Source organism: Haplochromis burtoni, unplaced genomic scaffold (assembly GCF_018398535.1).
Source record: "Haplochromis burtoni strain Fernald_Lab_line unplaced genomic scaffold, NCSU_Asbu1 Contig_9, whole genome shotgun sequence".
NCBI lineage: Eukaryota > Metazoa > Chordata > Actinopteri > Cichliformes > Cichlidae > Haplochromis > Haplochromis burtoni.
This window is the reverse complement of record NW_024582370.1, coordinates 2,696,137-2,821,507: the sequence shown is the minus strand read 5'-3', so window position 1 is coordinate 2,821,507 and position 125,371 is coordinate 2,696,137. Positions and strand designations below refer to the sequence as shown.

Below are 125,371 nucleotides of genomic sequence, written 5' to 3'. Positions count from 1 at the left end.
TGTTCAGCACTCTGTGTACAATTATTCAGCAGCTACTGTGCTATAGGAACCTGATCCCAGTCTGTTTTGCTGACATCATTTATATTTGTCTTTCCCCCTTAGCGTATGAAAAACAGTAAAAGCAGCAACAAATATGAAGGCTGGCCCGAGTCACTGGAGATGGATGGCTGTATTCCTCTGCGGCCACCACTGGAAAGTTAACTCTGCCTGGTACCCCTCATATGCATTGCAACAGAACCTGGAGGAACTGTCAGAAGGTCCAGGAACTGCTTAATGGGTGACAAAATTCAAGCTCTGGACCACAAATAACTTTTTTATTTGTCCTCTCATGGCAGAGGCATGAGCTCAGTGCAAAGATCGTCTTGACTTGATATATTTAAAGTTGCTGAAACCTGCTGTAGAGGATTTCTGATTTAAGCTTTGTGAGCCACTTTTGAGCTGAAGTAATGCTTTGGAATCAAGTAAGATTATGTTAGGCTGTGGGAAACTTCAAAGTCCAACTCAGTGTTTCCATTATGAAAATTACTGCACCTGAGAAGAACAAAAAGATATGGAAAAGTTAGTAGATCGAGGCAGCCCTATACTCTCACTATGCAAATGTATAGAGCTTTTGGACTTACGCAATTCCTCTGCTTCCGCTCTCACATGAAACAGTTTTTACACAGCTTTGATGAGAGGATGAAGACTAATTATCTTGTTGGTTATAAAAACCAATGGACAAGTATGGATTATAGAAAGAGCTATCAGGTGAACTTAGTTGTCCTCCAAGTTTTATGTCCACATATATAAGGCTAAACTTGTGGTTTCCTTTAAGTTTCTATAAATGTATTTTTTTCCGTTACAATAACAAAATCAATTGATAATAATAATGTTGACTGATAATGAATGTTCTGCTAGGGTTATGAGTGTGATGGCAGATGGAGAAAAGAGAGAGTGAGCAGAGATAAAATGCACAGGCTTTAGGGCTGGGTAAATGCACACACACACACACACTCACACACACACACGCAATGTGTATGATACTTATCAGGGAAAAGAACGTGCTGCCAGCTAGGCTGCAAACTTGCCAATGACTTAATTCATAGTGCCCTCTGTACATATTTTCTTACATTTCTTTTCCAGTAAGGCACCGCTTTTTTGACATTTACGGTGTGATTTATTCACTTCAGTCATCACCCAGGTATACTTTCCCTGAGCGCTGGAAAAAAATCTTACAGGAAACACTGCAAGTGTCAGATAACCAAAGTGTAACAGTGATGAGTGGATGAATACAGCTAGAGTAGGTCTTCCAAAGCCATTGTTGGAAATAGGTACATTTCTCTCTCTTCAGGACTGCCTATAGGTTTGTTTTGTTTTTTGTACTTGAGCAACAGCATAGATAAGTGTTTAATACTATGATGTAGAAAAAAAATAAACATCTAAGTTAGTGGTTTCATGCTGGAAACCCTAATTCAGAGTAGAAAGAAAAACTGGGTCTGTGGACGTATTTTATATTTCATACTTTAATATGTTTTTGTTGTGTAATGTCAAATTCATTAGTAATAGTGCTTAGCTGCCATTGTTTCCGTAGAACTTGATGTACACTAGTTGTTGCTCATCACAAGTTTACAGTTTTGTTTTTTCGTCTGTTTTTTTCTTTTTAAAATTAGTCTTTGTCATTGTCCTTTAATAAAACTATTTATTTTTAAATACTTAAACAGAAAGCAAACTATTTGTGTGGGTTCATCACAACACTGCCAGTGGTTCTGAAGCTGTCCCAGGCCTGCAGGCATCTTTACACTCTTTGCTTTGCTTAAAGATTATTGGTATGGTTATTGATTGTTGGTTTTTTTTTTCTTTCTTTTTATGTTGAACGGATTAATTTTGCTTCTTGAAAGTCTAATATATATATATAAAGTGTAAAGACCTAGTTCTTCTCTATCGCTCTGTATGGTTAAGTCTGTTTCAGTCGCCTTTCTGAATTAGGTTGTGCTACCAAAGTGTAATTTTTTTTTCTACAAAAGATTACAGTCTGTGCTTTTGTTGTGACGACAATGATGATGAATAAAGTATGTTCTAATATCAGTGTGTTGGTTTTTTTTCCCCCGTGGGCCCTAATATTGAGTCATCTGCCATGCTTGGAGAAATTCACCAGAGGGCGACAAAAGGCAAAGTCTCACTGGGGTTACTCAGTTCATCCTGCTCAAGGCATTTGCTTCACTAAGCATACGCTCTGCTGGGGATAAAAGCTTCGGACTGAATGCACCGTTTCTGCTTTGACAGGGAGTTCAGTGACAGCAAAGAATCGCGATGGTCGTTGAATCGGTACACTGTAGCGTAGTAATGTCAAACACGATCAATTTCATTGTTTCATTGAAATGTGTTATGAGGCATTCAAGTCGTGGGAGAAAAATCGTGAATTCGCAATATGCGTTATTTGACGTTCAAAGGCACAAACTGGGGTTGAAAACCTGAGGTAGAAGAGCAAATCTGCACCCCAAATGCCTGACTTCTATCTTTTAGAATTAGACTGGGAATTGTTTTCACTGTCACAAAAGTAGAACTAAATTTAGTGCTGGATAGAGACCGGAAAGACTTTTTGCTCTCGTGGAAATCTTGTCATTAGCGTCATACCTTGCAAGAAAAACAGTATAACATGGATGTATATGCATGCATGTGTCCATATGCAGTTAAACGAGTAGTATAAACTAATTTTTATATTCCAGTATTGCATTAAAATAAATTTTGAGGTACTTGAGCGTTTCTCTTTAATAGTAAGTATTTATATTAAAAGTTACTTTGCGCTTGTGTGTGTTGTGGATGTGCAATATCGTACTTCTTATCTGATAGTTAGAAGTTTCTATTTTAATTTATATGGATAATGTGGTGAATTGTTACAGAACAGAGAATGAAAGCTATAGTTAAAATCAGCTTCACCTTAACCAACTAATTGCAATGAAAGCATGAATAATGTGATGCAGGCGTGTCAAAAGACTCCAATCCGACCCCAATAAAAACGTTGGAAAACACGAGAAAGGCATAAATTATGGACTTTTAACTGTATTTTCATATAAGTTTTACAGAATTATCTTTACTGATAAAGACCAAGCGTTTGCTCATTCTTGCTACACCAAATTCATAAAGCAATACATTATTTTTTACGACAGAGATAGAAATAGAAATTTATAGAACTATCTGGGGTTTCGGGGGGGTGGGGGGCTTGACACTGTTAGTTCATACGGTTAAGGCCAACGAGTAGTGCTGACACTTTTTTTCTTTTCTTTTTTTTTTAACTATAGCAGCATTTATATATCATAAAGGGGAAAAAGCTGTCATGTTCTGTTGAAACTGTGCTTCTTTTTCTTATATAAAGACATCCTAATGATTCAAAGTGGGATGTACGAGGTAACGTGAGTTAGTCATTTCTGATCTAATGTATCAAATGAAAGTATAACATGCACATGATTTATTTAGAGTTTTCAGCTTTGTAAGTTTTTATTATTTTACCTCTATTCATGCTTTTGGTTTTAAACTTCAGATTTTTAATTGAGAAATTTCTTGTAGTTCTACTGAATACTTCTTCCACGAAAAGCTAACATACTTCATACCGTGTACATTATAACATACCATAATAGACCCATTTCTGTAATATACTTACATATCTATATTCTTGCTAATATATATTGTAATATATCTATATCACGGCTAAAGCACTTCTGGATGGATGCAAACTGCATTTCGTTGCCCTGTACCTGTGCATGTGCAATGACAATAAAGTTGAATTCTATTCTATTCTATTCAAACACACATATAAACATAGTGTTTGAATTATTATTATTTTTTACAATAGTATATAGATTTATGCAGCCGTGTCTCTGTCAGTCACACATAATGTTTCAATTGCCTTTGCAAGACCGCTGAAAACCCTGCTTCCTCCCTTGAAACAGATTTTTTACGACGAGCATTTGAATGCATCACCATATCCACACGATAAACTGCGGACATAAACACGCGGCGTATCGCCCTCTAGTGGCGTAGTAAGCTAACTGTCGGTTTGTGTTCGTCCTCTGGCTGATGATGAGCCCTGTGGCAAGTGAGAACTGGCAGGCGGCGCGCGCTTAGTACACGCGAGAAACTGCAGAAGGCCGTTGGACTCGTACGTTGTAAATTATGTACATAAGTTGCTGATATTTTCCGGATACACATGAATGGCGTGTTGGTCAACTTTGAGCCGACAAACCGAGCAGCGAGTGAGAAAATCTGTAGACCGACGGCAAGCATCGTCTAAACTGGATACACGTATCCCAAGTGCTCCGCGCCCGTGTCTCACACAGACCGAGGATCGACGACTCCGGTGGGGATTTTCAACCTGACAACACCGCGAGAAGCCTGTAAAATGTAAAGAGGAAAAAAAACGACAGCAACAAACGAACCCAGCGGATTTTTTATTTTTGTTTTGCCGAAGCTTTTTTATTATACATTTTTTGAGCGTGTGTAAAATATTTTTGTAGGCAGAAAGTCCAGTGTAAATCTCCTGTAAATAACACCAAGGTTTGTAGATAGATAGCCGACTATATCCAGTTTTCTGTGAGTTTGCTAGCTATTCAGTCTAAATAACGCTGGACCGACGAGCTGCGATGTTGCATTTGGGTGAGTGATGTTTGTTGTTATTTTCATTTACAGTGCAGACAATAATTTGCGTGATTACTGGACTGTGGTGCCCCGGTGAGGTGCTGTTGTTATTTTGTCCGTCTGTTTGGGCATTAAGAGATCGCTCAGGAGGTGTTTATCATCCCGACACATAATATTCCATTTTAATTCACGCGGTCTTAAAACACTTAAGTGCAGACCTGCGGGCCCTCACACACCAACAGTGAGCCCATCATTCGAGTGATTTGAAATGTGCTCAGGGCAAGTCCTGGAGGTTTGATGATTTATTTATTTATTTTTTGTGATGGTGTCAGCCGTCTCAGTCACTATGCTCTCGCCCTGTATCGTGATTGTACTCTATGTTATGCGTGGCGTTTCCAAAGTCAGCTGAGCTATCTGCTAGCCAATAGCTGTACATCATGGTGCATGCACATCCAGGCATCACTGTGTTGGTACCATGTATTTATATACCTATGAATAACATACACGAACCAGTGAGTACTGCGTGACCGGCCACATCATGGGGGCTTTAAGCAATTTGCCAATTAATGTTAAAAAATGAAAATCACCCCTGCTGTCTCCCATCAGCAGCAAAAGGTATTGATATAATATTTATAAATGTATGCATTCCCTTAACTTCACCATTGATCTATAGCAAAACAGTGGTTTTATCCAGATGAGAGCAGTAGTGGTGCATTCAAAACATTAGAGAGGGCACTTGCTTCTTTACAAAAAAAGAAAAAGGCTGACAGGTGCTAAACTCCTGAAATCAACACTATGCTGAGCTCAGAGTACTCCAGCATCCATGAAAGTTCAGTGACTGAGGGAATGGGAAGGCTCATAGGAACTCCAGGAGTGGTAAGCCAATTTAGTGACATGTAATCCTGTTCCAACTTTGGCTGATTAAGGAGCCTTTCCCGCACCTGGACCATAGGAATCTCTCAGAACTGGACAGCTCTGCTCGCAAAGGGGAATGAAAGAGAACAAAAAAAAAACCAGGGTTAGATAACATATTCCCTCTCTCAGTGAACAGTACTCCGTGTGTGCTACCTACACTCTACTCTCCCATGCTTGACCTGGATTGGACAAAAGTCCTTGTTGTGTTTTCAGCCTTGCGTTTCCCTAATGGGAAGAGAACAAATAATTGTGTGTTTGATCCTGGTAACCAGGATTCGATATTTTTCATTGGGCTCCAGAGAAGAAAGCAACATGTGCGGAAGCACTTGTGTAGTTGAGGTGGAGAAATAATCACTTTAGTCTCAACTTTTTTTTTATTTTGTATTGAAATTTAAAAAGTATTTATACCCGTTAAACACAGACACATCTGCCTTTATATTTTATCTGTGGCCAACAGCTGAGACCTGTGTTGTTCTAAATAGCTTCCGCTTGACATTGGGCCCATTCAAAATTTGGCCAGCAGCTCTCAGACCTTGTGTTACCTCTAGCCTGTCTCCCCATATCACTCGGCCTCCATCTCCTCTTTAACCTCCTAAGACCCGAACTCTTCCACGGCATTAATTAATAAATTAAAAATGTAAAAAAAAATTAATAAATGAGAGCCACATATGAGGATATTCGTTTAAAATTTTGATAGAACAGTAGCAGTATAACGTCCTCGTAAGAGGATATCAGGCCCTTGTAGAGCAACATTGAGTATTTTGGCCTAAATAACCGAAAATGTGATGTCCACATATGTGGACGCCAGGTCCTAGGAGGTTAAATCTCTGTGGGACGAATTTGTAGTTGTGAGAATTTGGACAGATTTAAGTTGATGTATTGGTTATGTGTGGAAAAGTTAGTGTCGCAGACAGGAAGTGGTTTTATGCGGTTAGGTTTTGATCTGCACACGAGACATATTCAATGAATCAGTCACTTAAATGCAGCCAGATTTTTTCTTGCCAGTTGGATCTTCTAAACATTTCTACTAATCCCTGACTCCCTGGTACACTGTAACCGTGCTCATTCAGTCAAGAAAATCAACAAAGGGATAGTATGCAAAGTTCTGCCTCTGACTAGACTAGACACATGCAAATGACCTGATAATACACTTTGCTATAATAACTTCATGCCTAAACTGCATCTGAAACTACCAGTTTAGCCTTGGAAGTTTGATTACAAGGCATTCGTTTTGTTATTTTAAATGAAGAACGAGTTGATGGAAAACCTTTTTGCCCCGTGGTAATTGTGTCTCTGTAGTAATGCGTTATTATCATTTCCATTCCAGAGCAGCGAGCGCAATCTCCCATTTATTTGCTTAATTAACTTTTTTTGATCTACATTATGCAAATGAAAAATAAAAAATAGCGGAAGAATTCACAGTTTCTAAATCCAGTGGTAATATTTCACATGGCCTCTTCTGTCTTATTTTAACCGTGTGAGATAGCCGCTCACATGAGACCAAGAGCGAGTCCTAAGAGTCGAGATGTTGTCACGACGGGACATTTGGTGTTTATTGCTTTAATAATGACAGGATCAATGATGAATGGAGAACTGAGCTCTGTTTATTTAAATATTTTTTAAGAATTTATTTCTGATTTTAGGCGTGCACTTAAAGTACATTTATATGTTTATGGTCCTTTACCCTGCTCTCCCTCAGCCTTCTGCACCGAGTCGGGCAGTGACACAGAACATGCCATTGGAAACTATTCCTGCGCTAATATAATCACCTCATGTTTTCAGCCTTTTCTAAACACTAAAGGTATGTCTCCACTCCTCTCCGTGCACAACTGTAGCTGCTTTTGTTGGTGCAGAAATTTAGCTATAGTCACTGCTTTCATTCACACAAACATTGGCACATATTTTATCAGGCCGCCCCCACCTTTTGTCTGTGCCAGCCCACCGCCCTCCCTTTTCGCTCTCTTGTTCTCTTTCACACACATTTTTCCCACCCCTTCTGCCCCCACCCCACCCCCACTCAACTCACTCCTTCCCTCTGCCTCTGCTGACCGCCCGCTCCCACCAACTACAATCCCTTGCTGTACCCCTCGCCACTTTATAGTCGCTCTTTTTTTTTTTCTTTTTTCATCTGTATGTCCCCCTCAATTGCAAAAACATAGCCGTCTGCGCTTACACGCTTACACGCACACAGTCCCCTGGCTCTTCCTTTGTATGCCTGCTTAATTTTTCAGCGGCTTTTTGTTTTGAGGGATTATTCTGCTTCCCTGTGAAGTGATTTGTGGAAGTTGTGCAACCGGATTGCAGCATATTTGTTGTGTTTAAAGATATATGTTTGTCTAGGACTTGTGCTTTTTTCTTTAATGAGCGTAAACACAAGTTGCACAGAGCACATTTTTCCTGTGCTTCACACGTTTAAGCATAGAGGTAAAAGTTATAAGTGAAAACAAACAGAGGCATCAGTGGGTATTGAGAATAGAACAGAAGTCACATCATTGAAGCAAAGTTGTCACATTGATTTTTGGTGCACATTTCAATAATGATTAGGCAGCTGCAGGTGTTCTCCCATGCAGGAGCCTCGCCGTAGCCTGCAGGGCAGTAGGATTGCTGCACGTCAGTTGTTTAGTTCTCATGTACTTCGGCACTGATAGAAAACTGAACAGACAACGGCTCTGACACGGGAACTTGATGCGCGCTACGCACCAGAGTCATTTTGCTGCCAAAGCAAGATGTCATAGTTTTAGCTGCAGCATTGGTTTTATTATCTTTAACTTTAGTTTACCGCGCTTGCCCACACGGGCAGTTGCTTGGTCATTTGGCTGGTGTCAGGAAATTCCTTTCGGCATTCTTTCATTGAAAGGGGACATGCAGTTTGGGTGCTAGTGACAGTTTGCTTTCGATGTGTGTCTGTGTGTGTGGTTTTTGTCTGTGTATAAAAGATACAAAGAGTGCTGAAGGGACAGAGGGATAAAGTTTGTTCTAACCTGCCGTCTGATATCTGTATCGTGAGTCTATGTGGGTGTGTTTGGAAGGGAGACTGATCGGGTGTGAGAGACAGTGATGGTTGAACGTGTTTGATGTGCTGTGATAACTCTGTCCGGTATGTGGCTTTCATGGGAACTCCTTGCCCTGGGGACATGGGCAAATAAGCTCTTGCTTAAAGGGCAACTTCCCTCTCTTTATCGGCTGTTGTTTTTCCCCCTTTATGCTCCCTACATCCTGTTAGCCTTTACCTTTTTAGACTCACTGTACACTACAGTATGTCCTCTGTGGGTTACCCAAACATACTCAGTTTTCTGTAGTTTTTTTAATCACTGTGCAGCAAGTCTTCGATTAGATGCATGCTTTTTGATAGTCTATCTAGTCTATCTAGTGATAGTCCGGTACAGGGTGCAGCACTTAAATGAGTAGACGACTGAAAATGAAACAGGGTTATGGTAATTGAATCAGTTCATACTTACTAGACTCAGCTTTTTAAAGCATGAGGATTTTCTGCTCTTTTTCTTCTGTGTTTATCATTTTAAATTTGGATGCAAAATAATAGGACCTCAATTTTGAATTGTAAACACATACTGTTAGCTCCATTAGTTCTTGAAACAGTGACACAGCTGTGCTTCTGTACACCAGATCAGTCAAGAAGTAATTGAAGTGCATACTTTCAGCTTTTTTTTCAAGGGGATTAAGAAAAATATTGCATTAACTGCTTAGGAATTACAGCTGTTTATATATAGGCCGAAAAAAGAAATGAAAAACTAAGTAAGATCATGTTAGATTTAACAACTGTTTTTAATACTTGGATGAAAATCCAAGTCTGATACTTCTATCAGCATTTACATTATCAATAAACACTAGTGACCAGTTCCACTTGCAACCATACATCTCCATGCCACAACATTGCCTCTGCCATGTTTGTGCTTTAGCTCATGAGCTGTTTTCTTTCTTCCTCCATACCTTTCACTCCCTTTCATTCTGGTAGAAGCTCATCTTGGTTTCATCTGTCTGTGAAACTGCTTACTTTTTCAGTTTCTTCATTATTTTTTGTGTCGTTCTTTGCACGTTATAATGGTTGTAATTAGTAAATTACTGAGCTCCTAAACAGTAAATAAATACTTTTGCAAAATAGTCTACACTTCTGTCACATACAGCAGCAAAATGATCAAAAACAGTGTCTCTGTCCAGAAACTTATGGACCTAACTGTGTAGGGTGCCTAGTCTTGCTAAAGGGTAAGGATAAGCAAACTAGCAGCTCTCCCCACATTCTGTTCTCCCCTGTTAACATTAAGAAGTACACTCTTGACTATTTGTCAGATTCTTCTAAACATAGCTACAGGCTGAGAGCCTCTCACCAGAAGCGTTACCTGCAGCTAGTGAATCAGAGGGAAGTGCAGGGGAGATGCTGCTGCAAACATTAGTTAATCTTCTATCAACTTAATTGAGGACTATTTGATTCGAACACTGTTGATGTTTTTCTTTTAAAAAAAGTTAAAAGTAATAATAACAAACACATTTCTTAGTAATGTCAAGTAATTAATTTTTAGAAAATACAGAAAAGGGTAATATTACAAAGCCCTTTCTGAAAAAGCTGTAAAGTTAAGGGACGTCCTGCAACTAATTAGGTTAATTAGACCAGTAACATGATTGGGGTATAAAAAAAAGAAGTTTACCAATCTACAAAAATAAAAATAATAATAATCACATCTGAAAATTGTGGAACAATTTCTGAATAATGTTCCTCAATGTAAAATTTTGAATATTTTGTCATTATCTCATCATCTATAGTAGCGGTCCCCAACCTTTTTTGCACCACGGACCGGTTTATGCCCAACAATATTTTCACGGCCGGCCTTTAAGGTGTCGCGGATAAATACAACAAAATGAAACTAGTACCGGTACCGAAAAAAAGAAGATTTATTCATAACACACTGAAAAGACCCAGGAAAACCGAGTTAACGATCAAAACGATAACAAAATAACGTTGAAAACCGATAAAAAAACCTGAAAACCACACATTTCACACCTGAGCCTCAACTCTCGCGGCCCGGTACCAAACGACTCACGGACCGGTACCGGTCCGAGGCCCGGGGGTTGGGGACCGCTGATCTATGGTACATAATATCACCAACAGATCTGTAGAAATCTGTGCTCAAGGATTAAGGCCAAAAAGTCAATGTTTCATGCTCATGATCTTCAAAAATATCATGAGCATGTTTTAAATGCATTCTGTTATGGAAACCACTCAATTGGCTCAGAAACATTGCCAGAAATGGTACATGAATACTGTGCCATCCACAAATGTGGGTTAAATCTGTGCCATGCAAAGAAGACCCAGGACTGTTAGAATCCTATATCAGACAAGAATGGTACAAAATTGCTCTCCTCTAAGTCCAGTCTCCTCAGTTCAGAGATGTTTACAGACTGTTGTTGGTCTTGTCCCAACTCTTTTGAGATGTGTTGTTACCATCAAATTCAAACTTATATGTTTTCTGTGTTTTGCTACAAATAGAATATGGGTTTACGGCATTGCAGTCTATGTACACTTTACATAACGTCCCAACTGGAATTTGGGTTGTAGAATAGCCTTATATTTATTATTAACAACTGGCTAGTAGCTGCTGGACTTTGGAAAGAGAAAAAAGAACCCTCACTTGAGTGGTGCTGCTGATCGATCCATTTTCTTTATTACTTAATCTGTTTAATTGGAGAAGTGCAAGAAAAAAGACAGATGGAAGTATTTCATTTGGTGGATATTTGAATATTTTATTCATCAATCGGATTCCTAGAAAACAGCCTAAATAACAACATATTACATCACATTTGAAGGTTATTATTTGATGATTTTTTACAATGTTTGTTTTCTTTTGTTATAGTATTTGGGTGTGTCTTGCTTAATGCTGATGATGGCTTCTCTCTTAGCTTACGTGTCTGTTCCTTGGAAATGTTGCTAAACTTGAATTGCTTGTTCTTCGGGAGCTTAGGCAGTTAGTCAACAGACAGTGTATTGCGCATTAGTTTGACTGACAGCTACTAGCATTGCACTTCAGACTCACTGCGTTTGAGCCTGGAGACACAATAGGCTTGATGTGAGTGTTAATGTCATTGTAATAAAAGAGATAATGGCTGTTGTGAGCTTCCAGATGATTCCCCTGTGGTAACCGTGGGCTTTGTTCGAGCTTAAAGACAAGTTCAGATTTGCTACTGTGACATTTCAGGGTCTGAGGCCGGCTGCTTCGGTGGGTTTCTTCCTAGCCAAGTCGCTGTAACCACAGATTGTTTGGGTGCATAATTGCAGTAGGTTTCACATGTTCACTTTCAAATTAATATGTGTGAAGGTGTAAACTTATATCTGTTAATATCCTGAATTGGACTGCACTTCCTATTCACTACATTCCCATAACAATCCTTGTGTACGGCTGTTGTTGGTATCCATTAGTATGCTTCCTGTAACTTCAAATGCTTAGTCATAAGGTGACTTTGGGCCTTATTGCAACTTTTATTAGTAGTTAAACCCTGGCTCTAAGATGCACTCTCCAAAGTAACTCCAGGCTATGAGCCACTTAGAGATCATTTGCTGTAAGAAGGCAGGGGAGATACAATACCATGGGACAGGTGGGGAGTGATAGAGGAGAAGTGAAGATAAAGATGCCACTGGAAAGCTGCCCACTTCTGTCCACACAATGACACAAAAATCACCAAAAAAACCTAACAGCAATCGATTACTTTTTATAGGAAGATCACTATTTCAGAAGAAACTTGCTTTGTTCACTTCTGCCTCACTTTACCTAAGGGCCAGTCAGTAGTTTCAAAAGATTACACTGCTTTAAATGGTTCCCAGGGTATGAGTAATACTGTAGTGGTGATAATCATAATCACAGTTGTGTAATCTTATGAGGCTTTTGTTGCATATGTGTGATAGTATCTCTCATACAGTTCAACAATCCCTCTGAGTATGAATTATTCACACTCAACCGAACTGGCCCATAGTTCATCATCCATTTTTAATGGTTGGGATTGTATACTCCTAACTGCAGCTTTCTGTTCGCTAATGGAGCTGTTGAGCACAACTTCAGACGCTAGACTCTGGTAAACATGTGATTGACGATTGATGAAACCATGTGTGATCACTGACCAGGCTCACGGGATATTCTTCAGAGACTCTTTCGGTTTAATTGTACACAACTGAGGCGTTTGTTGTGTTAAAATTACAGATGAAAATGTTTCTTTCTTAAGGTTCACCCTCTATGTGATTATGATGATATCTTGAAGTCATTCTTTCCATCCATTCACACTGGGCTGTTGGGGCTATTCCAAGTGTATCTTAATAAATATAAATAATGTACCAGTGTTTTTCTCAACAGATTTAAATATGTCAATCGACTGTGTTTTGTTTTTGTCTTGCAGGTTTACTTGAAGATTTCCGCATCAGAGTTTGAAATAATAACAGCGCTGCTTACCCCAGCTGGCTTGAAAAAAACCCTCCTGGTTTCCTGTGTTTGTTTGAGCCCTGAGATGTCTGATTCTTCTTGATTAGCACCGAACAAGTCGCTCCTGAAGAAAATGTAGGCAATGCTGAGAAGGAAAGTGAAGATAGAAACATCTCACCCTGCTTCTGTGCTTCTGTAAAGCAGCAGAGTAAAAGAGTCCGAGGAAGACGACGGAGGAAAAGAGTGACAGAGTGACCAGTTTGATCAAGGACAGCCTCACCTGTAGCAGTCTCTTAACACGTTAAAAGAAGTGAGAGGGTGACCACAGAAAAAGAGAGAGACGGGGACTGACGGAGGAACAAAGGTTTGGAGGAGGAGGTCTAGCAGGGGTGGGAAAGCCCATTCCCCATGGCTACTGACCCAGGAGAGCCCGCAGGCACCGAGGATTCCTCGGAGAAACCTGATGGACAGAAGGAGGAGGACCCGGAGTGGGAGGGCAGGGTCGACCAACAGAGGGAGAGGACAGACAGCACCCCTATGGACTCATCCTCCTCCCAGACAGAAGCAGGGAGAGCAGCAACAGAAGAAGATGGAGGAATCAGAGGAGGCGGTGGTGGAGGAGAAGCCTCCCAGGAGGAGACCGTACTCAGACCTATTTCATTCTCCACACCCTCCCTACCCATCGATACAGGTCAGAAACGACTAAGAAGGGAGAAGCGCTTCTTCAGGAAGAGTGTGGAGATTTGTGAGGAAGAGGATGAGGTGGATGTACCCACCTTGGCATCACATAGTGCCCCCCACCTGGAGCTGCGCTCATCAGACTCAGTCTTTAGTAGTAGTCCCCAGCAGCATGGGGTTGCTTCATCCTGTGCAACCTTGGGACATGAACCGTCTTGCACCAGCTCAGTCCATGAGCCTGGGAAAGATGCTCCTTCATCTGCACCTGTACCGAGGGGGAAGGAGAGGGACCGAGAACAGGAAGAGGAGGCGGAGATGAAAGCTGTTGCTACCTCTCCTGGAGGAAGGTTCCTCAAATTTGACATAGAACTAGGCAGAGGAGCCTTCAAGACCGTCTATAAAGGCCTAGACACCGAGACTTGGGTGGAGGTGGCTTGGTGTGAACTTCAGGTAAGACAGTCTGTTTTCTGGTTTTTTTAAAATTATTATAATCAGTGCACTTAAAGAACACAATGCCGTAGGTTTACTGGTAATACTTATACTTTATTTATCCACTTCAGAATTTAAACACAGTATTACTGTTGTAAAATGAACAGAGATCTGGAAATCTCAGCACGTAGTCTGCTTCCTATTCAGACTGTGTGACTGCAGTTCCGTGGAGACTGAGGTGAAAACGAGGAGCATCACTTGTAGCTGAGTGACAGCACACAGTGAAAGTGGAGGCATTGCCTTTTCTAGGACTGTATGAATAATAGAATAGACTGTCAGCATATCTTCTTGTTGTGATAGGTGTCCTATCAGAAAGACTATGCCATGTATTTACCTGAATTGTATGAAGGCGATTATTGTTTTTCAGGTTTGTATCAATGCTTGTTGTAGGTGTAGTAATCAGGAAAGAAACAAATAACAGCACACATCATGAAGGGGATATACGGCATCTGCCTTGCTTTATAGAAATAAATTATTAAACAAGCTGTTTCTTCTTGTAATCATGCAGTCTAATGCATGTATCACAAGCACTAAGAGAAGATAAATTAATGTTTGCATTATTTGTTTCTGTATTATTCCTTTAGGTGTAACCAGGTCTACAAAGCACAGCCTATCTGTTGTTTATGAAATGGAATTATGAATGAGATGTATTTTGTGAGAACAGAGTAAATAGGAGGACTGTAGCATATGTAGGGGTGACTGCACCAAACATCACTCTGAGAAAGTCTTTTTCATGCATTGTAATTGAAGTGGGAGGAAAATGTCGAATTATTATAAATGTTTAATATGGCTCCTCTGTCAAAGCCTTTACACGCTGTAGCCCACCAAACGTAATTATGTGGAGAAGTAATGGGAAACATTGTTATATGGTGTGAATATTAAATATGGTGGGAGGCAGCCTCGTGGAGGAGCAAAGAAATGCATCCCTCTGACTCTTAGCCTCACAATAGACAGCAGTGTTACAGTTAGCCATCTGATCTGACTGCTGGCTTTGTGTGAGGAAAGTCAGTCATGTGTTTGGTTTGGAGCTAATTCCAAAACAAGAGTCTTGGCTAATCCTTGAGATCAGGCTCTTTCTGTTGGACTAACAAGCAGCAGGAATGCCCTCATCACCTTTTCTCGTATTACTCCCAACACTTACTGAAACAGGTTCATATCAGCAGTTGTTCAGAGCTACTTAAATAATCGACTTGCCCTTTTTTGGGGGAAATTTACAGAGCTTGCAAAGGTAGCATGTTTCACCTGCGGTATCAATGTTAGAATTGTGTTTTGCCACCAGACAGTTTTTTGTCATGACATCAGCAACAACATTTTTGTGATCATTTTTTGAAGATGAAAAGCCATCAGTGTTAAACTTCACCCATCCAGTCCTACTGAGAACAGCAGGTTTTGGGGGTAATTGTTATAAAACAGGCTGCTTCAATCCAAAATTATTAAGTCATTTGAGAAGATAATAGATAATTTACTGTATAATTAGATTTTGTATTACAAACAGATAGTGAATTGAGAAAAACAAACAGACTGTAATTCTGACACACAGAGCAACAGCTAGGAGAAGGGAAAAAGGCAGCGTGTGAGAAAGAAAAGTGACAGACACAGGAGGTGATCGTGAAGGGGAAGAGAAGGAAAGACAGAGGGGGACACAATGAGCCAAACACAGGATTACCATGGCATCCCTCCCAGTGAGCAGCCATGTAGCTAATGCTAAGCTACCATACGCAGGGAGACACATGAACACACACAAACGTGCACATACACAGAGGCCTGGTCACACGCCTATAGATGCATCCAGTGCAACATTCAGTGCAACATTCTAGTCACTCGGTGCACATGATCTGACCCATTTACTCTAAATCACCAAAGTCTACTCATGGTTTCAATGTTTTCAGGTTGCCATTGACTAGACAAAAGTGATCATAATAATAATGACTTAAAGCCGTGATGGCAATGATACACTTGATTAGACAGAGTTGATGTGGGACATTAATTTGGTCCTAATAACAGTGTGCAATGTCAAAAAAACTTCAAACAGTGGTCGTCCTATCTTAAGGCACAGGGAATCAATAACAACTATATAGGTTGAACAGGATGATAAATGACTTGTACATGACTAGCCAGTACACTGTTTGATGCTGTCCACTTTACTGTGAGACTGCAGCCTGGGAGCACCAGACTCCTGTCCTCCTGTGACCATAAAGAAAGGGAAGCCGGGGGATTAGCTGTCCAAATGCAGCTTGAATGAGTGGGTAATTAAAGTTCACAGTGTGGACACCATCCCTCTTCTTTCCTTCCCTTTCCCAGGGAATTCCACACCTCACAGAGCAGAGCTATACATCAACCTTGCTATTGCTTCAGTCGTATATTGCCATCCATACAGGGGAATGTGTTTGTTTGAATCCCATAACTGGGAGCTGTTGCCCTCTTGTCTGTCTGTGTCAACATATCACTGTATGTGTCTGCCTGTCACCCTCCCTCTCTCTTTCTCTCTCACCCCACTTTCCCCCTGCACCCATACTCTCCCCCATCACTTTTTTGTCTGTTTGAGTGAGCATGCAGAGTGATCCAGGGAGTTAATTACAGTGGGTGCCTGTCAGGCTGGAACAAAAATCCTGCACAGACAGCATAACTCGGGAGGCAGAAACCAGACTGGTTCAACCCAGTCATCCCAGACAGGTCCAGCACACCCCAGGCCAGTTACATTCACAAAACTAGAAGCATTTAAGAGTTTAACAATAGTCACCACTTTGGGTTTGGTGATTTTACTTGTTTTGTTTCAGAGAATTTTAGCTCCATATCAAAAGGTAAATGTCAGCTTAGGAGGCTTCCTTCTCCAAACACTGTACCATGTGTGCTGGCTTGGTAAAGACTGCGTGCAGTCAAGTCTGACAGTTTGGAAGTGATAAGAGAACACATTTGGATTTTTTTTGTTAACTGTCATATTGTATATGTTCTATTAAAAACTGTCAATTTTGCAGTGATCAAAGTATCTTAGTGAACGTCAACATGCTCATTGACTTGCAAAAGGTGTTTATTCTGGATATACTTCTTTGGGTTGGTCTGATACGACAACAATAAAAACAATAAAGGGAGGAGTCGGGATTGTGTTTGTTGTTTCTCATTGTGAAAGACCAGTCTGATCAGGAAAAGCAAAGACGTAGTAATGATGGGTGACTAAAATTAGTTCAGGCTAAATCAAATAGACTACAGCTGAACTGACTAGACCGATTGGATCAATCTAATCAAACTGGCCAGGCACATATTTGCTGGGTCTCTGATAGCTGACAAGTGTCCCTGGGGCTGTATCCTCCCCCCAGAGTCTTTATTACCTAACCAGCAACCAGAGATTCAGTTGCTATTGATTGCTGGAAACATTGACCGCATAACACTACCATTAACTGTATAGCTTGATTAGAAATCAATAAAAGGTTAGCACTGGTGATCCATTTTTTATGGTATGATAATTGTCAAAGGCAGCATATTGAAAAAAATCTGTTTGGTCAGATAGCAGTCAGTTGTCACACCATTTCATCTGAAGAGTAGGTTTCTGGTTTGACAACATGCCGAACCAGAAATCTGTGAAGAATGTGGGACTAGCAAAAAGTTTGGTTTGTTTTGAAAACAAAAACGTAGACAGTATAGTATAAAAGTATAGTCTCTACCACTGCACAACAGTAGTACTACAGTAAAACAAGAAACAATTGAACACATTTCTTGTAGTGGTAAAGGCCTGCGTGTTGGCTAAAGGCTTCTATAGATCTTTGTAAACCTAGCCCACTGACCTGGAGTCTTAATCTGGTATGCAGGCAACCCTTTTGCAGCAATCTGTCTTGTTAGTTTGGGCTGTTGGAGCTTAGAGTGATCTAATCTTAGCCATCCACCACCTTAAAACGCTAACTGCAGAATAAGATACGGTGCATGCACCCTGATAAATGTATAAATATACACCTTCAGTATGAATAACGCTCCTCGGATAGTGCTCCAAATTAGTCCCCTTTATCCTGCTATAGCCATCTCAGATAAGAATGTAACCCCAGTGTAATATACGTATATGTGATACCTATACAGTGCTTGCCAAAATAGATGGTTTAACACTCACATGGTGCATTCATGATCCCAGCTTCATGCCGTCGACTTATGTACTTTGTAAGCTATATCCTGCCCATTTACCCTGGTGTTTTATGAGGCTACTTAATAACCCGCGGCTTGACCTTCTGCTCTACCAGATGTCTGATCCAAAAAAAATCTCACGGTGCACATGGTGCTTAGATCTTATTCTGTTTACTGATTTATAGTACTGAAGTCCCTGCCACAGATGCACCATGTAAAAAATTACATGATGTTGAAAGTTTTAACAAAATAAGAGGAGCATTACAAAGTATTACATACTTAAATATTTTTGTGCAGTAACTATGGCCAAAATCAGTCATTATAATGCAGGGTGAAATAATTACTTCATATGTCTGAGATTCTACAATTACCATTGTGGGCCCATCTATGACACACTTTAAGTAAAAACTGAATATCAAAATATTTCTGAAAGAGAAAGGTTCCTGGTTTTAGGGATCACCACAGTGGATCAACTGCCTCTGTCTCACCCCATTCCTAGCATCCTTCTCTGTAACACCATCCGTTATCCAGTATATCTACTATCCTTCCTCTGCACATGTCCAAACCCTCTCAGCTTTACTTCTCTAACTGCTTAACCAGAGTTACCCAGAGTTACTGCTGTCTTTTTGGTAGTTCCACAGTCTTCAAATCATACATCATACATAGAAGACTGACACTAGGAGTACAATAGGTTTCTGGCCTCTCCCATTTATTTACACAGTATATGTGTAAATGTCGAATTTTTATGATTTCTCTATTTGAAAGCAGAAATGTGGAACTGTCTGTGTGTTTATGTTGCTTTGTCATTTAATTGATGGTTAACAAATTGCTTTGCAACTGTTTTTCTTTCCCTCTGGTGTCTATTTTGTCATTTTGTTTTCAAACTCCATGTCTGCAAATTGCTGTTTTACCAATGCATTATTTGTACTGTCATATCTATCCATTTATATTTTTGACCATTAATCTAATTCAGCATCTCTGGGTGGTGGAAGAAAGGGCAGCATTCACCTTGGGCACAATGTCACTGCATCACCGTCCCAACACCGAGTGATAGACAGCCCTTCACACCAATAACCGATTTATAATCACCAATTAATCTAACAATATCAGACTTTTGTGATCTTTTGGCTTATTAATAATACAGTTAGAGGGATTTCTTCATTGATGCTGTGCCTCCATTTATGAGAATATTAGTGTGAATGTGTGAGCTGGTTCACAGTGGGCGGTAGGCTTGTGTGAGTACGTCTAGACAGATATTAACTGAACTCTTAATAACCTTTGCTGACCCTAAGGGTGGCTGATGATGCAATGCTCTGTGGGGAGACAAAATAGACGCTGAGGAGGCAACAGACACAGTCACACTGTTTCACAGTGTGCCAGACAATGAGGTAGACTGGAGCTCTGAACGAGGACACAGACAGTACTCCCTGACAAAATACAGCACAGCGTGAGCACACGCGAAAATATGAGAAAAGGTAGAAGCAGGCAGCATTGAGACTCACATTTGCATAAGAATGCTCAAACATAGTAACATGACAGACTTAGTAGTAAAGGCAGGAAGGTGTAAGGGCAAGGCTATTCTGAGGAACTAATTCTTAGTGAGTGCAAAAAGGAGCAGCTTTTTTGTTGATGCTTCTTCTCCGTTGAGAGGGAAGCGTGAAGAGATTGCTTAATATTTCCAGAAAAGGACACCAAACCAGCATCAACACAGAGAGCAAAAGTGCTCTGAAACGATAAGTACAGAGCTTTTAGTGTAGGCAGAAAAATGTATATCAATATATAAAGTGACAGAAGGCTGCATATCGACATTACATGAAAATCTGTTGGTCTGTGTCCAAATATCTGCAGTACTCCACCTCCCTGTGGGGAGGCGGGGTTTGTGGGGAAAAAAGCAAGCTTAACATCAATGAAATCGATTAGTGGAAACCAAGTGTTATGATGACTTCTATTTATAGTGAGGTCTGTTTGTGACACAGTAGTGGCTGCCACCCAATCCCCATTGATAATAAGTGAAACATACTGTATTGTTTGTTTTTATTTCTTCGTAAGTTCTTTGCATAAATGGCATAAAATTAGATTTTTTTAATAATACAAAACCGTGACACGTAACTTTCCTGTTAAACCTGTGATAATTCCCTGAAATAGCAGGTCCCTAGGTTAATAAAGCTCAAATGACCGCATACCTGAAAAGACGGATTTGTATACATGGATATAGCAACAGTTGTTAATGACAGAGTCTAAAAATACACACTCACTTAGTGGAGCCAGCAAAGTCATCTCTCACTGTGAAATGCTTTAATTGACAGTTTTACGACTCTTAATAAATTCTCAAATCACTATCACAACATAGCATATTCTGAAACATTTTTCCCAACTGCTGGAAACTTCATGTTCGTGTATTTTCTATGTGAATAGAGTACAGCAAATTATATTAATTAAAGTGTTAGTATTTTAAGAAAAAGCAGTATAATGTCTGGAAATGTAAAAAGAAGAAAACAAACATGCTTTATATATTCACAACAGAAGAAAAAACCTTATGCGATCAATCTTAGGGATTGCAAAAGACTATATACCAGTGTGTAACTGAGGGATTAGTCAGTGCTATCTCTGTTCCTATAGGAAGCTGCTTGTGCCAGTGAACTGTATTTCTGCAACAGCCATTCTGTCCGCCATACTAGGGATGTGTGGCAGATGCAGTAGAAATGTGTTTTATAAAGCCAGTGACTGGGTGTTGTCTTTGCAGAGCTACATCTATATGCTGCTAGCACCATCTAGTGGCAGTAGGTGTTATTGCTTCATTATGGGAGTGCTGTCCAGGGCAGGCTTATGTTTTGGTTTCCTGTGAGTAGTCACGGAGCAAGGGAGTGAAACAGATGCTGAGGCTCATGACATGACATGTACCTCCTATTTCAGGATCGCAAGCTGACCAAGGCAGAGCAGCAACGCTTCAAAGAAGAGGCAGAGATGCTAAAGGGGCTTCAGCACCCCAACATCGTCCGCTTCTATGATTCCTGGGAGTCTGTACTTCGTGGAAAGAAGTGCATTGTACTAGTCACTGAACTCATGACATCAGGAACACTCAAAACGTTAGTGTAACCTATCTGCTACAGATAGCTATTATTGAGTCTATGTTTATTACGTTCTAAAAAAATTTTTATTTCAGTTAATCTATAAAATTTGTTAATCCACATTCATTTTTCATTGTCTTGCCAACACCTTGGTACTCACTTCTGTTAATGAATTTGATGAATGGAGATTATTCATACCGCAAAACACAGTTTTTATTGTGCATAGAGTTAATGTACTATTAATCTGGACAGATGTGTTGCTTTATACAGAGATATATAATGTGTTTCAGGTGAAGTGTCATCACATTATCACAACACGTTCAAATTCAGGAAATATAAGTAATTCATAATATTTCGCTATCGCTGTCAGTGTTTTGACTTACACGTTTTGTCTATTGGTTGTTTATTACAATATCCTTTTGAGTTTGATTGCTTTTATTCTCTATCCACAGTTACCTGAAGCGCTTTAAGGTGATGAAACCCAAGGTCCTTAGAAGTTGGTGTAGGCAAATTCTGAAAGGCCTTCACTTCCTTCACACCAGGACTCCACCAATTGTCCATCGGGACCTCAAGTGTGACAACATTTTTATAACAGGCCCCACAGGATCAGTCAAGATCGGTGATCTGGGACTGGCCACTCTTATGAGGACCTCCTTTGCAAAGAGTGTTATAGGTAGGCTGCTTGCAGTTTATAGATTGAATGCTTTTTAGATCACTCATGCCCTGTCTCTACAAGATTAAGGCCTTTCCTCTGCATTCAGCACTACTGAGATTTTACAAAAGTCTCACTTAACTTCAGTAGACGTATAGTTTATTTCTATGTTAGTAGTGAATGTAGAAAGAGGGCACTGATGATGAAATGCCAGCTCTCTTAGCCTGCAGAAGCAGTGCCCAGTAAAGATAAATTAGATGATGAGTAGGTAGATTATTATCAGTTTGAAAATTCTTACACTGAGTCTGAGGAAATTTCTGCTTTGTGGATGGTATTACATCACTGTAAATACAAACTCTAATCTGTAGTGAAATAATATTTCGATGTTTGGGTTGTCATAGAGTACTGTTTGGTTTTAACAGGAACCCCGGAGTTCATGGCTCCAGAGATGTATGAGGAGCACTATGATGAGTCTGTGGACGTATATGCCTTTGGGATGTGTATGCTGGAGATGGCTACTTCAGAGTACCCCTACTCTGAGTGCCAAAATGCTGCTCAGATCTATCGCAAAGTCACAAGCGTGAGTCTTTGAAATATTCGCAAGCAAACTCTATGCATTTGTGGTGATGATGCATAAGGATCTAACTGATTGTTGTTTTATTTAATTGTGATCTAAACTATTTGGCTCAACTCTGAAAATGTTTTAATTGTTAAATGCAGGACTTAAAATCCTAATTACATAAGTTCCTGTAGAATACAATGAATTTCCTGTTTCTTTTATTTTTCAGGGTATAAAGCCAGCCAGCTTTGACAAAGTAAATGACCCAGAGATCAAAGAGATCATTGAAGGCTGCATTCGTCAGAACAAAAGCCAGAGGTAAGCAGAATTTGCTTTCATAACACTATGGCATCCACTCTATTATGCAGAGTGACTGGTAATGTGATCATTAAACGTCCCAGTCTCTTCTATCATCGAATTCTCCTTTCTTGACAGACTCTCCATTCGAGACCTGCTGAACCATGCTTTCTTTGGGGAGGACACAGGCGTCCGGGTGGAACTAGCTGAGGAGGACACAGGCACCCAGGACTGCCTGGCTCTCCGAATTTGGGTTGAAGACCCCAAGAAGCTGAAGGGGAAGCACAAGGACAATGAGGCCATTGAGTTCAGCTATGACCTGGAAAATGATAGTGCTGAAGAAGTGGCTCTAGAGATGGTAAGGCAGGAATAATTAATGCCTGACAAGCTGATCGGGTCCGTAGGTGTCAGGTACTGTTGACTGGGAAAAGGCCTTGATTTGATACTTAAACGCTTAAATGCAGGTTAGGAATTACAAGCCCTTCACTTTATCTATCAGCCACTTCAAGATTTCTCCAGCTGATCTAGATTTCCTCACCTGACATTTGCCCATTAATTAATTACTCTCTCTTTGCCTCTCTACATTACAGGTGAAATCAGGCTTCTTTCATGAAAGTGATGCCAAAGTGGTCGGAAAATCCATCCGGGACAGAGTGAACCTAATCAAAAAGTCAAGGGAGCGTCGACAGCAGCAGGTCCTTCAGCAGCAGGGCTTTGAAGAACGAAGAGACTCCACTCTCACTTCCTACACCTTTACTCATCCATCTTACCCATCCTCGCTGGTGCAAGGGGTAGCTGGACACACGGGAGACGGAGGGGGAGGTGGAGTGCAGGAGTCCGAGGAGCTTCCTGAAGTGGACCAACATGTCAGGCAGCAAAATATTTTCAGTGGGGCAACCCTAAATCTGCCAGGTACAGTGTGCTCCTTAGTGACATATCCCATGTGCCAGTAGCTGATCAAAATGTATCTATATGAAACAATTATAATGGTGAAATTTTAAATGAAAATTTTAAAATACATGAATATAATTTGAACTTTTTGTGTAGTCTGAATTTTTATAGTGTCTTATTTTTTAAATGTCTTTGACTACTCAGAAGGGGAGAGCATTGGATCTGCAAGCTGTGAATCTTATGCGAGTGGACAGAGCCAGGCATACTCTCTGCAGGGGGACTCATATACCCACTCACAGACCTCATTACCCACAGTTGCATCTGTAGGTGTATTTTTATATCTTACTGATAAAATTATTGTTTTTTGAACTTAAATACTGTATATATATTTATATATGTATTAATTTTTTCTCTTGCACAACAGAGCACTGGTGCATTGTCTCATCCTCAGATGCCCCCCATTGGTGAGAGTACAAGTGTTGCTACTATACCTCTTGGGCCGAGTGTTAGTATGACAAGCATGTCCTTAGGACAAAGTGGAGGAGGACCCATGGGTCAGACATTTCTTCACTCCGGTACTGTGGTTCCGCAGGTATCACCAAGTGTACCTCAACAATACTTTCAGGTGAAAATGGTGATAATGTGCAAACTGACAGCCTAATTTAACATAGGGGCAATGAAGGCTAACATTAATGTTAATGTGTTCTTTTCCATATAATAACTGTTTGTGCCAACATAAATCATCCTCATAATCATCTGAGATTCGCCATCTGGTTTTACACTACACAGGGTTTCCCCCAGGAAGTTGTTTGTCAGAGGTGGTGAGATGTCTCTCTCATTAAATACTATATTACCTTGGAGTGTGAAATTGTGATTCTGGTTAATTTTGTGGGGAGGCAGCCAACCTCTGCTATAAAGCACTGTGGGACACCCTGATTAAAATTAAATGTGTTGATAATTGATGCTTCTTTCCAAAGCTTAATCTTAACCCACTTTTTCTGCTACTTTCTTTTCCCCCTTCTTTCAACTCCAAACATCATTCTGCCATTATCGCAATAGTCACAAACATTCCCATCAGATGATTTTCAAACCGCCGCTCCCCACGGATCAGTTGCCCCTTCACAGTCATACATACCACCTGTTTCCCCACAGGCACCCATTAATGTTCTCACTGCATCCATGCCAGTCAGTGATACTGCTGGACTAGCAAGGACAATTGTGCCCCACGCTCAGCAGACCCAACACCCTGCCACTCCCATGCAGATCACTGACATCATTTCCCAGGCCGCACCCCAACAAACACAGTCTGTCGTGATCCCCCAGCAGACTATTGTCCCACAACAACAGATGGGAATGGATCCCCAGACCTCCACCCTTCATTTGCAGCAGCAGCAGCAGCAGCCACAACTGCAAATAGGGGGGCAGTCAGCTGAGCTTGAACAACAACAAGTTACTGCCGCTCAGCCTGCAACAGAACAGCATCAACACAGCCTTTCAGCTACGTCCATCGAGAAACATCAGTCTGAGACTCAGCAGCAGATCTGTGTACAGCAGTCTGCCCCACACGTCCAGCCAGCTTCACAGCAGCATGTGTTCACACCACAAACAGGTATGGAGCAGCGAGCTATGCAATCAACAGGGGATCCCTGTGAACAGATAATGCTACAATCACAACAACAGCTTCAGCAACAGCAAACTTTGTTACAACAGCAGCAGCAAAAAGAGCAGCAGCAACAAGCTTTACTGCTTGAGCAACATCAGCTGTATGTCCAGCAACAGCTTGATCAGCAACAACAAAGAGCACTGCTTCAACAGCAGCAGCAAGCCCAGCTGCAGCAGCAGCAAGCGCTTATACAAAAGCAACTGTTGGATCAACAGCAACAGCAACAAACTCTCATTCAGCAGAAACAAGAGCAGCAGCAACAAGGTCTTGGACCGCAAGAGCAACCAATTTTTCAGCATCAGTTAGAGCAACAACAACCAAAGCAACCTCCTTCACAGCAACAGAGTCAGTTATATCAACAAATTGGACAGCGCCAAACTGGAACACAAAAGGAAACAGAGAATCAGCAACAAAGTGGGCAAAACGAGCAACAAATTTTATTGCAGCAGCATCCCCAGCAGACGCAGCAGCAGAATGAACAACAACTGCAACAGCAGGCCTTAATCCGGCAAATGGAACAGCAGCAGGCACTGATACAACAGCAGTTAATGCTACAGCAGCAGCAGCAGCTTCAACAGAAAGCTCAGCTGCAGCAACAAGAGCAGCAACAAGCGCAACTCAAACAGCAGATAGAGCAGCAGCAGCAAGCTCTGTTGCAACAACAGTTAGAGCAGCAGCGTCAACAGCAAGTCCTGTTACAACAGCAAGCAGAAAGATTACAGCAACAGGCTCTAATGAAGCAGCAGTTTAAAGAGCAGCAGCAAGCTTCCATCATTCAACTTCAGCAAACTGAAAAACACAAAGCTGTCCCTATACCACAAAGCAACAGTGAGCAGCAGATTCATCATCAACCAACCGATATACAGCAGATGTGTATCCCACAACTGAACTCTACTCAGTTTACACCTCATGCTTCTCAGATGATAGAGCAACAGCAGCAAGTAGCACTGATGCAGCAGCAGCAGGCATTTGTTGCCCAACCACAGCAGCACACATCTGTAATGGAACCTCACATATCAGTTGGCGCACCAGTCAGTACTGAGGTAATTCATCACCAAACTTATATTATATCTCAGGGCCAAGTGCCCATGACCATTCCTACTACTGTTCAGACGCCTGCAAGTGTCCCAGCTCAAATCCTTACACAGCAAGGACAAAGTGAGGCTCAGCCCCAGAACCAAGGCCAGAGCCCAGCCAAGTTTATAGCTCAGTCTGCAGCCCAAGCACCTCAAGCTATGACAGAGGGCCAGGTAACTACCCCATTATCATTGATTCAGGGACACACACAAGTCATCCAGAGCCAGCAGGTTCCTTCCCAGAGTAGTTACCCTGGGCCTGTTACTCCCACACAGAGTCAGGTAACTTCTCAGCCAATCCAGGCTCATCCTCTGACCACAACCTTTACTCAGTCACAGCCACTGCATGGCCAGGTCCCAAAGGCTGATGTTCAAATGACGGGCCAACAAAGTCAAACTACTGTCCAGCCTCCAGGTGCAGTTGCTTCAATCCCCAGTCAGATTCAACATGAAACTCTTATTCAGCAAAATGCTCAAATGCCAGCGCTCACCCAGCCCCAGATCCAACAACAAACTCAAGGCCAGCAAGCTAGCCAGTTGCATGCTCAGTCTGCTGCTGGTCCTTTGACCAGTCAGTATGTCCCTCACCCTACCCAGCAAGCCATACCACCTGTACAGTCTGATATAACTCATATTACCCAACAGCTGGAACAACAGCACCCAGTAATCCAGTATCAGCAGATGATTCTGTCACCTGGCTCAGCTGGAAGTTGTGGAACTAAAACAGATGGTCTCAATGCAGTAACTGCCCCTCTTCATCCTATACAGACCAAACAAGCACAAGTCCCAGGCCAAAGATCACTACATCCAGTTGTTCAGGGTGACCCTTCAGTAATTCAGTCCATCTGCCAGCCTGCTGTTCCTCAGTATACTGAGCAATACCAACAACAGCTGCAGAAGCTTTCTCACGTGCAGCAATCTCTCGCCATGCCACCCCCACAGACCCAGCTACCGGCACTACCCAGCTCAACTCCCGTTCAGCAACCACTTCCTCTGAAACCAGCTTTGATAACCTTTGACGAGAGTCAGCTTCCCTCACAGTGTCAACCTACTTCACCTCTAATGACCATTGCTCCTGGACAAGTAGGCCCCAATAATGTGGCTGAGCCTCAGTCCCAGGGCAAGACCCCGTCTCTGTATAGCCACCTAGTGCTAGGTGCCCCTCCTTCTCCACAGCACCATCCCAAGCAGATGCCACCAACTCACACACAAACACAAGCCAGCAATCAGGCCCAAGCACACTCTCAAACACAGATACACACTCAGACACACTCTGAGGCACCTATATCTGAGCAGCCTATTTTGCCCCATGCTGTCTTTCCTACGCAGCAAGTGCCCCTAAGCCCTTTGCATACCTCATGTCCTTCTACACTATCATCTCTTACATCCCTGCCATCCACCTATCCTGCTGTTGCCCCTGCTCCAGAGCTGCCTACATCTTCACCAGCAGCCCAGGTAACCTTACCAGTGCAAGTCGACTTTATACCCACCTCCCCTCTGCCTGTTACTACTCTACAATCACTTGATTCTAATGCCCCCAAACTGACCCAAGGCTCGCTGCAAGACTGTGACCTTTCCCTGCTGGGCATTGCTCAGGTACAAGAAGTATGAAAGTTTGCTTTATAAATTTGATAATAACTTTACTGACATGCTGGCACAATAAGTAAGCATACTGCTAAATCTAAATATTTGAAAATAAGCTTTGACTGCACCTTTTTGATTCATACTAACAAATTTTGATTCCTAAGTGTATTCATAGAACATGTCCTATATGTCATTTGTCATAATCACACTATTGCTTTACTTGCCGTTAACATAGCTAATCTATTTTTGCATTCTTTTCTTCATGCTGGCATGGTTTGTGCGCGTGTGTTTGTATATATGTCACTCTACAGGATGGTCCTTGTAAGACAAGTGCAGATCGTCATTCTTCATCAGGGTAAGTGATATCATTGCAGTCTGATTTCCATATAAATGTAATCTCAGTACTGAGTGAAGCTGTAATTTGCCATACAAGGACTTAAAACATGCTCAGAGACTTGGTTTTTCTTTTAAATTGAATTCATTTTGCAGCTAAGTAGTAGTGCAAAAAGATTATGTTTTTTAGAAATCATAAAAGAGTCTTATGATGTAATAATGTTTTACATTTGAATCCTTTACAATTTCACATTAAATGTTGAGTGAGAGCCTTTAAACTGCTTCAAGCATGGCTGCTGCTTTTAGATCATTTGTGGAAAACTCCTCTGCATTTTTCCCTGTGTTGCACTAGATTTTAAACACTGTGGCCAAATGACAAGCCTTTATCTTTAAAGGCTCATTTTGGGTAACAATGCATAGTCTCAGTGATCTTTCTTTGGCAGGTCAGGAGTATTTGGTTTTGGTTGTTCTGGTTCAGCCAGAAAAGTCCATTGCACTGTGTGCTGACCTGCAATAACACTATGACAGAAACCATAGTTCAGGTGGTTTTTGTTGGATGTTCTTCTCATTGACAGTCTGACCCTCAGGGTCAGATTCCTCGTGCATAGACCTGCCAGTATTGAAAACAATGAGAAGTTTGCTTCTGTTTGGGCCTCTGACTAACGTGCCACATTTGGAATCGGACACACTGGTGTTTGATCTCTGCTTCATAGACAGGAACTTTGCTCTTATTAGCAGTGATGATTCTGGACAGCCATTCACAAATGCAGGTTAAAGCTTTATTATGCAAAGGATAATCCATATGTAAACATCAGGAACACAGACATCTTCCCTGGGCTAAAGTTCATTTAAAATGGACTGAGGCAAAGTGTAAATATGGTCTGTGACAAACAAAGTTTGAAATTCTAATTGGAAAACATGAATGCTGAGGCACCACACTAAATAGGGAAGGGACCATCCAGTTTGTTATCAGCACTCAGTTCAATAACCTGCATCTCTGACAGTATGTGGTTACATTAGTGCCTATGTAATAATAACCCTGAACATCTGGAAAGGCACCATCAGTGCTGAAACATGTATACAGGTTTAGAGCAACACATGCTCCCATTCAGATGACATCTTTCTTAGGGAAGGTCTTGCATATTTTAGCAAGACGGCGCTAAACCACATACTGCATCTTTTACAACAGCGCTGGCTTTTTGGTAGAAGACTCCAGGTGCTGAAGAGGCCTGCCTGCAGTCCAGATCTGTCACCCATTTAAAACATTTAATGCATCATGAAATTAAAAATACCACAAAGAAGACACAGGATGTTTGAGCAACTAGAATCCTACATGAGACAAGAATAGGACAATATGCCTCTCCCAAAAGTTCAGCAGCTGGTCTCCTCAGTTCACAGATGTTTACAGACTATTGTTAAAAGAAGAGGGGACGCTACCAAATGGTAAACAGGGCCCTGTCCCAACTTTTTTGAGACATGTTGCTCCAATGAAATTCAAAATGACCTGATTTTTGAGATTTGGAAATCATTGCATTCTGTTTTTTGTTTTTTTTGCTGTTTTATACAGTATCCCTACTTTTTCATAATTGAGTTTATACATTTATACACACTTAAGATTTACAATACAATTTCTAATCTCCATGACACCTTTAGGTGTATACCAGCCAGTGGCGAAGACCCCTTGCAGCTCTTGGCGAATGGAAAATTAGAGAAACTTAAGTCTCAGAGACGAGCTTCCAGCCAGAAGTCTGAGAAACGCCAGTTTCAACTGAGCATGCTTCAGGTGAAAAAATATAGGAAACACCAGCACTGACTTTATTACTATATTTGTTAAAGTATATTTATGGATATTAAAAGATTAATAGCAAAGAATAAATGTGATTATTTGTCTTGTACTTAATAGGTGTCGGGCAGTGGGGACAATATGGTGGACTGTCAGTTGGAGACTCACAGCAACAAGATGGTGACATTTAAGTTTGACATTGAAGGGGATGCACCCGAGGACATAGCAGATTACATGGTACATTACTGTATGATCCTGTAGTTTGCACTTATTTTGAAAAGTATTGTTTTAATTTTTGATGACTGCCATTTGATAAAACTTTGCAGGTGGAGGAGGACTTTGTCCTTGATGTGGAGAAAGAAACATTTGTTGAGGAGCTCAGAGCGATAGTTAAGAAAGCCCATGAAATTCTTCAGACACATTCAGAGGTACTATCAGTCTAGCCTCTTTAGTTTTTCTGTTTTGTTTGAATAATGCTGAATCTGAGAAAACGTGAATATATATACAAAATGATAAATCCTTATTTTCGTACTAGACTGGATCGACTGACCAGTTACAAGTCAGCACTCCCACTTACTCCAGTAAGTTTAGGCATATACAAATGTTCTGGTAGAATGGGAATATGTTCTATGTGATGTTTCTCAACTTAGTAGAAAACAGTAAACAATCTTTACGGTTTCTCAGTGGACCCAGTGCCCCATTCCTCCCCAGTGGGACGTTGGCGGTTCTTTATCAACCAGACTATCCGCCACAGAGACTCTCTTTCCAGTCAGGGAGCAACCACACCATCACCCACTGCAGAGACAAGGATTCCCCAGTCTCCTAAAAGAGAGAAAGGTGAGCACTCCTGGAGTCGGTTTTATTACTTTGGCTTATTAACATGGCCCATTTGGCCACATAACAAAAACTTAACTCCGTGTTCATTTCTGCGGCTGTAGAAAGTGAAGGATCCCAAAGTCTGGAGTCCTTGAGTGGAATGGGCTCTCCTTCCTACCCCACCCTTTCTGCCACCTCCCCCCCAGACTCCACTGTTTCAGTACCTACTTCCATGAGCCCCTCTGCTACCGCAGCCCCTGTTCATCACACAGCACCTGAAACCAGGCCTGGACCAGCCTCTGTCCCTGTCACCACCTCAACTGGCCTTATCTCAGCTTCTGCTGACCAAATTTCTATTGCTCCTTTAACTATAGCAACATCTGCTGCTGCTCCTGATGCTAACCTCACCAGCTTGTCCACTGCTCCTGCTGTTGTGTCTCCCTCACCCATCGCTATTCATCCTGATAACCTGACTTCTCCTGGAACCAGTGTTTGTTCCACTGCGAGTCAAAGTGTAGATGATACTCTGATCTCTGCTTCAAGGCCCCGTATGTCTGCCGTGGACCAATCTTCAGCCTCTTTTCATTCCCCTTCTCCTGCTGTAGTCATCCCTTCTACTGTAAGCCAACTTGGCATAGAGCAGCAGCAGACATACACCCAAGTAACCCAACCAGCCCCACAACAGCCACACCAACAGCTACAGTCTGCATCACAGCAGCAAGTACCATCACCACAACAGAAACTGCAGTCCCAACATCAGGTGTACCACGAACAAGTACCACTACAGCAGGAACGAGCACTTCAGCAGTCTCTCCAGCAGTTGCATCAGCAGCAGCTAATTCAAACACAAATACCACTTCAACAACAGCTGACTGAGGTGCAGGGAATGTCTCAGCATTGTCATTCAGAGGTGTTACAGCAGTCTCTGCCTCTGCCACCTTTTCCTCAGCAGCCAACCGAACAACCCCTTGTTCAACAGCAGACATCAAAGTTTTCCCCACAGTTGCTGCAGCAGCCTCAGTTACAGCAGTTACAACAGCAGATTATGAGTCCTGCTGGTCCATTGCCCCCCAAACAAGCCCACATTGATCAACAGCAGCAGCAGCAGCAACAGTTAAACCTACAACAGACATTACACTTACAGCAGCAGCAGCTACAACAGCAACAGCTTCAGATGTTTATGGGTGCTGCAATTTTGAAACCAGATCAAAACCAAATGCTGCCCCTATCAGTTAGTCAGCAGTTTCTTCAACAGCAGACACAGCTAAATGTTTGCCCAGTACCACAACAGCAGGTCCCACAACAAACCCAAGTGCCTGCTGAGCTGTTATCACAACACATACAGGCACAGAAACAATCACAATATACTGAGCAGCAACAGGAGATGGTTAAAGCTGTGGACACGCCCCTCAAACAGCTGCAGTTTCCACTACAGAAGCAGTCCTCCTTACAGATGTCAGAGTCAGAGGTGTCCACGGGAGAGACAAGTGTTACAGAGGACACAGGGAGTTATTCTGCCCCCTTTCATCCCTCCTCTGACTCCTCTCTGCCACCTCTGCATCTGGGAACTGCTGAAACCCCCTTACCCACATTCTCCCACGTAATGACGCCATCCCCCGTTCAACCTTCCTCCGTAGCCGAGTCAGACAGCGAAGGCCCCCCCAAAATTGAATTTGTAGACAACCGCATAAAAACCTTGGATGAAAAGCTAAGGAATTTGTTGTATCAGGAGTACAGCAGTGGGACAGCATTGGCTGGGGGGGCTACCTCTGGCCCAACATCAGCTGCCTCCACATCAGCAGGTGGTGATGAGTCATCAGAGCCACAGTCAATCCACCACTCATCTTTCCCCCCACCTGCCTCCATCTCAGATACTTCCCCACAGTCCTCATCCTCTACTACTTCCTCCACCACCTCCCGTTCGTCTTCCACTTCTCCTGACCCAGAGAGAGAAGGAGGTGGAGAGAAAGCTTCCAAAGAGGTGCCCAACTCTATGGAGTTGGACCCAGTGGAGCAGCAGCTTGGCCCATCACTCCTCACCACCTCTGTCTCATCCAGCCCACCCACCCCTCTTCTGCCTCCCAATCAGGATGACTCTGCTGGGCCCCAACGCCCACCTGTACCAGGAGAACCAACCATTCTTGTGAGTGAATACCACAGATTAGATTTCAAGTAAATTCTCCTTCAGTTTGTCTTTCACTGTAGCGAATTATAATTATTGTTCTGTTTCAGTGTGTAAATGTGACTCCACTATGTTTCAGCTGTCCGCGATTATTTGTATTATATAAATGTTTGAGTATCTCTGCGTTCTTTTTATATCTCAACTCCATGCAGCCACTCTTAATTGTCTTAACTGTTCTAGGCTGTACCCTCACATTCTGACACCAGTGCCATTGGAGATGCATCATGGCCCCCCAATCAGCAACCGATCCCCCTCCGGCACGGACAGCAGCAGCACAATGCAGGAGGTGGATATTTTGGCCTAAACCTGACATGTCCTAGTATCAGAAATCCTGTTAGCAAGAAATCCTGGACTCGAAAATTCAAAAACTGGGCATGCAAACTGCGTCACTCCGCCAGCTTGTTCAAGAAGCCCAGAGTCCAGCAAGGTAGCGTCCTTTTAGGGAGTAAGCGCGCGCGAGAGAGAGCGAGAGCGAGAGAGAGAGAATGGGATGTTGGGGCATGGACCTAAATCTAATATCTTGTACTAATTTTAACATAGCAAAATAACTTTTTTAACCTTTAAGGCTTTAAAGTTAATGTTAATGGACATTAATGTTTCCAGCTAAATAATACTGTTTTATGTATGTTTTTTTATTTGGTTATAGTCCCCCCTGTAAGTCCCTAGTGTTGACATCACTGCATACATTACTGTTTGTTTTTATTTATTGATTTTTTTTTTCTAAATTCCTTTTTACTAAATTTCATTTTCTTGGCAGTCTTTCTTTGTGCATGACTTGCTCACTCAGGGGCGAGAACAGTGGAGCGTAGAGGAGGGTGGGAGATTGGCACAGTGTAGGAAGAGTTTGGCATCACAAATCTGATGTCCTCCCAGTGCTGATGAACTATGGAGTAAAGACAAGCTGTGCCTGTGCCAAGGAAATATTCCTTCACATCACACCTCCCTTCATTGTCCCAAGTCCACAGGCACTGCCAGCAACAATCATCTCAACTGCACCTGCTGACTCAGTGTAGACAGCGTAATGCAACTCACATCATTACACAGATAGCATAGATGCTAAGTTACCAAGCTGATGTTATGTAATTGTTTGTAGTTCAGAATACATATAGGCTTATCCTGTAAACTCATACACAGTAGCACTGCTCCAAAACAATAACATATGATGTAGCTGTAGTGAAGTAAGTGAAGGTCATAATATGTTAGAATGCAGTGTGTGCATTACCAAAGGATTGTAAGTTACTGCCGGGCTCTTTTGCACACGTTTAGGCTTTCCATATAGCTACGTTTTATCATGCTTTTCAAGTATTCCAGTCATCTTGCATGTAATCGTGTTTATGTGTGTAAAGTGTGTAGCAGTAGCTTAGATCTTCTGTTACAAGAGCACATGCATGAGCATGTATGTTATGTTCTACACGCGTGACTAATAATGGACCATTACCTGTAAGTAACACATATACCAGGCTGTATATATTTTATGTTAATTTTTATGTTTTATTTTTCCCTTAAAAATGGCTGTGGTGACCCATGTACACACTCTAATGTCGTAATCCCAAATATCAAACACACTGACCAATATCACTGTTGCTCTGACAAAGATCTTAAATGTGATATTGGGCTACATTGTCTAATGAGTGGGTGGAGCAGTGATGACAGTGAGAATGAGAGCGTGGATGTGTGGGTGGGCTATACTGTATTTAACTGGTATTTTAAAATATGTTTTTGCTTTTAATGAATGCATTTACCACTACTCCCCACACCTCACGAAGTTTTTTTAACAACTTTAAATTCACAAAGACCTCATTTTAAAATTGACATCCACAGAAAGTATGTTTACACAGTTTACAGATTTGCATGCATGTTAAAGAAGTCACAATGTTCTGTGATTTGAATGGCCAATTCTTAACACTGTGCCTTTGTGTTTGTTCTCCGTGTCTGTCCTTTTGCATTTGTATGTCTCACTGTCATGTGCATTTTTCTGTTTCTGTTCCTTTGTTGTATGTCTGTATCATCATTTGTGTGTTTTTTATACGTGTGTTTGTGTTTTTGTATCTTTGTCCTTGTCTATCCCTTTTGTTTTCATCCCTTTCTCATTGTCAGAAGCAGATTCAAGCAGTCAGCTGTTTAAAGATGGGAAGGCAGGAGCACCACTTAATCCACCGCAGCCTTCTAAAGGACGTTTTCAGGTAGGAGCACATTAGCTGATTCTTGTTAGTCTCAGTCTTTGGCACAGTCTGAACTAGGGCTGCAACAAAAAATTTTGGTAGTCGACTAATCTGCCAGTTTTTCTTTGATTAGTTGATTAGTCATCGATTAATGTTTCATATTCATATGTTTCCGGGTCAAAATAATGACCCAGGAAACGCTTAGCAAGTATCATCCTGAGCAGTTTCTGACAGTTAAGCTAACATAAACATGACGGTACGAACATTTACATGAACAAGGTATCAGTGTGACGAACTAACTTAACTTTCTAAAACTGACCCATTCAGAGTTGATGTCACAGCTCCAGGGGGCCGGCCTTTTAAATGTCCGTTCTCGGCAGTATTGCTGTTGTGAAAGGAAAGCGCCGCTTTGCACAGTCTGCATTTAACTTTGCTTGTTTTCTGTGAAATGCTTTCACATTTTTTAAAATCTCTGTTTCCATTTTCTGCTGACCTCCTGTTTTGCAGTTCGCACTACATTCTTTTTCCTTAGTATTGTCTGCAGTCTTGGCAGACGATATAGGTGATACTTCCCCCATAGCTTCCTGTAGTGTATTGCAGTTACAAAAACACATTTACTTGGTATTAGTATATGAAGCGTTGACATCAACTAATTTTTATAGTTGAGTCATGAATTATGCCGACAAAATGTTGCAGCCCTGGTCTAAACAAGCAATGATGATTTCTCACATTATTAATCACCAGGTGACTCCAGTGCCCCAGACCTCTCCTCCAAAGGATCGCCCGTCGGGCCATGGTGGCACTCACAGAAAAGTTGGCCGTTTCTCTGTGACCCAGACTGAGACTAAGAAAGATGACAGGCAGACTGACAGCTCGCCAGTGTCTCCTGATTTGGTGAGGGAGAGGAGGAAATCTCGGGCAAAGGAAGGAGATAAAGAAGAAAGTAAGAGAACGCCATCAATGGCCCACGCTCCTCGAGGTCCTGGCCACAGCCACTCACCCCTTGGAAGCAGTGATGATGATGATGAGAGTGAGCTGGAGGATGAAGACCTGCGAAGAGAATTACACAAGCTCAGAGAAAAGTAAGTCAACAAGGGAAAGAAGTTTTATTATTGTACAAGACTTTTGCCTCTCCATTTATTGAATTTTCTTCTTTGTGTCTCCGTTTATTTTTGTTTCTTTCCCACAGTACATAACCGTTCTCTTTCTCTGTAGGCACATCAAAGAGGTGGTTTCCCTTCAGGCTCAGCAGAACAGAGAGCTCCAGGAGCTGTACAGACAGCTTCGTTCCCTCAAAGACCAAAGACAGAGTCTGCCTGCCTCCCTATCTCGTACCCCTCCTCTTCCTGCAGCGCCCCCTGCCCTCTCACCTCGCAGGCCCAGGCCAACCAAAACAAAGTTTCGGGCCAGGCCTCACTCTCACGTAGACAACAATGGAGTTACACATGCTGGTGAGGCTTTTACTATTTCTTCCTCACTTTCTTGTTTTGTTTTTTTAGATTTGCTCTCTGCGAAACTGTGTCTTGTATGTCTCATCCAGGGATTCAGCAGTCAAGCAGCTTTTCAGGTAGTGAAAAGAATAGGCTGTCACTGTACTGCAAGCCAGAGCACCTTACTACGCTACCTGCTAAAAGAGGTACGGTTTATCCTCGTAGTGCTAAAATCGGGTCAGCATACCATAATTAATGTCAGTTGGTGCCATGACGAGTCGCCTTGTTTTTCCACAGATCACAGTCCTCTAAGAAAAAGTACATTCACAGACGAGCTGCACAAACTTGTTGATAATTGGACAAAGGAGACAGTGAGCACCACCCCGCCTAAGCCTTCACTGAATCAAATTAAGCAGATTCAGCAGGTGCAGGAGTTGGGAGGCTGGAGCCAGGGAACTGAGGTAGGACTACACATGAAAAGTGCTGTTGGTATATCAGGCATGTCTTTCTTAATAATTAATTATTTGGATAAATAAACTTTATATATTTCAAATGCATTTTACTGAAAACTGTGGCTTATTGTTTATGAGAGGAAAAAAATCTTTTTTGAGTGTGATTTTGAATTACCAAACAATTCTCCATGGTTTTTGGTGATGATGATACAACTAAGTCAGAAAGCTTTAAGAGTTTTAGACAGTTCTTGAGCCAAAAGTACCAAAAGGTTTGTTTTGTTATTGTAGTCATAGTCTCTAAGTATTTACTGCTATATTTGTGCAGGTGGCTCCCCCAGGTTGGTTTCCAGTGGCACAGGCGCCCACAACCCCTGCCAGTTTGACTGTGGCACCCTCTTCCCATTACACGGGTGGAGGAAGCCTGTCCACCCTGCACTCTCCAGGACCTCCACCACAAACACACTTGGCTCAAGTCCCGCAGATGCAGCAAAGTTTACACCTTCATCAGTCTCTCCCCCTCCAGCAGATTAGCTATCCACAGTCCCAACTCTGCCAGCAGATACCACAGCCCCTGATGCAAACTCCCATGCAGTCTCAGTCTTTATCACAGACACCACCCATCGCCCAGCCTCAAAGCCAACCGCTGCTGCCTTCCCAAATGCCCACATCACCAGTGTCCACCGCTACATCTTTGCTGCCTGGTAGTGGTACCGCTGCACCCACAGATAGCGCTGCTGCTGCTGCTGGTGGGGCATTTTGCTCCTGTTCCTCACCCTCTTCCACCTGTTCCTCATCGTGCTCTACTGCTGCTCTACCTACCAGTGCCAAAATTCACCAAACACCCCCCACCTCTACTCTTCCTCTGGGACAGAAATGAAACCAGGTGAAGTGTGAGGCCAATATGAAGGTCCAAGAGATGGACGTAAAGCAGATCCATTTAGAGTGTTAGTTCTGTGTACGTGTGCGAGAGTTGTGACTGCAATGACATATGGGTTCTAGTGTACTTGTGGATGTGATGGGAAATGAATGTGAAAGAAAGGTGATAGGTTGTAGCATGTACAGGCAGAGGGTAATGTGAAGCATGGCTGGGGTTTCTGAATCAGTATTGAGCTGTATAAAGTCTTTGATGTATGAGTGTGTGCATTTATGAGTGTGGGTGGATTATTTGAGTACATATCACTTCTGTCTTTGGACACAAAATAACATTAACGTTTTTGTTTGCAAACCAACTCAGCGGGACCTGAAATCTCCCTAAGCAGAGACGAGAAGGACAAAATATTTGACGGTGTTGACATTTTTCTTTGGATTTGTCAATGCTTACAGTGAAAGGACTATCAATTTTTAAAAGTGCAATTAGTAATGATCATCTAAATTGATCAGCACGTATTGTTTTCATTTGTCTTTAAGGCATAAAATATTTTTGTAGAAGCACAATGATTAATACCTGATGCATAGGGGATTTTGTTCATCATATTTTAAAACGGTAAGCCTACAGATCAAGTGTTTCAAAGGCAATCAGAAAAAAAACCCCAAACTGACAGCAGCATGTTTCAGAGGTCAGCACTTATCCGGCTATCCATTTAACTGCAGTGCAAACAAACACACTGTCGAGGTGTCGTGTACCTGTACAGCATGTGCTTGATTTTATATTGTTTTATGTTTGTAACAAAATTAATATGACCAGATGACTCCATAATATGATGGTAAATTCAAATCTGCCATCTCTGTTCAGTAAATATTTGGGTGCATTCAACCCAGGACTGCATGATTTTATGGCTGGCTTGACTTGCCTAGTGCAAACTGCTTGCACTCGCTGTATATTCATGAATCTCACAGTTACTGTTTGCAGCCCACTGAGGTAACGAGTCATATACATTTGCTTTCAATATGATATGATTTCACATTTGACATTTTCATTTATTTCTGCTGCATATCATCTATACCAGTGCTGAAGAGGACGATTTAAAAGGAAAAGAAAAAACTGCCAAGTTATCATTAACTAAATTATAAAGGTATTCTCATATTGCCTTTTTCTAAAAATACTGCATTTTTGTGAGCGTGTGAGTTTATTTTTTTCTGTGTGACAAAGTGTTGTAATAGTCCTGGTATAGTGCATTAATTCATGCATCAAAGCAGCCTCTCAAATGTCACTGTAGTCAAGTGGAATTGTTTACGCTGCCTATGTCTTAGGCTTACTTTCTAAAAAAAGAAGAAGAAGAAGAAGAAGAAAAGGAAAACAACAGAAACAAAACAAGTGAGCGCTTCAGTCATACACCAGTTCTAAGTTTGATCAACACCAATGTGAGATCCTCACATGCTCATGTGTCAGCTTTGTTTGGCATTGTACAAATTCCTTGTTTCAATTGTGAGCAATTTAATTATTAAATATAGCCTGTTTGAATTCAACGATCAGAAGATGCAATGTGGGCCACTGTGCTTTATGCACACAACTAAAGGTTTACTCGAGTCAAACATCCTTCATTTCTTGATTTCTAAACTCATTTTGTAGTTGAAGACATTCAGAGTAATATATCACCAGCAGATATATTACTGTACACTCTGACAGCTTATCAGCCATACACACATTAGACCATCGATGGTTAGGTGTTAATACATTTTTTTGGTCTAATAAATAGCCAGTAGTCAAAGCGGTATTTTTGATTTATTAATAATAGATTGTGTGCCACAGAAAGCAGGTGATTTAACAGACAAAGACTGCTAAATGTAAATCAAAGGCATGAAACACGAGTGGTTAAGAGGAATAGTTCATGCCAAGTGGTATGGTTGTTCAGAAGCGGCATAATCTAGAATATAAATTTACAGTACTCAGTATGTGTTGCTTTTCAAGACTACCCACATTTTCACAGAGATGTACTGTAGTTCATTATTAGTGAAGGTGTGTGTGTTGTCATGTCTGATACTAACATGCATCTAACAAGCTACAGCTTAATGATTATGACTCATGAAGAGAAGCTGACTTTGTCCTTGAAGTGTTACCAAAATGTGATCGAAAAGACAAAGATTATTTTTGTATTTTGGAATGAGGTTGTACAAATTGTAAAATTGTGTTCTCCCCGCTACAAATCAGAGGTTATTTGAAACTAGAAAACTGGTTTTCATCCATGTTTACATGGGACTCCCTGTCTTGCTCTAACTCTGACAGGCGAAGCTCATTCCGGATCATATTCAGATCATTTTTGGTTATTTTGCCATCATATTTTAGTTTTGAACCACTGCAGCCCAGATGGTACATAAAGTAATGACACCTCACCTTCCCACTGAGCTTTAGGTCACATTAAATTAAATTAAAATAAAATTAATACAAATTAAACAGAAAATCTGGGGGCTCCCAAAATGACACGATTGAGAACCATGGTTAAAAAGTACATTTGGGCAGAAAAGAAAACTAAAGGAATAATGTATGTTGCGGGTGATTTAGCCTCTGTAAATTCTAACTAATTCATCTGTTGATTTTATTTATGTTTTGTAACTAATCAAAATAAATGATGTCAAACATCAAATGACACCAGTGTATAGGAGGTTTATTTGTACCGTAAGTTCACTGGGCACGTGGGATGTTCATATATATGCTATATATATGTGTTATTATGATGATAAAACACAATAATCATTTGTAAAACAAGTAAAACCTGGGCTACATTGCCAATCAGAAGTTTTTTTCTTTAATTTCATGACTATTTACATTGTAGATTCCCACTGAAGGCCTCAAAACTGAATGAACAGATATGGAATTATGTAGTAAACAAAAAAGTGTAAAAAGTCAAAACATGTTTTGTATTTTAGATTCTTCAAAATAGCCACCTTTTCCTTTGATTACTGCACCCTCTTGACATTCTCTCACTTAGAGAAGCTCATTTAGAGAAGGCCAAGGGTTTGCAGGGCTGTCAACAAAGCGAAGACTTGCTAATTTCAGGAATCTAAAATATAAAACATAATAGAATTATTTATCATTTTTTTGTGCTACATATCTCCCATATGTCTTGCTTCATGTATTTGATGTTTTCGTTATTTATCTAGAAAAACCATTAAATGAGAAGGTGTATCCAAACTGCTAGTCTGACTGGCAGTGTATATATATCTGTTAGTGCCAGACGTTTTTCTCCATTCTCCAGAGGAGCCTCACAGATCACAGCAGCTAACACCACTTGACCTTCGGTGCATTCCTGACCTGGAATCGCTGTTAATCATAATGCCAGGATGTGAGAAAGAGTGCCAGGGAATAAAAACATTTTTTATAAATAAATTTCATAAGTGACGAAGGGCCTTAGGCAAATTAAAAAGAGAAAAAGATAATTGAATTATAAAATATATGTACACTTGAATCACAATCCTGATCACGACACTCCACCAGTTGCACTCATAGACCGATGTGTGTGGTTTGCATTTCTTAACACAGGTTCAATAAAATGACAACGTGAAAAATAATGACGTAAATACAAACTTTTTAAATTATAAAATCAGGTTACTGAATGTTGGCAATAATTATTTATTTTACTTGAAAAGAAATATCCGTTTCAAATTATAGTTTGTATTCTGACTGACATAAAGTGTGAAGGGAAAAGAGATTAAAACAATTACAATTAAACGTTATGAGGGTGTGCAGTTATTTGACAAATCGTATGTACTCGCATGCTGATAATTATGTAGTACATTTCTGTTTCTATGAGATGACGGAAAAAATAGATGTTTGCAGCGTCTCCTGACGCATAGAACTGAATTTCCGCACCGTAACGTAGTTTCCTGAACGCAACTCAATTTTTGACTGTCTACAACTTTATTGTCCCCGCCACGGCAGACAACGACGAACAACGGTCTGACGTTACTATCTTTGAAATGGCGTCGATGCAGTTAAATACGATGTTATTTGTTGTTGTTTTGTTAGTTTAGGTCGCTTCGTGCTACAATTTTCTGGTCCATTGTGAATTTCTGGACCTGGCCTTTATATTTGGGCATTACAAAGTTGATAAGCAAAAATGTGGTGAAGCAAATTGTTAATAATTTACGTTGCATAATAAGGCCGCAGCTAACCCCGAGCTTGCGTAGGGATTACAACGGCTTTTCAATAGTTGGCCCAGCCGCAGCTACATTTTGGTGAGTTGCTATCGTGGAAAGAAAAATCCAAACGTCTTAACCAGCAACAACGTTTTCCTGGCTGAAATATACTAGCTGCATCAGATACATATAAGGGTTCATTCACGCTTCGTAGCTACTTTTGCTTAAGTTAACATCTTGGCAAATAATTTTCTTCTCTAACTACATCGCTTGCTAACGCGGCTAACGTTAGCGTTAGCCTACTTGCTGTATGTATAAGTGCGTTGATAAAGCTAGCAGCACAACATTCACTATGCATAGAGTGTTTACAAACGGAGCTAACGTTAGCGTTAACAGCTGTTGAGCAGAAGCGATCTTGAATTTTCGTCCGGGATGAGTCTGAGCTTATCTGCAAAGATTAGTATTTGACCAATATGCACCGATGCTCATTAATTCATGTACCACCGAAACAAAATGCTGATCATTCAAGTAAACGACTAAACTTATTCGTTATGACGGGAACAGGATTTATATGTTGCTCTAATCAGCTCTCTACTAGGGAGTGTGGGGTCATTATGGTGAGCTGCTAACAAGTTTTGTTTTTCTTTTTTTCCCTTTATTTTAACAGGTTTTCAAGTAAACCTCTGGACATGTGCATCAAGTAGAAGAATCAGAACGTGAAGTGACAGATTTCACCAGCCTTACCATTAACACATAAATAATAATTCCTTTTGTTGATTAATTAGTCTCTCCTCACTCGTTTCCATTAGATTTGAAAATATTTTGCATAAATATCTTGCACAAACACACTGAACATGGCATCAGTGCCCGTGTATTGTCTGTGTCGTCTGCCATATGATGTGACACGCTTCATGATAGAGTGTGACATTTGTCAAGACTGGTTTCATGGAAGGTAGGATGTTTTCCTGCTTTGACCCACTTTATTAGATTTATGATGTGGTTACATCTGTTGTCTTCACTGTAAAATTTCTGTGTAATGGAGCCATTCTTTGTTTTGATATAAGTATGCTTTTTGTGTAGCTGTGTTGGAGTAGAGGAAGACAAAGCGGCTGAGATTGACCTGTACCACTGCCCCAACTGTCAGGTCACTCATGGGCCTTCTGTTAGTAAGTTATCATTTCTTAAGTAAAACTCTCAGGGTTGGTGTTATTATTAGTTGACTTTTTCATAGAAATGTACAGGTTGAAAACTGTTTTCTCCATTTTCTTAGTGCGCAAACGCCGGGGAGGCAATAAGCAAGTAGATGGAGGTGCCACTGGAGGAAGAGACCCAAGTAAGCCTGTTAAGACAGGGAGCGCACAGTTTGTTAGGGAGCTACGGAGCCGAACCTTCCCGAAGTAAGTCTCACCTGCCATCCTGCTAAAACAAAAGTTTGAAGAAAATCATGGTTTGTAGTGTGTTTTTCACATTGTAAGAACTTAATGTACTATTGCTGTTATAATATCCTGGCAACTAATTTCTTAGTCAACTAAACAAAGAAAAAAATGTTGCACATAGTACTCCAAACACACAAGAAGAAGAAAAACACTTAAACCAATGTTAAATATGATATGAAAACGTTACTTCAAAACATGTTCACGTTTTATTAAAATGTAACAAAATAACATCCGAAAAACAAATAAACAGCGACTGAAAAGTGTGATAGACTGTGCCATGCATAATGAATTCCCTGGCCATCCAATAGATGTAATCTCTCCAGCGTGTTCCAGGTCTACTCCGGGGCCTCCTCTCGGTAGGACATGGCCGGCCAGAACACCTTACCCTAGAGAAGCTCGCCTTAACTGGCTCCTTTCAATGTGGAGGAGGAGCAGCTCTACTCTTAGCCCCTCCCAAATGAACTCCTCACCTTATCGCTGAGGAAAAGCCTTTTCACACCTATGAGAAAGCTCATTTTCGCAGCTTATTCTCACCTTTATATAACTAGAAATAATAGTGTTGACAAAAAAAATCAGGCAAAGATGAACAGTTTAATGACGATGCTCCATCGGGTGGCAGATGGCTGCATAACATTTAGGACACAACAATTTACCAGCATTTAAAATGTAAAACAATTAGATAGTAGGGCTGGGCCATATCATACTGTTCACGGTAATACCGGTATAATGTTGGGCAATAATAAAAAATGAAATATTGCAATAGAATATGGGTAAAACGCGCATGCGCAGTGCCTTTGTTTTCATACGCACATTGCGGAAAAAGCGTGCCGGCGACAGAGAATGAGAAGGGCGAAAGCGGATCGTTGAATGAAACGGACGAACCAGAACTGGTTTGTAAAAATGCTGCAACTTCAGTGGTGTGGAACTGGTTTGGCTTTCCCCCGTCAGATACACAACAAAGCACTATTTTTGGTAGCGCATGCTAGCAGGCCGTCGTTGTTACTGTGTTTTTTGGAAAATACGGCGCACTTAAAATCAATCCTTTGATTTTTCTGAAAATCGACAGTGCCCCTTATAATCCCGTGTGCCTTATGTATGAATCCTGGTTGTGTTTACTGACCTCGAAACGATTTTATGTGCACGGCGCTCGAAAATCTGTCAAATGTTTTAGTACGACTTTGCTAAGCTACAAACCTGCACCGCTTGATGGATTGTCGGTGCATTATGGCTATCTTAGGCAGGCGCCTCGCGGAGTGATACGTACTGTGCTTCAACATAATATTACCGTATTGTGTATAACCTCTTTTTAAGTTTTGTGGATGTTATACATGGTTATGCTGAGGATATGTCGGCCAGTTTCCACTGGAAATGCCTTTTGGTTAAACTGTCAGCAAGGAATTTGCACTGTTAAATTTTTATATAACTTTAATGCAGATAAAAAAACAGCTGCTTGTTTAAGTGAAAATACATTGATGGTTTTTTTTTTTTGCACTAATAAAGTTGTGGAGTTGTAAAGTATTTTGTCTTCTATCAATGATATCGTCAGTTATATCGTTATCGCAAATTTTCAAATGTATATTGTGATAAATATTTTTGGTCATATCGCCCTGCTCTATTAGATAGATTATAGTGACAGTTAGTTGTCTGGTTGACTAGTTGCTAACATCCCAAATACATTGCTATTAAAGTTGATTGCATTACATTCTACTAGTCTTTATCCAACACTGGTCTTGAAACCGGTTGGTGAACTAGCAACACCGACTACTGACTGAATAAATATTATAATTTCAGGAATTTAGTGGTTGCTGGTTTTTGCAAGGACTTTAGGTTGCCAGCCAGTCGCTAGTCCTCTGTATGTGTGTTAGTAAGGGAGACTGGTGTTATAGTTATTACTGCTTACTCCATGTGTCACTATTTTAGTTAGCATCCTGGGTTTTTGATCTTTAATGTAATAACACTGTAAATCACTCTGTCCTATTATTGTTTTTTTTTTTCTTGTGATCAGAGTGAAAACGTACTTTTTGTTTTTCTGTGACAGTGCGGATGAAATATTGCTAAAGCCTTCAGGGGCCCAACTTACAGTTGAGTTTCTGGAGGAGCATTCATTCAGTGTACCTGTCATGGTTCTGCGGCGGGATGGCCTGGGTATGACCCTACCTCCATCATCATTTGGCGTCAGTGATGTGGAGCACTACATTGGTAAAGTTACAGTTACAATTTAAATTATGGTTAGGTTGTGTTTTTGTAATCGGTAAATTCGTTTTTGTTTGCTTTGTTTTCTGAAACCTGTGCATTTTGTTAAATTCAGGTTCGGATAAACAGATTGATGTAATTGATGTTTCACGCCAGTGTGATCTGAAGATGCGTTTGGGCGACTTTGTTGAGTACTACAACAGCCCCAACAGAGATAGGGTCCTCAATGTCATCAGCCTGGAGTTCTCTGAGACCAGGTATGAAAAGACAGTCAGTCATTCTACTAAATATACGTTTAAGTAACACATTGTCGTTACTGGTGTGGAGTTTTGAAGACTAAATAAAAGTTTTGGATTTATCTTAGACTGTCAAACCTGGTGGAGACGCCTAAGATTGTGAGGAAACTTTCCTGGGTGGAAAACCTCTGGCCTGAAGAGTCTGTTTTCGAGCGTCCCAATGTGCAAAAGTACTGCCTAATGGGAGTGAAGGATAGCTACACAGACTTCCATATTGACTTTGGAGGCACCTCAGTATGGTACCATGTCCTCAGGGTAAGTGTTAATTGTTTCAAAGGTTTCTGTTCACATTCATTTTTTGTGTTTGTGTTTTAAACGAATAGTTTTGCATCTTTTTAAAGCTTCCCTTATTGTGCTTACTCAGGGTGAGAAAATCTTCTATTTAATTTCCCCCACCCCTGCCAACCTGGCACTTTTTGAGCGATGGAGTTCATCATCTAACCAGAATGAGATGTTCTTTGGGGACCAGGTTGACATGTGCTATAAGTGTTCTGTCAAACAGGGAAACACCTTGTTCATACCAACAGGTAAGCACTTGGGTAATTCTTTTTGTTAGAGCAGAGTTTTGTTTTGTCAGATATCTCAAACTAATTCCATTAACTCAGCTACAATATGAATATCAGGCATTTCATCTGGTTTCTACATGATGACAACACAAAAAAGCCGTAGAAAATAAGTAAAGTAGAAACTGTCTATGTTTCTGTGGCGGAGTCTTGTTTCTACCAAGTATATTGCAACAATTCAGCTTATAGTTCAATATCCAAACAGAGGTCGAACAGCTTTTAAAAGTTACCAGTGAAGAAGAAGATGATTGGTGTGCATTCTTTCTCTTTGATTTAGATTATGAAAGCAATAACATGCCACAAAATGTTTTGTGAGCAGTAAAGATTACAATGGTGTTTACAACACTGTTTTTGTGTATGCACCATAATGCCTAAGTTACATTTTTATATTTATACACAGTTGTGTAAAAGCCTTGTTTTAGAGAGACGAGCCAAAGCTGAGAGAAAATGATCTGCTTATAGTGTGGATTTTTATTTATTTATTTTTTAACCAGGGTGGATTCATGCTGTGCTCACTCCAGTGGACTGCCTGGCTTTTGGAGGAAACTTCTTGCATAGTCTCAACATTGACATGCAGTTGCGGTTAGTTTTTTGATAAACTTATGTATGTCAAGTATATTTAATTGAGCATAATTGTATTCCTTTTGACTGAAATGTTGAAATGTCAGTGTTTAGACATGGCGGACGAAGGAACTTGCACCCTTAATTGTTGTGGTTCCTCACTTCTTGTTCCTCAAGCCTGAAGTTCTGTATTTGGTTAAAATTACTATACTTGTGGGTTGTTGTTGTTGTTTTTTCTTGTCTGCAGAGATATTTTAACCTGGTGGCAATAAATAACTTTTTGTGATGTGGTATTGTTTAGGGCATATGAAATAGAGAAGAGACTAAGCACAGCGGACTTGTTCAAATTTCCCAACTTTGAGACTGTGTGCTGGTATGTAGGAAAGCACCTTCTCGATACTTTCAGAGGTAAGGGCTTTGGCTTTTATTATGTTTTTATTTGAACTACTTGGCTGGTCTGTGTTTGCTGTTAATAATTGTTGTATTGCTAACTTTGTGGTGTTTGGTCTGACAGGTTTGAGAGAAAATCGCAGGCATCCTGCCACTTACCTGGTTCATGGGGCGAAGGCCCTAAACAATGCCTTCCGCAGCTGGACCCGCAAAGAGGTAAAACCTTAAACATTTGCAATGTTATGTCCCATTTTAGTCCAGTTTTACTGATTCTCTTATTGCTTGGTTTATTTCCCTTCTAAAGTTGACTTTGAAATATGGGAAGTTTTTTTTTTTTTTTAATTATTATTGTTTTGGCCCAGAGAATGCTACTGATTGGAGCAGAAATACAGCTCTACAATTGTTTTAATACATTAACTTTAATGCAGTAAAATCTATAGTGTCATAAATGATTACATGAAAGTTACTGCATGGTATTTTTCTTGTTTAGAAGCAAAACATTAAATTGCAGCAATGCTGTTAAGAAAACTGCTAATTTGGGATGTGTTTTTATTTGCTCCCTAGCAAAGAGTTAACTCATTCACTGCCATTGACGTCTATAGACGTCAATGGCAGTGAATGAGCAGTGGGGAGTTACCTGATTTGAAAATGGCTGGCAGTGAATGAGTTAAATGAGAAAATCAGTTCCACTTTCATGTCTGTCTCTGTCAGATGGCCGTAAACTGCTTATACCTCTGAAGCTTGTTTGTTTAATCAGTGTAGAAATGACGTCCTGTGGCTTCGCCACGGTGTTATGTCTGTTATGTCTTGGTTCTGAGCACTTGCCAGACAACCAGCAGAGACTCCAGGAAGTTACCGATCACTGACAGAAAATACTGCTGCATGACCAAAGTCATTACACTAATCTTACCCCTCGGCAGCCATCATGGCATTGCCCTCAGGCTCTGAGCCTGTAACTTTTCCTTGTAACATCATTTTTGTAACTGTAGAGTCTGATGTAGTGACATTTCTACAGTAAAGTGATATATAGCCATTTCCCCATTGTGACAGTTTGTAATGTGTGAAATAATGATAAGAATAATAATCATAGTAACATAAAAAGAGCATAGTATCACTTGTAGCTTTGGAAAATGTTGTAAGGAGATGATTGATGATTATCTCCTACACTCAGGCTTTAGCAGATCATGAAGTGGAGATTCCAGAAACCATCAATACTCAGGCGCTGGTGAAGGACCTGGCCAAGGAGATTCGTCTGGTAGAGGTAAATGAAATCACTGAAAGCTTGTTTTAATTCTACAAATGTTAATGTTTATATGTTTTTCTTACTCTTTCTGTGTTTTAATGATTTTAAAAAATAATCTGTTTTTCAGGATATCTTTCAGCAAAACATTGGCCGCACTGGTCCTCAGTTTCCTGGTTCGCCACTCTCCAAAGCTCCCCTCACCACCTCTCAGAATTCAGGACGGCCCCCTGGAAAAAAGAAAGGGCCCAAGCCCAAGGAGATGACAGGGGGTGTTGGGCCCCCAGGAACCAAAAAGAAGAGTCAAAAGGGACTACTTAAAGCAGAAGCAGGAGAACTCGATCTGATTGAGATCCACACCAAACATACACTCAAGAAATTTCAACCTGGAAAGTCGAAACACAAGAACAAGGTATGATGTTTGCAGATGTTTGTGATGATAATGGGAATGCTTATCCAGCATTTTCAGTGAACAAGTTTCATTTTCATATATCCTTATAGTGATGATCTCTCTTTGCAGTTGGAGTTACCATTAGAGGAGTTTGAAGGGAAGATAAATAAAAGCAAGCTCAAACTTGTGTTGACCAATGGAAAAATTCAAAGGTAAGCTTTACAGCCATTTCAAGGGTTCCTGTTGGTTCTGTGATCTTACTACAGGTCGATGTGTTTACCTGCTGTTTTTTCTGGCTTCAGTAAGAAGGATGGCAGCAGTAATGGTGCAGGAAGTGCTGGAAACTACAAACATCTTGCGACGGAGGGATCCAGTCTGTCCGACTTGGAGTCTGAGGATGAGTTGCAGATTGATGAGACCCCACCTCCACGACGGAAGACAGCTGGACTGAGTAAGAAGAAGAAGCTGAGTGGTAAGTGTATTATGCATTCTTGAACGAAATATATACATGTGTTTAATCTGTTCATTCATTTATTCATCTATTGCAATTAAAATTTATCATACTTAAGTAAAGCTGTTTGAATGTTGGGACTAATAACAAAATGTGGTTTCTAATATAATTCAGTAGTAGTTTCAAAGCTGTAATTTAATAGTGTTAAAATGTACCTTCAGGTCTTCCTAGAAAGCTGCCCAGAGCCAAACCCTGCTCTGACCCTAATCGCATCAGAGAGCCCGGAGAAGTTGACTTTGACATTGAGGTGAGATTATTATTGAAACGGCCATCCTTTCAGGTCTTTGAGTTCCAATTCAAATGTGTTCTTTACTTAAAACAGTCAGAAAAGGTCAGTCCCAAAGATTTAAAGAAACTATTCACTACACTATAATTAATGTTTCATAAATCATAAATCGCTTATATTGATTTTGTTATCCCCTGCTGAGCAAACAAAAGCTTTATTTCATAAGACAAGCCATGGAGTGTTGACAAGAACTTGATGTTCAGTTTTTAAACAATTGATGTGGCTTCAGGAGGACTACACCACTGATGAAGAGGCACTGGCTGCTCATGGAGTGAAGGGTGGTGCAGGGGGCATTCTGGACTTACTGAAGGCTAGCAAGCAAGTGGCAGGCTTGGACTCTACAGCAATCGGGTAAGATTGCCTGGATCATCTGTGTGTTGGTACTTATAAATAATCATAATAAAATGGTACTGTGTGAAGCTGTGCAGCTGAAACACCCAGAAAACTTTGTATACCTTTGTCAAGAGTGGAGGCGGGTGAAAATGACTCATATTGTTGATGAAGTAATCTTGAAAACCTTTGTTTTACAAATTTGCAATGGGTTTGGGGTCCCACTTTGTGTAAGAGTTTTATATTGCGAGGTGATTAGTGATGGGCTGTGTACTTTTCTCAGTGAGGAAGCCCCAGCCTCTCCCAGCACTCGTGATGCCATTCAAGGGATGCTCTCCATGGCCAACCCCCCTTCGTCATCCTCCTCCTCATCCTCTTCATCTCCTTTGTCTATATCTGGAGGCCTGACGGAAGGATTAGGGGTCGTCAAGGAAAAGGGCGGCAAGGCTGTATGGGTGACAGGAGGGGTCAAAAAGACAGCAAATTCTGAGAAGAAACCTGTCATTCAGCGACCTGGAAAACGTCCAATTAAACGGCCAGCCCGTCACCTTAGTGACGAGGAAAGTCCAGATGAACAGGAGACCCTGGGAACTTGTTTTAAAGATTCAGACTATGGTGAGCAGTACAACTTTGATTAATTTTCCTGATCAAGCCAAAATTTAATTATGATAATTTTTTAAAATTATTTATTTTTTTTAAGTTTACCCATCCTTGGAATCTGATGAGGAGGATCACACCAACAAGACTAAGATGAAGCGGAAGAAAAACTGGGATGACACACCATGGAGTCCAAAAGGTAAACATGGCAGAAGGATCGATCAAATTTCTTTTTAGCTTTCTGATGTTTAGTCACTCAATAACTTCTTTTCATATACAGCCAGGGTGATGCCCACCCTTCCCAAACAGGATCGTCCAGCCAGGGAGGGAGCAAGAGTTGCCTCTGTAGAAACTGGCCTTGCTGCAGCTGCTGCCAAGCTGGCACAACAAGTGAGTGGGGGGGAACTAATAAAAAAAATCTTGTCTTCTAATATTCCTTGGAAAAGATGAAAAACTTTGTTGTTTGTGCAACAGGAGCAGCAAAAGCCTGCTAAAAGGAAGTACACGAAAAAGCAGCGTCCCCCTGCTCCTGTCATCACTCCACCTCCTGTTCAGACCGAGCCAGCCCCACCCTCTCCAACACCTGCCCCAGAGTCTGCAGCAGACGTCAGCCCAGACAGAAGAGTGGATTATTACTCTGCTAGTCTGTTGGACCATGAATATACAGCAGGACCAGGACCTTTTGGCTCAGGAGGACCTAGAGGCAGTGGAGCCATGGCTCCGGGTGTATTTCTTACATCAAGAAGACCTTCCCTGTCTCCACAAAATAGCAGCTCTCACTCCGGTGCATCCCCTGCAGGTTTATCCAGTCAGGGCACAACAGGAGTTGGTCAAGGTGAGCATAAACTTGAGTAAACTTTAGTTTTGACAGCATAATTTCATATTTTATAAAGTTTATTTGTTTTTAATGTTTCCCTTATACCTTGATTTAGGGAAACGTCCAAAGAAAGGACTTGCGACTGCAAAACAGAGACTTGGAAAAATCCTGAAAATTCACCGCAATGGCAAACTTCTCTTGTGAGAGGTGTTGGAAATGTGGCTGAAGACTTGAAGAATGAGAATGAAGAAAAGACCTGAAGTAGGTCTGAAGGAAAAAGAGACAGTAATCTATATTTTTTATTCCAGATAAATTTGTTTACTGTTTTTACTCGTTGCCGAACCTCACAAAAAAAATTCTTGCCCTACACCAGTTACTCTGCCCAGTTCTGCTCACCCTCATCTGCATAAAGGTATTTTCAGAAGCACATGTGTGGCTTTAAGTGAATCACTGTAATATGCTGGACAAGCACTTAACGTGGTAATTAACTGTTAATTACCACCTATTTGACGTCACATTTGAATTTCAGAATGTCAGGTGGATATTGATTTAACGTGGTAATTGACAAAGGCAAATGGTTTCTTTTGTTTAGGCCATTTTAGAGGTTGTATTTATGTTTGTACTATCCATCATAAGTTTTTTTTCTTTTTTTTAAAGGGAAAGAAAACAGTTAATGTGATATTTGTATAGGCCCCTTTCCCATGCAGAAGATCCATTGGTGCAAATACTGACAGAGTTGTAGTATTATTTTTGTTTAGTTTCCTTTTTACCTAATTTTTATTACAATAGAGGTTGTACAAAACTCAAGTGTGTGCATATAATATGCGACATGTATTAATTCTTTTTGAGAAATTTGCCCCTGATGTTTGTATAGAAAATAGATCTCCATATATTGTAGCTCTACCTATGACAGCTGACGTGCTAGACTAATGCCAGGACTTACCACCATTATTCTATTTATTCTTTTCATATTTATTTAACAGGGCAGAACTTTTGCCATCTCTTATCCTGTTTTAATGTTGTATGTTTTTACAACCTCATCTTCTGGTCCCCACGTCAAGTATTTTCAACCACTTTATGCTTGTACAAAAACTGTAGCCATTGCTTTGTTGTCACTGTAAATACTTGTAATATTTGTAATTAATATAGCTGCTTAAATGCAGAACAATTTTAGACTTAAAAACAAACAAACAAACAAAAAAAGGTTCCTGCATGTTGCCGTAAATTGCGCCCCGGATGTTAGCAGGACTCTTGGGTCAGAAATAGAAATGTGTTTTTGTATCACAGAATGTACTAGTCCTAAAGTGTTGGCAGAGATGTAGATTTAACTTTGTGAAGGTGAAGGACATGAGTTGATATGTAAATATATGTTGTAATTTAAATTCTTTTATAGTTCAAAAACTTTCAGATCTTTCGTAACATGACTTGTACATTATACATTGCTGTATTTGGGAAATATCTGAAATAGTTCTTTTTTATATTTGTATGCAGTAACTCTCATGCTAAGTCCATGTTGTCTTGTTAGTGTTATTGGAAGCGTGCTGGAAAATGCCCTTGTTAAATTTCATCCATTTAGTTTTATATTATTGTTGATTTTCACTCTTGTGTTGGTGTGAACTGTGCATTTTAAACATGATGTGTTTTAAATACGACCTGGAAATGATAAAATATACCTTGGGCAAAATTTCTTTTTTTCTTTGAGTTTATTTGATGATTGCTGAGTCACCAAAAGCACTACCGGTGGGTCTTCTGATTTCTCATGTCTGCTGGAGAACCAAGGTGTCAGTGCATTCATGAAGGTGTCATTTAGGAACGTTTTTGAATACACAAACAAGGAATGTTGTGTTGTATTAAAAACATCTACACTTAATGATTTTTCCCCAATAAAAGTACAGTTTCATTAATTGTAGAGATTAGCAACCTACTTGGGTATTTTTAATAAAGGGTGTAAACATATTTTCTCATGGTTTTTTTGATCTATGAATTACTGTACTATTATTATTTTAACATCTTAACATCCCACAGTTTAATTTTAGGGTTGAATACATTTGTCAATACAATGTCCAGTCTTTTTTCCACAAATGTCAGTAAGTTTGAATGCACTTTGATATTAAACTATATTTTTCAGAAAGCCTGGAGACTTTTGCTGTGTGCTTTCGTTTGCACATTTAATTTAAAAAGTCGAGACTGGAAATGCCATTTACTTCCAATCTGAAATGCCTTAGCACTTGTTTTTGTTTTGTGTGGTTTTTTTAATAGCAATTACAAGGGAGTGCCCTGTGTAAACGCAACAGCAGGTATTCTCGCGAGAACTAAACTGCCATACCACTCGTTAGTGCAAGATGGAGAAGCAAATGTAACACGCATTCGAGGTAGGCAGAAAGACTTATTCTAAAGTGTTGACACAGGGTTTAGCAAAGCGGTGATGGACGTCTATCGTCCGTAAATTGCTGATTGCTTCTCGTCACGGGATCCGAGCCACCAAAATAGTGTATTTTTAATGGTAATGTATGCGTCTTTTGCAGTGTAAACCGCCATTTTTAATTTAGCCGTGATCCCATGGATAGAGCATTGTGCGGACTAGGAGCCCTAACGGCTAGCCGATTAGCTCGCGCGAAACCCTCTAACACAGAAGCCGCACACTTAACACGCAGAGTCATGTTCACTGTGTGTGGGTATTTGCACCTCTGTGCAAGTAATTCAAAGCCAGTTTTCTCCCTCTGTTGCGGCTTGTTCTCTTGGCGGGAATGAAGACAACTTGAGTCAAAGTGTGTGTTGCAGATTGACTTTTCGTGATGTGCTAACGTTAGCCGTCAAAGCTGAATTAAAGCCGAAGTAGCAAATGTTAGCCAAAAGTGCTAGTAAACCTAGCTAACATCAGATGACTAGCTGTTAACTTTGTCTACGTTAGCGCCACTAGTGACTGATCTTTAACTGCGTAGCAAGCTACTTAAACAACACTTAGAAACAATGGGATAGGAGCTGAATGAACACGCTTTCAACTTGGAGCTAACTCAGTTAACTTGGGAGTAATAATAGCCTTTACTTCACTTTGTGTTTCGGATGATGACTTCAACATTCCATAATGTCAGCAGCTATAAATGCTGCAGGTTGGTTTTAGATTAAATGTGCGTTCATCGGTAGAATCAGCATGATTTCGTCAAAGAAAATATTGCACTCGGCTACATTTGCAAATTTTATTTATCCTTTATTTATAAATGTGATGCCGGTGAGTCTCACTGTCTCATTTACATATACAAGTCTTGAGATCAAGCGGTGAAACCACTTGGTGAAAACATACCGAGCTGCTGAAATGTGAATATTTGTTACCTGTCAGATTCCCTTCACCATCTCATCATACTCTTAATCGCTGTTAATTGTGATGGTATGACAAAGAAGTAGACCACTTCTCCGTCATTGGCTTAAATCTCCCCTGAGTGCCTCATGGATTTTTGTATTCTTTATTATTGAATCAAACTATTGCCGGGATAATTCATTAATGCCAGGCCTCAGCTCGCTCATTAAAGGTGATCAGCTTATTAAAGTATAAAACAGTTTGAAAGTGGAGATGTGACAAGTTTTTCTGCAAATATTTTAATGTACTTTAAAATCTGGGTAATTAGGGTAATTCTGTTCAGTGATATGGAGGTTGTGATATTAAAGTACCATATGATTTAATGAGAGAGATTGCCGAAATGGAAATTGTTTTATGTGGAGTACTACTCTCTCTCATGGATTTTTCATAAATAAAGTTCTGTTTGGTTGGCATAAATAAGGCATGCACATCAACAGCAAGTCTGTGCTGAACAGTGTAGTTTAATGGCAGACAAATAAGTTGAACTTGAGAAAATTTTTAACAGTAAGGATCTGTTGATTGTTGTCCATGTTTACAGAAAAAATAACTCCCATAGCAGTTATGCACACTGTCCAATTAGTAACAAGATATCAAAGAATTCAGTTTGTTTAAAAATAATGACTTAAGGAAGATACAGATAAGTTAGAAATGTCATTCACATGTGCAAAACCACATACATCCTGAAACCTGTGTCTAAAAGGAAACTGTTAAGGCCCCAAAGTTAGAAAACTGGAGGTACAGTGAAACAGAAATAAGTGTTTAACTATATTTAATTTTACAAAGTAGAAAATCTTTCAGTTTTAATGAAATTCTTCCTGAAACACTGACATGACGGACGTTTGGAGAAATAGAGATGGTGTTTCAAGTGTCCAAGCAGTTCCATTTTCTTTTCTTCATTCAAAACTAATTTCATTGTTTGTCATATGTTTTCAGATTGTGTAAAGAAACAGCGTAGTAAATCAAGGATGAGAAAGGTGGAACCACTGAACCAGATCAGATTCTGGTGAGTACTGCCTCCCCCCCTTTCTTTTTTTCTGCTTTGACTGAACTGAGCTGGTAATGCACACTATACATGAAGAATATACCTGCAGGGATAAATTGATGTAACAACTTAATATCTGTATCAGTCGATTTTCACATCGCCTATTGGCAAATAAGATGGTATTCAGAGATGGCAGTGGTTGATGTTTATCTGTTGTGTTAGAGGAGATTTCCACGGGCTAAATGCTTTGGTAGTTTGAAGGGCTGAACGACATAAAAACAGTTCAGTATTTTTTAAAAAATAATGATTTCTTTGTCTTCATATGGCACAAAAAGCACTAAATATCAAAAACAAAACACCCCCTATAGCCATTGGCAGAGTTTTGGCACATTCTAGTTTGCAATAAGAAGAAGAGGAGCAAGGTATTTCTGACAGTAAACACTTTGGTGTATTTGAAATATTTTTCCGCGACTCAAACTAGCAGAAGTTATTGAAATTCCTAAATAAGAAAATGTGACCTTCTTTTCTGGTTCCATGTGGTTATATCTGTCTAACCAGAGGGTCTTGGTGAGATTTACTGTGATTTCTATTTTTCAGCCATTGTTCAGCTCTGAACAACTGGGCTCAGTGACAGTGTTTGTGCTGCTCATCATACCCAAATATTAATTTAGGGAAAAACCATAACCTCTCACAGGGTGTGTGGAGCTTTTGGAAACTTTTTGGTTTTATGTCCGTGCTGTAATCAATATTGGCAGACATCCATATTTATAATTTAAAAAAAACCCTGTAAATACTATTTTAAATAATCACCAATATACAACCAATGTCAGTAAAATATCCACTGATATTGCAATAAAAGATTTGGCAGGGGTTTAATTTAGTCCCCACTCATTTTGTGTAATTTGAATTTGTCTATCAATAAATAATGCATGAATAATTCAGATTAATTTGGTAAACAAATATAGTGCCAAAAGAAAACAATGCTTCCCTTTTCCCCCCCTTTCTTCTTCTTTTTTTTTAAATGACACTGAATTTAGTTGAATTAGGCATATGGAGAAAACTACACTTAAATCATATAAGCTATAATGTAGCACTGAGTAACTGAGCAAGGTCGGTGTTCTAACATCAGTATGTTAGCTCTTAAAGGTTTGAATTAAGTACTTGCTTACTTCATCAGAGAAGTCTTACACACATAATGCAACAGTGAGTAATCTTAAAAAATATCAATGAACTAGACAATTAGCAACCTCTAAGCTTATTTAGCTGAAATAAAGTGTATACTCCTGACTTGTCCAGGTTTTGTAAACAGGCTTTTAAAAATTCTGATTTATTTATTTTGTAAATATTCATGGATCAAATACCTAAAGTTGTTTTGATGCAATGTGCTTGTGTTTTTCTAAGTGTTCACGGTGGCTAGCACAATATTTTGTTGCACATGTAAGTTCGTATGAATATGTCGGCGCTTACGCTGGTGTGCCTGGTATGCTTTCATGAAAATAACTTGAAGAACTGTGTCGACTTAATATGATAAGATGTTTTGGTGGTGCATCCCACAGAGGGCCCATTGCCCCGTTATAAATACGCACTGCATCGATACAGACAGCAGTGGCTTCTCATTCCCAGCCGTAGCGTTATTCACTTTTTGCACACTACCCACACTCATCATGACTGTGCCAAGAGCTAGTGCCTATGTGCTATGGAAACAGGCGGGGATACTGTAATACTCCGGACGGACGAACAAACTTCTTAATTGATTCGGTAGTCAATTTTCCCTTCTGCAAACTAAAAACAAAACTCGCAGTGTCACGTTTGACCAGTCCGACAATGATTCAGCGAGTTGTTCTGCGTTTCTGCTCACTGCTCAACTAACGGTAGCTAGCTCGCTAGCTAGCGCGTGCAACGACTGTAGCTTTAGAGCCAGGAACTCCGAGCCTAAGAAAAAAAAGTCACGTTAGTGTTTCCAGGTATTTTGCACACATTCCTCTCTTTGTCGCTAGTCACCGAGTTGTTTACAGATTCATCTTAACTGGAGTAGGGCCAGCACAGAACTAGGGAGTGCGGGCTCCTTTTTGCGGCCTGTGCAGCCCCGACCTAAATTAGTCAAGAGTCAGGTCAGGACAGGATGGTGAATCTGTAAGGTCTGGTTTGACAGCTGTGCCACAAATGGTCCTAGCGGTTTGAATTTTGTTTAGTTACATTGTGAATGGTTATCGCTGATGACACGCATGACTTGATTATGACTTGGCTGACTTTTTAAAAAACGTTTGGTGACTTAGAATTTCAGAGGAAGATCGTTTGCTAACGGTACCGGTAGCTCGGTGTTAGCTGGTCAGGGGTTAACATCTCCGCAGCAAACGTTGCCGATCGATTCTGTCGCTACGTTGAGTTTTACAGGGGTTCTCGTTTTCTTAGACGTGTTGCTACCTGATTACAAACAAAACGCATCACGTTTATGACCTATAACTGCAGAGTGGGCTTTGAATAGGAACTTGTTAACGTTAGGTAAATAATAAAGCTATTACCGACGCTAGCTTGTTAGCTAGGTAGCTATAACTTTAACCTGTAAGCTTCGAGTCGTTTGAGTTTATGGAAAAGCAAACAGAGAGGCGCACTGTTTGGCTTAAATCTCCCCTGAATTTGAAAGTGATGAAACGTCGGGCTAATGTTTTAGGCCAATAAATGGGACCCAATATAATTTGATTAACTTTGTGTCGTACATTGCTCGCTAGCCGTCAGCTAATGCTCTGCCCGGTTTGCTTTGTGGTCATCAGACTTTTAGAGAGCCTGAGAAAATGTCAATGTTTTCATCACCTTTTTAACCACTGGTGGTGATCAATCATTTTTTGCTGTAACAGAATTTCGGGGATTATCGCCATATCATCTACCTTTGCTTATTCATTGAGTGCCCTGCCAAATGTTGAGATTTGTAGTCGACTGTCTGTATTTTGTTATGTGTATTTCAAGTACATAATGTACGAATTTACCTAGATATATAGCCAGCAGGTACTTTTTTGTGTTATATTATGTACTGGATATTATCCAAATAATTTACATATTTACCTGGAGCATTTTTTTAAATAACATATGGAACACTGTTTTGATGTAAGGTTTTGATTTTACAGATAGAGCAACTGGAACATGCCCTTAAGTGGGCATTGCCAAATATTTTTTTGTAAGTATGTATCTTATTTGTTTTTTTAGGGGTTTTTTTGTTTGTTTTTTTTAAGACATTTTAATGTTAATATTTCAATATCTGAATAACTGTTTGGCTGGGAGTATTTAGATATGTAAAGTCCAAATGTATATTTACCCAAGTGCTATAGAAGAATATCTGCATCACAGCACACTGAAATTCATTATTAGATGTTGCTTTATGGGTTACATTAACATTTCTCAACAGGAGCAGCAAATAGAGATTATTGACAATGAAGGTCGACAGAAGCAAGTTAAAGAAAACACCTACGGAAGCTGTGAGTATATTTGATGCTGGCTGCGTTTTCTTTCATAGCTCCTAACCTCACTGCTGCCTAAATTGCATGTAGTTGGGATATTTAGGATGACTTTTCTCTAGCCAATTGTGATAAGAGTTCATAATGGGAGCAGGGCCTAAAAGAACTTGTTGAAGATGCTTCTTATTTTTATATTGTAAGAAGTTTACAGTGTGTCATGTCCAAAAATGCGCGGGGGGGACTATGACTGCAAGCATGATGTGTACGATACAGTTGACAACTCGGATAACTTCTCTAGTAAAAATCTTGGAATTTTCTTATCTGTAATGTTTTGATAAGCAGGAATGGCTGTTATCCTTGTTTAATGAAACCCCAGTTAACAAAACTGGATACAGAAATAACTTTATTCCAATTCTATTAATTACTGTGGGTCTGGCTGTAACTGTTTTGAGCACCAAACATTTCTACAGGAAAAATTCTGGTATTTATCTTAGAAGGATCTTGAACTCTCTGAACTGAATTTTGTTAAATTGAACTGAAATACTTTAATGTTGGAGTTTTTAAGAATGGTAAGGGGTTAGAGCTGAAGACTTAATACATTTAACAGCCATACTGTTGTTTACCTTGATGATAATGCCTGCTCAGCTGATTGCCGTGATAAGTAAACAGTGACAGGACAGGACACGTCTTGTAGGATTGTGCTATTCAGAAATGGAAGTATTGGTCAGTTAAACCAAGTAATTCACTATGCTTTTTAACTGTTGGTTCAAAGATGTTGAACAGTCTTCCACCACTAGGCAGACTGCAGCACCCCTCACTTTTTTGAAGGGAAGTTGTAAACAAGCTAGGTGGAAAGTAAAACAAGTCACGGCCCTGCTAAAGCAGAGAATTCTAGCAGTACTTTGTTTTAGAAAATAAATGCCTGTATCTAAACTGTTTCAGAATAAAATGGCATTCAACCACATTTTGCACAAGGGTACTGGCATTAAAGAATTCTGTGGTGCTAGCATTGCTAATGTCAGGCTCACTTTGTTTCTCAAAGAGTGTGATTACCAGCTTAAAGTAGCTCAAATACACACATAGTATTTCTATGTACAATTTTAAGCCCAGTTCATTAGATTGTGCTCAGTTTGACTTTGACTTGCTTTTTGACTTGTTAATTGATCTTTTTCTTTTCTCTTCCTTCTCATATTTAAACAACTTGAGTGAAAGTATTGTGGGTTATTGTGTTTGCCCAGAGTTGTTAGTTCAGTGTAAATGGAGATTTTCACTGTCTATCAGCATAGATCATCTGTTTAGGGTGCTATATTGTGTTTTGAGAAGACTCCTAAGGATCCAGGAACTGTGCTTGACCAAATATTTTCCTAAACCTTCTGCACCAACAGCCTGCTGACTGCAGGATACTTATAGAGAAGCTCAAGGCATGCAACGATGAGCAGCTATTGGTTGAACTGCAGCATATCAAGACCTGGAATATTGGCAAGGTAAGAAGATTAGGCTGAAGGAGAAGCTACTCCTTCAGTCTTTTATAAAACACAAACTCTTATAACAAGGTTCCCATCACTCTAGAATTGTGTGGAATATCATCAAATATATTTGAGAAATTTCACAATACCTGTTGACACAAGTTCATGACATCATTTCCGCACCACACTCCTAGAAACATCTCCCTGAAATGAAATTATATGTCTTAGCAAGTGTAGTAATAATACAGATTAACAGAATGCAAAAGTGAATGGGGAATGAGAAATAAATTGACTTTGACTTTATTAAATTTATGAAAACTTATGAGCTACAAGCAAATATAAAAATAATTATGTATGAATGTCACTGGCACTTGCCATTGGTCTGACTTGCTGTCATTACAGAATCCTAATGGCCAGAAGTACTACTAATTTGAGAGTAGAATACAAAATCTAAAACTTTTTTTGGACATTAAATTAAATCAATGATATGTAATATTTGTTTGAAATTTGTTTTTTGTTTTTTTATCTCTTTCAACAGTGTGAGCTTTACCATTGGGTGGATCTGTTGGACCGCTTTGATGGTATTCTGTGTGATGCAGGCCAGACAGTAGAGAATATGTCATGGCTGCTGGTGTGTGACCGTCCAGAGAATGGACAGCTCAAAGCCTTGCTTTTGGCAGTGCTCAACTTCACAGCTTTGCTTATTGAGTACAGCTTCTCTAGGCACCTTTACAGCTCCATAGAGGTATGGTTCAACCAATTCAGCTCTTCAGTACTACTGATACATATTTGTTTATTTTTTGTGCTGTGGCTATATCAGAGAAAATGAAGTTCACAAACTTAAATATTTTTTGTTTTATCTACCATCCACCCCCTTTACAGCACCTGACCACCTTGTTAGCATCATGTGACATGCAGGTGGTCCTGTCTGTGCTGAACCTACTCTATGTGTTCAGTAAGCGATCCAACTACATCACAAGACTGGGATCTGAAAAAAGGACTCCTCTCCTGGCCCGTCTGCAGCACTTGGCTGAGGTCTGGTGAACATTTGTCATTGTGATTCTACCTGTCCCTCAAGAAGTGGAGTTGAATTGTTTAATCTCTTTGTTCTTTTCTTTTCTGCAGAGTTGGGGTGGGAAGGAGAATGGCTTTGGTCTGGCTGAATGTTGCAGGGATCTGCCTATGACGGTAAGATTTTTTCTTTCTTTCTTTTTTTTTGTGAGTGAATGATGTTTCATAACTATCACCTACATATTACTGTTGGCCAGAAAGTTTTATGTTTCTAAATAGATGCTGTCAAAAACTATTAAATTACGCCTACTTATAAATTATGTGCATATTCCCACTGCAGAAGTATCCTCCCAGTGCCACCACACTTCACTTTGAGTTTTACGCTGAACCGGGCCCTGAGGTCAAAGTAGAGAGAAAGGTATAGGCATCAACATTTACTAAAGCAACCAAAGTAAAAACTAAATAATATTTGGAATATTCTGTTGACCACCTGACTGTGTCCCAATCATTTCCAAATGTCATATTCCCTCCACAGACAAGTAGTAACACACTACATTATATTCACATCGAGCAGCTTGACAAGGTACAGTCAAATTAGAATTGCATCATTAACAGCTTAAAAGCCACATCTTGGCTTCTTGACCTAATACATAGCTTGTTTTGTCTCATAGATTTCAGAGAGCCCATCAGAAATCATGGAGTCACTGACAATGATGTACAACATCCCAAAAGACAAACAGACCCTACTGTTTACTCATATTCGACTAGCCCATGGTTTCTCAAATCACAAGAAGAGGTTGCAGGCTGTACAAGCCCGACTGCATGCTATTTCTATACTGGGTGAGCAGAAAGCTTTTTCCCAAGAAAGTGACATGATTTTGGTCCTAGTTTTATGTTCTAACCTTTTCTCTCTTTCTTTGCCTCTCCCCACCAGTGTATTCAAATGCACTCCAAGAGTCAGCCAACAGTATTCTGTATAATGGCTTGATAGAGGAGCTGGTGGATGTCTTGCAGATTACAGACAAACAGCTTGTGGTAAGAAAGTAATTTTTTTTGCCCCCCTTTTTTTCCCCCTTCAAGCTCGATCACTGTCATTACACTAAATGTACTTTCATTGTATTAATAAAATGTCTTTTGATGTGTTTTGTGAATGTGTGAGAAGATGATTACTTTCAGTGCCTTTTTTATTCTTAGGTCTGCACAATATCTGTCCTTTTTCATTGTCTTTTCTCTGAAGTGCTGTATTGGATTTTGTTCTTCAGGATATCAAGGCGGCCTCTTTGCGCACTTTAACTTCAATTGTCCATCTGGAGAGGACGCCCAAGCTTTCCAACATCATCGACTGCACCGGCACTGCCTCATACCATGGCTTCTTGCCCGTGTTGGTTCGCAATTGCATACAAGCAATGATTGGTGAGAACATAGCAGAAATTATGACCCAAATTTTTAATGAGTGATGTGCAAGAAATTTGGTAAATAAAATCAGAGCTTTTAACCCCCCCCGCCCCCCTTTGCTTTCTAGATCCTCTGATGGAACCTTACCCACACCAGTTTGCAACAGCACTCTTTTCATTCCTTTACCATTTGGCTAGCTATGATGCTGGAGGGGAGGCCCTTGTGTCCTGTGGAATGATGGAAGCCCTCCTTAAGGTACATACAGGCCCTATAGTACATCGTAGCCATTCATAATGTTGTCTTTAAGAAATATATCAATGATTATCTTGTACTTCATAGGTGATCAAGTTCTTGGGTGACGAGCAGGACCAGATCACCTTTGTAACAAGAGCAGTGCGGGTTGTGGACCTCATCACCAACCTTGACATGGCTGCCTTTCAGTCCCACAGCGGCCTTTCCATTTTCATCTGCAGACTAGAGGTTTGTTAGGCATATTCCTGACCTAGCCACTTTTGGATACAGTCACTCAGTCCTCTGCATTTGCTCATTCCTCTCTCTATCAATTTCTTAATATAGCATGAGGTGGACCTGTCGAGAAAAGAGTGCCCTTTTGTCATCAAGCCAAAGATCCAGAGGCCTAGTGCAGCAGTAGAGTCTGAGGACATGGACACAGACATGGAGAGTAAGTGAAGATATGGAATGTTTTGAACTTCAATAATATACCAAAAACTTGATTAGAAAACAACCAACCAACCACATGACGTTATGTTCTGTACTAACAGAAGATTGCTCTAAAAGGTTTTTTAAAACTTTTAACTAAAAGCACTTATTTCTTAAATCCAGCTTCACAGACAGTGTTATATCTGTGTCACATTTTGAGAGCAGGGCTCAATGGTGTATATTAGCCACTATATGTATAGTGTTTCATGTCCTCTTTAATGTTTAACATCAGGGTGGTGGTTAAAATGATCTCAATGGACTGGTATTTACATAGTGTTTTTCTATTTATACTGACCACTAAAAATGCTTGACACGACACATGCATTGATAGATTTATTCCACAAAATCATAGCGCTTTGTTGGTCTCACCTCTACATCCAATTTAAAATTGATTTGACCTCACATGGATGTCTCTAAACAAACGAAGCAAACCCACCCTGGCACAGGGAGAGCATGCAGGCTATGTGCATGATGGCTCCAGGAAGGTGTGAACCTAGAACCTTCTTTCATGCGGTAGATGGTGCTAGCTTTTATTTACTGAAAACACATACCCTGGATGGAATCTAGATTGCTCAGGCATGCGGATGGTATGGTAAGAATTTGTTGTCACCAAATTCTGTGACTGCTTGGATGGTGTCAAACATTCAGGCTGGTGCAGGTTGTATAATGAGGGCAATCTTTGTGGACCAGATTTAGGGCAACTTTAAACCTGTTATTGATTGAATGCTGCTGCTGACTTGAGAATTTTTGTTGATAAACTCAACAGTGAGTTCTTAGTGCTTCACCGGCCTTTCCAGTCTTTGAGTAGAACACTTCTCGTTTGAAAAGAGGGTTGTTGGATGAATGCGGAGCTGACAGATCTTCTAAACGTATTGGGGTAACTCCTTTACAGAGAGAATGTTGGTGTTTTTGAATTTTAGTTGGCATCAGAGGAAAATCACGTGTTCCAAAATAATCAAGCACTATGTGAATGTGTTTGATCAAACATGGCAGGTGAACAAGGACATATGACTTCTTTGCCAAAAAGTTGATTCTTTTCATCTGGATGTAGCGTTTTCAGTGGGAGAAATGTTTCATCATTCATCCAAGTGACATCTTCAGAAGTCTTGACTTCTTGATCCAGATGAACAGAATCAAATTTTTTGGGTTTTCCTTACCTGGATGATTGAGCGTGCATCAAGATATGGCTTTGTTGTAGGGCTGTTCGATATAACGATATATATCGGATGACGTTATAAAAACGTCTATCGTTTCATTTTACGCTATCGTTTGTTTCTTGGTGTCGCAAAATAAACTGTTTACGGCAATGTTTTTTCATTATTTTGATGGTCACTGTAGTGGCTATATTAATTTCTTCTTTCTCTTATATTTAATATAACCACACTACAGACAGACAAGCGTTTGTTTTTACGTTGTCGTTAGCAACAACGAAGGTAAAACCACCGCGTGTCCGCTTGTTCCACATAAACCTTTCGCAATAAAGCTCAAGATCCTGTTGAGACTTTTCAAAATAAACTGAATCACGTGAAAGATGCAGAGTGTATACGGATGAGAAGCAAAAAAGAGCCGCCAGGTCGTTACAGCGACACGACGAAGACTGTCCAAATTTGAAGACTCCGACAAATGTGACCCAGAAATGCGCCCTTCATTTCCCCTGATTTGAAGGATGGGTCGGGTGTATACTTCGTGGCCCAACCTATCCCAGAATTCTTTGCGCGGCCCTGCTTAGTTTCCAACAATGGCGGCCGCTAGTTAGTTTTAATATTACTCTTATTATTCTTTCTGGGTCACAAAATAAATGTTTAACATATTTTCAGGCGAGAATGTAGCTGTGTAAACCTCAAATATCTGCTCAGTTTATCAAGACACCACATATTTTCAAAAGCACTCCGACGTTTTCGGAGACGTCTGTTACCCACTAGCTCGATAGCTAGCCGGGGTTCAAGGCTCACTAGAGCCGTGAGAACACCAGACTGCCGGCAAATAGTTTTCAAACCCACCGCCGTCTTTCGCTGCTCAGGTTAAACATGATATATAAGTCACTTAGATAACTCAAAAATGTTATTGTTTGGCTTTTTTCAGTATTTTATTTGTTCCTGAGTAAATCGGTTTGGCTGAGATTAAAGTTATAGTTTTTACACAGCTGAATAAACGTCAAGCAGACAGCTGATTATCAGAAGTGTGAGATGCTGGAGAATTTACTCCGGTGTCCTGTTATATTTTAGATACCAAGGAGTTTATTAAACTCACCGAAACAATCTGCACATTTCATTAAAATTTAACAAACTATCATCTTGTCTTTATTTTTAGTTAGCACAGACCTTAAACACTTAAAGCTGTAAGCTAATAATAATTATATAAGAGCAGATGCATGCTGGTGCAATAAGCTGTACGTTGTACATCCAATGGATGATGATCTGATTAGTCGACTAATCGCAAAAATAATCGGTGACTAGTCGACTATCAAAATAATTGTTTGTGGCAGCCCTATTGTTTATATGCCCTGCTGCCTTTGTTGTTAGATGACTGTATGCGCATCAGTGACACAAGTGACACCCATTAAGACTAATGTACTATGCACTGAGTGATGTTCTGTTGCACTATGTGGTACAAAAAAGTATAGTGCTTTTAGCATTAAAACATGCAAACCAATTCTAGTAGCTCCTCCAAAACACTGAATCAATAAAGGGCCATTTCACCAAATGCCAATTACTAGAAAGGCCTCCCTAGTAGGGAAAATTGAAATACTTCTAAAACTTAACTTCTAGAACTTTTAAATACAGTTGTACATATTTATTTTTACACTATAATACTCATGTATAACAATAATGATGATGCTTTATACCTTTTTTTTTTTTTTTAATTCTTTGTCAAAGAGCTTTTAGTCCTGTTTTGCCCCTGCTTATGTGATGACATTACATTAAAGTGAATACTGTATTCAGAGAGGGGATCATGCCTAACTTAAAGCTATGGTTTTCCTAATCAAGTCCTTGGTTGGTCGTGGCCAGATTTTATAAGCAGTAGTCTGTTTGTTAGGGTTATATAAAATATTCCCCTGTTGTTTATATGGAAACATTGTGAATTCTCACAGTGTCAGAAGTTGCTATGGAAAGCAGCCCTCGACCATCAACATCTTCTAGTTCCAGAGCTGAGGGAGACCACCGAGCACAGAGCAGCACTACTAACACGCCTCGTGCAGGTACGCACATCGCAAACAAATGAATATATGAATTTTGTCACTCCTGCGTTCTTCAGTTTCTATGATTCTCATCTCTTTAGGTATGCAGTGTATCCCCCAGAGGGCAGCTCTGTTGAAGTCGATGCTAAATTTCTTGAAGAAAGCCATCCAGGACCCTGCCTTTTCTGATGGCATCCGCCATGGTGAGTCATTGGAATCCACTTCTTTGTTGTACCGATGAACTTGAGATCATACATCTTGTACTAATCTTATTTACATATGTTGCTGTACATCTGTATTGTATTGTGAACCCACTTTCTTTTTTTCTTTTTTTTAACTCCAAGTAATGGATGGGTCCTTGCCTACCTCACTCAAGCACATCATCAGTAATGCAGAATATTACGGCCCCTCACTGTTCCTCCTAGGTGAGTACACAGTTACACTCTTTCACTTTACGGAGTCCTCCTCTTCTGACTTCAGAAATGCAACATTTTTCTCATATTAAACTTTCTGCTTCATCAGTGTTGCAATACAGGGAGTGCAGAATTATTAGGCAAGTTGTATTTTTGAGGAATAATTTTATTATTGAACAACAACCATGTTCTCAATGAACCCAAAAAACTCATTAACATCAAAGCTGAATGTTTTTGGAAGTAGTTTTTAGTTTGTTTTTAGTTTTAGCTATTTTAGGGGGATATCTGTGTGTGCAGGTGACTATTACTGTGCATAATTATTAGGAACTATCAATCAAATATTCATCATCCTGCGTCCTCAGGGGCAGAGTCTACCCCGCACTCCTCTGTCAGATGTCCGGGGTACCAGGGTGGTCACCTGGGCATGTCACTCCCGGAGCCACCTCAGCTGGCTCCTTTCGATGTGGAGCAGCAGCTGCTCTACTCTGAGCCCCTCCCGGATGGCCGAACTTCTCACCCTATCTCTAAGGGAGAGGCCAGCCACCCTTCGGAGGAAGCTCATTTCTGCCGCTTGTATCCGCGATCTCGTTCTTTCAAATATATACCCATTTCAATTATTTATTTTTACCAGTGAAACCAATATAACATCTCCACATTCACAAATATACATTTCTGACATTCAAAAACAAAACAAAAACAAATCAGCGACCAATATAGCCACCTTTCTTTGCAAGGACACTCAAAAGCCTGCCATCCATGGATTCTGTCAGTGTTTTGATCTGTTCACCATCAACATTGCGTGCAGCAGCAACCACAGCCTCCCAGACACTGTTCAGAGAGGTGTACTGTTTTCCCTCCTTGTAAATCTCACATTTGATGATGGACCACAGGTTCTCAATGGGGTTCAGATCAGGTGAACAAGGAGGCCATGTCATTAGTTTTTCTTCTTTTATACCCTTTCTTGCCAGCCACGCTGTGGAGTACTTGGACGCGTGTGATGGAGCATTGTCCTGCATGAAAATCATGTTTTTCTTGAAGGATGCAGACTTCTTCCTGTACCACTGCTTGAAGAAGGTGTCTTCCAGAAACTGGCAGTAGGACTGGGAGTTGAGCTTGACTCCATCCTCAACCCGAAAAGGCCCCACAAGCTCATCTTTGATGATACCAGCCCAAACCAGTACTCCACCTCCACCTTGCTGGCGTCTGAGTCGGACTGGAGCTCTCTGCCCTTTACCAATCCAGCCACGGGCCCATCCATCTGGCCCATCAAGACTCACTCTCATTTCATCAGTCCATAAAACCTTAGAAAAACCAGTCTTGAGATATTTCTTGGCCCAGTCTTGACGTTTCAGCTTGTGTGTCTTGTTCAGTGGTGGTCGTCTTTCAGCCTTTCTTACCTTGGCCATGTCTCTGAGTATTGCACACCTTGTGCTTTTGGGCACTCCAGTGATGTTGCAGCTCTGAAATATGGCCAAACTGGTGGCAAGTGGCATCTTGGCAGCTGCACGCTTGACTTTTCTCAGTTCATGGGCAGTTATTTTGCGCCTTGGTTTTTCCACACGCTTCTTGCGACCCTGTTGACTATTTTGAATGAAACGCTTGATTGTTCGATGATCACGCTTCAGAAGCTTTGCAATTTTGAGACTGCTGCATCCCTCTGCAAGATATCTCACTATTTTTGACTTTTCTGAGCCTGTCAAGTCCTTCTTTTGACCCATTTTGCCAAAGGAAAGGACGTTGCCTAATAATTATGCACACCTGATATAGGGTGTTGATGTCATTAGACCACACCCCTTCTCATTACAGAGATGCACATCACCTAATATGCTTAATTGGTAGTAGGCTTTCGAGCCTATACAGCTTGGAGTAAGACAACATGCATGAAGAGGATGATGTGGACAAAATACTCATTTGCCTAATAATTCTGCACTCCCTGTATTTTTATCAATTTAATATTTTATTGGATTATGATTTCTTTCCCCACCACCCCCATTTTTGTTTTTGTCTTTCTGTTTTTTAGCGACAGAAGTGGTGACGGTGTTTGTGTTCCAGGAGCCATCTCTGCTCTCCTCTTTGCAGGATAATGGTCTGACTGATGTCATGCTGCATGCCCTTCTCATCAAAGATGTGAGTTTCTAGCTCTTTCCTTTCTTAATGTCTTTGACCACTTGTGGCAGTTCAATATCAGTTTTGATGTCTGTGTCTTTGTACACTCAATAGATTCTTAGAATTAATTATTTCTTTGTTTTTAGATATGGATGGATGATATAACATGGTTACCTATTATCCAAACGTCAGGAATCAGACTTGCACATGTGTTGATTTATAAATTTGACTATTATAACAACAATTCAGTCATAATATATATTTTATAAACAGGTTAACATTACTGGAAAGCATTTCAATGTATGCAACCACTGTTCTTACAAAAAAAAATACAGGCTAATAGTGGGCCTTTAACTTGAAAAACAGTAAAACATTTCAAACGCTTTTGCAGGTTCCTGCTACCCGCGAAGTATTGGGTTCTCTCCCCAATGTGTTCAGTGCCCTCTGCTTGAATGCGAGAGGTTTGCACTCCTTCGTTCAGTGCCAGCCCTTTGAGCGACTCTTCAAAGTGCTTTTGTCTCCTGACTACCTGCCTGCAATGCGACGACGGCGTAGCTCTGACCCTTTGGGTGAGGTTCCCCTGTTGTTTATTTTTTGTCTTTGGTGTTTTTTTGTCTTTGCCTGTGAACCACATTTCATTGCATAACATGTTGTTTGTTTTAATTCAGGTGACACTGCATCCAACTTGGGTAGTGCTGTGGATGAACTAATGAGGCACCAGCCCACTTTGAAAACAGATGCTACTACTGCCATTATTAAGGTAGTCCAAATTTGATTTAAAAATATTTCAAGTGTTGAAACAGAACATGTCAAGGTATCTAAAGCAAAGTTGCTGTTACAGTTGCTTGAGGAGATCTGCAACCTAGGTCGAGCTCCTGAGTACATCTGCCAGAAACCATCTATCCAGAAAGCAGATGGTACTGTTGCAGTTCCACCAGCACGCTCCAGCCATGCTGCCGAAGAAGCTTCAAGTGAGGATGAAGAGGAAGAGGAGGCCCTTCACACATTCAGCCAGCAGCAGGGGGAAGCAGAGAGCAGCAGACAGTCAGTGCCACTTGAACTGTATGACTCTGAGTTCATAACACAATAGAAAAGAAAAAAACTGTCTTTACAGACTTTAATTACTTTTCCAGGTTAATTGACAAAATTTCAAATATACGGTTGGTGGTTGAAGTTTTGATCATGTGTGCATTCTTGCAGGGTGGTTGGCACTGAGGAACGGATACCCATTCCTCTAATGGATTATATTCTTAATGTGGTAAGTCTTTGCACAGTGGTTGTACTGTCTGGTTTATGGTCCAATATATTTTAAGTAATAATTGGGAAATGGTGTAAGCTATTAAAGCAGTGGATACCTTCATCACTTAAGTCCATAATTTGGTGTGCATACGTTCTCCAGATGAAGTTTGTGGAATCCATTCTAAGCAACAACACCACAGATGACCATTGTCAAGAATTTGTCAACCAGAAGGGGCTTCTGCCCCTGGTCTCTATTCTGGGCCTGCCCAACTTGCCCATAGACTTTCCCACCTCAGCTGCTTGCCAAGCAGTTGCTGGCGTCTGCAAGTCGATACTGGTGAGCATAACCTAAAGATCACTGGAATTTATTTCCAGTTTCTTTATTTTTTATTTCTTTTCTTTATTTTTTTTTTTTAAAGAAATTGGCACACATGGAATGCACAGTGCTGTTGCACTCTGTACACTTGTTTTAATAGGCAGTTCGTGGGCAATTTGAAAATGACTCAATCCTTCCCTTTAGACTCTCTCACATGAGCCTAAAGTACTCCAAGAGGGCCTGTGCCAACTGGACAGTATTTTGACATCTCTGGAGCCACTTCATCGACCAATTGAGGTGCCTGGTGGGTCTGTGCTTCTCAGAGAACTGGCTAATGCAGGCCACGTCACAGATGCCACATTGTCAGCTCGGGCAACACCCCTTCTACATGCTCTTACTGCAGCGCATGCTTACATCCTCATGTTTGTCCATACCTGCAGAGTCGGACAGGTAAACACAGATTGTGTGTGTGTGTGTGTGTGAGAGAGAGAGAGAAAAAAATAAAACTACTTGACCTCAAAACACTACAGTTCAGAAGGTGGGTCTCCACCCATGTTGTGATTTCCAAAAACTATTAGAAGCAAGTACCTATGCAGCTAATTATTTTCTGTTCAGTCCACTATGCAGATGCCTTATGAGGACAGAAACACATTGAAATCCAAATGTTAGATCTCAAAAACATAGAATTTACTTTTCTTTTTCTAATGAATGAAAATTCAGCCTTTGTTTGACAAGTGAGAGCCAAATTGATTCAACAGCTCTAAATATTTCTGTTGTCTTCTAAACAGAGTGAAATCAGAGCCATTTCAGTAAACCAGTGGGGCTCTCAGCTTGGCCTGAGTGTTCTCAGCAAGCTCAGCCAGCTCTACTGCTCTCTGGTATGGGAGAGCACTGTGCTACTGTCCCTTTGCACCCCTAACAGGTGAGTAATCTTATCCTTTACTCCTTTACCTAAACTTTGTAGTTATCACCCCTAACAACCTATTGCTTGTTTCTTAACAGTTTGCCTCCAGGATGTGAGTTTGGCCAGGCTGACATGCAAAAACTTGTTCCCAAAGAGGAAAAGCCATCTGGCAACACGACAGCATCTTCAGCCTCTGGCTCTAGGAGAACTGGTAATGTAACCATTTAAACTTGTTCATTAAAAACTAAGATGTCCTTGGAGCACCCTTTAACAAATACATACTTGTCCACATTCATCCAGCAGAATCAGAGGCAGTGTCTGTGGATTCCTCTGCTGGTGGTCTATTAGAAGGCATGGGTCTAGATGGGGATACCTTGGCTCCCATGGAGACAGATGAACCCTCTGCAGCAGACCCAAAGACCAAGTCCAAACTTACTCCAGCTATGGCCACCCGCATCAAACAAATTAAGCCCTTACTCTCTGGTAGGAGTATGTCCAAGGCGCACATATTATATTTTTGTGTCTGTAATTTTTTTTATTTTTTCCTTTTATCTTACAATATTTAACACTTTTTCTTCTTTTTTTTTGAAAGTCAAAGTTTGTCTTACCTATCCACGTGTGTCTTTGCAGCTTCATCTCGGTTAGGTAGGGCTCTGGCCGAGCTCTTTGGCTTGCTAGTAAAACTGTGCGTGGGCTCCCCAGTGCGCCAACGTCGCTCCCACCATGCCACAAGTACAGGCACTACCCCAACACCTGCTGCCAGGGCCACTGCTTCTGCTCTCACCAAGCTGCTCACCAAGGGTCTAAGTTGGCAGCCTCCACCCTACACACCCACCCCTCGCTTTAGGTAAGAGGAATTTGGCACTGCCACCTCTTTTGCTATTATGTGCTTATCACAAGCAATGATATTGAACAATATTTTTTTTTTCTTTCCCTGGCAGGTTGACTTTTTTCATCTGCTCAGTGGGTTTCACATCTCCTATGTTGTTTGATGAAAGGAAGTACCCTTACCACCTTATGCTGCAAAAGTTCTTTTGCTCTGGAGGACATGATGCCTTATTTGAGTGAGTCATATTGTATGGTGCAATCAAGTTGTAGAGCACAATTATGGGCAAAAATAGAAATGTTATGTTGTTTGTGATGAGAAGCTTATTTTAACATGCAGTGAAATTCTTGCCACAAGTCGGGGCCTTTACTTTAAAGAACACGAGTACCTCGTTGTTTGTAGGACTGCTGTTTATGGAAGTGGGTGACTTTTGTGTGTTAAAAGACCACCGCGTAGCTGCAGCCAGCAGCCACCAGGCCTTTATTCATATGGGCATATACTCAAACTCAAATGGTGTGACTTTGGTACAGTTTGCCAAGCAGACAACATACAACTCAGAAATTCATCTTACTTTTGGACTTGGTATGCCTGATATGACTGCTCTCTGCCATCTTTGTTTTTATGTATTGTGCTGGAAATGGGGAGACTAGACACACAAGTGTTTTTGAAAATTCTCATAGAATTCTTGAAATAAATGGTTGTCTCCTGCCATTTGTGACGCAGGTTTTCTTCATCTCTAAAATTGTGCATTCATTTTTTTGAAACTTTCTAAAGGCATTTGGCCTCTGCTACTTTACGTTCTACTTGACACTCCTTCTCACTGACCTGATCGCTAATTATGCAGATAAAGCTTTACTTCAATTAAGACCATACACATTCATTAAAATGAAATCCTAGTTTCGTGATCTATCCCCACATCCATTTTTCTTAACCGCTTGTCCAATTTAGGGTTACAGGGGGCTGAATCAGTTGTCGTAATGCGAGAGGCAGAATGCACTGTGGACAGTTAAGCACTCTATCACAGGGCTAATGGAGAAACAGACACTCATTCACACTTAGATTCACAGCTACAGCCAGTTCAGTATCGCCAGTTAACCTAACGTCCATGTCTTTGGACTATGGGAGGAAGCCAGCGTACCCAGAGAGAACCGACACGCGTACAGGGAGAACATGCAAGTTTATGTAGAAAGGCCTTAGATGGCCAATGAATTTGACTCCAAAACTTTGCTGTCAGGTGATGGTGCTAACCAATATACCACTGTCACTCATGTTTCATTTTTTTCAATAATTACAGACGTCATTTTTTTGCCCATCCCCCAAAAATATTATTTTGACATTTACTTAGTTTAATATGTTGAGTTTTTTTTTTTATTTTTTTAACAGGACATTTAACTGGGCACTGTCAATGGGAGGGAAGGTACCTGTATCTGAGGGTCTGGAGCATGCTGATCTACCAGATGGGACAGGGGAGTTCCTGGATGCCTGGTTAATGCTGGTGGAGAAGATGGTGAATCCAAGCACTGTGCTGGACTCACCCCATTCCTTGCCAGCTAAAATGCCTGGAGTTACACCCACCATGCCACAGTTCAGTGCCCTAAGGTTCCTTATTGTCACCCAGAAGGTCAGTATTAACTAAAATAACCAATTTCTAAGAGATTTTGTCTTTTGAAAAGATGGAAGAGATGAGCATTTATCCCTGTGTTTTCAAAAACAGTTGCTCAGTTGTATTTCTGCATTTTTAGTACTGTGCGGAGAAAAATGAAAAAGGATTGCAACAAATGTCCATGATCTTCATGCCCCCTAGAAATTCTTTATACTGTATTTATTTTTTTGTAGGCTTTAAATATGGTAGATTTTTTTTTTTTTTGTATTAATCTAAGGATTCTGTTGGTGTTTTATTATTGTAACACAGTTTCTCTTTCATAAAGGCTGCATTCAGCTGCATTCGCAATCTGTGGAATCGGAAGCCCCTGAAGGTGTATGGGGGTAGGATGGCTGAATCCATGTTGGCTATTCTCTGCCACATACTAAGAGGAGAGCCTGTTATTCAGGAGCGCCTGGCAAAAGAGAGGGAGGGAACAGTGCGCCCAGATGATGAGGGAACCTCTGCCGGTTCGTTGGGACCTGGCACGGCTCCAGGAGCATCTTCATCAAGTGGAGAGGCACCGCCAGTGAGTGGATCAACGTCTGGAGGGCCAACAGGAGGACCAGCTGATGATTCTACCAATTCTACGCCTCGCCGCGAGCCCCAAGTTAACCAGGCTCAGCTAACACAGGTATGTAGGGAAAGCTGTCAAATTGATCTTTCTCACCTGATTTTAGTCACAGTTTGGGGGACTGCCTCAGGAAGGGCATTTGGTGTAAAAATCTACCAACTCAAAATATGTGGAACTTCTCACTGTAGTGACAGATATTTTTTTTTGGTTTGTTTGTTTTTCATAAGTTGTCTGATGTAACATTATTCCATTATATAACATTATTCCAGCAGCAATATTTTTTTTAGCTTGTTATGCTAGTGCTGCAGGTAGATGTGAGAGTACAGGTTAACTGCGTAATTTTATATCTAGATGCCGATGATTCTGGGTTTAGGAAATGTTACACCACCACCACCACCCTGCAGCCAGAGAAAGGGAGAAATTGAGAAACAACTTGGAGAGAGTAAGGACATAAAGGAAAGAGTCATATTGAAGAAAAAAATAAGGACTTGAGAGACAAATTTCAGTGCTATAATAATAGTGTTGGGACAAGGTTTGTTTGGGGGTTTGAGAGAGATTAGAGAGATAATTTATAGAGGCCTCTGTCATGTTTCAGAAAGAATGACTTTTTTTTTCCCCCTTCAGCATGCAAACTAGTTTGCTATCACTCACTTATGTGACATTGTTATGTAACGTCCTTTTATAGTTTCTTTTTTCACAACCTCATCTCTCTCTGTCTTTCTGTGGTGTGGTGTTCCAGCTGATGGATATGGGTTTCTCAAGAGAACATGCCATGGAGGCTCTACTGAACACCAGCACCATGGAGCAGGCCACCGAGTACCTCCTTACACACCCTCCTCCACTTCTTGGTGGAGCAGTAAGAGTAAGCTTTATACACAAAAACACACACACAGTACTTTAGTCCTTTACAGTGTTTGAGAGAGACTTGGGTAGCTAACATTGTTGCTCTTATTCCATCTAGGATCTAACTATGTCCGAAGAAGACCAGATGATGAGAGCAATTGCCATGTCACTCGGGCAAGAGGTTAGCATGGAGCAGCGCTCCGACTCTCCTGAGGTGTGTTTCTTTTTTCGAGAAAAAAGTGTAGTGTAAAACATTTTTTGTTAATTGAAACTGAATGAAGGATTAGTTTACTGTTTAGCTAAATAACTGTTGATCGTTGGTGTGTCTCCTTTAGGAAGCAGCACGACGGCGAGAGGAGGAGGACAGAAGAGCCAGGGAACGAGCAGAAGAGGAGGAGGCACGATGCTTGGAGCGCTTCATGGAGGCTGAGCCACTGGACCCCCAGGAGCTACATGCCTTCACTGACACCATGCTGCCTGGCTGCTTCCATCTTTTGGATGAGCTACCTGACACAGTCTACCGACTGTGCGACCTGCTAATGACTGCCATAAAGAGAAGTGGCCCTGAATACAGGGATCTCATCCTTGGCCAAGTTGTCCAACAGGTCAGTAGATGTTAATACTGTAGCCTGCTCTACAAGTTTATTTAAATTTAAAATGCAGGTTTTTTATGGACTTGAAAAAGGTAGGCAAGTCTCTTACTTGGAACCTTCTCAGGTGGAATGTTGTTAGTACATTTTGAATGCAGGTAAGGCAGTAATGCAGTTCCTAAGCACCTCTGTACATTTGAAAGATGTGATTGTCGTCACTTCTTTTAAAAAATGAAAAGTTAAGCATCATAGTGACCCTAACAATAGCCATTTGTACACTTGTATAAGCCTGATTGTTGACATGTTGTGTGTAGGTGTGGGAGGCAGCAGACGTGCTGATCAAAGCAGCTGAGCCGCTGACTACCAGTGACACAAAGACGGTGTCTGAGTGGACCAGGCAGATGGCCACACTGCCCCAGGCCTCCAAGCTGGCAACACGAATTCTGCTGCTCACGCTGCTCTTTGAGGTACCAGAATTTTAGGTTCTTGTCATAGAATGTTTATCCATACAGTGCATTTGAAAAGTGTTGGGCCCGCTTAAGGTTTCTACATTTTGGATTATTACAGACTCCTTAATCAATTCTTTGCTACAAATGTTTTATTTGAAAATGGCAGAAATTCCACTTACAGAAGCATTTTTACACTTTAACACCATATGGTCTTTAAGTATTTCTTAAACTGGATTGAAGAAGACGTGCGCCTAAGTGAATTCATTGGACAGAATTGGAAAAGGCACACCTTGTTATGGAAAACCTCAGTTTAATGGTTTATGTAAGTGAAAAGCAATCCATTACGTTGAGAGACCTGCAAGATTAGATTATCTCTAGGCACAGATCTGGGCAAGGATAGAAATACATTTTTGCAGTATTTAATTATCCTAAGGCACAGTAGGCTCATTCATTTTTAAATGAAGGAAGCAACCACCACTACCAAAAACAACCAAAGCCCCAGTGGCCACTGAATATTAATCCAAAGTTCCTTTATGAATGAATATGGATGAAAAATGTATTGGATGACAACCATTGGTTAGAGCATTCCACCATTCAAGCCTTTATGGTATAGTAGTCACACGGGCATGATTCCTCAATGAAAGGCAAATGCCAGCAAATTCGTCTTTCACACAACATAAAGATTGAACTCTTGCCACATTTCAGATTTTGTGTTTATGAATCACACTTCATTAAAGTGAAACAAAACATAGATAATGTAATCTTAGGTAATACCATTCCACAAAAAAAAACCCCATAATACTATCCTTACAGTGACACAGATTGAGTGCATCATTACGCTTTGGGAATGATGATTTTAGGGAGGATTTTTAGAGACAAAACGGCTGTGCTTGTGCAGTGCTTCCAGGAATAGGAGACACTTGGAAAAGGAACGTGGGCCGAGGTTATAGGACCATTCCAAGAATATTATTTTGTTTTTGTTCTTTGGGGGGGCTGTCCATGTTACAAAAGTGCTTTTACCAAGTACTAAGTTGCGGCGGCATTTGTGTACACGTTTTTTTTTCTTTCTTTTGTTTAAATAGATTAGGAGGAAGTTCTGAGACTAGGCAAGATTGTTTTTATAGTGTGCTTCACTATGTCTGAGAGTTCACTCATTTTTCCTCATCCTCTCACTCTCTGTACTTCATGCACACAGTGATTGTTGAAAAGCACAAAGAGTTTGATGAATTCATGAATTTTTTTTCTCCATCAAATCGAGGCATATTTTGGAAGACATGACACATTGTCCTCTCATGTACCTTTTATAGCGCCACATACAGCAATTTGTCATAGAGGAAGCATTACAGTTTCACGCTTTGGTGCGGCTACAAATCATGCAACATGCACACTGTGCCCCAGTTCATCTGAAGTGAACCAGGGCAGGGTATGCACAGTGTCCTTAAGTCCTTTGTATACCTTAAGATTGAGTCTGAACAGTAATGTTGAAATCTTATAAGGGTTTGAGTAGACAAATGAAGTGTCGCTGATTACCTATGCATCTCATGGAATTACTTGTTTTCGTTTTTCTGTAGGAACTAAAGCTGCTGGGTGCCAGAGTGATTGAGAACAGTGGAATTCTTGATTTGCTCATAAAGCTGCTCGAGGTTGTGCAGCCTTGTCTGCAAGCAGCTAAAGAACACAAAGACATCCAGACACCGAAGTGAGTTTTGCACACCCCTACAAAGATCTTATCACTTGCAAATATGACACCAGCTTTTCATCATCATAGCGCTGATATGTTTTTGTAATGAATTTATTTATGATTAAAAAGCTTGACTTTTTTCTGCAGATGGATCACACCAGTGCTGTTGATCATTGATTTCTATGAAAAGATGGCAGTCTCTTCAAAGCGCCGGGAACAAATGAACAAGGTAAAAAAAAAAAAATAATAATAATAAAAAAAACCAAGCAAAACAAACAACACAAAGCCAAAACAAAATGTAAAAAACACAGCTACAAATTATAGTAGTGAAGTAAAAAATGAAAAGATCAGCCTTGGCACAGCAATAAAAATGAGTATATATGAGGAGGGTAAGGGTGGGGGGAAGAGCAGCATTTTGCTTGTATACATATTGATTACTCTTGGATTTCTTTATTAAAGTCTTGTGTAGAATTGGCTATAACTATACACAAAGGTATTTTTACAGGTAATGAGTGTATAGGAATTGGACAACATGTATGTAATCCTGTACAAACTTTTATCCACAAATACTGATTTAAGTTGTTGAGTTTGTTTGTTTTTTAAATTTATATCAAGATTTCTTGCATAAACTTTGTTGGAGGGTATTTGTGTTATTCTGCTACATCTCTCTTGTACAGTTATGAACAATTTGTCTTGGTTGCCTTCTAGTATTTGCAGCCAAATGGGAATAACTGGCGATGGTTTGATGACCGCTCAGGCCGTTGGTGCAGCTACAGTGCTTCCAACAACAGTACCATTGATTCAGCATGGAGGGCTGGAGAGAGCAGTGTCCGCTTCACAGCTGGACGGCGGAGATACACTGTGCAGTTTAACACCATGGTGCAGGTATGCATATTCCTTTTATATTTTTCCAGAGAATATCCCTTTTTAAGGTTAATTGTGTTAATAGACTTGGCTGGTTCCCTTTTCTAACACAACTTTATTGGGCAGGTAAATGAAGAGACCGGTAATAGGAGGCCAGTTATGCTCACTCTTCAGAAAGTGCCTCGCATCCCCAAGCCTTCCAAAACTGGTAGTGTTACGGATTCTGAGCGAGAGGAGAGCGACCGGGGCAAAGTGGAAGAAAGCCAGAGCGATTTAGATTCGGGAACAGCAGTGGAGATGAACGCTCCTAAGGATGATACCAGCCAGCTGAAGGAGGCGACATCTGGCCCCTCATCTTCCCTGGAGTCTGACTACTCTCAGGGATCTGATATTGTTGTGCAAGGCCTAACTGAGGACATGACCACCGTTCTTATTCGGGCCTGTGTCAGTATGATTAGTGTCCCTGTGGACCCAGACACCCTTCATGCTACACTGCGTCTCTGTTTGCGCCTTACACGCAATCACCACTATGCAATGATGTTTGCTGAGCTGAAGAGCACACGGATGATTTTGGGGTTGACACAGAGTTCTGGCTTCAATGGCTTCACACCACTGGTTACTCTGTTGTTCAGACACATCATAGAAGATCCAGCCACACTGCGACACACCATGGAGAAGGTAAATCTAGTTTCATACTGAAACTTTAAATAAAACTCAACATGTTTGAAAGCTTCTGGTATTTAAACTATAGCATCATTTAAACTATTGTCTAATAACATAAGCCAATTTTTGTTGTAACAGGTGGTGAGATCAGCAGTAACAAGTGGAGCAGGTAGTACCACATCAGGAGTAGTATCAGGCAGCCTTGGTTCCAGAGAAATCAATTATGTGCTTCGTGTCCTGGGGCCGGCTGCCTGCCGTAACCCTGAATGTTTTACTGAAACTGCTAGCAACTGTATCCGCATTGCTCTACCTGCACCTCGTGGAGCTGGCACCAGTAAGTGTGCAAACTTCTCCAATATGTGAAGTTTCTTTTTAAGTACCGTATTTTCACGACCATAAGACGCACTGTACTAAAAGGCGCAGTCTCAGTTATGTGTGCCATTACTGTATTTAACACACACATAAGGCGCACTGGATCATAGGGCGCATACAAGTACCGTATGCGTATTTAAAAATAAAGCGGGAGCAAACCTGAGTTCGGTACCTTACTCACATTTTTATTACCAGTAATCGTCATCATCAACAACACACAAGCATACAAGTGTGCGTATTTAAAAATAAAGCAGGAGCAAAACTGAAGTTTGGTACTCACATTTTTATCATCAATCAAACCCATCGAAGTCCTCATCCTCTGTGTCTGAATTGAACAGCTGCGCTAAATCTCCATCAAACATGCCAGGTTCACTTTCTTCACTGTCAGAGTCACTTTCCGTGCCGTGCGGCTCCTCGGAAATGATGCCGGCTTTTGCGAAAGCTCGAACAACAGTGCCAGCAGACATGTTAGCCCAAGCATCTACAATCCATTGGCAAATTGTGGCGTAACTCGCCCGGCGCTGCCTTCCACTCTTGGTGAAACTGTGGTCTCCATCGGTCATCCATCGCTCCCAGGCCGCTCGCAGCCTTACTTTGAACGGGCGGTTCACACCGATGTCCAGCGGTTGGAGTTCCTTTGTCAGGCCTCCCGGAATGACAGCAAGCTCACAGTTCATTTGTTCACAGTTTTTTCACATCGGCTGTGAGATGGGCACGCATAGAGTCACAGATTAAGAGCGATGGTGATGCGTGGAAAAAACCACCTGGTCTCCTTACATACACCTCCCTCAGCCACTCTTTCATCATTTCCTCATCCATCCAGCCCTTTTCATTTGCCTTAATGATGATTCCTGCTGGAAACTTCTCTTTAGGCAAAGTCTTTCGCTTAAAAATCACCATAGGCGGCAGTTTCTGTCCATTAGCATGGCAGCCAAGCACAACAGTAAAAGAAGACTTTTCATACCCCGTTGTGCGTATCGCTACCGTGCTGGTCCCCTTCTTCTCCACAGTGTGACTCACCGGGATGTCAAAAGTGAGCGGGACCTCGTCCATGTTTGTGATGTGGCTGGGCTGGATGTTTTTGTCGCCGATGTGTTTGCTGCAGTAGGAGCGGAAGATGGCCAGCTTTTCCTTATAATCCGCTGGAAGTTGCTGCGCTACCGTAGTCCTGGTCCGGATGGAAAAATGGCACCGTTTCATAAAAAGTGAAAGTGAAACTGCTTTTAGCCGAATGGTGACCGTCGAAACGCTTCTCCCGCTCGTTCTTTGCTCGATGATCCACCGCTCGAGTCTTTCCTCCAACTCGGGCCACCTCGCCTTATGTCCGCGGAAACTCAGCTGCGTTTTCTTGACCTGCCGGAGCTTGTTTTCTAGCTTCCTCCATTTGCGAACCATCGATTCGTTAATCTTAAATTCTCTCGCCGCTGCTCGATTTCCATGTTCCTCCGCGTAGCTGATGGCCTTCAGTTTAAACTGTGCTTCATAAGCGTGTCTCTTTGCCATTTTCAGGGTTGCGCCCACACTTCACCCTTTAGCGTTCTCATGGTGTTCTCTACTACGTCCTCCTTACAACACACAGGGCGCACTGCGCTATAGGGCGCGCCGTACTTTTTGAAGAAAATCTAAGACTTTTAAGTGCGCCTTATGGTCGTGAAAATACGGTAAATTAAAAATAATTGAGCTATAATACACATTGCTTCCTGTAATATATGTTCCTTGCATACATTCTTTTTCCTCCAGCTTCTGACGATGAGTTTGAGAACCTTCGAATTAAGGGACCTAATGCTGTGCAGCTGGTGAAGACCACTCCTCTGAAACTATCACCATTACCACCGATCCCTGACACCATCAAAGAGGTCATCTATGACATGCTTAATGCTTTGGCTGCCTACCATGCTCCTGAAGAACGTAAGACATTTTAACAAGATATTGACTTGGAGAAATTCAAAAGTTGTTTGAACATTTCGGGTATTAATGCATTTGTGTGTGTCTCAGCCGAGCGTCCAGAAGAACGTGCAGCAGCTGTACCCGGTGGTCAAGACCTTTGCCAGATTTTGCAGGATGTTGGTGATGATGTTTACCAGCAGTACCGACTCACCCGTCAAGGAAGTGACTTTGACTCCCAGTCTGCATTCCATATCAATGTGAGTCTTCAGTGACATATAATCCTATTGTGCATGTGCACTGGAGTGTGCCATTTGTATCTGTTTCTAAGTTAATAATAAAACCATTTCTTCTTTTCAGAGTCAAGTATTTGCTGCTGATGGAGGCGTTGCAGAGTCTTCCCAGTCTGGTACACCACAAGGAGAAGGTGAGACTAAAAGCTCTTAACACCTGCGAATAGAGAGTTTTCTTAGTTTAAGTGCAAAATAAATCACAAGGCTGAAACATTGCCTCATGTGAACTCTGTGAACTTCACTGTGAACTCACTTCTTGTGAGTTCAGTTTTTTTTTTTTTTGCTTGCCTGTCCCATTTGGTTCTTTAGCCGTCAGATTTGTTGTCTGAAGACCAACAAGGATACCCAATGGATTTACTTTGCCAAACGAACCATCACGGCCTTGCCGTATTGGTCCATTTGATCAACCTTTGTTGTTATTGTTTATTTTATTTTATTTTCACTTGTTACAGACGGGACAGACATGACTGAGGGATAGGAAAGGGAGAAAGAAAGATGAAGGAAAAGAAAAACAGAAGGGAAGAGGGACAGTGAGAAAGGGCACTTAAAAAGAGAAACAGAAAAAAAAATCTCTTGGATCACCTGTTGAGAGAAAAAGAAGAGAAAACAAGCAGCAAAAAAAAATACAGAGCAACATACTAAACACAACACCATCATGTTAATCTAGCTAAGTGTAAACAGCAGTAAACACTAAATATTGAATGTTGTTGTGCAGCAAGCAGGACCGACAGCGCATAATGTGCTTGGAAATAGCAGCCAATAAAAGTGTAGTTTATGTCTATGAACAGTGAACACCCGTGTGCACACCTGTGTGGATCAGCGCGCTTGTATTCAAAAGGTTTCCCCATGTAATGGTCTGCTAGAGGATGTAGAGAGCCATAGCCCTGTCCCCCAGGGCATGAAGCAGGCATGGAGGAGATCCAGGCCCCAGACATCCAGAGGCCCCAGAGTGCGAGAGCCCAAGGAGGACCACCGGAGGGGCATCCGTGCCACCCTCCTGGGAAGAGCTGAGGAGAGCCCCAGATGAGGGGTCACCCAGTAGCCACAGAGCAGAAGCCAGAGGGGGCTGCAGTGGCGTGCCCGCCGGCTCTGCCGGCAGCCAGCTGTGCCAGAGTGAACCGAGCCGGAGGCCTGAGGGCCCCCTTTGCCCCGGAAGAGGCCTGACCGAGCAACAGGCACCAGGCCCCGCCAAGTAGTCACCGGGAGTGAGCTGGTACATACCTGAGCGCCCAGCCCCGGACACCAAGAACCACCAACGCACCGACCCCTGAGGGCATCAGTTACCGGCAGGGAGTGTGGTGAGGGGAGATGGGCCTGGGAGTTCCCAGAGAGGTGGAGTGTAAGACCCGACCTGACATATAGACACAGACAAACAGGCACACACAGACACAAACATGCATTCCCACCCTCATGCACACATATACAAATACTCAGCACTCACCCAACGTAGGGATAGACATACATGGACACTGTACACACAATCACACTCCCCAAACAAACTCTATACCCCAGGTCCAGGTACCCTCACCCCTGGAGGGGGAAACGGCACCTAGACCCAGGAGATGTTACCCTTTCCCCCGGGGTGGAGGCAAGCAGACCGCCCCAGGCTCCGCAGCAGCAGGGAGGCCCCGCATCCCAGATCCCAATCGGACGGCCAACACCTCCTCCCAGCCCCCCGCCCCGATGGCCAGCAGAGAACAGGGGTGTGTGAAGACCCCAAACCTCCCTCCTCTCGCTCATGTGTAGTGTTGCTGCGTGTTGTTCTAAGGTGCATTTAAAACACGGGAGAGCATGGTGCTGCTGCCAGAGAGCAGCAGGTGTTAGCACGGCCCCTCCCGAGAACCCTCAATGTCTACATGGATTTAAAATTGAGAGGTGGGCACCAGCGCCAGAGGTGGGGTTGAATACACAGACCGTCCACTGGACGCCGTTAAGTGAGTTCAGTTTTATACAAGGCATAACTTATTGTGTTATGCTAACTTCCTTAGCCTCCACACCAGAAGAAATGCGGGAAGAGAAGAAGGAGCAGGAGGGAGAGAAGGGTACCACTTCAGATGAGAGTAAAGCAGCTAAGGTCAAGGCAAGCAAACCTCTCATGCCTACTTCTACCATCCTGAGACTACTGGCTGAGCTAGTGCGCTCCTACGTGGGAATCGCCACGCTAATCGCCTCCTACTGTTATACAGCTGGGCAGTCTGAGCTCATTAAGGAGGTGGGTAGCTGAACAAACTCTTCTCAGCCATTCACACATTGTATTCTCAAGCCTTTCAACTCATTTTGACATGCATGTATCCTAACAGGATTGCAGTGTCCTAGCCTTTGTGCTCGACCACTTGCTGCCTCACACCCAGAACTCAGAGGACAAGGACACCCCAGCCTTGGCACGTCTTTTTCTAGCCAGCCTAGCAGCTGCTGGAACAGGCACTGATGCCCAGGTGTCCTTAGTGAATGAGGTAAAGGCTGCCCTAAGTCGAGCCCTAGCGATGCCAGAAGGTGCTGAAAAACATGCCAGGTAAATGGAATAAAAATGTCATACAACCCTGACTGTGTGTGGGGTTTTGTTATTGTTGTTTGTTTTTTCTAAATCTATGCCAACCCATTTTCTCTCATCTTGGCAAACCTATTTTACAGGCTTCAGGCAGTGATGTGTATCATTAGCACCATCATGGAGTCGTGCCCTTCAACATCCAGTTTCTATAGCACAGCAGCAGCCAAGACGCAACATAACGGCATGAACAACATTATAAGGCTCTTCCTTAAAAAAGGACTGGTCAATGACTTGGCACGTGTGCCACACAGCTTGGATTTGTCCAGGTATAAGATTAGCCTGAAAAATTAGCCAGTAGTTATCTGGTTTACCAGTTACTACTCATATAACTTAGGTTCACTTCTGTCATAATACATTTTTGTAAGTAGTTCTGTTTCAGAATCAAGTTGGTTTTTCAGCAGTTATTAATACTAAATTAATTTTCCGTTTGTGTCCTTTGCTTTAGTCCCAACATGGCCAACACAGTGAATGCTGCCTTGAAGCCACTGGAAACTCTCTCACGAATTGTTAACCAGCCTAGCAGTCTCTTTGGGGGCAAGGGAGGCTCCAGCAAGAACAAGACTGAACACGACCCTGTGGGCACTGCCAGGGACAGCAACAGCAACACTCAGGACCAAGGTATCCACATGAAACAGATGAAATGCTTTAATAGCCTACTTTTCAAATGTATGATGCTCATGTGGGCCATCTGTTGTAGGAGAGTCGGGTGAGGCAGAGCCAGTGGATGGCAGCCACAGGGTCCAAGGAACAGACACTGATCTGATGGATGGAGAAACTGAGGGAGATGCAGTGGTCATTGCTGGCCAGCCAGAGGTTCTTAGCACACAGGCTATGCAGGTAAATAATGTATTAACATTGCATTACACACAACGCACACAATAGCTCAAACTACACTCAGATCCCCTGATCTGTAGCATTTGTAATTAAAGGTCAGAACATAAGTGTGTAGATACCCATTCATTTTGTGCACCGTGTGAAGGCTGACTGTGTATATCATTTCCTTTCCATGCAGGTAGAGAATGAGTTGGTGGATCTGATTGATGAGCTGTTGGAGAGAGATGCTGGCACTGTCAACAGCACAATTATAGGTAGGAAACTGGATTCATTTCAGGGGTGACAGTGAGTGTTGCTGGGCAATGAAAAGTATGGAGCAGTTCTCTGCACTGCTTGTGATAACTTAACCTTTCCGTAATAGGTGTAGGAAACAAGTCAGTGCATTGAAGCACAAGCAGTGTAATTTATTTATTTATTTATTTATTTATTTTTAATTATGTATGATTTCAAACTGAGTTCACTCTTGATTACAAACAGGCAGAACAGCCCAGAGCTGATGTAGCGTTTGTTTGTTCTGTTGATTAGTTGGACGCAGTGGTGAAGATGAATCGCAAGAGGACGTGTTGATGGATGAAGCCCCCTCCAATATTAGCCAAGCATCAACTCTTCAGGCCAACCGGGAAGGTACAACATTTTGACAAAATGAACAGTTATAGATATAACTTCTGTTCCCGTTCAGTCGATTCACTCGGTACAACACATAAGTATGTTGCCATTCCCCTGGTGGAATGAACTCTCGCAGCCCGGGGGCAAAGCGAGACCCTTGGTACGCCAGTGATATAGCTTCTATAATCCAGTGAGACAGTCGCTGTTTAGACAGAGCTCTACCTCCTGGCTGGATTAGCAAAGCAGACAAACAACTGGTCACATAAACGCACATTCTGAGTGCACTCAATGTCGGTATGTAGCACATGCACTGCGCACAAAATGCATCCTCCTCTGCTCCTTAGATGCAACAGAAATGGAGCAGAAGCTGAAATTCCATTGAGCTGTAAGCTGCAGGAATGACCTTTGGTAAATATACGGCATTCAGGCACAATATGATTTTGAAGCCATCAGGAGAGAACTGTGTGCAGGAGGGATGCACAGACGGAGCATGAAGGTCAGAAACTAAAGCGAAAAGCAATGCAGTCTTTTATATGAAAGAAATTTCACATACTCAACGGGTTCAAAGGGAGGGCAGCAAAGGGCTTCTAGCACCAAAGACAAGTCCCATTCAGCGACACTGGACCTAACCATGGGTCTCAGCTGGTGAACCCCAGCTTAAATATAAACCTTATAAACCTTAATTGTAGAAAACGAAAGGGCCTTATCCAGCAGCTCCTTAAGTAATGTCAAAACATCCACAATAGAGCTTGTGGATCTATAACAGTCCTAGTGGTGATCATAGATGCCATCATGCCCAAAAACCATAGTATCATTTGGAAATGTAGTCTGCATATGAGCTGAAACTGAGCGAGGCTGCAATGAAACAAAGCCACTATGTGCTGCGACAAATGTGTGTGACTGGAAAGCTAGCATATTTCCAAACCGAGGAAAGAAATCTGCTAAATGTCGATTAGCGTTGGGTTACTTAACTTAATCCCTGGTTCTTTGATAACAGAGTGAGGTGTTTTTGAAAGTTCATAGAGAAACTCAGTGACAGCTGTGTCGCTCTGGAGCAAGCGACAAGAGCCCAGTCATATAGATGAGCTAGGATGCGGACGCCCCTCTTTCTGAGGGGGGCTAACCATGACTCTGCACATTTGTTAGGAGGCACATTTGACTTGACCTTGTTAAGGAGAGGTGTCAGTGGGCTGTCTGCAGGAACCAGCGACTCTAGCTCTCCCAGGCACAGCGCCTATAACATCTAGAGCAGGGGTGTCAAACTCAAATACACAGTGGGCCAAAATTCAAAGCTGGAACAAGGTCGCGGGCTAACATTAATATTTATGGGGAAAAAAAATCTTCTTCCAGATTTAAGAATGAATCTCTTCTTATGGACTCAAACAAGTTTTGCTGAAAAACTGAATATGGAACAAGCAAAGCTTAATACTAAACAATATATATATTAGCTGTATAATACCAGTAGGCCAGCTCTAATAGTAATTTGGTATGGCTTCGCGGGCCAATTGTAATTAGGCTGCGGGCCAAATTTGGCCCACGGGCCAGAGTTTGACGCCTATGGTCTAGAGCATAGTGACGGGGCTCATGACGCGGACAGTGCCAGCCTGAGCATGATAGATCTTGTTCAACTGCGATGCGGAGAATCTGCAGTGCTTGGACAGCAGAGTTGCAGGGTCACCGACACGATGGTTGTGGGACGGGGCCAGGTAATCAGCCAGGGAAGACTCCATAGGAGGTGGGTTAACAAAGCCAGCCTCCTCAGCGCCTTCCAGCTCTATGTACTGTCAATAGTAATGCACAGTGACGCGTTTCCATGATGCGGTTAGCTTGGAGACAAATTCTGGGAACATGGCTAGAGACAACAACAGCAGACAACAGAGCTAACAAGCAGCAGCAAGCTGCAACTATGCAGAATTGTTTTAGCGAGGTGAAGAGCATAACAGCTGAGGGATGACTGATGTAAGGGGGTATATGTGCAGGCAGGGTCATGCACATGTCATCACAGGTCATCTGTGTGCCTTTAAGGAGTGAATAAAGGTTTCTCTAGCTAGGACACGTGGGGTGTGATATCTCATACTTATGTGTTGTACTGAGTGAATTGACTGAAAGGGAACACTATTGTTCTGTTATTTGTTGAGATGTACATGTAAAGTATTGACGGGCTCTTCCATCAGACTCCATGAACATCTTAGAACCAGAGGATGAGGAGCACACACAGGAGGAGGATTCTAGTGGCAGCAATGATGATGAAGACAGCCAAGATGAAGAGGAGGAAGAGGAAGAAGAGGAGGAGGAAGATCAGGTAGGGGTTAATGCAGTGAAGCTCGTTAAAAAACCTTGATTTTTCTTTGTTTAAGATTTATTTCCTGTACCATTTGTTAAGGATGATGAAGAAGGAGATGAGGATGATGATGATGAAGGTTCGGAGATGGAGTTGGACGAAGACTTCCCTGATATCAATGCTGCGCCACACATTCGCTTTGAAAGGTTTGACAGGGATGATGACCTCATCATAGAGTTTGACAACATGTTCTCCAACAATGGTAAGCGGGATAATCTGATAGTTTTTGTAAGGTCACGTAGTTTTCACGCCCTTAATCCCAAAGGAGTCCTTTCTAAGCAAATCTATTTTTATTTTTTTGGTATAAAATTGAGCTTCCTGATTAACAGAAAAGCTTCAGTTTGATACACGTACTGATGTTTCTTGCAAAAACCACCAGTATGCAGAATAATAATAATTATACCCGTTGTGCTGCTACCAAAATGTTTAGCTCTACTAAGTGGTCCTGTTCAGTAGCTTGTTAAAAATAACAAATCATAAGATACAGAAAATACATTTAAATAAATTTTACTTTTCATGAATGTTTTTAGGTTTATGCTAGAGGTTTCTCCCTAATGTCTGCGTGCTGTGTTCTGTTTTTCTCTATCAGCTGACATCCCTCCTTCCCCAGGCAACATCCCTAGCTCCCACCCACTGATGGTGCGTCATGCTGACCACGGATCCCTCACCCTAGGTGTGGCAGGCACTAGCAGCCGCTTGGCGCAGGGCATGGGCCGCAGCCAGCGAACACTACGTCAGCTCACTGCCAACAGCGGACACACAATCCATGTCCACTACCCTCATAACCGTCAGCCCAACCCTCCACTTATCTTACAAAGGTTGAAACCATGTTTGTTTATGTGGCTCTATTAAGCAGCTCCTGTTTTACACCAGCTTTCTTTGTCTGCCTGAACATTAAAAAGGCATTTCCTTCTTTTCTTTCTTCTTCAGACTTCTAGGTCCCAGTGCAGCAGCAGACATTTTACAGCTTTCCAGTTCTCTGCCTTTACAATCACGTGGTCGCGCCCGCCTTTTGGTTGGAAATGAGGATGTGCATATCATAGCTCGTTCTGATGATGAGTTATTGGACGACTTCTTCCATGAGCAGAGCAGTACTGGAGGTCAAGCGGGTATATATTACCATAGACTTCAGCGCATTGTAAGGGTCGGGTTTATTATTAACCTAAATGCGTAACATTTTTATCCTTTTGTTTCTTTAGGGACCCTCTCTAGCATTCCTACTGCCTTGACTAGATGGACAGATGAGTGCAAAGTGCTGGATGCAGAGAGTATGCACGACTGTGTTGCAGGTAAACTAGAGGTTTCTTTTCAGTGGTAGTAAGGTAGTCATATGATTAATGAAAACATTTTATGACTTCTTTTATTTATTGTGTGTGTCATCTTTTTGGTACCTTCAGAAAATATTTATATTCCTGAGAACTGGACCATGAATAATTTGGATATGGTAGTCAAGTGGTTGGACATTCCCTGTTAATTTCAGACAAATCTATAGTTAGCATATAGGCTTTTTATTGCATTTTATTTAAAGACAGCAGTTCACATAGTTGTGATCTGATTTTTAGTGAGATGGTTAGAATTCATTACATTTTTTTGGTGACCAGTGAAAAACAAAATGTTTTAGTAACTTGACCAAAAATTACTTTGACTTGGTGACATTTCACAAACCTTTTGAGTTTAAGTTGAAAACTATTTTGATTTGAATGCCCCCATCTGCTTTTAGTGGTTAAGGTGCCTATCCTGCAGCATCTGGAAAGTCTGCGAGATGAGGAATTGGAAGAGCGCAGAGAGAAGAGAAGGCGGCAGCTAGCTGAGGAGGAAGAGTCCAAACAGAATGAAAGGAGGGCCTCTGGAGCAGAACAGGCCAGAGAACAGAGCCTGCAGGTGAGCAGATGATTGCTGTCTGTGCACAAGGATGTATTTTCAGATACAATAGTGCATGCATTTTTGGTAGATATACTCATGTTTTGTTTTGTTTTTCCTAACATCAGCATTTTGTGTCCACAGGGTTCTGGATTGGGGACGGTTAATGGTGCAGAGAACACAGCAGGTACTGACATTTATAAAGATTTTGCTTTTGTTTCTGTTTTAATGTTAAATTCCTTGACCTATGTGGATTGGACAACCCAGAGGCAAGTGGCCAGCTTGCTGTGCGTGCTGTGGGATGAGGTAGTAGTTTGTATAGTTTTAGGATCACACCAGATCTGGGAGATAACTATACAGTCTACTGTCTTTCTTATGGCAACGCCATACCAGCTCGACATCTTCATTTGTTTCATAGGAGATGATCTCTTAACTCGTAATTTTTTTTTGAGAATTATTGCCGCTACATTGTTTTAAGAGCCTTATTCTAAATATTTACATTTTTGATATACAACATGTATATCTTTTGTTCAATGTATTATTTTTATTGTCTGTGCTGTGGTGAGGTAGTAAGTTGTGTTGTTGTTGGGGATCAGGATTGTGCACCCCGTTAAGGAGATAACTATACAACTTACTGCCTTCCTCAGCAGAGGCCTTTGTCATCTGTTAAATAGCTATTCACCAGCTAATCACCAGTGTTATTTCTGACATATCTGTGCCCTGATTTTCCTTTTTTGAATATTATTAACACCTTTTTGAAAGGGTTTTGAAAATTTTTTGGAAGCAGTTGTGTGAATGGAAAATGTTTACTGTAATTACATATTTTTAACAGGAACACGTGCACAAGTAGCTGGCAGATATAGCAGAAAAGTGATATTAGGATGCAACAGTCATGTTGAGGCATTGTCAGATATGTAAATTGTTTTTAAGACTTGAATCTATTCAAATAAAAATAATTTAAACTGTCCCCTTTCTTCACACAAGTGTTTCTTTGAATATTGCAGAGGGTGAGCAGGCTCAGGGTGGTACTGTGTCATGTCTGGATCCACCCAGGGTTTCAGAGGGCTTCCTCACTGCCCCACCATCTGGAGAAGTCACTCCAACCACACCTGCTCCTCATGAACAGGCCTTAGTCTCGCTGGAGACTGCTATTAGTCAGCAGGTCCACCAACCAATAGCTGACCTTTTACTGGCTGAGTCGCATGCTAGCTCACTGGCTGCTTTGGCAGGGGCTGGCCTTCCACCCTTGTCGACAGCCGAGAGGCCAAACAGTGAAGCGGAGGCATCTCAGATGGAAATGTCCCCAGCACCTGCAATCGGTGAGAGAGTCGGAGGTGGTGGTGGAGGAACGTTGGATGAAGGCAGGGAAGGTAGACTAACTTTGAAAACTCTTATTTATACAGACTGGCTAACAGTAAGGAAGCATATTTGTAATTTAAATAATGGTATAGAAGCTATCATAACACATAATGAAACCAAGGAATTTAGATGTAGTGCATTAAATGATCAGATAACTTCCTAGCCCGAATGATAAGCCCCCTTTTCTTTTCACAGCCTCTCTAAGTCCAGACATTGTAGAGAACTCTGAGCCTGCAGCAGCTGGTGTGTCACAACTGGAAGGGTCACCAATGGATACCAGCAGCCCTGCCTCTGCCACCCAGGAAGAAGCTGCCCCCAACCCTGCCCAGCCCACCCAGCTTTCTCAGGAGCTGTCTGGAAGTGGGGAAAGTGGCCTGACTGACAGGCAAACTGATGCAGAAACTGGGTGGGTAGAAACTAGAAGTTCATTACTGACCAAGTCTCTGTTTAAAAGCAGTATATTCTGCCATTTGAACCTCTTGGACTGATGTTGAGGAAGTTTGACAGAAAAAAAATCACGGTCTATACGTATCTTTAAAATTGTTCCAACCTTTTGTTAAATTTCCACATAGGATTCAAAAGGCATCTCATGCAGTTAGAACTTTGAGATCAATAGATATTGCACATAATTTTGATAGCAATGATAGTCTTTTTTTTTTTTTCCGTTTGTTTTAATATGTGCAGCTCTACTTCTGTTTCATCTCCTGGGGAAACTATGCCCAGGAGTGACAGTGCTGACAGCCAGTCTCAGGCCATCCAGGAAGAGCCCCTTCCCTCTACAAGCAATGAGGAGGAGGATCCACTTGCAGGTAAAGTACTCTGCTACTTCTGCAATTGTTAATTGTCATGCCTCAGGAATACCTGAAGGAGATTTGATTACATTTGGTTTAAATGTTCACTTGGATGAATTGATGAGAATATGGTAGTCAGAGGTCCATGTTAACATTAACCTCACAATAATGTTTTTGCCATATTACAGTCATTATGATTACCTCAGACATATCAATAATTTGATGACAGTTTTGACATTTTATTTCTATCTTTGCTGGAGTAATTATAATGCTTTGCAAAAAACTGTGTTCTGGTTGTTTTTGTGACCATATTTCACATTTGGTCAGATACTGATTTTTGCTGCTGCTGCTCCTTGTTGATGGTAATCTTTTGTACCCTCTATTTAATTCCTGCCAAGTCTTCATTGAAACTTGAGATACTTGAATGTAAACCGCAATTTGGATGGTTAGTGGATATATGACTGAAGGGTAGAATCTCTGCGTATGCCACCGTCAGACTACGTGACATTTTTATCTGTTGTGATGGTTACTATGTCTGATTGGACAGCCATAAAATGTTGGATTTATTGATTGAGAGACAACAGATTACACATTGCTCCCCAATCAATCTTGACTGCTATCATTTATTGATGTGTGTGACGTCATTGGAAAGGAGTAACTAACTAGCATGTTTAAGATAAAAAGTAGTAACCAAAATAGTTTGTGAAATGCTGGCTCTTATTTTAATCTGTTTTAGTATTCCATCTAGCTGCTTTGTTGTCATCGTTCTGGTTTATCGTGTTTATAGTATTACACAGCTTAGTGGTATGAAAAACATCAGTGTGTTTGTTTTGGTCAGGTGCCAAAAGCGATACAACCTTCATGGAAGAACCATAAAAATTCTAATGTGAAATTTTGGACATCTTGCAAGAGGAGCCCTTTTGTTGCCAACACAAACAGATGCTTTACGTTGCCTGGATTGGTCGCAGTCTGATATTCTGTAGTGAACCCTGCAATAATAAACTGTATAATATTAATTGTTTCATTTTGGGGGTTTGTTTTGTTCTATTTTGTGATGGCAGGCATCAGCCTGCCAGAGGGTGTAGATCCCTCCTTCTTGGCAGCTCTTCCTGAGGACATCCGCCGAGAGGTGCTGCAGAATCAGCTTGGCATCAGACCACCCTCCCGTCCTCCAGCTGCTACAAGCTTGCCATCCTCTACTGCACCTGTATTGGGAGGGCCAGGGGTTACAGAGGTCAGCCCTGAATTCCTGGCAGCATTACCACCTGCCATCCAGGAGGAGGTGAGAAGTTATGTTTTTTTTATTTTTTAAATTGCGTGAGTAAGCAAAATGCTTACTCATAGATATTTCGAACAAAAGAAGTCACTGACAATTGGTTCTATTTACTAAGCATGCCATTGGTTGTCTTAGGTTCTTGCCCAGCAGCGAGCAGAGCAGCAGCGTAGGGAACTAGCCCAGCAGCCTCCCCAAGGAGACACACCTTTAGATCCCGTAACTTTCATCCAGACACTGCCATCAGAGCTCCGTCGCAGTGTTCTTGAAGACATGGAGGACAGCGTGTTGGCTGTCATGCCTCCAGACATTGCTGCTGAAGCTGCTGCATTACGTAGAGAGCAAGAGGCACGTCAGAGACAACTGATGCATGAAAGGCTTTTTGGTCATAGTTCATCTTCAGCCCTCTCAGCCATCTTGCGCTCACCGGCCTTCACTAGCCGGTTAGGAAGCAATCGTGGCGTCCAGTACACCCGACTGGCTGTGCAGAGAGGAGGGACATTTCAGATGGGTGGAGGAACAAACCACAGGTATAATAACAGTGATCTAATTTTTTAAAATGTTTTCCTTTTTAAATAAAATGTCGGTTTGGCATTTAGGAAATCTTACAGAAGTTTTGACAGGTTGACATACTGTTACTACTTTTTCTTCAGACCATCCAGTTCAAGTGTCGACTCCCTGTTGCGCCTGCGTGGACGATTGCTTCTGGACCACGAGGCTTTGTCCTGCCTGCTGGTTTTGCTGTTTGTGGATGAACCGAAACTCAACACCAGCCGTTTGCACCGTGTGCTCAGGAACCTCTGCTACCATTCCCAGACACGTGGGTGGGTCATTCGCAGCCTGTTGTCAATCCTCCAACGAAGCAGTGAGAGTGAGGTATGCGTGGAGACCTCACGTCTAGAGGACTCTCGCGGCAAGAGGACCAGCCAGGGAAGCTGTGGAGGAAAAGGCACAGCCACCTCGTCCCTCTCCTCATCTTCATCTTCTTCTTCTTCATCCCCAGCTTCCTCCTTAGAGTTATTGAACAGGGTGGAGTCTCGCAGTTCCAGTCAGCTTTCCTGGCTCTCTGTTTCTATGGATGCAGCATTGGGTTGCCGAACAAACATTTTCCAGATTCAGCGAGCATCAGGTAGGAAGCACGCTGACAGGCATTCAGCTGGAGGCTCTTCAAGTTCTGGGACATTGGGAGGTGTGTCAGCGGGTGCAACAAGTGTCACATGTGCTGGAGGTGGAGGCTCCACTGTTCACATCCACCCACAAGCTGCTCCAGTGGTCTGTCGACATGTGCTGGACACACTTATTCAGCTAGCCAAGGTGAGGGTTTAGCTATATTGATCTAAATCTTTGTCCATTCTGTGTTCTAAGACTTGAAATGAAGTTGGTTACGCAAGTTATTCAGTGTCCTTTTGTTTTTTCTTTTCTTCTGTAGGTGTTCCCCAGCCACTTCACGCAGCAGCGTTGTAAGGACTTGTCAGCTTCGTCTTCTGACCTAGACTCTCGTCTTTGTTCAGGCTCCTCAGGAGGAGGGGGTGGAGGTGGAGGCTCTAGGTCAGGGTCACAGTCTCAGACCAACCCTAATGTCTCCAACACCCAGAACTCCCTGGGGTCTACTGCCTCTACCCTCCAGTCTCTAGGAATCTCCACCGATTTTTGGGACCTACTGGTCAAGCTTGACAACATGAATGTCAGCCGTAAGGGCAAAGCCTCAATGAAGACGGTGCCTCTAGGTGGAAGTGCAGAGGCAGAGGGAGCCCAGTTTAGCTTGGAGACCTCTCCTCTAGGCCAGCTGATGAACATGTTGTCCCACCCTGTGATCAGACGGAGCTCCTTGCTCACTGAAAAGCTGCTGCGCCTGCTCTCCCTCATATCCATTGCCCTCCCTGACAACAAGGCCACAGAGGTGCCTGCTGGACACCCAACTCCACAGGCTCCTAACCCCAACACGGCAACCAGCTCAGGAGCCACAGCCTCAGTCACAACACAAGGCACCGCCGCAGTGGGCGCTATGCAGTCCACTGTGGCAGGCCCAGGGGCTTCTGTAGGAGCTGTAGCCCAGGGTACATCCTCAGGGACAAGTATAGCAACCTCTCAGACATCCTCTACAACAATCTCTATACCCACGTCCACTGGAACAATCTCTACAGGTAGTGGTACTTTATTCCTGAATAAAATGTGATCAAATCTTAAATTTAAATCTTACAATGCAAGAGATTTTATTAGAAAATGATCATTTTTATTAATGAAAATGTTTTTTGTTTTTTTTTTTCAAAACAGGAAAACAGAGGGGTGCTGTTAGCAATACAGAGAGTGAAAAGTTGGCTTCCACTGGACTGACAGAAAAACAGCTTCAACTGTCTGTGGAGGTATGATGAAATGATTTAAAGAAATGTTGAGGGGTTTTCCAAGATATTTCTCTGAATAACTTCTAAGGGTCAATTAAGGCAAGCTTGTTGGTAAACGGAGTTAAGTTGAAGTCAGGATACATTTAGTTTTTGGGCTCAAAACTAAAATTCAGTAATATTTTGCATTAAGTAGCTCTAGATCATCAGGCATTTCAGTTTTTGAGGCAAGCACTTCAGATATTGAAAACATATTTTTCTTTTAATATCCTGTTAGTGGAAGAGTTGCCTGATGTTTGCGATTCTCTCTTGGCAGAGACACAAATGTTAAAACACATTTTAGGATGTTGTTTAAAAAAAAAAAAAAGCCTGTCTTCTCTTTTCAGTCTACAGTAAATTCTTCAGTAAAAATGTGTTTTAAGAAGTAACAAAAGTGCAGTGGTTTGTCTGTTAAACACTATTAGGGAAAAATAAAATGCTGGACTCCCAGATAAATTAACCAGACTACTTTGAGAATGTTGACTGTGTTTTCTTCATCCAGAATTAAGAGTAGATTATTATGGATGGATAATATTACTTTATGTGAGGAGGGGGAAAAAATCAGAGCAGAAAAGGGTTTTTTTGTTTATTTTTTTAAGTCAGATTACATAAAAAATTTAAAAAAACAACAACTCTCAACTCCTTTCTTGTGACCTTTGTGCCAAAGGTTTCTTGGCATAATCGGTGTTTGGGTAAATGGGTGAATGAGGCAAGTTGTGTAAAGCGCTTTGAGTGCTCAGAGTAGAAAAGTGCTATATAAGAACCAGTCCATTTACCAAATATATTTGTAAGCAGCCATCAAGGAAGTTTTAGTGCTGTCCTTGGGTGTTAGTGCTGGCCAAGATGTTCAAGTAGGCCAGGGAACTATACACAGCAATCGCACTTGTCAAATACATGCTTGGCTGCAGTACGGACAGATCACCTCATCTGGTTACGCCCTTATTGGTAGCTTTTTGTGTTTAGGAGCATAAACAGCAGCTTGTTCATGACAGTGTGTTCTTGGAACCTGGATTCATGCAGAAGTAATGCAGCATAACATGTGTCGATAGTTTTAGGAAATTGTCTTACTGCTTGTTCATAATGATCTCATTTGTTAAGATGTCTTTAAGTCTTTATATATTTTTCTGTTCTTTGTTTTCAACATTTATTTTTGCAATGATGTGTTTTCACAAACGATTCTTTTCCTCTGCGAAAGGTGTTGACATCTCACTCGTGTTCAGAGGAAGGTCTGGAAGATGCAGCTAACATTCTGCTGCAGCTTTCTAGAGGAGACGCTTCCACCAGAGACACTGTACTCAGACTGCTGCTTAGCGGCGCAAGACATCTCGGATACACTCTTTGCAAACAGATTGGTAGGTTTTGGGGAAGAGCGTAGGTGCCAGTTCATATTCCTGTTTTCAGTTAAGTGCAGTTTTTTTTTTTTCTTTACAAACTTTTGGAACATTATTTCTTTTCTTTTCTTTTTTTTTTAAAGGGACATTACTGGCCGAGCTTAGAGAGTACAATTTGGAGCAGCAGAGACGGGCACAAGCTGATTCACATTCCCCTGACGCACCTCCCGAGGATTCCTCCATATCAGCTAGACTGAAGGGCAAGATGACAAGCAGGTTAGCTCATGACAATTCTCATCGGTCAGTGGCATTATTTTGTCAGCATAGATGACTGGCAGATTAGAAAAAAAATATACTCATTAAATTTGCATTGTAATGATGACTATAAACTCCTATGCCTTGTATGTGTCTGTTGATTGGGACACAGGTTTGACGGGTCAGAGAGTGTGGTGATTGTTGCGGCACAGAAGCGCACTCTTGGGGGACGTGAACTGCAGCTTCCTTGTATGAGCTCACTAACATCCAAGACATCAACACAGAAGTTTTTCTTGCGAGTGCTGCAGGTTATCATCCAGCTCCGTGAGGACACAAGGCGCGCCAACAAGAAGGCCAAACAGACAGGGCGCTTGGGTAAAAAACATGCTACATATACAGTGCTTTCTTGGTTTTTGTGTACAATATAGTCATCATGTCTCAATGATTAAAACCCCTTTCTTCCATTTGTGACTGGCAAGGCTCCACCAGTTTGGGCTCAGCAAGCAGCATCCAGGCTGCGGTGCGTCAGCTGGAGGCTGAGGCTGATGCCATCATCCAGATGGTGAGAGAGGGGCAACGGGCACGTCGACTGCAACAGGCCCCCCCACCCACCGCCCCTTCTGCCTCTGCCGCCGTCGCTGCCGGATCCTCAATGGCTGCCCCCCATCCTCCTGCTGGGGCTGCTGCCCCTGTTGGCACGGCTGCTGCTGCCACGGTTAGCATGGGCTCCACTGACAGCAGGCATTCTTACTCACACAGTCAATCATCATTTTAATGCTTAAAAGTCATCATTGACTATGCGGTGTGACCTTCACAGTGAATTTATTGATACTTGGTGTGGTGGTCATCAAGATACATACTATTAGTCATTTGCCTGTTTTGGATTTGGACATTTTAATCTATTAGCCAACCCATTAATTATATTGCACATGCCTTTAAAAAGTAGGAAACTCCAATTCTAACCTTTGTATTGGATTTAATTATTTGTAAACACATTTTACATTCACCCTATAGTCTGCTACTTCAAGTAATTTATGCATTGTGACATCTGCTTTGCTGCTATGATGAACATTGACAGCTCCAACAGAGAGACAGATGGGCCAGTGATTCATTGCACTCTTTATCATTCTTTGCATTGATGTAGTCTAGTTTTGATGGTGCCTAGATGTGAATGTGCTGCCTGCTCCAAATGGTTTGATTTGTTTCACTGAAGTCGTCTGTTTGCTGGCTGATGTTGCTTCATGCTTTTGGCCCACCCTCCCCTTCCTCCCTCCCTCCTTTCCTTCCTTACTTGCTGTGTCAGTGGATCATGGGAATGTCATTTTGCATGACAGTCTCAGTCAAGATTGAACACTATTAGGGATGCTCTGATGTTCTTGGCCAATACTGTATCAAAAACAGACTGGATGAGTGTGTTCTGTATATACTATTTAATTTTCAGCCTATTAAAAATGTAACCATAAATGTACCTAAATTTGTTATACAAAACAGATAAATATTAGTCACTGCTCTATTGGCCAATCGCTCAGTTTCAGTAAACAAGATGATCATTGGCAAATAAATCTGTGCATCCCTAATTATTTCCAAACAAGCCATCATGTCAATCATTATTTTGTTTTGTTTTTTCCCCCTGTTGTTCACATTCTGTTTCTGCCTCTGGTTCTGCCTGGTTTATTTTCTGTAGTCTGAAGGCCAGTCGGTTTCAGAATCCCAGTCAGCACAGAGAGATGATTCTCCAATGGATGTGGACCAGCCGTCTCCTCTAGAGCAAGACCCTGCACCTCTGGGTATGACTCACAAGCAGCCTGTTAATTATACCTTAAAACACTCTCTGCTTTACTGTGTTTTTTAACAAGCAGCTGCAATACAGATAAATACGTTTTTAATCACAGACTAGAGAGCAGTCTTGTTAACAGTCAAAATGAAATGTACATGACAGCTGACAGCAACGTTGATGCAATGATTCGGTCTATACTGTAACTTTATTAGATGAAGAAGGAAATGGTCAATCAGAGAGTGAAGAGAGACTTCCAGATCTCCCTCTGCTCAGTGAGCAGCTGTTGTTGGATGAATTATGGGATATGCTCGGGGAGTGTCTGAAAGAACTGGAGGAATCACATGACCAGCATGCCGTCCTGGGTAGGTGGAAATTCAGAAATGTACTTACTGTGATTTTTATATTCTACTAATTGCTATCAGGGATTAAGTAATATGTTCTCCTAATGCTGTTTTCCCAGTTCTCCAGCCTGCTGTGGAGGCATTCTTTCTAGTCCATGCCACAGAGCGAGAGAGCAAACCTCCTGTGAGGGATACGCGGGAGAGCCAGCTTTCTCACATCAAAGATGAACCTCCACCACTGTCTCCAGCACCTCTTACACCTGCCACACCTTCATCTCTAGACCCATTCTTTTCCAGGGAACCATCCTCCATGCACATCTCTTCAAATCTGCCACCAGACACTCAGAAGTTTCTCCGCTTTGCTGGTAAGCCTAAAATATTCAAATAAGGAGAATGATAAAGCTTTGTTTTAGTTTTCTTTTTTTTCTTTCTGGCTCTTGACGAAGGCGGTCGCACTTTTCTCCTCTCCTCCTCTCCCTTAGCTTCCCTGCTTAGCCTCTTGTGTCCTTGTCTAGTCTCGTGGTTTTTTTTGTATTACTTTCACTGGAACACTCTCTCACAGTCCCTTCTCTAAAACCTACAAGAGGAATTATGGATTTGATCAACTGGTCCCTGAATGCAATTGACACCCTTTTCTCAACGAGAAGTCTGGGCTCGGGTGAGCCTGAGTGTCCTGGAGGTACTTTCCCTGCCGGATACACAATGGATGGGTGGCATAACTGGAGGGTCATGTGCCTGGCGGGACTGTCGATTGAAGACGCTGAAGATATCTACCTATTCGGAACCATGATAACAGGGTTCTTGCTGATTGGAGTTGGCTTGGCCCTGGCTTATCGAAGAATTAAGACAGCAGAACCGGCTGTTCAAACCCCCACAAGGCTGCCCGCTGGGATTGAAACGATGGGACGAGGCGTGAGTTCTCAAAATGGGCTCATTGAGTGCAGCACGGATAAGATCTTGGAGAAGCTTGCGGCTGCCGTGAACACTCAGAATAACACCTCTGAGCGCAAATTGGATCACATCTTGGAGAAGCTCACTGCGGTCGTGAGTTCTCAGAATCTGCTCTTTGAGCACAAGAATGACAACATCACAGACCGTAAGTTTGATTACATCATGGAGAAGCTTGCAGCTCTCCAACGGAAGATTGAGAGACCAGTCGAACTGTTAGAACAGCTTTGAAATTCATATGAGTTGTTCACACTAAAGTAAAAACCACCATCACTTCATGCGGATACCACTTCGGTGCCAGCTGTGATCTCAAGGCTAGAGCTGAACAAAAACACCCTGATAACAGTCTGTGCTTAGACTGTTCTTCCTATCCTACGCAAGGCCACCTGGGTTGGCTGGAAGACTGTTTACTTAGCCTGGCAGGGCGAAGGACACTGTCTCAGCTGAACTCTGGACACACACACACACACAGACATATATATACACATGCAGATATACACTCATCCCCCCTCCAAACGCCTTCGACGCTTATTCCCTTCCGATGCAGATGGTGGATCAAGGAGACCAGCACTTATGCTGCAGGCCCAGATTCACTGTTTGCACTGGCTGTCTCTCACTCTTTACCCATCCCTGTTGCTTGTCATCTGTTTCTTTGGTGTATTAAGAGTTTTTCATGTGCTATGTGCAGAGGTGTTTTTTTTCTGTTCTCAAACTGATCTCCCTGTTGGCGCTCAGTCTGGGGGGAGTTATTTTTTTCTCCTTATCTTTCCTCATGTGGTGCATCTTCCATTGTTATACCTCTCTGACCTGTCTTCCCCATGTGATGTTTTTGTGTAATGTATGTATGGTCGGAGGGCAAGATGGGGCTGCCATTGCGCTGGCAATGGTCGGCAGCCTTAACATGAAATTTGCCACTCGTGGGACTAATAAAGGTATCTTATATTATGGTATATGTTCTAATGGGAGTCCTTACTCTTTATTTCTAGAAACTCACCGCACAGTACTTAATCAGATCCTGCGGCAGTCAACCACTCACTTGGCCGATGGACCTTTTGCAGTACTGGTTGACTACATACGCATCCTAGACTTTGATGTTAAGAGGAAGTAAGGAGAATTAGCTTCAGCTTCAATTTTGTACTTTGAAGTGTTCCTTTTTTTCCCATCGTTGACATGCTGGAATTTCTGTTTATTTCTGTAGGTACTTCCGCCAGGAATTGGAGCGGCTGGATGAAGGCCTGAGGAAGGAGGACATGGCAGTACATGTGAGGAGAGATCATGTGTTTGAGGACTCGTACAGGGAGCTGCATCGTAAGAGCCCAGAGGACATGAAGAACAGGCTGTAAGGCTTCATTGCTCTTTCTGTCTATCTGCATGTCTCCTCAATTCAAACCCACTCAACTTGATCCACTCACCTTCCCTTACAGGTACATTGTTTTTGAAGGGGAGGAGGGTCAAGATGCTGGCGGCCTGCTGAGGGAATGGTACATGATCATCTCCCGGGAGATGTTCAACCCAATGTATGCCCTGTTCCGCACTTCACCAGGGGATCGTGTCACCTATACCATCAACCCATCATCGCACTGCAACCCCAACCATCTCAGCTACTTTAAGTTTGTGGGTCGTGTTGTGGCTAAGGCAGTCTATGATAATCGGTTACTGGAGTGCTACTTCACCCGCAGCTTCTACAAGCACATCTTGGGCAAGAGCGTCAGGTATTTGAGCTACTAGCATTTAAACCCAAGTGACTTAATTGTCGACACGTTGCACCAGTTAGTGTAATGATCTCAACAAACCCATGCCTAGTTAAATACAACACTAAATGTTGTGGCAACCGGAGAACCAGTCAGCATTAATATGATTACATTTCTGTGGTATTCCTAGGTATACAGACATGGAAAGCGAGGATTACCCATTCTTTCAGGGCTTGGTTTACCTGTTGGAAAATGATGTTTCCACCCTGGGCTATGAGCTGACATTCAGCACAGAGGTTGGTGTCTATTCTTTATGTATTTTTTTTCTGTTTGATGGAATTTAATATGTTCCTTAAAGGTTCGAAGTTCTCATAGACGTGCTGTTAAGGTTTAATTACCTGAACCCTTAAAAATGCTGCTGCTATCTAGGGCAATGTTTTTGACTGTCTTTGACTGTATGTGTAGGTCCAGGAGTTTGGGGTATGTGAAGTCAGAGACCTCAAACCAAATGGAGCCAATATTTTGGTCACAGAGGAAAACAAAAAGGAGTATGTGCACCTGGTGTGCCAGATGAAGATGACAGGTGAGTTTTTTCTTAATACTAATGCTGCATCAGTGAAATTAAATGCTAAAATAATTGGTGTAGGCAAAAACAATAAGTCATCAGCAGATGCCATTTTATTGCCATGTTAAACCAGCATATAATGCAATCTAAATGATGCCACTAGGTGGCAGCACTGCAGCAGCATTAAAGATGCAAAGTTGAGCTACAACCATACATTATTGAGAGATGCTTTGAATTTTCAGGTGCTTAACTGAAAAATAAACAAATTCTCACTCACTAGGTGCAATCCGCAAGCAACTCGCAGCCTTTCTTGAGGGTTTCTACGAGATCATCCCCAAGAGACTGATCTCCATCTTCACTGAGCAGGAGCTGGAACTGCTCATTTCTGGCCTGCCAGCTATTGACATCGATGACCTCAAGGCTAACACTGAATATCACAAGTACCAGTCCAGCTCAATCCAGGTAGGGATGAGGAAATGTTTGCAGTGTTTTTAATTGTTTGGTAAGATATGTGCACGATTCCTCCTGGAGGACTTAACAAATACACCAGCATGCAGCTGAACAGCGAATACTATTTATTTTTTTTGTTAATATGGAGCAGCTTGAACTTAAGTTTCCAGCTGTAGAAGTGATGCAGACACATTTGATTCGATAAAGCGTTTCATTTGAACTTTCACACATGGCGCTGAATATGATTTGGGAATATTGAAAAGCCTTATAAATTATCTTAAAATGTTTCTTGACCACAAGACACTTGCATATTGCTTAAGAATCACATTTTCTTACTATAACTGAAACAGAAATGTATGTTTGTAACTCGGATAATTATTTTTTCTTTCTCTCCTTTAGATTCAATGGTTCTGGAGGGCCTTGCGGTCATTTGATCAAGCAGACCGGGCCAAGTTCCTGCAGTTTGTCACTGGCACATCCAAGGTTCCCCTCCAGGGTTTTGCAGCTTTGGAAGGCATGAACGGCATCCAGAAGTTCCAGATCCATCGTGATGATCGATCCACTGACCGCCTGCCATCTGCTCACACTTGGTAAGCATGTTGAAAGTTGATATGGCACAAATATTTGTAGATGGTTCAAAAGAGCAAAACTTTAAAACTGTAATGTTTTGCTTTTCATCCTCAGCTTTAACCAGCTGGACCTTCCAGCCTACGAGAGCTACGAGAAGCTGAGACATATGCTGCTGTTGGCCATTCAGGAATGCTCCGAGGGATTCGGACTGGCTTAAACTCTGAGACTCTTAACACACAGACATGCATACACTTAATTTTAGGTTTGCCTACTCCTTACACATTCACATTGATAACCTTTGAACGCACACACATGCACACACCAACATAGACATTACTGGATTACTTGTTGAATGGCCTAGACTTGCTGGTTTCTATTCCACATAAAACAGATAAAACCAGCAAGTGAAATAGACTGATTGACATTGCGTACAACACAGAGAGCCTCATTCTGACACTGTTGTGTCTCCCTTCCCAATTTAATGGTAAATGCAAGAGGGGATTCAAAGGATAAAACATGGACTAATATAAGAGATGTTTTCTTCATTTAGTTTGATTTCTCTGTACAAAAGGTTTGGGAGTTTATTATGTTCAATCTTTTTTGTTCTCTGGCTGTGTAAAAAACAAAAAACAAAAAAAAGATTGTTTGAACAGGATGGTTATAAAACCTTTGGGGAAAAAATGTTGGTGGTTTCCTGTTGCAAATTTGTGACCTCACAAGCTTTGATGACGGGGAACATTTTTATGAGGGGTATATGAACAACTTGAAAAGTTTTGGAGCTATTCACAAAAATGCACTTTTCAAAGTTTTGTGGCATTTTTAAGGATGGTACAAAAATGAAGAGAAAACCTGAAGGAGATTTAAAAAAGAAAAGAAAAAAAAACATTAACCACATAAACTCTAGAGTATTTTTGGCTATTAAATCGCTGACCCAGCCTTGAGCCTTTGAATCAGAGTGGAATAACTACATGAATAAATGCATAAAAATGCGTTCATTGTCTCTTTTAACAGTGTTTTAACCACTATTTGCAGCAAATTAATTCCATCAAAGATGTCTCTATTCATAATTCTACTTAGCAGTTGAACAAACACAAAAAAAAAATGTTGCCAGTCCGACACTCTAGTTTGTGTAGCACGAGTACCAAATTGAACCCTTGCAATGCTACGAATCAGACTGACTGTTGGGGAAAAAATCACTTAAACATGTAATAACTGATGCCATCGTGAGCAGAGTGCCTGCTGGGTAAAGGGATCAGTTGGAACCAGAAGAGGAGCCCAGCTTGACCCAGTTTGGCCTCCATTCTCAAACCTGTGTGTGGTTTTCATTACTGATGAAAGAGAGAGACAACAAAACGATGGTATACACACATTTTCACCTTCACTGTCAGATTGCCACCTTTCCTTGGTTTTAACCAACCTGAAGACGTGATCGACTTGTGTGTTCAGTTTTGAAGTCAACCTGACCATTGTTGGTCCTTTATCTTGTCGTTTTGCATCATCACAGAGTTTATTTAGGTTTGTCGTTACTTAAATGGGTTGTGTAGTCTAAACAAAACAAATCTGTTATAAGTTTAACTCTCATCGTCATTGCATGGTCATATTTAGTATAAGTGCAAGGAAAGTGTAGTCCTCTCCCACATCAGTGCTGAAATAAGACAAGCAAAACACAATTTCTGGAGTCTAGCAGCTTTGGTCGTTTAACAGTTAAACGTGTTGACATACCACATAGCAAAAAAACACAATGGGCACAAATTGTGTAAGTTTTTCTTTTTAATTCAGACCATTTCAAACGTGTGTGAATTGACTCAAGTCCAAAATATTACTGGAAACCAGACCGCATCACCACAGCTGGACAGAGAACTGCACACCAACACTTAATCTCGAGCCTTTCTGCTCTCTGTGCGCTACTCACATGTTTTCATTTGTTTTCTTATTGTCTTACCTCAGAACCCCCCCCCCTCTCTCCAAAAACCCCTCCCAAAAACTGATATTACACTGAAGTAAAAGTTATGGTAAACGATACTGTTGATGATTTAGTGAGAAAACTTAAAAATGATTCAGTAGCTTGAATAACTGTTTAGCTTGGATTCATTTGACTTGTCGGTCTTTGATTATTGTGGAGGGATTTTGGCCCACTTTCCTTTGAAAAATTGCTTCGCTTCATGTACAGCTCTCTTGAGGTACTGCCACAGCATTTCAGTCTGGATTCACTGAACCACTGCAACACCTTGAGTCTGTTTTTTATTTCATTTCCTCTCCCTCACAGTCATTACGTTGTAGGTATGCTACAGTGCTTCGGATCACTCTCATGTTCTGAACCATTATGGGCCACGCTTTAGCTGTCAGGTAGGTGGCCTCACGTTTGACTCTGGAACACTTTAATATTCATCAGAGTTCATTGATAACTTGGTGACTATAAGGCTGTCCAGGTCCTGTGTGCCATCACCCCTCTACCACGGTGCTGACACCAGGTATGATGTGCTGATATGCTGGGTTTGGCTCTGTGCGTTCCAGAGGTTTTGGGGTTTCTTTAGATGCAACTTTGCAAACTTAAACCGTCCGGTGACAACTTTCTCTTAGCAGCCCTTCAGTCTTTTCGTAATTGTACTGTCATAAGCTTTTAATATTTAACACACTCACTGAGGCCTGTGGAATCTGAGGTGAAGCTCTTGGGCTGGGAGATAAAAAGATTGGGGCATCGTTTCAACACCCAACTGAAAGCTCACGAATAGCAAACTGCAAACATGTCTTTTAGAGATGCTCACGATCACTTATTCTAGTGCAACATCTGGCTACTGTTTATCCTCTTAAATCCTATGGCAGCAGTAAGGATGCACAGAGTCCTGTGAATACTTTTCACATGACTGTCCCTTTTTGTTTTAACAGCCGCACATCACTCTGAATTACCAAAGTTTAAACTTGTGATATTTGCTCTGGTGCTTTGTGCTGTTTTTGTTCTTTTACTTTTGTTTGTTTTTGTTTTTTTAAAAGTCAATTTTTTTCACAATGCTGAACAAGAAGAACAAAATCGGATGTCTCATTTCGTGTTTACGAGGACATCGTGCCAAATACTCAGTCGCTGGAACAGAGCAGCAGCTGGTCAGTCTGTTTTTTCTAAATATGTTCTAGTGCTTGTAATTTCCTGTCATTCCCATTATCTTCTGCTTTTCTAGGATAATTCATGCCTTGAACCACACACTTATTCAAGACCTTTGAACTCATGGACTTTTCATTCTTAACTCTTAAGAATAACATCTTAACATCCCCAAGTTCCCTTCTTCTCCACAGTTTTTGTCACATCCACATTTTAGGCTTAAAAATATCTTTGTAACACCCCGTTATTAATTCAAAAGAGAAATAATCTAATATCACCATTTACTTTCAGAAAACTTTTTAGTCACAGTACCAGTGTGTTTAAGAATATTATACATTGGTGTGGAAAAGTGTTTCCCCCCCAAATGTGGCTGAATTTCAACAATTCTGCAGAGATGAGCCAAAATTCATCCACAGCAAAGCAAAACACTCATTGCCAGATGTCCCAAACACTTGATTACAGTTGTTGCTGCTAAGCATGGCCCAACCAGTTTTTCCCCCCTTAATAATAAAAACCTTAATTCAGAAACTGCATTTTGTGTTTAATTGTGTCATTTTTGTCTAATATTTAAATTTCTTTGATCTGAAACATTTAAGTGTGACAAACATACCAAAAATAGGAAATCAGGAAGGGGGCAACACTTTTTCACACCACAGTATCTTGTTCTGCTTCCTTGGGGTTCCCTGCTGCTCCTCTAAACCCCTCGCATGTCTGCACCTGTCGTTCCCTCCATTTCTCTCAGTAATCCCCTGTGTATCCACCTTCTTTTCACTGCTCTCACACGCCAAATTTGTTCCACTTCAGGACTCCTACAACACCAGAAATCGAATTGAACCCACCCACCAATGTTTCTTTGACCCTCCCCCCACCTCAGCTCCCGCCACAAACCTGCACACGAGTGGTAGAATCGTAAGCGTCCATGTCTGATTTGGTGCGTGCTGAGGCGTGATAAATGAAATTACAGTGCTGTCATGCAGGGATTTCAGAGCCCTGCAGTAAGACCTGGTTTTACAGTACAATGGCCGGCCACATCTCCTGCATGTATGAAACACAGATGCCATTTTCCATTTGCCACACTTGATTCACATTCTGTAAGCATCTGTTGCTTTGTTAAGGCTTAGGTTTCCAGTTAAATGGTGGGAAACTAACTAATGCTTTCAGGGAATTTGCCTGGCAGAAGATTTCAGTGGGCTAACTTCTCTGCTAACCACCGGGGGGATATTTGATTTTTCTTGAAGAAAAGATGTTGCATCTCTGACTCAATATGTTTCCCGTAAGCGTATATTAGGGATGAAGATGTCAGCAGTGCTGCCAAATGAGCTGTTGCAATGCATTGCGCCGGCTCCTCCACTGGGTGGGGATGATTAGACTGTGCAAGACTGAACAAGGTGTTGCCTGTTCTCCATGTCGGTGCATTTTGTTTTATTTCCATTTCATGCTCTGGAAGTGATTTAGGGGTGACTGTTGTGAGAGTTTAAAGTGTGTGTGTGTGTGGGGGGGGAGCATCTGGTGCTGCCAGTCTGCAGTATGGCAAATTCAAATTTCACAGTTCTATGTTGCACTTTGAGAAACAAAAATACCCTGTGATTGTTTAAAAAGACCCCAACAAACTACATCATGTGTCGACTGTTTTAAGAAAATAAACTTTAAGTTAAAGCACGTCAAAAAAAAAAAGAAAAAGTGCTCCCTCCTCATCAGTGATAGTGGAGCTGAGGAGGAAATGAATGCCAATGGAGTTCATTAACGATGTCTGTGTATGAGCCAGAAAGCTCTCAGCCTAATTCATTTTACTGCTGTGGAATAAATCACAATATTTCTGCTCTCACAGATAAAAGGTTTTCTTTCAGTACTGAGCCCAAACGGGCAGCGGGACAAAATCAGTTCATTAGAGTAATTGGTTTAATGTTTCTAATTACCTAGAGATATTTATACTAAAGAAAACTCAAGACGGTGCATAACCCTTTCTTTGCAGAATTAATCAGCCATTTATTTCCAAATCAAGGGTTTGATGATACTCTGAGGTGCCACAAGGAAAAGCGAGGCTTGAATATTCATAATCAATAAACTCTGGCTTTGTTTGCAGTGTGAACACTGTGCTAACAGCTCACCATTAAGTTGTGCATTAATCACTGGGTAGGTGTTCCAATTGCAAAGTATTCCAATAGAAAGTTTTAAATTGAGAAAAATTACTTTCTTTTTTGTCATGTTTATCTCTACGTTCTGAACTTCTTCCAGCTGGTGATGGGAACACTGTGTACCAAATGTGCGGATGAAGGAGAAGCTTGACATATCAAGGAGGACAGGAGCAGCCCTCAGTTTTGACAGCAGTGCAGCGGGTTGGGGAGGCTGTTATGTGCTGTTGTTGAATGTGTCGGCATTGTCATCACCTCCTGATTAGGCTGCTATCTCTGCTCTGCCTCTGAGGACAACGTCTGTGGAGAGCTGCAAAAAGTGAGTGTGTATTTCAGGCAGATGAGCTGAACTCCATGTAGTGACAAATCTTTGTGCTTCTGTTTGTGAAGCAGAGGGAGACTGGAGACGAGGAAGAGGAGGAATTAAAAAAACAAAAACGTTGGGCTCAGGTGGGCGTACATAGGCTGGCTTTGGGTCACAGAAATGAGCACAGCGCAGTGACTGCACAGTCCAGACCCAAACCAGAAGTGACAGTCTGTCTACTGTAAAGGTCATAGTCTTTATTACCTCTGTGGTCGCTATCTCTCCACGCACATCTGCGACCACCTCCCCTCCAAGCTTCTCCCTCACCTCCCCTCAGGGGCACAGCAGTAGGCACCTTGTGGCATTTTAGAGAAGCCAAGCCACCGTGTGAAATTCAGCCCTGCTACATTACTGATCACGTAGTGAAGTAATTTTACTGAGCCACAGAGAGACATGTGCCACGCAGAAGGCAAAGACTGCGGGACGATTTAACGGCACCACATAAAACCTGCGTATTTATCTTCAAATAAGGCACAGAAACCTTATCAGTGAATAAGCTCCATGTCTTTGTGGGACTTTTTCCCATCTCTACTATATTACATTAGACTTAAAAATGCAAATGATTAGATGATGCAACTCCCACATGGTCAGTAGTAATACAAGATCAAGATGGTAAAGGGTCGTTTCTATTTTTGAGGTTTGGGAGGGAAGCCTTTGAAGTGAATGACTGTAAACAAACATCACAGTGATTCCTTTGCTTTAACAACACAGCGCGCAGCAACAAGTTCTATGCAAACGCCTCAGTTTGACTATCAATGACATGAATTTGAGTATACATAAGCTGCAATTGACCATTTCTGATCTGACTGCCTGGCCTCGATTTCTGGTACCAATGTCTTATCTGTATCTGTAGTGGTGGTCTAACCTTTGGTGTACCACATCTGGTTTGTCTGAAGCTATTTACATTTAGTTAACATGCATAATGAGATGGATTCTGATGAGTGGAGCGCCGGTCATATCTAGCAGCCATACCACTGCAAGCATGGGCGGAAACTAAATCTCGAATCCACTTTCCCACAACTCACTCCGCCTGCACCCCTCTTCTCCAAAAAACTGCACCTTCACCAGGACCAAAGGTCAGAGACGACACCATCTGACCTGATCTGGCCAACACACCAGCAACCCAAGAACTGTGTAGTCAAAATCTCAGGGAATGAGAGTTGGTGAAACCTGCTCTGACTGCTCACTTCTCACTCTTGGTTTGTTTTTCTCCATACTTTTGTTACCTGTCACCTTTCTCCCTTTTTTTTCCTCCTTTATAAAATTGTCACATTGCCCCCCCCCCCCCGTCTCTTTCTTTTTCCCAGCGCTGGCAGTACTGTTGACTCACTGCTATTTTCCTTTGCGTGTCAATGTGTTTAAAACATTTTCCTGTCACTCTCTGCGGCTTTTCCATGAATTTCCTCAATATTTTCTACTTGATTTAACTTCCTGTCAGCCATGTACTCCTCTGTACTCTAGAGTCAGATTTGAGGCCATCTGTCTGACAGCTACATCCTGGCCCTAACTGGGTCATGCCACTGGACAATGATCCCAGCAAACCAGCAAGAAAACAAGTGTTGCAATGGCCCAGTCGTAGTTCAGACCTCAACCTTGTAAATCCTTAAGAGAGCCGTAGAAGCGCCTTGAGGCGACTTTTGTTGTGATTTGGCGCTATATAAATAAAATTGAAGAAATGAATAAACTTACAAAGAAACTGCATTGTTCCGAGAGGCATTGACTCATGGGCTGCACTGCTGCCGTACTAACAAAATGCAATATGTCACGTGTTGTTCGTGTAGAACCTGGTGAGAGCAAGATGATTTTTAATTATACCCAAAAGATTTTTCATGTGACTGTATATATATTTACATATATATTTAAATATGTTGGATTTAACAGTAGCAACATTAGTTGAAAAAGCTGGGGGAAGGTTAATAAAGGTCTGGAAAGACGTTAACGAACAAAATAAGTTTTTAGGAGTCTGTCAGAGCTAAAGATAGTGAAGGGTTCATCAGTCAGCGAAGAACTAGGGGCAATAGTTCAAGAATTTAAAAACCTTTTTCAACATAAAATAAACTTATTTCATCATCTTACATACAGATTACAATTAAAATGTTCAGAGGATACAGAAATATCTCTGTGCGCGAGGGACAAGGCTGAAACCCCAATTTTCAATGGCTGTGATCTTTAGACCTTCAAATCTCACCATATTTAACTAGAAAATAGAGTTGCAGTGTAAAGATTAGTGCCTGGGCTCAGAAACACCTCTAAAACCCACTGACAGTGATAACTAATCGCTGCATACACATACAGTTGTAGTCAGAAGTATGTATCCACTCATCATGGGTGTGAATGTCATGGTAATGTTTGTTTAAACATGCTTTAGCACCTCGATCAGATGCTTTTGATCCCCATCGACAAGCTTCTGGCATAATTCTCACTGGATATTTGAACACTCTTCTAGGTAGAGTTTATTTCAATTTCCTGGCTTTTTTTTGTCTTCTGATAAAGAAACTTCTCTGCAGAAGGCGAAATGCTTCTGTTCACTTGGGCATCTACAAACTTCAGTCGAGTTTAAAGATGTCGACTGTGGAGAAGGAGCTTCTTCTATTCTCTGAGGACAGTGACACTGGTGCTCCAGTTTTCACTTCACGGTGAACCTGAGCTTTGGTTGGTTGCAGGGTTGTCTTAAAAATCTTAACCCATCTCCTTCAGTCTCAAGCTAACAGTTTGGGTTTTCTTCTAGGCCTCGGCAAAGGGCTGACACATCAGAATAACTCGTATGTAGGTACAATCGTTTGAACCGATGATCTTGGAATCTGCTTCTTTGGAAATGACTCCACACAGGCCTTCCCAACTTTTGTAAATCTAAAGAAGTTCTTCTTAGATCTTCACTGAGTTTGAAGAACCATCAGCACCACTTTTTAAAAGATTTGATGTGTATACATAAAGTTTTGTGTAGTTCAGAAAATCCCCCAAAAACTTCCAATTCTTGTGTTTTAAAGTCCTTAAAGATGTTTGCTGTACAATCATTGAACTTTTTTTTTTCCAGCGTGTAAAGAAAATTACCATGACGTTCATACCCACGATGACTGGAAAGTTCTGAGCACAACTGTATGAAAGCTAAAACTACAATGCAAAGAAAGACACAAGATCTAGAAACAACAACACTGCCTTCAATGCATCCTTTCACACAGACTGAGGTAAAATGGGAAAACTGTGGACTTTTTTTTTTGCACATCTCATAAAACCAGATTTTGTATTGACAGAAAACATGAAATGGTTAAACACACATTCTGCGATTTTAAGAGAAACACCAGCTCGTATCTGAATGGGACGGCAGCGACACATCCCACAAAAGTTGGGACAGGAGCAACAAAAGGCTGGAAAAGTAAGAGGCACTAAAAAGTTACAGCCGGAGGAGCATTGTGCAACTAATTGGCTGCTGATGTGTCAAACTGTCTTCAGGCAGCTTGCTGTGATAGACGAGGGATTCAATGCTTTTCGCATGACTTTTGGGCTCATTTTACAGAAGATGTTTTAACATGACACAGTGGGAAGATCAATTAAACACGTGCAAATAATAACATTTTTTTAAAAGATTTCCTTTTCCTGCAGGAAAAGGAAAGATGCTTTTGTCAGGGCACATTTAGGATTAAACCTTTCATTATTATCTTATATAGTTATTATAGAGAGCCATCTGTTTCTCGTATAATTGATATGTGTCTCACTCTTTTTAACTCTATCCTAATTTAACCATGAAGAAAAATGGTTTTTTTTTAAAGCTTTTTTTGCTTTTCGAGCCAACCAGGAAACACTTTACAGTGTTTGTAGCTTTTTTGAGGACTATCTGTATTTATTTTTCCACCACGCCATCCTTGGTGACACACTATTCTCCTTTTCCTCCCTTAATCTCTTGTTCCCTCCTCCATCTCAGTACCTCTTTTCTCTCTCTCCCTTGCTGAAACTCCACACCCACATTGCAGCCCTTTGCTGTACTGCCCCTGTCTGCTCGCTTCTTTTTAAGCTGATGAAATTGCCCCACCTTCCCCGCTCCCTCACCCTTCTCTGTCTTTTGCTGACTGCGTCTGTTTTTCCTGCAACTCCAGGCTTTAACTTGTTCATTCATAACCTTTCCTTCTCCCTCTCTCTCCCATCCTCCTCCTCATATATCATTCCATCTCTCCCGCCAGTCTGCTAGCTGACTCACTTACAGTCAAGTCGGGAGGAAGGAAAATGAGCAGAGAGCTTTTGCAAGGGCAAGTGGGAAGTCTCTCACAGATGAATGGGTTTGAGTGAAGGCCCAGCCAGCGGGTATGAAGAAGTGACAGCTGAGAATAAAAGTCTCCTCACAGATATGTTTATACTGCAAAGGTCGTGGAGGTGATTTTTATTTTATTTCCTCCGTTTGCTCAAGACTCTTTAACATGAAACTGCTTTTAGGGAAGTGAAACGATCAGAAAGAGGGAGCAGAGACATCATCCCTATTGATTTACTTGAGTGCAACTTTATACAAGCTGCAAATTTTCCAACATCCTCCACTTGCAACTGCCTCTGGAATATTACTGCACTGGAATTTAGCTGTGGACTAAAAATCACTAATGAAGTATAAAGAGAATAATAATTATGATCCAGCTTTTGGGCTTCTTGTAAAGTTGTTGCATTTTGGCTTATTGGCCCAAGAGTTTTATTCACCGCTTTTCAACATCTGTTTAAAAAAATGTTACCAAACCCAGATTTGCTAAGGTAGCACCGTCATCTCTGCTCCATGTTCTTGTTCAGCCTGTAACCCAGTTTTAGTCTCCACTCCTGGCATCCAACCAAGCCCAGATTTCACTTTGACCTTGCAGCCTTTCTTCAGCCATCCAGCCTCTCCTGGGAATAATGGCTGGGGTTTTCACCTAACTAGCATCATCAATCATTATTCCCATCCTGTCTGCTGCTGTAGCGGCTTTTGTCTGAATGCTTGGCAGATCCTCGGACACCAGCGGCAGATGGGCACGCTGGCACCCTCATGTTGATGAGGAGCACAAAGAGAAACTACAGCAGCTCAGAAACTACTCAGCTACATCCTATGTTTCTGGAAGGGTCAGTGATTCTGCCAAATGTAGAGTACTGTGAAAAAGTCTTGAGCTGCCCCTCATTTCTTTAAATTTTGCGAGGAAAATGGGAAATATGTGCAGCAATTTTATTGAAACATGCAAATGTACATGTAAATACAGTATATGGGGCAAAAACAGAATTTGTACAATTCTAATGAGCTTGAAAATTAATACTTGGTGTGACCACTTTATCCTCCAACACAGCGTGAATTCTGTTAGCAAAACTTTCTCATAATTATTTAAAGGGTTTTCAGTTCTCCGGGCTTCTTGAAGGACATTCAAAGCTCTTCTTTGTTCCGTTGTCTGTCAGGACGATCCCAAACAGCTTCGATGACGTTGAGGTCTGGGCTCTGGGGAGATCAATCCATGACTGACAGTGATCCATTGTGTGCTTTACTGTGCATGTATCTGCACTGGCAGTGTGTTTGGGATCAGCTGAAAAATGAAGCTGTTGCCAGTGAGAACTCTTGCTGATGACACTGGTGCACAAACATGAGACATGCAGCTCCAAACCAAGACAGAGCTTCCACCATGTTTTACAGTTGGCGCTAGACACTCACTGTTATAGCTTTTTATAACAAATTGAACCAAAACTCTCATATTTTGGATTAACAACTCCATAATATGTGTTCCTGCCGATTTTCAGTCCAGGTCTTGTGTCATTAGTGTACCTTAGGTCTTCCTCTTTTCCCGCTGCCTGGCAGCTCCATATTCACCACACTTTGTCCAGTATATCCAGTATCCCTCCTCTGCACATGTCCAAACCATCTCAGCCTCTGTGACGTTGTCTCAAAAAACACTCAGCCTGAGCTGTCCTGTCTCATTTCTAATCCCGTCCATCCAGGTCATTACCAATAAATTTTAGCATTTTGATTGGAAAATGTGAACATCTTTAGCTCTGCCACCTCCAGCTCAGCCTACCTGTCTTTTTGCCCCCAAACCATACATCATTAGCAGGACTCACTACCATATAGTCTCCACCCTGCCCCGAGGAAACTCCTTGTGTATTCACTTTTCCACCCATTCTCCTCTCACATTTTAAAGTAACTGCAGTTATCTTCACACAAACAAGGACATCCCCCCCCCCCCCCCCACAAAAAAAAAACAAAAAAAAAAGACAAGACAAAACATTGAACAAACAAAACTGGGTATGTCATCTGGACCGAGCATTTTCCAGTCTTCATCTTCTATATAGGTGCCCTCATATCCTCCTTACTAATCCTCTGTGCTTCTTGACTCACTCACTGTCCTCCATCCCTCCTCCTCGTCCTCTCATCCTCATTTTCTTTATTCATCAGCTTGTCAGAGTACTCCTTCTATCTTCTATACACACTCTCTTCACTCTTTAGGACATTTCGGTCTCTGCCTTTAATCACTCTCACCTGTTGCACATCCTTTCCAGCCTTCTCTCTTTGTCTAGCGTCAACCTCACATATCCCACTTTGCCCATCTCTCTGTCTCTCTCTTTGATTCACAAAGAGGGAGATGCACTGCAGCATTAGTTTCTCTGGGACTGCTACTTCAAAAACACATGTAAGAGAATTACAAAATAAGTAGTATGTAGTAGTAGAAGTAGTAATGATAATCTTAAAACAGCATGAGGGAAAACATTTAGGCAGCCTGAAGGCAACACATGTTTGAGTTCAGCTAGGGTTGTGAAACTGTGTGAAATTAAGAGGGATAGCTGCTGAAAGGATTGAAACGTTAGGTGTCACCTTTTTATAACGAGCTTGTTGACTTGTGGTTGTACTTTGTATTAGAGGGTCCTCGAGATAAAGAAATGTTAGAAATGTTGTAATGTTCTGTCTGCTTTACACGGAGTCAAGCAGGAGTCCCTGCACGATCAACCATGGCACTTCTATAGAATAATTTCATTTATATGGATTATAGCATAAATGTGAGTTTTTAAATGTGAGCTGGGTGGGAAAGAATTATCTTTCCATGGAAAGATAATTCTTTCTTTTTTCAGTGCCAACCCCAGCTTACCCCTTTGTCCCATAATCCTGTGTTCTTTTGCAGGATTAATACACGTTTTTGTTTGTTTAACCTGACTCCTCTGTGTTTGCATTTTGGATCCTCCTTTTGAACGCCTTGCAGCCCTAAAGGGTTTTAGAGAATGAATGGGGATGGAGGAGGTTTTAAAATAGTGCCACTTTATTCAGTGCTTTAAAAGCAAATAAAAGAACATTCAGTTCTACATTCCTTGATTTTTGGATGAGCTGGAGGGGGAACAGAGAAGACTGAAACACAGATTCATGCTAGCAGGATGCAGCAGATAAAAGGACGTAAAATAAAAGACCTGCTTTATCACGTGCGGCAGATTATCATCAACTATCATCACCAAGTTATCTTGGCCCCGACAACAAGCACATCCACACAGCCCCTGAATTACCCAACAATGAAGCCTCGAATCAGGACCTCTTCCCCCAAACTCAAATAAGAAATGGCAGATATTCCTGACACATTTTTATTCACCAGCGTTATGTAACACTCATCTCAGCTGTGCCTGCGATTACTCTATAATGAACTGAAGTCCAGTGAAATTCTTAATAGTGCAATGAATTAAAAGAGCTTATGAAAGTTGAGCTCAGTGGAGCGTAGAGATTACAAACACAAAACCTCATATGGACGTTATTTCACCCTGTAGTCTATTAGCCTCTGAAACGGTGCAGGGAGAACAAGTGCTGGAGAGCCATAGGCTATTTCCTCTATTATTATTATGCCTGGCACTGCCCAGGTGAATACAAGAACAGTAAAAAGAGCTGCTGGACCCTTTAATCCTGACCGTGTGGAAGGAGAAAGGGGAGGACAGAGGGGTACAATAAAGGAATGGCCAGAATCCACAGAGAGTGAGGTGAGGAGAGTGATGGGAGGGAACAGAGGAGGAGGAGGGAGGGAGGCAGGCAGAAAAGGAAGGGTGATGTCACCTCTAACAGGCAGCCAATGAGAGTCAGGGAGGGAGAGTGAGAGAGAGAGAGGCCGAAGGAGGGTGTGTTTTTCTATCACTGCAGCATCAGCAGAGGAAAGGGGCACGATCATTTTCATAGAGAAGAGAAAGAAAAGACACAAGTAGATCAGGAAAAGAGGGCGAAAAGGACGGGCCGACAGAGCCAAGGAGCATCACTCTGCAGGTAAGAGCATCTTTTTGTGACGAGGTGGGCAGTTTGTCATCACATGGAGAGAGAGCAGGAGTGTGCTGGTGAGTGGATTAATTAGGCTGCTAGGTGGAGGTGGCTTGTTTCAGAATCGCACCTTTGGCTCGTCTCATGCTGGCGGTGAAAAGACGACCGTCTGGTTCGTGTAAATCACTTTCTTCTTACCTTTCTTATTTAAATGTCTTCACATTGGGAGGACATCGTATTTCCACCAGACTTGTTGATGTTTGGGGGAAAAAATCAAATTACATTTTTTAAACACATTTAACTGAAAGAATTAGACAAATGTAAAAAATTTCACCAGACGTGTGTATTGCAGTGTTTTGGGGGAAATGCACTGTAACACTGAATCACTTTTAATTGTTTAAGGAAAGTCAGGTGCCAGGAGTAACCTGTTGGTGTGGAATACTTTTAGAGGAAATCTCTTCTCTTTTGTGGCTGGATTTATCGCTTGCTGACTGAAGAGCAAGAACGCTGCATGCAACAGGCTCTCCTCTCATTATATTGAACACAGAACAGTGCCGATTGCCATTGAACCTTTACTGGTCGGCGTTACATTTCCTTTACCTTTTTAGCTAATGTTCCTTAAAGCTGGCGTTTGTCTTAAATAAAAACTATGAAATATTGATCAATGGATATTTTTAAGTGCACTGAACCATGTTTTACATTTATAATACTCTGTCAAGTGCAAAATAAAGCTGCCGTCTGCTGCAACTGTCTACTGCATCACATTTGTAAAATTCTTCACTTTGCTTCTCTTTCTGCCTTTTTAATTTAATATGAATATTCATCTCCTCCATGCATTCCCCTCCCCCAGCTGATATCTGAGTGGCTTAATGTTAAGTACAGCCTATGATTGCCATGTCCTCATCAGATTTTCACTCGGGTGTATGGAAAATGACAAAGCGGAGCAGACCCCAGCAGTTTTTCTAGTTCACCAGTCTTATTTCCTACACACCTGCAGTGAGTGTGTTGTGGCAGGTCGGTGTCAGGCTGGGTAATTTAAACCTGCTGAAATAAGAGAAGAAAAGGAAAAGGAAGTGGGGTGGTGAAAGAAAAGCAAAGAAATTCAGAAATCAACAGGAGACAGACTGAGAGAGAGATATTTAGACTGAAGGAGACATCAGAGTGAAAATAAGGGTGGGGCAGCGCACGCAGCAGACAGTGGAGGTGTGCCGACGGATGGAGGCGCTCACCTGGCTGTATGCCATACAGATGCCTGCTGTCAGCCTCTGTGACCTGTGAACCAATAGTTTCTGAGCCCAATGAAAACAGATGGTTGCACCAGTTGTGTTAATGCTACAGATCATATACAGTATATCAATATGTATTAAATGGATTTGCCAGAGACAGCTGCTGATGGTCGTGAGATTTTCCCCACTTGACGGTTCTTCACTGCCTGTCTCATGTTTTGTAAGTAATGCACGCATATCATGCACAGAGATGTGACTCGATTTTTAATAAAGCAGTGATTAAAAATCTGTGGGTATCACAAGTGTTTGTGTGCTAGTACTGCCGTGAACCGACACGCTCCCCCTTCCTCGATGCCTCAGTAGCCTGGAGCTTGTCCCAGATGAACCCAGTCGAGGGACTGGAGGGGAAGGAAGGCTCTCTGTCTCACAATGACTGTAACCATCTGTACAACATCCATAAACGCACTGCACTGCACACATCCACACAATAGATCACGATACAGCTGCTGCTGAAGGGGCACGTTGGAGTGAATGAGAGTGTGTGTGTGTGTGTGTGTGTGGATCCTCACTGTGGCAGCGATGCTCCAGAGACCCACTGCTGGTCATATTATCATACTATTAAATGCAGCGGATTTTGTGTGGCAGCGAATCTCTAGACTGCGCTGGGAGCTGCTTGTGTAGCAGTGATATTGTTGTCAGAGTAGCCAGACTTGGACTCCGTCATTACCCTTGCTACAGCATGGTGCAGAATGTAATCTCCCCTCTGACGCTGGCTGGTTAATTGAGCTGTTTCATCAAAGAGATGGATGGAAACGGGGATTTATGTGCGGAGAGAAGGACGGACGAATGGGGATGTGCAATAAAAATAAGCAAAGTAGGATGGTGTAAGCAACATTTAAAAAAAAAAAGCTGAAGGGGAAGAAGAGCAACGTCCTTTTGAAAGGCAAATCACTTTGCGTCATTTAAAGCATGGTCACTCCTTTCAGGGAGCGGAGAGAAGAGCACCAGCTAGGACGAACAAAAAAAGCAATGCCATAAGAGAAGACACCAAAAGGAAGACTTGTTTATTTAAACATAAATGCTCTAAATATTATTGAAGAAGGTTATAAGTAGAGCCCTGCAGTGCTTTGTGACATATTCATGCTTTTGCTGTATACGGTTTTTAATGTCAGGGACTGGCCCATTTCCAAATGCCTTTAGTCCAGCAGTGGAAGTCGGGAGCTGTGTTGTGTAGGAGGAGAGGAGTGATTTGCTCTCAATATGCCAGCTAGGAGCAACTCCAGAGTAGAGCAGCACAGCTCTGGCCCTTCAGCCCCTCAGCCACCTGTTATTGCCTTGGGGCACATTTGTCAGTCATCCCGCTCACCAAACGCAGATATACGAACACACACAAGCAGAAACACATCTGTAAGGCACATCCTCAGCAACCCAAACAAACACTCTGCAAATACACGCTGCAGAGGTCCTGTTGCAGTGCGCCAAATTAAAGATTCTCTAATGTTGCCTACACAGTCTGATTACTTAAGCGTCTGCGACTGATCAAAGACCACACTCATCACTTTCTGGGGATTCAGCCATTAAAGCAGCATCGGGGTAAAATAAGGGTTATGAGGAAACGCTCGCTCCTAGACTGAAGTGTCAACAATAACACTTTCAAGTCTGAGTTTCTTTTTATCCTCTTTTGAGAATAGCGGTTGTAAAGTTACAAACTCACAACTGCAGATTCAAAGGCTTGTGGTGAAAGGCTCCCTTGAGTTATCTTCTAGTGTGTGTGTGTGTGTGTGTCTTTTCGATGCTGTGTGCGTGCGCGCGTGCACTGTTCAGCATCAGGATCCTGTTCCTTCAGGATGCTGTCAAGATGGAGAGTGAGCCCCCCCTTCCCCTTCCACCAGCTGCAGCTCGGAGGCTGTTTGATTTAGACTGTGCAGATGGGAGTCGACCCACTGGGTGTCAAGTAGAGGATCGTGTCGACATGCTGTCAGGGTTTGGTGGGGAATACATTGTGGTGATTTAGGGAGCCAAGGGTCAGATAGATTGACAGGCCAGCAGGGGTAAATTATTATGGAAAAGTGAGGAGGAGGAAATGAAGCGAGCAAAGGGGAGAGGGAATTTTGCAAAGGTAAGGTGAGGCAGAGGGGGGGCGAAACCATAAAGATGTGAAGGACTGATTTAAAAGGCAGGAGGATGGGAGGAGATGGGATAAATATGAAAGTTGTACTGGAAAGTAGAGAAGAGGCGTTGTGATCTAAAATCACAGTTCCCGCTCTTCAAACCTTTAAACATGGCTAATCCCTCGGACGGCGTGACCGTCTGTAGAGTCGGGGGAATTCCCAATGGGACTGCTCCCATTCACCTCTCCTTTGGGCCGCCTGGGTGGGGAAAAATGACTTTTTCAAGAGAAAATTACATTTTCTTCACAATGCCCATTCTACCATCTACCATCGCAGTAGATCAGATGGGATTTACCATCTGAAGGAGTTACCCCCTCCCAAATATTCAAGTCCGTTGGTGATTATGGAGAACAGGAAGAGGCCGAGAGGAGCTGAAAAGGCTAGGCTCAAAAAAAGAAGGGAGTTGGAGGAAGCTGTCAAATGTGCTGAGTTAACCTGTTTACCACAGGATAGATCCCAGATGCAGCCTGTAAGCAGACAGCCTGCATAGACTATAAGGCTAGCACAATTGATATAAAACCAATTCATATAATAGAGGTGACTAACTAGTTTATTTCGTAGAGCCCAATAGGTACACGATGAATCACAGATGTCCTACCGTTATAAGAAGAACATAAATGGTTCCAGGATGATCTGTGTAACATTGAATTACTGCTTTTAATTTAATGTTTTTGTAGCATCAGAGCAGCAGATAAGCCCATCAGACACTGTTGAACCTGATAAGCTTGGAGAGGCCATGACAGAGCAACAGGTAGAGAATAGTCTTAACAGAGTTAAATCATTTAAATTAAGTTATTCATGTCTAGTGTAAAATATAACACGCGGAGAATAGACGAGATAGACTCGATATCCTATCAAGACTGAATATATCAGCATGATGGTAGCTAGCCTAATTCATTTTAGCCTGTCAAATCAAATAGTCTAAATTGTGCATCACAAATATTAATTATAAACTATTATGATATGTAATATATAATTGTAAAAAAAGAAACAACCCCAGAATAAATTCCTCCTCTGTGGAAAAAAGCCCCCACTTCATGTTGCTGCCTTTGAATGTCTTGTTTTTTTCTCCTTCCTCCAGTCTTTCATGTCGTATCAGTATTCATACAATGATCAGACAAAACCGCATCAGGATCTTAATCAAAGTAATGGCTGAGGCTCCGATTAGCCTTCCCAGAAAAAGACTCAGACAAAGACTCATAAATCCATCCCTATTATACAATTGAACCTGTGACGGAGACCAAGGCCCAAATAGAGGCGTCATGTATGGAAACAAATTTAATTTGGCAGAGTGAATTACTTTATCACTTTAATATAGCTTTAGAAGTGATGGTATGGGCGAGGAGAAATGGCAGTATTCCCCTGGGTAACAAATATGATATTGGCAGTTAAAATTGCAAAACTGAAACCCAGGAGAGAAATTAATTACTGACAAACCAATAACCCAGCTGGAGGCCCAAGATATTGTGGAAAGAAACTCTTTAAATAAGATAATTAAAAATAAAAAAAATCGTTATCGCCCTATCATTACGTTGCAAATCGTTCTAATCCTGTGACTTAAATTTTTTACTCGGTGTCTTGAAATGAAAAGATGTAAATCACACAGAATCATACTGAAAAGCTGCAAAGCAATAAAGCTGCACACTGAATATGAATTAGGGGAGATATGAAACTCTGTCTGTCCTCCCGGATGCTCTCCTCATCCTTTTTCTGTCTCTTGCAAAATTATCTCTTTGTCTCAGCAACATAGAGAATTCCCCTCAGCGTCACTCCTTGTGGACCACAGTCAGCTCTATGAAAGAGGCTTTATTGTCCACCTCAGTAGCTATAATTAGACTAAATTGACCCTCTGTCCAGTGTATTTCCCCACTGCATGTATCTGTCTCTATGAAGTCTTCTGTTTAATGTCGAAGATGCTCCTCTGCCTAATTGTGTGCATCAGTCACAATTCACAGTGACCAGATGAAGGAATTAATTATTCATCAAATACCAGTGTTGGAATATTATTTTTTAATTTGTTAAAGACAATGTAAAGTATCTTTTGATGGATTATTCATTATTCACATTAAAATTTATGTGCTATAGCTTCTAGATAGCTGCAAAATTACGCTACATTAAACTATATGAAAATCACTGATGTTGTTTTATATATATACACACATATATATACATATATATGTGTGTATCTATAAAACAACATCAGTGATTTTCATATAGTTTAAAATAGAGAAAAAATAGAGATATTTTCTTATTTTCCTTCTGATTCAAGCTGAATACAATTAGAATTAAAAATTAGGCATCTTCTAATATTATGTTATTATGACATTAATGTAGCACAAGGCTCAGGTAGCTTTGCACATGAATAGCTGGTAGAAACATCTTCTAATTTTTGCTTTCTTACTTTGAGTATATTTCAGAGCCTGTACTTTTTTACTTTTACTTGAGTAAAGTTGAATCAGCACCTCAACTTTTACTGCAGTATTTTTTAACACTAGTATCTGTACTTCTGCTTAAGTACAGAATGTCTGTACTTTTGCCATCTCTGGGTTTTGTAGTCACAGTAGTGGAAGTGGCCGAGTGTTACAGCATCTCACAAACACCCTTCATTTGCATTTCATAAAGAAGTTTTGTAGGCGGGGAGGTATCTCAGCGTGTAGCATCAGCATGTAGCTCTGGATTAACATACCTTCTGAAAAATGCATTTGTAGCGTGAGTTGTCTTTAAAAATGCATTTATAAAATGTACGTCCTCTGGAGGAAAGCATTGTCTTTTTTTTGAAAGCACTGAATTTGATTTTTCCTAACTGATTTTTCTGATTTTCCTGGTTTTTCCTTTTTTGCTGGCTCCACGCTACGAAATTGAGCTCTCATCCGTCTCACGGTTGTGTTAATAAAAGCTAACACATTCGTGTGACGATACTGACAACATCTCCGACCACATTATGATACTTTGGGGACTTCACATATCATCGCCCCATTGTGGCTTTCATTACACTGGCTGTTTATTAAGAAGACACGGCCTCGTTGGTTTACTAATTTATTGATTTGTTGCTAAGAAGCTGGCTGCATTTTTAATGAAATTTGGGTTTGTGATATATCTCAGAACTGTAGGCTACATCTGCACTGTTGCTTTAAGTTACATCATGCAGCTCCTCTGAGATTTTGAGAGGGTTTCTCAATGCTTCTAGAATTTATTCTTCATCTGTACTCCGTGCCTCTCTTCTTGTTTTCCCTTCGGACCGTTCTTCTCAGTGTC

General features: G+C 41.5%; 5 protein-coding genes across 33 annotated transcripts in view; all 5 read left to right on the top strand.

Moving 5' to 3' along the window:
* Positions 1-1,985, top strand: part of fam3a (FAM3 metabolism regulating signaling molecule A) — a 6,015-nt gene extending 4,030 nt beyond the window's left edge. The window contains exon 10 of the mRNA XM_005914791.3: positions 103-1,985. Coding sequence (XP_005914853.1) covers positions 103-201 — 99 coding nt within the window. The 3' untranslated portion in view covers positions 202-1,985. The remainder of the gene's footprint in view (positions 1-102) is intronic.
* A 2,047-nt stretch (positions 1,986-4,032) lies between these two features.
* On the top strand, positions 4,033-40,690 carry si:dkey-151g10.3 (serine/threonine-protein kinase WNK3). 11 transcript variants are annotated; one of them, XM_014339363.2, is made up of 25 exons: positions 4,033-4,629; positions 12,922-14,072; positions 21,132-21,304; positions 21,739-21,959; positions 22,361-22,518; positions 22,727-22,815; positions 22,933-23,152; positions 23,385-23,706; positions 23,890-24,008; positions 24,110-24,277; positions 24,745-28,020; positions 28,320-28,363; positions 29,995-30,124; positions 30,245-30,361; positions 30,451-30,552; positions 30,660-30,705; positions 30,809-30,961; positions 31,063-33,083; positions 33,303-33,549; positions 35,220-35,305; positions 36,029-36,366; positions 36,500-36,735; positions 36,825-36,920; positions 37,012-37,175; positions 37,492-40,690. In XM_014339363.2, exons 2-25 carry the CDS (start codon positions 13,353-13,355, stop codon positions 38,041-38,043), a joined length of 9,798 nt encoding a protein of 3,265 aa, XP_014194849.1. In that variant the 5' UTR covers positions 4,033-4,629; positions 12,922-13,352; the 3' UTR covers positions 38,044-40,690. The 11 variants fall into 11 exon arrangements, 10 of the variants coding, with proteins under 10 accessions (XP_014194849.1, XP_042083827.1, XP_005914854.1 ...); XM_042227893.1 differs by having other exon boundaries at positions 24,110-24,310; positions 24,745-27,879; XM_005914792.3 differs by having other exon boundaries at positions 24,110-24,310; positions 33,303-33,408; positions 35,223-35,305.
* A 2,343-nt stretch (positions 40,691-43,033) lies between these two features.
* phf8 (PHD finger protein 8) lies at positions 43,034-51,994 on the top strand. Its single transcript, XM_005914790.3, has 21 exons — positions 43,034-43,131; positions 43,260-43,345; positions 43,450-43,576; positions 45,654-45,814; positions 45,924-46,065; positions 46,173-46,359; positions 46,469-46,631; positions 47,162-47,249; positions 47,530-47,636; positions 47,743-47,834; positions 48,790-48,879; positions 48,989-49,270; positions 49,379-49,461; positions 49,552-49,721; positions 49,922-50,007; positions 50,276-50,397; positions 50,660-50,991; positions 51,077-51,172; positions 51,254-51,363; positions 51,448-51,808; positions 51,906-51,994. The coding sequence occupies exons 1-21, from the start codon at positions 43,034-43,036 to the stop codon at positions 51,992-51,994; spliced, it is 3,072 nt and encodes a 1,023-aa protein (XP_005914852.1).
* Positions 51,995-54,060: 2,066 nt separating this feature from the next.
* On the top strand, positions 54,061-105,913 carry huwe1 (HECT, UBA and WWE domain containing E3 ubiquitin protein ligase 1). 15 transcript variants are annotated; one of them, XM_042227874.1, is made up of 82 exons: positions 54,061-54,162; positions 56,079-56,148; positions 59,250-59,299; positions 59,528-59,597; positions 60,962-61,060; positions 61,581-61,787; positions 61,925-62,077; positions 62,168-62,230; positions 62,394-62,471; positions 62,589-62,636; positions 62,725-62,893; positions 62,988-63,088; positions 63,316-63,466; positions 63,576-63,703; positions 63,788-63,928; positions 64,025-64,130; positions 67,260-67,367; positions 67,448-67,549; positions 67,691-67,771; positions 69,780-69,886; positions 70,257-70,434; positions 70,534-70,625; positions 70,707-70,909; positions 71,066-71,123; positions 71,265-71,441; positions 71,625-71,870; positions 72,209-72,342; positions 72,423-72,535; positions 72,625-72,807; positions 72,955-73,171; positions 73,266-73,388; positions 74,534-74,771; positions 75,079-75,426; positions 76,106-76,228; positions 76,328-76,423; positions 76,545-76,814; positions 77,114-77,266; positions 78,820-78,947; positions 79,077-79,158; positions 79,638-79,814; positions 79,920-80,471; positions 80,595-80,790; positions 82,569-82,736; positions 82,824-82,972; positions 83,073-83,139; positions 84,994-85,217; positions 85,306-85,517; positions 85,637-85,819; positions 85,999-86,171; positions 86,251-86,390; positions 86,566-86,641; positions 86,913-87,011; positions 89,168-89,295; positions 89,377-89,536; positions 89,924-90,152; positions 90,265-90,443; positions 90,534-90,623; positions 91,055-91,215; positions 91,339-91,381; positions 92,199-92,513; positions 92,749-92,959; positions 93,238-93,362; positions 94,406-94,626; positions 94,756-95,147; positions 95,271-95,931; positions 96,047-96,764; positions 96,892-96,980; positions 98,191-98,347; positions 98,470-98,602; positions 98,754-98,956; positions 99,061-99,296; positions 100,266-100,368; positions 100,571-100,720; positions 100,819-101,064; positions 102,634-102,751; positions 102,846-102,986; positions 103,072-103,359; positions 103,529-103,634; positions 103,804-103,921; positions 104,184-104,365; positions 104,753-104,943; positions 105,038-105,913. In XM_042227874.1, the coding sequence occupies exons 4-82, from the start codon at positions 59,553-59,555 to the stop codon at positions 105,138-105,140; spliced, it is 13,662 nt and encodes a 4,553-aa protein (XP_042083808.1). In that variant the 5' UTR covers positions 54,061-54,162; positions 56,079-56,148; positions 59,250-59,299; positions 59,528-59,552; the 3' UTR covers positions 105,141-105,913. The 15 variants fall into 15 exon arrangements, with proteins under 15 accessions (XP_042083808.1, XP_042083801.1, XP_042083794.1 ...); XM_042227867.1 differs by having other exon boundaries at positions 92,199-92,564; positions 98,742-98,956; XM_042227860.1 differs by having other exon boundaries at positions 70,707-70,927; positions 72,628-72,807; positions 92,199-92,564; positions 98,742-98,956.
* A 12,677-nt stretch (positions 105,914-118,590) lies between these two features.
* l1cama (L1 cell adhesion molecule, paralog a) overlaps positions 118,591-125,371 on the top strand; it is a 42,479-nt gene continuing 35,698 nt past the window's right edge. For 4 of the 5 annotated variants that reach the window (XM_042227820.1, XM_042227816.1, XM_005914786.2 and 1 more), the window contains exon 1: positions 118,591-118,728. The gene's annotated coding sequence lies outside the window, so the exon portion shown is untranslated. Of the gene's footprint in view, positions 118,729-124,360 lie in introns of those variants that run through there. The other variant, XM_005914785.3, reaches the window with a different exon arrangement.

Bases quoted from the DNA above. Each gene is read 5' to 3' on its own strand.
- si:dkey-151g10.3 (XM_014339352.2), top strand. From the start codon at position 13,353: ATGGCTACTGACCCAGGAGAGCCCGCAGGCACCGAGGATTCCTCGGAG. The intron at 33,550-35,219 runs GTAGCGTCCTTT...TCTCATTGTCAG, and splicing joins GAAGCCCAGAGTCCAGCAAG to AAGCAGATTCAAGCAGTCAG. The intron at 36,367-36,499 runs GTAAGTCAACAA...CTTTCTCTGTAG, and splicing joins TTACACAAGCTCAGAGAAAA to GCACATCAAAGAGGTGGTTT.
- phf8 (XM_005914790.3), top strand. From the start codon at position 43,034: ATGGCATCAGTGCCCGTGTATTGTCTGTGTCGTCTGCCATATGATGTG. The intron at 46,066-46,172 runs GTATGAAAAGAC...GATTTATCTTAG, and splicing joins CTGGAGTTCTCTGAGACCAG to ACTGTCAAACCTGGTGGAGA. The intron at 51,809-51,905 runs GTGAGCATAAAC...ACCTTGATTTAG, and splicing joins CACAACAGGAGTTGGTCAAG to GGAAACGTCCAAAGAAAGGA.
- huwe1 (XM_042227839.1), top strand. From the start codon at position 59,553: ATGAAGGTCGACAGAAGCAAGTTAAAGAAAACACCTACGGAAGCT. The intron at 61,788-61,924 runs GTATGGTTCAAC...CCCCCTTTACAG, and splicing joins ACCTTTACAGCTCCATAGAG to CACCTGACCACCTTGTTAGC. The intron at 104,366-104,752 runs GTAGGGATGAGG...TCTCTCCTTTAG, and splicing joins ACCAGTCCAGCTCAATCCAG to ATTCAATGGTTCTGGAGGGC.